The 129,355-nt window shown below is 31.0% G+C and overlaps 12 protein-coding genes and 1 non-coding gene across 15 annotated transcripts; 5 read left to right on the top strand and 8 right to left on the bottom strand.

Moving 5' to 3' along the window:
* The first annotated feature begins 14,612 nt into the window (after positions 1-14,612).
* LOC126674395 (F-box protein At2g27310-like) lies at positions 14,613-15,602 on the top strand. The gene has a single exon (XM_050368842.1). It carries the CDS (start codon positions 14,613-14,615, stop codon positions 15,600-15,602), a length of 990 nt encoding a protein of 329 aa, XP_050224799.1.
* A 5,337-nt stretch (positions 15,603-20,939) lies between these two features.
* LOC126667682 (F-box protein At2g27310-like) lies at positions 20,940-22,296 on the top strand. Its single transcript, XM_050360732.2, has one exon. It carries the CDS (start codon positions 21,084-21,086, stop codon positions 22,125-22,127), a length of 1,044 nt encoding a protein of 347 aa, XP_050216689.1. The 5' UTR covers positions 20,940-21,083; the 3' UTR covers positions 22,128-22,296.
* Positions 22,297-25,873: 3,577 nt separating this feature from the next.
* Positions 25,874-27,539, top strand: LOC126665434 (photosystem I subunit O). The gene is made up of 4 exons (XM_050358252.2): positions 25,874-26,042; positions 26,122-26,197; positions 26,269-26,448; positions 27,327-27,539. The coding sequence occupies exons 1-4, from the start codon at positions 25,934-25,936 to the stop codon at positions 27,415-27,417; spliced, it is 456 nt and encodes a 151-aa protein (XP_050214209.1). The 5' UTR covers positions 25,874-25,933; the 3' UTR covers positions 27,418-27,539.
* Positions 27,228-27,299, bottom strand: TRNAQ-CUG (transfer RNA glutamine (anticodon CUG)). The gene has a single exon. It is a non-coding gene; the product is annotated as a tRNA-Gln (tRNA).
* Positions 27,540-36,639: 9,100 nt separating the features above from the next.
* Positions 36,640-39,755, top strand: LOC126671907 (uncharacterized). The gene is made up of 3 exons (XM_050365763.2): positions 36,640-37,642; positions 37,745-37,789; positions 38,237-39,755. The coding sequence occupies exons 1-3, from the start codon at positions 37,256-37,258 to the stop codon at positions 39,623-39,625; spliced, it is 1,821 nt and encodes a 606-aa protein (XP_050221720.1). The 5' UTR covers positions 36,640-37,255; the 3' UTR covers positions 39,626-39,755.
* A 1,063-nt stretch (positions 39,756-40,818) lies between these two features.
* Positions 40,819-43,159, bottom strand: LOC126672313 (bifunctional nitrilase/nitrile hydratase NIT4B-like). The gene is made up of 5 exons (XM_050366279.1): positions 43,010-43,159; positions 42,685-42,864; positions 42,270-42,563; positions 41,543-41,821; positions 40,819-41,166 (listed from the first exon to the last, which is right to left on the bottom strand). Exons 1-5 carry the CDS (start codon positions 43,083-43,085, stop codon positions 41,030-41,032), a joined length of 966 nt encoding a protein of 321 aa, XP_050222236.1. The 5' UTR covers positions 43,086-43,159; the 3' UTR covers positions 40,819-41,029.
* A 19,348-nt stretch (positions 43,160-62,507) lies between these two features.
* LOC126672443 (bifunctional nitrilase/nitrile hydratase NIT4B-like) lies at positions 62,508-64,209 on the bottom strand. Its single transcript, XM_050366496.2, has 5 exons — positions 64,058-64,209; positions 63,661-63,840; positions 63,304-63,597; positions 62,935-63,201; positions 62,508-62,852 (listed from the first exon to the last, which is right to left on the bottom strand). The coding sequence occupies exons 1-5, from the start codon at positions 64,131-64,133 to the stop codon at positions 62,716-62,718; spliced, it is 954 nt and encodes a 317-aa protein (XP_050222453.1). The 5' UTR covers positions 64,134-64,209; the 3' UTR covers positions 62,508-62,715.
* Positions 64,210-79,787: 15,578 nt separating this feature from the next.
* Positions 79,788-82,130, bottom strand: LOC126672375 (bifunctional nitrilase/nitrile hydratase NIT4B-like). The gene is made up of 5 exons (XM_050366345.1): positions 81,981-82,130; positions 81,656-81,835; positions 81,241-81,534; positions 80,514-80,792; positions 79,788-80,137 (listed from the first exon to the last, which is right to left on the bottom strand). The coding sequence occupies exons 1-5, from the start codon at positions 82,054-82,056 to the stop codon at positions 80,001-80,003; spliced, it is 966 nt and encodes a 321-aa protein (XP_050222302.1). The 5' UTR covers positions 82,057-82,130; the 3' UTR covers positions 79,788-80,000.
* Positions 82,131-89,148: 7,018 nt separating this feature from the next.
* On the bottom strand, positions 89,149-91,955 carry LOC130014467 (bifunctional nitrilase/nitrile hydratase NIT4B-like). The gene is made up of 5 exons (XM_050366412.2): positions 91,839-91,955; positions 90,265-90,444; positions 89,908-90,201; positions 89,539-89,805; positions 89,149-89,456 (listed from the first exon to the last, which is right to left on the bottom strand). The coding sequence occupies exons 1-5, from the start codon at positions 91,912-91,914 to the stop codon at positions 89,320-89,322; spliced, it is 954 nt and encodes a 317-aa protein (XP_050222369.1). The 5' UTR covers positions 91,915-91,955; the 3' UTR covers positions 89,149-89,319.
* Positions 91,956-107,815: 15,860 nt separating this feature from the next.
* LOC126671980 (bifunctional nitrilase/nitrile hydratase NIT4B-like) lies at positions 107,816-110,380 on the bottom strand. Of its 2 annotated transcripts, none has more exons than XM_050365871.2 (5): positions 110,123-110,380; positions 109,624-109,866; positions 109,251-109,544; positions 108,693-108,959; positions 107,816-108,137 (listed from the first exon to the last, which is right to left on the bottom strand). In XM_050365871.2, exons 1-5 carry the CDS (start codon positions 110,322-110,324, stop codon positions 107,995-107,997), a joined length of 1,149 nt encoding a protein of 382 aa, XP_050221828.1. In that variant the 5' UTR covers positions 110,325-110,380; the 3' UTR covers positions 107,816-107,994. The 2 variants fall into 2 exon arrangements, with proteins under 2 accessions (XP_050221828.1, XP_050221906.1); XM_050365949.2 differs by having other exon boundaries at positions 109,624-109,803; positions 110,123-110,367.
* A 538-nt stretch (positions 110,381-110,918) lies between these two features.
* Positions 110,919-112,809, bottom strand: LOC130014466 (bifunctional nitrilase/nitrile hydratase NIT4B-like). Of its 2 annotated transcripts, none has more exons than XM_056104296.1 (5): positions 112,464-112,809; positions 112,180-112,326; positions 111,756-112,049; positions 111,358-111,639; positions 110,919-111,252 (listed from the first exon to the last, which is right to left on the bottom strand). In XM_056104296.1, the coding sequence occupies exons 1-5, from the start codon at positions 112,534-112,536 to the stop codon at positions 111,098-111,100; spliced, it is 951 nt and encodes a 316-aa protein (XP_055960271.1). In that variant the 5' UTR covers positions 112,537-112,809; the 3' UTR covers positions 110,919-111,097. The 2 variants fall into 2 exon arrangements, with proteins under 2 accessions (XP_055960271.1, XP_050222141.1); XM_050366184.2 differs by having other exon boundaries at positions 112,147-112,326; positions 112,464-112,806.
* A 101-nt stretch (positions 112,810-112,910) lies between these two features.
* LOC130014465 (bifunctional nitrilase/nitrile hydratase NIT4B-like) lies at positions 112,911-116,220 on the bottom strand. The gene is made up of 5 exons (XM_050366097.2): positions 115,869-116,220; positions 115,605-115,784; positions 115,038-115,331; positions 114,081-114,362; positions 112,911-113,308 (listed from the first exon to the last, which is right to left on the bottom strand). Exons 1-5 carry the CDS (start codon positions 116,011-116,013, stop codon positions 113,163-113,165), a joined length of 1,047 nt encoding a protein of 348 aa, XP_050222054.1. The 5' UTR covers positions 116,014-116,220; the 3' UTR covers positions 112,911-113,162.
* A 10,431-nt stretch (positions 116,221-126,651) lies between these two features.
* On the top strand, positions 126,652-128,946 carry LOC126680422 (NAC domain-containing protein 40-like). The gene is made up of 4 exons (XM_050375552.2): positions 126,652-127,181; positions 127,378-127,631; positions 127,933-128,178; positions 128,284-128,946. Exons 1-4 carry the CDS (start codon positions 126,986-126,988, stop codon positions 128,737-128,739), a joined length of 1,152 nt encoding a protein of 383 aa, XP_050231509.1. The 5' UTR covers positions 126,652-126,985; the 3' UTR covers positions 128,740-128,946.
* Positions 128,947-129,355: the final 409 nt, after the last annotated feature.

The raw sequence follows: 129,355 nt of genomic DNA, 5'->3' as shown, positions 1-129,355 counted from the left end.
TCAATTATACTTTAATCTTCTTTGATGAAATTTACATATGAGAAAAAACTTTAGGGTAAAAAGTCAAAGTTATATTCAGGCTCCTAAATGTTTGAAAATGAACAAAGGATTAAACCGGTTCTCAAACTTGTGACTCGAGATTAAATAAATCACCTTTAACTTTCTTTTTTTAATCAATTTTATCCTCAAACTTGTGTTTCGGGGTCAAATCGTTCTTAGCTTGAAATGGATTTCAGCTACAAATGGATTTAAGTTTCTTCATCTTATTTCTGAAATTTCCGAAACAAAAGATGAATCACCTATCATCTGTTTTTGAAAATTCAGAAACATATATTCTGAAATTTCACATCAAATCATCGGTAATTTTCATCTTCTTAATGTTATTTTTGTTATAATTTTTAACATGTTTGGTATGCTTTGTTATAATTTTGGGTAATTTCCCCCCCCCCCCCCCATCTTTTAGCCCTAATTCATTTTCATAATGACGTTGTAAATTCACCAATTTTACCCAAATCACGACCTTTCGGTTTCGATTACACCCTCAAACATTAAAATTCACACCTTCTGGTTTCAGTTACACCCTCAAGCATTAAATTGACCTTTTTCTCAATACTTTAAATTTTAATAAATATTCTAAATATTCCTAAATGTCACCGGTGTCTGTAGAAGTTTACAACGGCGGTGGCGGTTTCCGGTGGCGGCGGAGGTTTCCGATATATTGAAAACGATATAGTAAAAATTTTATCTAAATTTTAAATTTAGTTTTATTAATAACATTATTTATATTAGATACAAATTTATTATTAAATTTTATAATTTTTAAAAAGAAGAGTTTTTTGTTTTGAATATAACATTAAGCATTATTTAGAATATATGTTATACTATAAAGTATTGATTTGGACATTTTTCAAGTGAAAAAAGGCCAATTTGATGTTTGAGGGTGCACTCGAAACCAAAAGGTCATAATTTAGGTAAAATTAGTGATTTCGCAACGTCAGGGTGCAAACGAATTGAGGTTAAAAGGTGGAGGTTTTTTCAGAGGACTACCCTATAATTTTTAACATGTTCGGTATGCTTTATTTACACATATTGTATATATTAAGAATGTACTATTAGATTTTACAACGATTTGTGTTTATTTGTTATTTTTTTCAAATTTATAAATATGTTGGTATGTAAAGTATACTTTCTGCATACGAACCATCTATAATAATAATTTACTGCATATTTAATCATGCTTAATTTTGTTATATGTACTGATTTTTTTTATTTGATTTGATTATATGATATTGTTTTAGTATATTTTTAGTATACTTCAAGTATATTGTACATTTGTTATATGTATTGATTGTTATATGTTGCCAATTCTGTTATTTTTAACAATTACGATATTTTGATGTTGAATCTTTGCCTTTTCATACTCCTTTATTTTGACTTTGACAATCAACTTTGAATGTTCTAATATTGTTTATAAGTGTGTAGGAATATATAGGAACACTCGAGAGTTAATTCAGAGCCTTCACACAAAAATCGAGCTTTCAATTTTCATAGCTATCCAGAAGGTTTTCTACGCTCGTTACACTTTCTTGTCGCACTCGCGATATATGCTTTCTCAAAAACATTGTTTTTGTCACGGGCGCGAAAGGAGGCTTCACGAGCGCGAATTTCATGACTGTTAAAGATCCAACATATATATTTTTAACTTTCCAATAAAGTGATGACATCTCGTTAAAGAGATTTGGATTCTTGTTAGTGTCGCGGGCGCGACTCTACTTGTCACAGGTGCAAAAGTCATCTTGCCATTAAAAGTGTTTTCTTTGTTTATTCTTTGCTTGGCTTTTATATTGGGTATAAATATAAACTCATTTATAATGTTTTAATATTAATGATTTACAGCCATTGAAACAACAAACCTCTCATTTTATAATCTTTGTTTGTTGTAGTTTCAAAGTAAACTTGTAAACTCCTAATCATTGTAAGTTAGAGTTTAGTTTTGGAAACACTCAACCCTTATAAGTTAGAGATTAGCTTTAGAAAATTTCATAGTTGATGTTTAACTTCAAAGCACGTATTTGGAGTTAGCTTAGAAAATTCTTTATAAATCTCATTTAGTGGATTACAAATCTCAATTTTCAATTGAGTAGTGGAGTAGAATCAATTTGTGATTCCAACCACTCTAATCCCTTGTGTTCATCTTTTATACTCTTAAATTCCTTATAAATTTTGCTAAAAAAAAATTAATTTTTTCATTCACAATCAAACACCAAAGGTTCTCCATACCCCATAGGGAATTACAATTGGTATAAGAGCTTAGTGCTCTTCTTTATGCTTAATTACGAGAGCTTTACGATCAAATGGCAACCAAAAACTTCTTCATCACGCTCAAACCATTTTTTGATGGTTCAAATTACAAAATGTGGAAGTTTCATATGAGATGTTTTCTAGTATGCAAGGGGTGGATCTTTGGCATATCTTTCTCAAGGAATGAAAGCATCCGGCCAACAAAGATGAAGTTCCTTTGGAAAGAGATGAGTGGTCCAAAGATCAATTGAAGGAGAAGGCTCTTAATAGAAAATTTATGGCAACTCTCATGTAATATCCCGTATAATTTTGAAGTTTAAGTTACGAGTTCCGATAACATTTTAGTTGTCGACGTAATTAAATTTGTTTTATGAGTCGATTCGGAAAAGGTTTAATTTTAAGTCCGGGTTCGAAAAAGGTTAATTAAAGTCCGGGTTTCGAAAATATATTTTTATTTAAAAAAAAAAAGAATCCGGGTTGAGTTTCGGTCCAACCAGAATTGGTTGGACCAGGTCTCGTTGAACCGAGACCTGGTCTCGTACGGGAAATGCAGGTCTCGTTCGAGACCTGCTACGGATTGGTAGGGGGGACGGTTTTGGGCTCCTGATTTTCAGCGATCCTTTCGTTATTTTAAAATGTTTTGAAAACCAAAAATATTCACCACATATCCATCAAACCCTAGCCTCTCTTTTCCTCTCAAAAATCGTCCTGAAACCTCCTCCAATTTGCTCTGAAGTTCAGTAAGTAATCAAGCTTTAAATTCTGTTTTAATGTCTATAATCGACATCTCTGTTCATAGCTGATATCTCTTTTGTTTCTGAACCGAAATAGGTTCCGCTTCCTTTCAGTGATAGAAGACTCACGTATCTACAAATCCCAACTTTTCGTTCGTCAAACGGTACGTAAATGAACCCGTACCAATCGCCGCCGTTTTACCGTTTTCTGGGAAATTCTGTTTTAAGTTTAATTCGATCCTTTTGAAATTTAATTTGTTTGGCAGCCGTTCGGAGGTCGAAATCAATTCCGTTTGTTTTCCGTGAAAGTAGACTCACGCATCTACGTTTCTACACCTTTCGTTCGTCAAACGGTACGTAAACGAACCCGTAGTAATCGCCGCCGTCTCACCGTACTTATTTGTTCAATTCTGAGTTTGTTTTGAAATATGGTTACTGCCGAATTCATTTCTTATTCTTAGGTTATAGTTTCTGTTACCTTAAATGATATTGAGACCCTTGTTTATTTAGTAGTGATTTGTTAAGCTATTAGTCGTGATTTATCTCTCGGGTTCAGTTATTATTATTTGGTTCGGTTTTGATTTCAGTTTTTTAATATCTTCACTGCTATGTTTTAAATTATCAAGGGAGTGTTTTCTTGATTTGGAGATGCTATATAATTCTTGAACTCTTGATTGTTGTCCTTGGTTCATTGTGTTAAATTTGGTTGATTAAGAATTTATAAGGATTTGATGTTATGAAGCTTTGGTTTCCTATGTTTCTGCAATTTGTATAACCTGAGTTTGTATATGGAAGAAGATGATGAGGTGGTGATGGGTGGTTGGTTCTTTTTATTTCTTTTTGGCTAAAGAGCCTTTTAGGTCACTGATTTATCTTGTTTAAAAACCTTTGATTCCTAAACTTATCTTTTAACTGTTTTAAATGATTTTTAATTTCAATTTACGAAATTGGTTTCAACTTATTAATTAGCGGTTTAAATAATATTATTATTTATAATTTAAAATTACTTTAGGCTTTAATATTTTTAAAATTTAAATTAATATTAAAATTATTATGGACTATATAAGATTTTATAATTGATTAAATTTGGGGATTTATTTAATTCGAAAGTTTGTCAAATTAATTATATTATTTCTAAGGCATAAAAATAATATTTGAATATTTAAAAATTAAATTAATAATTATTATTAATTATTATTTAATTGTTAAATTGATATTTTTGGCTTAGAATGCCTTTGGAATTAAATTTATATTTTATCTTTGTTTGTCATTTAATTAATTGAGATAATTGCCGGTAATATTTAATTACTTGAGTTTCAAGCTATTGAGTTCTATTTCGATATTAATTAATATTTTATTTAATATTAATTATAAACTGTGGTTTATAAACTCTGAAATATTAGTTGGGTCGGTTTGGACTTGGGTCACCGACATGTGGGTTTAGCTTGGTAGTTTTGAAAAACTCGGCTAACCCACTATTTGAGGAATTGATTTTATTTATCAATTAAATATTATTTTAATAATATTTTCGGATTGTATTTAAGGCGAACTCAATAGTCTTGAATTAATTACGGCATTACATTTTATTTGAGAATTGTGTTTCTCTGTGATTTATCTGGTTATTTAATTGTGCTAGTCTACGTGGTGTCTAGTGATCTTAGAGTTAGGGGTCGTACGGATATTAACCTATTTATTATTTTAGACTCGTCGACTGCTCGTGTTTCGGAGTCTACGCAGGGTTAGCTGTTTGCCAAGATCACGTGGATAAGCAAGCAGTGAGTTTGTAGTGCTATTTACCGCTTTATTAAGTACCGCATCATATTTTAATATTATAAATGTTTGTGAACTGTTTTTACGGATTATGGATCTGGATTGAAATGAGCTACTCGATATGCTTGTATCGAGACTGTGTGCACCGGTAAGTACTCTGCGAAACGGCAGACTAAAGTCTTGCTTACGCTAGTATATTTATATGACGATGATTTGTTCCCGTCCACTCTGGGTTTCTCGGTATGCTATGTCATACTTACGCTGGGATCATTTCAATACTGTTTTCCATAATCATATTATATTAGTATAAAAAATGTTTTGATTTAAGAGTTTTAAACTTAATAAATGTAAATAGTATTGCGAACTCATCTCAGTATATCTGACCCCGTTGTTTTCCCAAATTTTCCAGGTTTATGATTTGAAAGCTGGTCCACTCCGATTTTTTTGATTCCTCGGAGGTTTTTATGTTATTAAACTAGTTTCTGTTTTCGAACTCTTAGACCGCAGTAGAACTAGTTTATTTATTACATTTGATATTACACTTTGGGATTGTCGATATATTCGATTATTTATATTTAGCATGATTACTCTGGATTACGATATTGTTATATATAAGGCATGTTGTTGAACATTTAAGATATTTAAGTATTTATATTAGAACTGTAATATAAATTGCTAGACCTAAGTTGGAGTCTCGGTTGCCCCCGAGCAGTTTTCTGCAGGTTTAAATGTTTATTTGATTTCCGCGAGACTTGTTACGGGTTTTGGTACAACCATACCCATACCCTAGCTCCGGTCACGATTCATGAAATTGGGTCGTGACATCTCATCTCCTCAATTTCAACACATGACTATGAAGGCACTAACCAAGTTAAGGCAAAGAGACTTGATGTAACACCCCGTACTTTTTCGGTTATTTCAGATGAACTTTCTGGTGTTGTTTGGACTTATTTGGTGTGTGTTTTGATTCCTCGAAATCATGTTTGTCTTATGAGACCTTCGGCGAGTTTTCAGGGCTTTGTTTCGTGTGTTTCAGGCATAGGGGATCAACTTTGGATCTCAGAAGCAAGTCGGATCAAGTCCGAAGCGAGGCCGGGCTCCAGGGGAGTGCGTGCAAGGTGGCACGTCGCACCAAGGAATGGCACGTCGCGCCAAGGAGTGGCACGAAGCGCCCACGATGAGTCGCAACGGGCCGTCATGTGCACTTAGTTGGGTCTATAAATAGACTCCCTAACTTGTTTGGACAACTCCCATTCTTTCCCTCAAACCCTAAAACGACTATCCTCTCTAAAAATACATTATTTCTTCGTCTAACAAGTTCGGGTGCGATTTGTTACACTTCGAGGGTGATTTTTCATCCTACTCACAAGATCTATGCGATTTCTACGTTGTGTTTTTCGTTGGTGGCTTGTGGATCCAATTGATTTTGGTCCAGCCCTTTGAACATTGGTCTGATACGTCATTTATCTTATTGTTCATCATCCTTAGATAATGTTTTCTTATCCTTTTGATTCATGGATTCATTATTGTATGATTTTGCATAGAAATGCATAATCTAGGGTTTTGGTGGTTTGAATATATGAAAATGAGATGGCATACATACGGTACTTATTGGTATGATATGTGTGATGTATTTCATGTTTATGATCTGATTTAATTGGATTTAACAACAGCTTTGCATGTAATCGGTTGTTTTAGGCGTTGCTGCGTAAAATGGTGAATTCATGGTTTATGAGTGTTGTTATCGCACGAATGTATTGAAATGATGTATCTACTCGTATGTCATGTTTAATATGATGTTTTTATTGTTTATGATCAAATATTACATGTTTGGAACCTTGGATGCATGATAGGTTTGCTGCAAATGCTGAGTCTACCGTGTCTTGCTGGCAGGGGTGAGAAAAAAAAAAACGGTCGGGCGAATTAGCCGATAGAACTTACGACTTTCGGTTGGTTCGGTTCGATTATAAGTTTATGTTTGCGGTTTTGATATAAAAATTTGATTTTGGATTGACGGTTATCTGTTCTCGGGTTTTAATTTAAATTATCCAAATTAATTGAACCGACCAAATTAATCAAAAATTTGAATTTTTTTCTCATTTTGGTGTCGGTTTTAACTGAACCGGCCGAATAACCTTGCATATTTGGTCGGTTCAGTTATGAACTTTTTATCCTTTCTATTTGATCGGTTCGATTTTTTATTAAATTTTCTTATTCAGTCGGTTTGTTTTAGCTATTCGGTTGAGCGGTTAATTTGGTTAAGGGGTTGATCAAACTGACCGATCACTCACCCTACTTGTTGACTTGATTTAATGTGAGTTGATTTCTTTCTTGCTGAAATAATCTAGCTCTTATATATAGTAGGTAATTTTGAATTTTTTTTTATTAAAACAACTCTAAAAAAATCCTCTTAAAAAAAGACCAATTTTATTTTTATTATTTTATATCAGTTTTTTATTTATTTTTAGTGCTATTTTGAATGAAATGATTGTTTTTTTAAACTAATTTATAAGACTATTTATAATAGAATAAAATAAAAAGAATAATAGAAACTATATTTATTTATTTATTTGTAAACGACGGAAAGAGTGATTTTTCTTTTAAAAAGGGTATATTAATTTGGTTTCTTAAAACAAAATACAAATGATAAGAATGTGATATACGTAAAGTAAAGCAACAAATTTAATGAACATAGGGTGTAAGCCACCACCAATAAAGAGAAATTTAACAAAATAGATATACATCATAATCCTAACGTTGTCACTTGCAGCACCAAAATGCATTAATCTCTGAAGAAAAAACAATTAATTTTTGTTATATATGGATTCTTTTTGAAGGATGAAGAATATAATATAACTTGTACTCTATCGACATTATTGAATATCTGTTAGAGTTTTCTTTAAAGCAAATTGCTTTCCGCTAGAGACAGCGACGAAGGCAGATTTTATTTTCAGGAGGGTCCAAATTAAATATAGAGGACATATTCATAACATAATACTTGTTATTTTTTTATAAAATTATTTTATATCTGTAAATCATATGAATGAAGTATAAGCAAAAGTATTTATTACTCTAGTTTCATATATTTTTTTCAATTTAAAATAAAATAAAACATATATTTAATGGTAAAAACTAATAAATAAAAGAATAGAAAATACTGTTTTTACTCATAATGATATTTTTTGGATTTATAAAAGAATAACAAAAAGTGAAAAGAGTATTTGAATCAAACAAAAATTAAGATAAATAATTTAGAAACAAATGGTATAGAAAAAAATAAATAATGAGAATTAAAAAATACTCCCTTCGGTCTATAATATTTATCGCATTTGGCCATTTTACCTAAATTAAGAAATTAATGAATGTGTCTTGATTTGTATATATTTTTACTAAACTGTCCGTATTAAGTATCACTAGTTTTATATTTGACTAGTCCTTCTATCCTTATTAAGTTATTCATTATTAGGGATAAATTTGAAAAAATAGCAATTAATACTTTCTTAAAACACGAATGTGACAAAGATTATGGACTAAAAGGTATTATCAAATGCGAAAAATATTATGAACCGAGGAAGTAATAAATTTCAGGCATAACAATTGAAATTAATTTAAATATACTAAACGTGGATAAATTACATAACTTTTATTATTATATTGTCAAAAAATAAATTAATTTTTTTCCTCCAACCAATAATTTTCTAAAAATTACACAAGTAAAATCTAAATAACAATCATAATTATTTTTGAAGAATGATTATGTTAATTTTCATAAGTTTGTCGGCTCATCTACATCAAAATAAGGCCTAATATCTTTAAACAACCCGACCTTGTAATCTATTTTCGATCTTACCCTGACGTTGAAAACTTGTCAATTTTATCCTATTTTGCATTTTGTCGTTTCAATTGTACCCTGAAATATTTAATTGACGTCCTTTTCATGTGGAAAAAATTCAAAAACGTTATCTATGTATAGCATATATTAATTGTACATGTTTAAAATTTATTCAGATTTAGTTAAATTAATTAAGCATTTAAATTAGTTTTAATTTGAATATGATTTTTAGTTAGTTTTTAAAAATAAATGACTTATTTAAATTTTTTGAATGGAAATTAATTTAATTTTATCTTTAAACATGGTTTATTAAATGATTTCATCATGTAAATAAAAAAAATTAACAAAATTAAAAAATTGGGGTACAATTGAAACGAAAAAATGCGAAATAGAGTAAAATTGACAAATTTTCAACGTCAGGGTAGGATCGAAAAGGAGCTATAAGGTCGGGTTTTTTTTGAGACATTAGGCCTTAAAATAATGTTAATTCGTTAAAGTATAACACTGCTAAGAGGAAAATTACACAACACAACGGTCACGCCATAAAATTCATATAACAAAACAATAATAGGTTAGTCATTTGGAAAGTTAAATGATAAAAAAACGTTGAAAATTTATGTATGGTCAAAAACGGACCACATCTAAAATTAAACCGGGTCATCAACTTATTATAAAAATAACGCGGCGTAACGATTGTATAAGATAAACACTCCTGTAAAGTGCTAAGTTAATTTTAACACACAACTATAATTTTAATTTCAGCAGGTCGACTAACCCATTTGTAGCCAATGTAAATCTGTTATTGGATAAGAGTGAGCTCAGTTCGATTCAGTTTGATGCATTGTGTAAAGTGCCATAATTGAATTAAACCATTTTTATAAATTAAAACCAAATTTTAGTAGTCTGGTTTGGTGGACCGAAATTCCAGTTTTGATCGTTAGGTTTATTTTTTATAAAAATAAGATAGAAAAAACACAAATTTTTAATTGATGGTTTACAATTATGTTTATAATTAATTATTTTATTGAATATAATAATTGTTAGTATTGATTTAACATTATTTTTTTAATAAAAATGCAAATGAATAATAAATTTAGTATATTAATTAATATCAAAACAAGATGGAAATTTTGATTGGTTCACTTAACCTTAAATTCAAAACAAAGCTGAATATCATAATTTTTCATAAATTTCAAATCAGACCAGCCCATATTAACTATTTTAATTTCAGTTTAGTTTAGTTTGTTTTTACAGTCTAGCTCAGGTTTTACTCACTCTTATTTTCAGGCATCACACATATATCATACTAGTACGGAATCCTCGCATTGCTTCGGATGAAATATTTTTTATTTATTTAAAGACAACTTGAATATTATACTAATTAGTTATGCAGTTTTCAAATAACAAAAACACAAATGTTTTTAATAAAACTATTACAATAGCAATTAAAGTTTGTAACATTCTGCTGATGCAAATGTTTAACTCGCATTGTTTTCATTACAATATTAAAAAGTACTTCAAACTAAATGCTACTTTCAAAGAAAATTCATCATCAGTAAATTAAAAAGATTGACAGATTCCAGAAAATGTTGCAAAAAGAAGTCGACTACAATTGAGAAACTGTCAAAGTTACAAAGGAATTGGACTCGTAGTGTATTTCTTGCTCATTCTTGAATTTTTAAATAGATGAAATTGCGCCATTATAAAAGCCAAACTCGATTCTCGTTTCTTTCTGTCTCTAAATTTTAAAGAAATAATGCTTCTGTTCTAATCACTTGTAACTCAAAAAATGGTTTAGGAAAATGAAATGAAATTTGTAATAATAAAAGAAATTAATAAATCTCCTAATTATGTAGTAAAAAAATAAAAATGCGTTATTAATTCTCATATTTATAATCCGTAATTAGTAAATATTGCAAGAGCTAATAAAGGTAGAACCAAAAATACAAAATAATCTAAAAAGAAATAAAATTCTTTTAATGACAGATTAAACATACTAATGCATAATAAAATTATAATTATAATAATTAAAACTAAAATTGATTTCATTTTGAATTTTTTTAAAGACTATAATTTTTTTATAAAAAAAATGAAAAAAATTGTGCAGTAGAAACAAATAATAAAGTGCGTATATATAATAAAACATATAGCCGTTTTATGACCGTTATATAGCCGTTTATTATTTTGAATTTTGTCAGTTTGTTAGATAAAAAAACAGTGAAGTTAATTGTAGAAAATCAAAATATAGATATTATTTATTTTATTCTAATAAAAAAATTATTAAAAAACGACTTAAATTAATAAGTGAAATAATCAGTAATTTAGTATGTGAAAAATACAAAAATTATTTTTTAAAATAATGTCATCTGCCAAGATAATTTTTAGTGTATTATTTTAATGTAAAATTTACTTCCACCTAATATCTAGTGATGAAAATAATATAGGAGCAAAATATTTTATATAAATTGTTATAAGAGCTTTGATTATTAAACATAATTAAATATTTTAATTTGAATAAAAATATTTAACCAACAATGTAAATTAAACCTAGCAAGAGAACATTTTTAGCAAAAAAATAACAGTCTTTTTCTAACATTTATATGGAAAGGCAATTATGAAAAAACTCAAATTTAATAACTATATTTAAAACCAAATTAGAAAGATTTTAGAAATTAAGTATCAAGGAGGTGGGCATTTATATGATAAATAGCTGGAAATTACTAAAAGGCCAACATAAATATAAAGTAAGAAGAGAAATTAAAAGGACTTAAAAGGGAAGTGAAATTACTGTACAATGTACAGTGTTTTTCACTTCTCTTTTATATGTCTTATATAGATTCCGTCCGTCTATTTGTCATGTATCCTCTTTTACATATATAAAGAAAAAAATTAAATACTAACACTTTTTTTTATATACCTCCATTATATTTCTTGATAGTTTAAATTCTTATATTATAAATATAAAATTGTCAAATACATGCATTCATTATACACATTAAACTTTATTCATTAACATTAAGGCACCGTTTGGATTGATGGATTCTAAACGATGGATTCTAAACAATCCATGGATTTGGACAAAATCTATCGTTTGCCTAGAAAAAAATTAATAGAATCCATGGATTTATAAATTCCTTCATTTTCTACAATCCATCATTTTTGAGGGTTTTGATTTCCCACCTATTAGGTGGGAAAGTCCAAATCCACCATTTTTTTATAGATGATGAATTGTTATACTATTTATTATTTTCCATAAATAATATTAAAAATCCATTGATTTTATATTCAATCCAAACGAAGGAATTTTAAAATCTAAGGATTTACATTCCATTGATTTAAAATCCATCTATTTTGCTAAAATTCATGGATTTTAAAAACCCTCAATCCAAACGGTGCCTAAGAGTAAAAGAGGAAAATATGTATATATAATATAATTGTGACAATCATTTTGGGATATTTAAAAATAGATTATTGGACAAATAAAATGGGACGGAAAAAGTAATTTTTATTTTTATTTTTTTATTTTAAAATCAAACAATATATTTACTCATTTTTATTGTCGTTGATATTTTAGTTCGTCCAATAATTTTAAGTATTAGTTAACTAAATCAAAAAATTTACTTAAAAAATCTAAATTTCAATTTAGTTCTCAGATTTATTTTTGATATAAATATAAATAAAAATATATTTTTATTTATCATTTTTTTACTTTTTAAATATATATTAAAAAAAAAATTAAAAAAATTTAATATTAAAAAATTAAAGTTATTAAATTATTAAATTTTATAATAATTTAATTTTTATTTATACATATTAAAAATATAAGTTGAAGGACTAAATTAAATTTTATTATTTTAATTAATGTTTTTAATTTAGTTGCCTGTTATTAAAATTTAAGAGAAAGTCTAAAACACCAACCGAAAAAAAAAACAAATCACCTAATTTTTAAATAAAAAAATAAAAATAAATGTTATACTATATAGAGGATCTTAAAGTATTGGGCTCTTTTTATTATTGAATAAAGTATCACTTTACGCTCTCAGTTTTAGGCAAAATATCAAAAACATTCAAATTTGAAAAGAATGATCACTTTTATCCTGAATTTGACAAAATCGTATCAAAAACACCTTCTTCACTCTCACACAAGAGAATGAGAGACACTCTCCGGTTTGAGTCGTGATCTTTTCTATCGTAGGTGGTTTTTAATGGCAAAAAGTTTAAAATGATCCTAATTTTTCTTAATATTTTAAATTAAAACCTAATAATTTATAATTAATTAGTACCCCACTTTCTAATTAAGGTGCCACATCCACATATGAGTCTTTTTGTAGTTTTGACAAGTTCAGAGTAAAAATGATCCGGTTTTTTTCGATTTGGACGTTTCTAATACTTTGTGCCAAGTTGAGGGGATAAAGTGATCCTTCGTTTTTTTATTATTCCCTCCGTCCCGTTTAAAAGCGACATATTTTAATTTTTCTGTCTCACATAAGAAAGCTAAAATAATGATTTTTGTGCTATTTTCTAAGAAATTTTCTTTTATATATCTATTTTCTCTTTTTATAATTAAAACTAATACTCTATATATAAATTATAAGAGAATAATTAATAGGGATAATATAAAAAAATTAAGAGTAATTTTTTTTAATTTATGTGTAAAAGGGATATGTCCCTTTTTAAATAGGACGGAGAAAATAATTTTTTTTTTGTTTGCTAATGAAACAGAAGTTGTAAAAGCAATGGAAATTCATGTGAGGCTGCTGTATAGACTAGAATGATTCGTAAAAACATGATTTTTTTTTGTTGAGTTTATGCTTATGAATTTTACAGAAATGGAATGAAAGAATAATTTAGAGTCAAATTCATTTCCTAACAATACAAACGGAAAACGACAAATATGGTAATGCGGTGGCTGTCTGAGAAGATAGTCTACCTTTTTGTCCTTTGCTTTTCAGATTATCTTCCACGTGGCAACACAAGAAGCTGCAAAGCTGGTTACCAGGCAAGGAAAATAGATTTGCTGATCCACCGTTATTATCAGACAATCCCATCACCAAAAATTCTTCTCACCTCCATCCGTTGATATAGTATATTTTATCATTTATTCAATTAAATTTTTTAAATTAACGATTTAAATTTTACGGTTACATATAATATATGTAATTTATTTAGTTACTCTAGTTTTTAAATTATTATATAAATTATACGGTTAAATATAATATAAATAGTACTAGTATTTAATAAAAAAATCCAACTTTAGACTGGGAAGTGTATAATAATGAAAGAGCTGGTCTATGCTATAACCATTAACCAATCCCATATGCTATAAATAAACATTCCAACGGCTGCTACCTGTAAATAACAATATTTTTTATTTTGTAGATTTTTATATACTAAAGTAAAGGAAGTGTGGCTTAATTATTGTTAAATACTAATAAATAACTTTTCACTTAAAAATAATTATAAATTTTCAAATTTATATTTATCTTATTCTATTCTATCGACATCTTTATTTGACATTTTTTAAAATTTAAGTATTTATATATTTATCAATATGTTAAGTTAGTTGGACTATAAATTTGATATTATGCACCTTTTGTAGCGAGTATAACGCATAATTATTTTTGTTTTTTAAAAAAACCAATTTTTTTCTTAATCTAGACAGAGATGAAATTGACATGACATTATCTTTTTTTGTGAAAGTATAGAGGGCCTAAAGATGATTTAGCCGTTAAAATTAAACTGTTGTTGTTTTAATTTTACGATAAAAAAAACAATACTCCAATAATTCCAACTTTAATAATGAAAAGTTGGTGTTTGTTTGATATTTTTCTCCCACTATAAGTTGCCCCAACCAATCCTATCCTGCTATAAATATATACTCCATTTCAACGGCTGCTATTGCTGGTAATACAACAGCTACTACTCTGTTCTCTGAGCTGAATTTGAATTAAGATTCAAGAAAGACACCGATAACAATGGCTTCATCAACCATCAATCAAGATGGAGGCATCTCCACCGTCTATCACGACATTCTCCACACCCATATTCTCACCCGTCTCGACGGCCCTACCTTGGCTTCCCTCTCCTGCGTTTCCTCCGAGTTTTATTCTCTCTCCACCCACCACCAACTCTGGCGGAACATTTCCGACTCCACCTGGCCCTCCATTAAGCACCCACTCGTCGCCGCTGTCATCTCTTCCTTCCCCTCTGCTTACCGCTCCTTTTTCTCCGACTCCTACCCTTTCCTCCATCACCCTCGCCGGAGCATCGACGCTCTCGATCAAACTACTCAATTTCAAGAATTGATCTCAGCCGTTGATGTCTACTACCAAAACGTGCCCGTTTTCTCCGAGGTTGAGAAGATAGAAACGGAGTCAGCCGACTTCTTGCGCTCACCGTTCAGAGTGGACATACTCCCGACAGAAGAGTTTGTGCCCAAATGGATACAGTTACCGGAGGGTGAACAGGACTTGTGGAGTAAGAAATTAGAAGAGAATTTAACACTGAGCTGGATCTTGATCGACCCGAAAGAAAAACGGGCGGTGAATATGTCGAGCAAGAGGGCAGTTTCAGTGGAGAAGCACTGGCTAACAGGGGAAATGCTGATCAAGTTTGCTACCGTCTTGACCGGCGGGGAGACAGATGGAGGGCTGGGAAGGGAGCACGTGGCGTGTGAAATTGTGGTGACGTGTAGGCGGGAGGAAGGAGGGGAGGTTCGGGTGAGGGATGTGAGCATGACGATGGAGGACATTGAAGGAATTTCAGTGAGAGGGAGGGATAGTTTGGTAATTTTGAAGGAAGTAATGCAAAGCTGGGAGAGGAAGATATTGGGGGATGGGGAGGAAGGGAGGAGGAGGTATAAGGAGTTTTTAAGGAGGAAGGGAGAGAATTATGAGAGTCAATATAGTGTTGCTAATTGGATGTGCAATGTTATTAGACTACTTAATCGCAATGTTTTAGCTTAATTCATTCATTCCTCTATTTTACATTATATTTAATACATTTAATTGATTTTTGTATCTAAACTTAATTACTTTATAAATTGGGAAACAAAATTACCTTATAAATAAAATACTGTTGTTTCTTATTGAGTCAATGTCAAATAGGTTGTGTAGTCTTAAATTGAGCCTATTCCCTCCAACTTTTGCCGAGTCTCCATAAACAATTCAAAGCTCTCGAGGTTTTTAGGCTGCTGGCAAGATGGGGTTCATTCTTTTATCATTCAGCACATCTATCCATCATAAATATATCTCTTATAAAATGACCACGCATTTATGGCATCTTTTTATTTATAAAGGGACAACACTCATATAACCAGTGTTTTAAAAAACGGACCGGACCGGTTAAACTGCGAACCTATCAGTGGTCTGTCTAAAACTGCAAAAAACGGATCTTTTGGTTGGCGGAGTTGAACCGGGTTGGACTGGATTAAAAGAATTTTTTTAATTTTTTTTATATTTATTAAACCGGTTGAACCGGTTCAATTTGAACCGGTTCAACCGATTGAAGCAGAAACCGGTGACCTCACCGGTTCGGCCACCATTTCGGTTTCTTAAACATTGCATATAACTTTAACAATTTTTCATTAATTTCTCATTTAATGCTAAAAATAGAAAAAAGAAAAGTCCATTTTAATAAGAAATACACAACGTCGTTCTTTTGTCTATTGCATCATCAGCGACAGATGCCTCTGCATGTCATTATTCCTCTGTCATTTGAGAAGCATGTAAATTTTGACAAAATTTATCCTCTTTCGAAAACATTTTGAAAACCGAAAACTTTCAAAAATTCTCAAGAATTCATAAGAAGACATTTTGAGCCGATTCCATGTATATAAAAATAAACAGTTGTAAAAAAGCCTAAATAATTTTCAAAAAATTATTTTTTTAACAATTATCTACTATTTTTATTATTCATATTGATAAATCACCAAATGGTTCTGAACTATTGATACCTGCACACACCAGTAAACAGAGGTTAGAATGAACTTCCAATGGAGGTCACCGGATGTTCGCTCCGACGCTTAAATAAGATTTTCAGGTGAGGCAAAGAAGAAAAAAAGAAATTACCTAAAGTTTGCACATAAGGTTTTTTTTATAGCAAGACCTGTGCAAAACTTACTTTGCTGGCTTCTTTTCGTTGTTGTGGTCCATGTTCTCTATTATGTTTACGTGGTATGTTCTTTCGCATTTAGCGCGGTTTGTTAGGTGCGTCAAGTGTAGTGAACATTCTTTTTGTACTTGTGAGAGGATCTTCTATGGTCTCAGAATCTGTTACACGTGAGTGTTGATCCTCAGTGTATTTCGGATGTCGCTTGGCTCGAGGGTATTTTGGAGTCCGACCTAATGTTTTTGTCCAACCGAGCCACGATGCCGAACATTGAAGCTCGGGGAGATGTCATTCAATGAGTTTTGCCCGGTTTCTGGGCGAGATATGACTTTATATTTCGTAGCTCGGTGACCCCTCCCTCCCCTAAACACTAGGTCGGTAACTTGGTTTAGCTTGGTCCGAGCTATAATGTCGATCATTATAATTCAGGGAGATAACTTTAAATGAGTTTTGCCCGAGGTCCGGGCGAGGTACGACTTTGTCTATTATGGCTCAGTGCCTTTTTCAGACACTAAGTCGGTAAATTGCTTGACTTAGCGATACCTGTTTTTGGCGAGGTTGCTTCGCCCCTACGAAATGTTATCACTACGTTATTACATATTATTTACTTTTGATTTACTAAGAAAGTTTACTATTAGTTTATTAGCAGTTTATTTTTAAAAAATAATTTTATTATTAATTTACTTTTTGAATTATAAAATTAAAATAAATTATTTTTCTTAATTTACTATCAGTTTTATAAATATATATAAAATAAGTTTTGATTTGTTTACTTTTAGATTACTATAAAAAAGTTTATTGTTAATTTAATATATGTTTCCTAAAAATATATTTTTAATATTACTAATTTTCGGTTTACTTTTAATTTATTAAAAGATAAGTTTAAACTATTAAAGGGAGACTGAAAATTAAAAATAAGCTCAAGAGAAGGGCTATAACTCTTGATAATATTTGTGAGCTGCGTAACAACATTGATGAAAATATTCAGCATTGCTTCTATAAATGCAATTTTGAGGTGTAGACTAAGGTGAGGATTATCTGCAGAATCCCTCAGAATATTGAATCTTGGAGAAGGCTAGTGAGTTGGTATTACAAAAAAGCTAAGGGAAAAAGCATTTTGTCTAACTTCAGAAGAGTCACTCAAGCTGCTGTCGTGTATTGCATTTGTAATGTCAGAAATAGAAAAATTTTCAAAGGAGATAATACAACTCCAAACATAATTGTCAAGAGGATAAGGAGTATCCTTATGGATAAATTCAATATACATAGCTCTAGCAGAATTTCTCATATATGTGATTAGAGAAACCTACAACTGTAGCTTGCTGTTTCTTTTTGGGTTTTGCTTGGATGAGCTGTGGTTTTGGATTGAGGATTTTGTAATAGGTCATTATGCAGTTTTGCTTTTTGTTTAGTTCTTCATTGGTATCCTGGAGCTTGTGTGTATCAAGTGCTTGTGTTTCTTCTTGATTTTGCTTTGGTGAGCTGTGGTTTTGGCATGAGACTTTTGTAACAGGTTTTTTTGCAGTTTGCTTGGTATTTGCTTGTGTTCTGTTGGTGTCCTAAGGCTTATAGGAATAGTTAGGTGAACCTAGTTCACCACATAAGATTATGAACCATCCATTTATCGTGTGATATGTGGCAACAATAAATGTACTAACCAGTCAATAAATATCACATTAATTCACATTAAAATACAAACAATTAATGTGATATTTATTGATTGGTTAGTACATTTATTGTTGCCACGTGTCACACGATAAATGAATGATTCATAATCTTACGTGGCGAATTAGGTCCATGCAAGTATTTCTCGTTGGGTAGCCCCAAGGCTTTTGTAATAGGGTTTGCCTTGCTGTTTTTTTTTTTTTGCCTTATGCTTTTGCTAGCTGGCCCTGAGTGTCTATAATAGAAATACTTTAGATGTAATCTCCTTTAATTTTAATCAATTGAACTTTTTAATTGTTTTTACTCAAAAAGAAAAAAAAATCGGTGTTGCATCGCATGTATTCATAAGTTTTAAGTTTGCTATTTTGTTGGCACTTAAAATATTTTTATGTGCCCCACTAGCCATTCTCGAATCAGCATTGACCGGCTACTGTTTAGTGTTTGGCTGTTATGATCTGTTAGCCTAGATGTTGGAATTCCTTTATTATGAGAAAAATTATAAGCAGCCCCCCAACAATTCTCTTCACCATTGCAACTTTATTCAAACTGCCTTATATTATTATATTTAGTAGTTAAAGATAATTTTTATTCAAATTGCAAGTTTTAATTAGTCTACTCTACTAATCTATCAATTACATTCATCCACCCAGTTGAAGAGATGTTCCTATCTTGCTATCACAACCTTCTTGACTTCGTAATAAGCTAGCACAGCTAAGAGGATATTAAACTCCATAAATCACTAACTTTTTCTCAAATTACAAAACATTATTAAATAAATATTTCTTACAAAATGGTCACGAAACTGTACCTTTTGTCATAAAAATGTTTCTATTATTACGAAAAGATCACTAAATTTTTTGTGAACTACAAAAAGGTTATTGAGTTATACCTTTTATTATAAAAGCTCACTGTTCCTTTTTGTAATTTCGGCTTGCCACATAAGGAAAATTGTTGTATTTTTACGTGAAACGGTCAGCTTTTTTATGGGTGTACCCGTTTGTAATAAAAGATATTGTCCAATGACCATTTTATAAGAAAAGTTAGTTTGGTGATCTTTTTGTAATTTGAGAAAAGTTTGGTGACCTACAGAGTTTAATATCTCAGATAACACTACAACAAATACAGTTAGTCCGTGAAATATATAATCCGTCATGAATTAATTAAAAATAAAATCATTCTTGTAATAGAATTTCAATTCCCTTTGCCCAATAAAGAAAAGGGATCCATTATACATGATCGGGTTGCGAAAACTTTTGGATAGATATCCTACGGAACTATACTAGACTAATATATATCTTTCTAATAGAATTTGTAATGAATAAAATAATTTAACGTATAAATTTATAGCTTGACTTTCACGATGAAAATTAGTGACGGATATAGATTTTATCGTTAATTTTTTTTATTGTAATAGTTAAATGATTAGTCGCGAAAACTGTTGGCTTTATCTTTTGATAAAATTTAGTAACAAATATTACTAATATTTTTATTGGTGATGGATTATGACTTAAGACGAATAACGCGGTCATAAAAATTGGGACATGAGTAGCCATCACAAAATTTGAAAAGTGAGTCTGTCACAAAATTAACTTGTTACTAAAACTATTATGTGTATTTATTTTGGATCTTACTCCAAATTAAGTTGCCATCGAAAATATTAAGCACTACAAAACAATCAAGGATTTTATTGTTAATTTTGATTGACTTTTCTATGTAAATTAAGGTCGGTTCAATATGTAAAGAGGCCATAAGCAAACGGCCATGACTATATATATAATTTACATCAAAATTTCAACTACTTCTTTTTATCGTACATGAAAATTACTAATTGATGAATTAATTACCGGCTGAAGCCGGAAATTTTAATTAAAAAAAAGTACAGTGAGAGATGACGTGATATCAATTAAATATGCAATTCAATTGAATATGACTCAGCAACATGCTAGCCATTAACAATGTTAACCAAAGAATTCAAACTTGTGCAATTTGGCTATATATATAATTTAGTTTTTGTTCAATCTACATCCATCTAGTACATATATCAAAGTCGATCCCAATTTGGTTTTCAATCTTTTTCGTGTTTAATTTGTGTGAATATTATTATATTGATTGGCCTCTAGAATACTACTTAATGTTTTAAATTTCTTAATAATCTACCTACTAAAAATATAAAAACTTAACAATTTCTGAAAATTATAGGGATGCATATATACATATTATATACTCATTAAGAAGTAAACGTTGATGGGTACTTAGCCCCTAATAAATAAATGATTAATAAGGAGTTGAATAATTATAAATGAAAATGAATTAAGTTGGGTGTGATGTATGAGAGCTGTTGAAGGATTGTTATCAGCATATAGATAAGTATGCAATGTCATGGAAGTCATTCGTCATTGCCATTTTTCAATAAGTTGAAATTTCAAACTTTCTGTATTTGCTCTTTAATATTCAATTACGCAATAATTACCAATAAATCAAATGAAAATGGTTTTGCATGCGAATTTTTTAAGAGATTACAAAGATGCTTCCTTTTGAAAAGTTGCCGCTCTTGACTCGACCATATTCACTATAAAAACGCATCATTCTTTAAGCCCTATTGATTTGTCACTACTCAAACCACCTAATTCAACATTTCATAACTCAACAAAACCAAATCATTATCATCATCCATGGTTTCTCTTGCTCCCTCTACGCCGCTACCAACAACCGCCGATCAAGATGAAACCTTCTCCGCCCTCAATCATGACATCCTCCAAACTCATATCCTCACCCGCCTCGACGGCCCTACCTTGGCTTCTGTCTCCTGCGCTTCCTCCGACTTACACAGCCTCTCCTCAGAGGATAAACTCTGGCAAAATATTTGCACATCTACTTGGCCATCCGTCAACGACCCCCTCATCAGCACCCTTATATCTACGTTCCCGTCGGGTCACCGGTCGTTTTTCTCGGACTCGTATCCTCTCCTCCATCACCAACGCCCAAGCTGCACCAATCTTGAAGCTTTATTTCCGACAGTAACAACAACAGAATTGGTTTCAGCGGTTGATATTTATTACCAAAACGTTCCAATCTTTTCCAAAGTTGAAAAGACTGAAGCAGTAACGGGATGGTTCTTGAATTCTCCGTTCAGGGTGGACTTACTAGAGCCGAAGGAGTTTGTGCCGACACGGATACAACAGGTAGGCGGAGAAGATTCTTGGCTGAAGCAACTTGAAGAGAATCTGACGTTAAGCTGGATATTAATCGACCCGAAAGATAAAAGAGCGGTGAACATGTCAAGCAATAGGGCAGTGTCAGTGCAGAGACACTGGTTGACAGGGGAAGTGCAGGTGAAATTCGCGACAATCTTGGGCGGAGAGAGAGGAGGAGGGGGAGAGAAAGCGGAAGTGGGGTGTGAAGTGGTGGTGACTTGCGGAGGGAAAGAAGGAGGGGAGGTTCAGGTGAGAGACGTGAGTATGGGGATGGAGGATATGGAGGGAAAGGCATTGATGGGGAAAGAAAGTTTGGTGATATTAAAGGAAGCCATGGAAAAGGGAGAGAGGAAGAAATTAGTTGCAGGGAAGGGAATGAAAGAAAAGTACGGAGAGTTTGTGGAGAGGAGAAGAGAAAGGAAGGAGACGAAGGAGAGAAGAGAGAATGTTTTGGATTGGATTTGCATCGGCGCTGGTGTCACATGTTTCGTCGCCTTTTGGTCCTTCGTCCTCTTCCGGTGACACATATACATGCAATGCAATAAGGAGTATAAAGAAAGAATTCATTTTTTTATTCATACATATATACTTACTTGTTTCTACACAAAACAACTCAACTCATGATCATCTATTCATTCATTCACAACAACATTTTGTCACTTGCAATAAAACATATATAATGGTTTGCTCATACTCATACTTCCTTAAATCCATATTACTTTTTCCATCTCTAATTGATTCTCATATCCAATCAATTTCATATATAACTGTAACATTCTTCATTCTTGTCAATTGGTACAAGTACAACACTCGTTAAGGCCGTTGATAATATTTCTTTCTCATCTTTCCAATAATTAAAAAAGAAAAAGAAAAAAGCAACTAGCATATATTCTTGTCACATCAACCAACTAAACACATTGCCTTTTCAAACTAAGATATTTGAGTAAGGCTGACTCTGTTTTCTCATATATATATTTTAACGCAGGTGAGGACTTGACTTAATGGCCAGGTCCTTATACAGTTATTGCATGAGATCGGGGGTTGGAATCCTCCATTCTCTTCAGGCCGTGATTTATCTGATTTAATTTTAAAAAATGTATATCAACTTCTGCTAACATCCGCTAACAACTAATTTTAGAATAGATCTACCTCTGATAAATATATATATTTATTCCAATAAATAGTCAACGCGTCTCTTTGTAACACATGGTCATTTAATTCGATTTATATGTTTTTGAACAACTAACCCTTAAACTCTTCATTTTTGGATCAAATAATCTCATAATTTATATTTGTATTTCAAAAAATGAATTTAAAATAATTACATCGTTACAATGAGGGAGGTATCTAATTACTTTTTTACATCCCTCACCTCCGATTAGTATTTTATGCTTTTTAAAAATACAATTATCGGGTTATTTGACCTAAAAATGAGAAGTTTTAGGATTATTTGCTTAGAAAAGTATAAATTGGATTAGATGACCTCGTGTCACAAGTTTAGGAGGCGCGTTGACCCTTTGTTCATATTCTAACTTAACTATTATTTTCTTCATAAAATATGAAATATATAATTTAAAAAGACAACTATGAAAAAATTACATTTTATTCAGGCCAAATACCATAAAAAAAAATCCGATCTTATAATCCCTTTTTGATCCTATGTTGATATTGAAAATTTGTCAATTTTACACTATTTCGCATTTTATCTTTTCAATTGTACCCTGAAATATTAAATTGACGTCTTTTTTATTTGAAAAAAATTCAAAAACGTTCCCCATATATACCATATACTAATTGTACATGTTTAAACTTTATTTAGATTTAGTTAAATTAATTAAGAATTTAAATTTGATTATGATTTTTACCCAGTTTTTAAAGATAAAGGAATTATTTGTACTTGTTTGAATGGAAATGAATTTAATTTTATCTTTAAACATGGTAATTTGAATGATTTCATCATTTAAATAAAAAAATTGATAAAATTAAAAAATTGGGATACTTGAAACAATAAAATGTGAAATAGGGTAGAATTGACAAATTTTCAACGTCAGAGTAGGATCGAAAATGGGCTACAAGATCGGTTTTTTTAAGGCATTATGTCTTTTATTTATTGAATTATGTTTTAGGAGCAGTCAAGTTATGGTAAGAAGCTAGTGATGCTCTCCGGGTTAAATATTTTATAGGTTACCGAACTATTAATTTATTTCAAAAAAAGTTACCGAACTTTGATTATTTTAAAAAGATTACTAAACTTTCAATTTGTTTCTAATAGATACCAAATTTTAATTTATTTCAAAAAGGTTATCAAACTATCAATTTATTACAAAAAAGATACCAAACATTATTTTTATTTTTAAAATATTACCAAAAGTTATTTTTTCTAATCATTGGAATCACACGAAACAATTTTAAAGTAATTATTCACCATATAAACTATAAGTGTATAAATTCTCAATTTAATTAAAAAACCTTTCGTTGATTAAAAAAATTAATATTTGATAACTTTTTAGAAATAAATGAAAATTCGGTATCTTTTATAAAATAAAATAAAGTTCAGTAACCTTTTCAAAATAAATTAAAATTCGATATTCTTTTTGAAATAAATTAAAAAATTAATAATTTTTTTAAAATAAACCAAAATTCAGTAACTTTTTCAAAATAAATTGACAGTTTAATAATTTACAAAGTATTTAACCTGATGCTCTCCATTCAAATAGTAGTGCTCCTTACAAATTCAACATTTATCTTATCGGATTGGGATTCCTTCAAGTTCATTTGAACTTGAGAGGGTCATGTTTACGATCTAAATCGTTCATTATAAAATGAACAGTATAGATTAATTTAATTAAAATTGTGCTTTTCTGATCTGCACCATTTATTTTAAAACGAACGGTGTAAATCGTGAACATAACCCCCTCAAGTTCAAAATGAACTTGAGGAAATCCCAATTCTTATTTTTTTTTAACTTTGGTGGTTTTGTTTGAGAATTCCACCAAAAATAGCACTTTCTATATTTTTTTTCTTGTGTTGTTTTTAGGTAATATTAGTAGAATTTTGAGTCATTAAAGAATTTGCCATGTTTGTTTGTGCTTCATATTTAAATTTTTGATAATTCACATTTTTTGGTTCGTTAAAAAAAGTCGTGTTTGTTTTGAACTTCAAATTTAATCAATACCTTAGACGAATTAAAGTTGCTAGAAATAAGCCACTGAAGTATAATTGAAACAGATTACGAAAAAAAGATTTTGAAAATGCAAATGGTGTCAAAAAAATTTGATATTTAAATTCTGCCAATTTGTGACATTGTAAAAATTATCTTTTATTTTTTGTTTGTTGTTTTTCTTCTCTAATAAATCAATTGTTGGATTTAATTTATTTTTTAAATCTTTCCATCAATTGGTTAATTATGTGTTTTGGTATTTATCTCGATACAACTTTGGTTAACAGAAATTATATTTTTAAGAAGTGTTAACACAATATCACAGAGGTGTAATCGAGTTAACTATTTAGTGTAGGAGATTTAAGAAAGATTTTAACTGTAGTCTCAATACCTACTAAAAAAAGAGGCATGCTAGAATATGCTCGACGACTTCCCATTGATTCTCACCAAATATAATTTTTTATTTTAATGAGTGTTATAATCTATATTATTTTCTAATCTCTACACATTGTAGTGTTTTAATCTATATTAACATCTAATCTCTACACGTTATAGTGTTCAATATATATTAATTTTTAATTTCTATAAATCATTTATATTATAAAAATATTAATTTGATATTTATTATTTTAAAAATATACTTTATTAATTTTTACCTAATATAAAAGTTATGATTAAAAGAGTATTATCATCAATATTTTTAAATAATATATTATCAATATTAAAATAAATTTTTATTTTATTAATCTGTATATTATAATTTTTTTTCACATTCCTTATATATACTTTTAATAAATTTATTATTTAAATAAATTATTAATTTAATTCCGCATAAATACGCGAAACTTGCATCTAGTTTTCATAATATTTGTATATTTTGTGTGGAGAAAGATATGAGTGATTAGTTTGATTAGAAGGATGAAAAATGGGTTGGATGGATTGTGAAGCATAAAATTGGGCCTAATAAAGAGAGAAGTCCGTCCTTGCTTTATCTAATGAATCTAAAAATCAAAGAAGCAACCCCACTTTATCCATGCAACTCCAACGTGGCATAAACCCATTGATCCATTCTCTTCCACAAAATCTCAACCAACCCTGAAAAGCTTAATCAGCTCAACTCTCATCTTCTTCAACCAGAACTTCCACAACATAATTTACTGTAACAAAAATGGCAGCAGCATTTGCCACCGCCTCATCCGCCGTCATTGGCTTGGGCAGCACCTCACTCTCCACCCCTTCTCGCATTTCATCTCCCAACAACGTCTGCCTTGCCTCCGGTAAATTCCTCACTTTGTCGCAATTTTTTCAATTGACTATATTACTTCGCTATGCTTAAAGAAAAAGTTTAAATTCCAGGGTTTGTGAAGTCGCCGGTAACAGCTAGAAATCCATTGAGGCAACTAGCTGGGGCTAATGGAGGGAGATTCATGTGGTAATTATTTAGAAAAAGTTGTGAATTAATTGTGTGTGTGTTTATAGCTAATCAATTTAGTGATGAATTAGCTTTGAGAGAAATTGGCTGCGCACGGACTTGAATGTGATAGGATTCGGGCTGATTGGATGGCTAGCACCATCCAGCATACCCGCAATCGACGGCAAGAGCTTGACCGGCCTCTTCTTCGACAGTATCGGAACTGAACTTGCTCACTTCCCCTCCCCTCCTGCCCTTACTTCTCAGTTCTGGTAACTTCTTGTATTTATTCCAGTAGAGTGTCAATTTGCGACTATGACTATGGATCATATAACTCATTTTCAATTATTTTGATCTATTATTCCTTTCAGAGATAAATTTATGATGAAATTTTATTTTTAATTAACTTAGAAATATAATTTATCATGAGTTTTTTTTTTTTTTATAATTGGACAGAGGGAGCGTTTGTGGGAGCAAATAAACCCACGACGTTGACAGTTTGCTATCCAGTGTTTATAGCATTTGAATAAATTATCTATCAAAAAAGGGTTGAAATGACTTTGAGTAAATTATTTGATCCCAATAACAAAGGGTTGAGCCTTTGCTCCTTTCTATTCTATCTGCCAATTATTCTTCAGTCTGATTCTTAATTTGCATAGATTTAAAAAAAAAAGGCCAAATGTCGTAAAAAGGCCAAACCTTTCATAAAAATTTTACAAAAGTCCTGACCTTTCAATTTTGTCGATTTTGGCCAAAAACAAATTATTTGGTTTCAATTGTGGCCAACTCTTAATTTGATTTCAATTTGCCTATGTGACGCCTATGTGGCGCCTATATGGCATGCAAAATATTGAAAGGTCGGGACTTTTGTGAAACCAAATAATTCATTTTTGGCCAAAATCGACAAAATTGAAAAGTCAGGACTTTTGTGAAACCAAATAATCAGTTTTTGGCCAAAATCGACAAAATTGAAAGGTCAGGACTTTTGTGAAACTTTTATAAAAGGTTTGGCCGTTAATTTGCATGGATATAATAAGAAAAAAAAAGAGAAAGGTCCCACCGAGACTTGAACTCGGGTTACTGGATTCAGAGTCCAATGTCCTGACCACTAGACCATGGGACCGATTTTGAACTTGTCTTTGTTGAACAGGTTATGGCTGGTTACATGGCATTTGGGCTTGTTCATCTGCCTCACTTTCGGACAAATTGGCTTCAAGGGCAGGACTGAGGAGTACTTCTAATTTAAATAATAATTATTACTTTTCAATGTTTGTATGATAGTTTCTGCTGTATAACTCGCTTTCCCATCTTCTTCCCATGATGTAAAATACTGCTGTTATTGTCATCTATTTTTCTTTTCTAAGTATCTATTTCAAACTAAATATATTAGAAAACATAATAATTATTCTTATCAAAATTGTACGATTTATGATTCGATTTGTTTACCCCCAAAATTAATTCGAATCTCTGAATGAATCGCAAGTTAAACTGAATCAGTGCGAAATCTACCAAATCTATAATGAATCGTAATGAAACTACCTCATGTGATTTACATCGAATAATTAACCAAAAAAATATATAAGAATTCATCATCCAAATAACACCTTTCATGTGCCAATGCCATGCATTAAAAGGTGAAATGAAAATACAAAAAAAGAGTATAATAAAAAAAAAAATTAAAACAGCTTGTCACTTATCTAATTAAATCAAATTAAACCGTTCAAATAAAAATATCAGACCTTAAATTCATAATATAGAGTAAAATATAGGAAAAACACTGGAAAAACAATTTCAAAGAAATTTATTTAGACTAGTATTTTAATTTAATTTAGTAATTTTATTATAGGAATGTATGAGCTAAATAATAGTAGTTAGAGTTTTTTTAGGAGGAAAATAATAGTTATTTTGTACTTTAGGTAAAAGTACTTTAATTTTACTTGTTAAAACTTTTGTATATAAAGTGGTTATATAGTTCAAACTTAAAAATACATGTAATTTTATATATAACTTTTGCGGATATATTTTTTAAATGCTATTAAAAATATAAACCGAATCTTATGATTCAATTCAACTTTTAAGTGTCGGTTCACTAATCAAACATTTTAATTTTTGATTTGAATTTATAACAATGTATTGATTATGGTAAACTAATATGAAGAATCTGGGTCTTAAAAAAACTGGTCTATATTTAGGTATATAAAAAAATGGCCAAATGTTGTAAAAAGGCCAAACCTTTCACAAAAATTTCACAAAAGTCCTGACCTTTCAATTTTGTCGATTTTGGCCAAAAACTGATTATTTGGTTTCACAAAAGTCCTGACCTTTCAATTTTGTCGATTTTGGCCAAAAATGAATTATTTGGTTTCACAAAAGTCCTGACCTTTCAATATTTGGCATGCCACATAGGCGCCACATAGGTGCCACATAGGCAAATTGAAATCAAATTGAGAGTTGGCCACAATTGAAATCAAATAATTTGTTTTTGGCCAAAATCGACAAAATTGAAAGGTCAGGACTTTTGTGAAACTTTTATGAAAGGTTTGGCCTTTTTACAACATTTGGCCTAAAAAAATTAAATGGTCAACACAAATAGAGCAACAAATCTTTGGTCAAGAATTAAGCACATGATCACCAAATTAGCAAATTATTATTGGATTTTAATGGGTGATTAATTGCATTTTGATTGGTATTGAAGCAAGAATTAGAGAGTTAGATAAAGGTGTAGTGCGGAGCCATTATCATAAATTAATCATTTTCCCCCTTGATTTGGACTCCTGCTGCGGATTGATATGAATGGATTAGAGGATGTTGAAGTATCTTTTGGTGATAATTATTCAATTTGTAGATTATAATCAATTTGGGTTGGGTATAAATGTATTCAATGATCATGTTCCAAGATTCCATTGACGGCGGGTCAATTACAGACAGGGCAGTCAGATTGAACTGTAGAATAAAAGATCTTGCGCAGCCGACCATATAAGTTCAGTTAGTTATTTTCTTATGCAAAAAGTTATTATTTAATTTAGTTCAACGGAGCAATATATAATATATATACTATATGCTAAATAAAGGGAAAAAAATATAAAAAAAAAACTATTTTCAGATGTAGTGATGTATGTTCCAACGAAAGCATGCTAATACAATATTCAGCTGTTGAATTTAAAATAAAACTTTAATTTAATATTCCCTCCATTTATTGTAAGCTAATTGGAAAGAATTTTTTTAAACACTGTATTAAAAAAAATTACAATTAATGAGCTATAATTTAAATGGTATAAATCCCTCATAGTTTGTTGCTAGTTCGTGGGTTCAAATTCTTCCATCAATACTTTTCCTGCCCAATTATCATAAAAAAAGAGAGTATACTTATCTTTCTTTTAGTATTAAATAGTTGTTTTATTTTGTTTATTAATAATTTAATATTCTAATTAAATATTACGAGTTCTTCTTATATATTCTTTATGGAATTCTCCCTTTTTATCGAAGTTGATTTGTCTTTCTTGATAAAATAGAAAGGGTTAAATTTTGAGTTATAAGATGACTCGTTTAAAAACTCATCGAATAGCAACACAATCGATGATTAGCTCAGTATAGTAACCTAATGGAATGTTTTTCTCACCGATATGTTAATCGCAGCTTTAATGGGGACTTCTCATCTCCGTCTTGGTTTATTGATGGGGATGAATGTCTCCGTCCAATTGTATAAATAATCCTATTATTTTCATAAAATATCTGGAAAAAAATTATAAACTATTCAATAACAATAATATTTTTAAAATTAAATTATTTTAAAAATCAACTAACAATTTAAAATATCCAATAATTATAAAAATTAAGATAAAATGGTCAAATAAAATCAAAAATATTCTAAACTTTTTCTCTCTTCAATTGCATTATTTATGATTCATCCTGAGGTATATGAGATAGTCTATGTTAATTCATAACAAATCACCTCAATTCAAAAATAGCCAAAAATAAATTCACTTTGTCGTTTGTATTATTTTCATAAAATAAGCAACAGTAAGATTCTGTCGTTAAACAAGATCTAAAAAATTCAATTGATAATTAACTTTAAACTATGCACATTTTTGTACAAATATAAAATTTAGAACTTATTAAACTCAAAGTAAATTTATTAAAAAACCTTTTATTTTAGCATATAAGCAATTTTGTATATACATTAAAGCTTCTAATGTGTATGAATAAATTCTACTGCAATGCGGACTTATAAACCCGCAGCTCGTACTAAAAATTAATTCTAAAGCTACAGTAGACATAGGAATAGCGAATAAACCTCTAATAATCATTTGGAAAGTAGGGATTTTGTGTGCATTCTTTCACCAACTCAGTATATCAAAATCAACTTTTATGGATATTAGTTGTTCTTCCAAATAATGATCAGACTCAGTTTTCATGCTAGAATAATCTAATAGGTGAAACAAAACAAGATCAAACAATTTAAATGGCATAGCTCAACCAATTATGTGAGGCAAACAAAATAAAGAAAAGTTTAGTAGGCCGATACTCTCACATAATCAATAACCATACAAGTATGCCTTAACCTGCATTTAACTCAATCATGCACGTCAACATGAATTAAATTATAATCAATTGTACTCATGGTAATCACTCAACATGCTATCAAAGAAACGAATAAATAACATTTTATTCCAAACATCATGTTACTACCTACATGGCACATAAACTCATGCAAATCACCGATATCCAAAATCACAACTACAATTATATTGCAACATATTCCGAATGGACATAACATAATTAAATATTAATCATAGTATAGACCCAAGAGGCATGCATCAAACATAATTCAATATTAATCATGTTGTAAAATATCCAATTCACAATGCATGGCACAAACCCTAACTAAGCATAATCTCAACAAATCAACCTATTAACCTATCAATTCACTAATTCAAACTCATAACCACTTACCCACGAAGAAAATCAAGCTCTAAGAGGATGAAATCAAAGACAACCTCCCTAATGCTAGCTTAAGTCAACAATGGAGGTTGTGGAAGCTTCAAATCAAGAAGATGGAGCTTTGAAGACGAAGAATCACACTTGAATCACAAGAGTTTAGACTTTAGGAACTTCAATTGGCAAGGGTTTGGATATATTTTAGGGTTTGGGGAAGAAAAAGGAAATATTTTGGAGTTTGGGGGTGATCAATCGCTCGACGGAAAACTCGTTTGGTCTATTTATGGACCAAACCACCGAGTTAGCCAGTTTTATGGCTGGTTCTGCCAGAACCGGTTGAACCTGAAATAGGCCAGTTCAATGGCCGGTTTTTCCCAGCAGAACCAGTTATAGAACCAGTTTGCAATCTGCCTACCAAAAACGATGCAAACCAGACATATGGACCGGTTCTATCAGTGGTATGGTCCTAGGTCTGGCCAAGGCCTGGAAAACGACTCAAAACATGTCTGAATACACCCCAAAAGCCACGGTTCAAACCCAACATGTATACACTCAACATGAGCAAAACAAATACCTATACAAACGAACATGCCGAAACGCAAATGAACAACTATCGCATGCCGACAAACCAATTGGTAACGGATCATCAAACCGTCAAAACAAGTCGAAAACAGGAAATTACGAATAACACAGTTGAATCTGAAACAAAACCTTCCATGTGGAGAAATCTAAAACGCTTATTCAATCTATTCCTCTTCCTTGTCAAAATAACCCTTCCATGAACATCAAATTTTACAAAACATCTTAACATATATGAAAACTGAGATGGAAGAAAGAGTGGGTGATGAGTTTTGACGTAGCGAAATGGGCAACATGGTGTGGATCGGTTGTTGAAACGTGGGACTTGGTTAAGGTTTAGGCTAGGGTTTGAGTTTTATGTGAGAGACATGACTAATTTTTACTCAAGTTATTTTGAAGGGTTAATGTTGTAAAATTTCACTAACTTTACATGTTTTGTCATTTTAATCACACTGTTTAAAAATCATCATTTTCATACACCAGCTATCATTTTTTCTCAAATCAATACATTGTTTCAAAATCCGGTGAAAGTCGCTGACGTGTCACTATTTGGTTCATTCTGACATGTCATCATCCGACTGCCAACCAGGGGCGTATGCAAGTGCACAAGGGTGGGGTCCATGGACCCCTTCTTTTTTAAGAAAAATAAAATTATTTATATATACATATTAAAAACCCACTAAACTAATATAATAAACTCAGAAATTATTGATAACAATTAGTTATTTGTAAGTTCTTTTATACCATTTAGCTTATAAATAATAAAATTTATTATCTAATAGATTTATGCATTACATAATTTAATACACTTTTAAAATTAAAATAGCAATAAAAAATTGTTTAACCCTAAATTATGCACGCCTTATACCAAAATTATAGATTATATGTAAAATATGAATAAGCATTGTACAATTATAATGTAAATTATACTTTCAAGTAAAAAGAAATCCGTCGAGCTACATGAGAGTTTCAAGTAATTAAAGTTAAATATTAAAATACATGTGTAATATTAAGTGTTTTTAATATTTATATATATTTATATATCATTTAAATTTTGGATATAAAATTATACATTTTTTATATTTTTTTATCTATTAACTACAATTAAATTTTAAAAGTTTATGTTTATTTAATTTTATTTTACAATTTAGTCTTCAACAAACTTTTTTCAATGAATTACTTTAGAGATATAACAATAAGATTTATTTGCAGTTAATTTTTAGGGTTAATTTCAAAAAAAATCACAAATTTTACACGTTTTTTTTATTTTAATCACGCAGTTTAAATTTTGTCAATTTCATGCACGAACTACCACTTTTTTCCAAATTCATACACGGCGCTGAGGTGACACTCATTCATTGGTGTAAAATGACCTCCACCTCAGCGAATTACACCAATAGAGCCGTGACACCTCATCACCGTGTATGAATTTGGAAAAAAGTGATAATTCATGTATGAAAATGACAAAATTTAAACTACGTGATTAAAATAAAAAAACATGTAAAGTTTGTGATTTTTTTTGACATTATCCCTAAATTTAATAAGTTATCTTTTTTCAATTATTTGACTTGACATTTGATCAAATTCATATATGAAAAAAGACCGATGAAGAGTAATTTAAAAAGTACAATAAGAGACGAGTGGCTTAAATTGTGTTTAATAGCGTATATAAAAAATAATTTATTTAATAGTGTGAGTAAATATAAGATATTTTCATAAAATGAAAATTCATCGAGAATAATTATAAAAAATCATTTTATTATTTATATTATTTTATTAAACAATCTATATGTTTATACAATTTAAATTTTTAGTATATATGTGGACCCCACCATGCGGGATTTCTAGATCAGCCACTGCTGCCAACTCAGCGATTTTCGCCGGTTTTTTATTCAGTATATCGATTTGAGAAAAAAATGGTAGTCGGTGTATATAATTGACGACTTTTAAATGGCGTGATTAAAATAACAAAACGTGTAAAGTTGATGTGTCTTTATGACATTAATCTTGTTTTTAATTAGAATGAAATAAAGGAAGTCAAAAAAATTTAATGTATTTGGAGATTATATTTGTATATATTTTTGTGGAAGAGTACTCTTCATTTTGTTACCCAAAAGAAGGATATATTGCAGAACTAAAATATAATTAGTTAAGGATAACATGTTTGAATCATTATCCAGTCTTTGATGTCAAATGATAGAGCAAATCGATAATCAATTGATATCATAGTTGGGTAGTCCTTGAGACAACTGAATAAAGACGTACAAAGAAATTCTGTCAATATTAATTAACCATCACAATTCACAATTCCACAATAAATTAATTCCATTGCACCTTCAATATATGTATACACTCATGACTCATGAATAACCGTAAAAAAATTCTTCATGACTTGACCATAATGTCTTCGTGACGTGCAGGTTCTGTAACATGGCATTTTCAATTACTACGGAATTTTGAATCATATCTAAAAAATAAAAGAAAACATTTACGTTTAGGACTAAATCAGCACATAAGTTTATCTATAAATGGTTCCACGATGAAAATATATTTTATTTAAATTTCAGTAAATTACTCTTTTAATGTAAAAAAAATTAAGGGTTATTATATTTTATTATTTAAAATTTAATAAAAATTAATTTAGTTTTAAAGATTACTAAAAAAAGAAATAAATATTTAAAATGAATATTAAATAATTTTTAAAAGTGGAAAGAAAGGGAGCAGTTACATTTAATTGATATTGGGGTGGATTGTAGTGTTTGGCATAGTAGCAAGTGTCCAACATAACGTCTCCGAAATGTGGGTAGCCATGCACGTACGTCCACAAACACCGCCTTTGAGACGGGACGTTGTGGTGAACCTCTTAAATTCAAAAATCCACTACTACATATAAAAGGAGGATAATTTTGTTTACTTCTAAATTTTTAATGTCTTAATTGAAGATCAAATTAACCCTTCATGTATTTTATGACTCAAAAACATATTTCAATGGCATAATGTTTGTTTCAATGACATAAGCGGTTTTTTTTAACTATTAGATAGACTCAGTCTATCATATTATCCATAAGATAAGTCTAATAAATTATAGCACGTCATTTAAATAATGACATTATTATAATATCACTACAAAAAGGTGTGAAAAAGTAAATTACGATAATGCTATTATTTTAATGACATATTATAATTTAATAGATTAGTTTATGGATGACATGATAAACTAAGTCTATTTACAAATTTCTCCTTAACTTTGTTAACTGAAGGGGGCTCACTGAGCCATTTTAAAATGTTAGGTTTATTTTTAAGATAAAAAGGCTACAAGGGGCAAATTTCTTCGTCATATAAATATTAGGGTTAATTCTATAAAAAATCACGATTTTTACACGAATTTTCATTTTAATCACGACTTTTAGAAATTGCCATATAAAACCATGACCTTTCTTTCTTTTTTTTCAAATCTATCACCGACTATTTTTTCGGTGAATTTTACCTTTCATTTTTTTTTCAAATCTGCCGGATTATGGTGGCCACGTTATAAAATATACACCAAAAATTAATTTGGGTATAAATTTGAAAAAAAAATAAAAGATCATAGTTTTATATGACAATTTTTAAAAATCGTGATTAAAATAAAAATTCGTGTAAAGATCGTGATTTTTTTATGAAATTAACCCTAAATATTATGGTAACTTTTTTAACTTTTTTCAAAAGTAAAACTAAGCTAGACTAACAATAATCTTGGAATACCTCTCAAGTTTCTCTTAGAGCCGTTAGTTGGTGGGTACCCAGCTAGGCCTCGCACTAACTTTTTGTGTGTAAATAACAATCAGACCGCAATTATTGTGTCAGTTCTTATAAGGTGTATGAACAAAGGATCAATTCAGCCCTTCAAGTTGGCACAAAACATAAAAAAAGTTATGAAAATCAGTCCAAAAACTCCTGATTTTTGACATTTCATTCGGAAACACTCTTCCTCATTTCACCCCTCCATTAAAAAATGGCAAAAAATTAAAATACTCTTTAATATTTACTCCATTCATAAATTGATATTTAATAATTTTTATATTTCGATGATAATCTTTATAATTCAATTTTTAAAAAAAATCATAGTATTAAAAATAAATAAAAAAATCAGGGACTTTTTTTATACTATTTAGCTTTTACCCATTTCTCTTCTTTCTTTCAGTCACTCTATTACCGACAACCTTCATCGCCGCGGAGCAACAAACATTAGCATCCACAGCTCTTCGCACTAACACCTGCCGTTCTTCGCGCTCACATCCTGTCAATCGAAACCGGCAACATCACTTTGTCGCTTCGCAACCTCATCAAGAGTTCATTTCAATTGGTATACTGCTTGCAGCAACAACTACAATTAAATCGCAATCACCAAAGCAAATAACGTTAGTTCAATGACAAAAGAAACATTAAATAAAAAGGCTATATCAATTTGGCAAAAGTTAAGGATCTTTTGTCCGATTTTGATAGAATTGATTATATTTTATAGTTCGTGCCAATTTGAAGGAGGTAAATTAATCTTTTGTTCTAAGGTTTATGTAACAATGTTGATTGATGGGGAGGGAAATGAGTACATATGTAGTAATTAATATATTAGCTAGATGGATCCATCACTCTCACTATTATTTTTGTCTACTTTGGGGTAATTCTCTGAAATTCAAACGTGCCCTTGTTCTCCAATTCAATGACAACTTTGTATGTCTTCCCATTTTTTGTTGCCTTCTTCTCTTTTCTATGCTCCAATTCCAATCACAATTGCTTCTTGTTTCTGCTCAAACTCTTTCCAAATCAAAATAGGCTAACAAAATTAGATAGAACTGAAATTATCGCTTTAAATGTTTGAGTTTATTTAGTCATTATATCTGTATTATAGTAATTTTTATCAATTAAATATAAAATAACATGTATCAATCACACCAAATAAATAATAAAACGAGTGATGATGGTAAGTTAATGTATCACCTAATAAATAAACATAATTGGGTCAAATTGGAACAATCTTTACAAATGTGTCATAAAATTCAAATACAAATCAGACAACTTTCATCTCTTTTTAATCACCCAATCCACACAGTCCACAACTTATGAAACAAACCAAACTTCTTCCTCTTCTATTTTCTTGACAGTCTGCTCCCACTTTCTTGATTCTTCGTCTCTTTTCTTTCTTTAGACTGAATCTTTGATTTTCCTTCTTTTTCTTTGAGGAATTCAAGGCAATAAGTTTGGACTTCCCTAACACAGCAAAAGCAAAAAACAGAGATATAGATGGACCCTATCTTTCAAACTTTGGCACCCAAATCTTCTGTTTTCCTTTGAATTCTTCTCCCCAATCTAATCTCTATGCTCTCGTTTTTGAACATTTCTTGAATCTTGAGCCTTGTTCTCTTTTTTTTTTATTTCTTTGACATTTTGCTTAAATCTGACAGCCACCACATTTCATATCTAATATTTCCTTTTATAAAATTCTACACGCAATGACATGCCATGAATAGATGATCCCATTAATCTCTCTCATTCAAACTCCAAAAACGGTAACGTTCTTGATATATGGAATCAAAAAACAGGGAGCAGTGCAAGATCAGAAAGAGAGGCAACTCGTCGTCTTCATCGTCATCAGTAGTCCAAAAATACAGATTCAAGAGAGCAATTCTTGTAGGAAAGAGAGGCGGGTCTTCTACACCTGTCCCCACTTGGAAAACCGCTACGAAATCTCCGGCTTTATCATCATCCATGCCGAATGCAGAGCCCCCGCCCTCGCAGACCAAAGAAGCTTCTGTTTCTGCAAGAAAATTGGCTGCCACTTTATGGGAGATCAATAAGATCCCTGCACCCAATGGTTTGCATCTTGTAGGAGATACCAAAGAGCTTAAAAGCAGAGAAAAAGTTGCAAAATATCCACATTTATCAGATCCTTCGTACACTCCTACTTCAGAGGTTAATTGCTGGACCATTTCTCTTTATGTAAATAATAGTTTTTTTCTTCTTTTTGGGTTCATTTGTTTATCTGCTTAACTGTGTCTTATTGCTATTGTGCAGAAGATGGATCGATCGAGTAGAGCACAAAATGCTAGTTTCATGGAGGTATGTTCCAAATTTGATAGTAACATAAACTCAATTATTCAATACATGAATTGCATTATGAATACAAGTAGAAATGCTGTCTGCATAATATAAACTGAACTAGAAATAAGAGCAGTTTATTCAAAATAAATTGACTAAGACTTAATTGAAAAAACTTTGCGTGCGGGTGTCAATTTTTGTATATATGTCGTTTTCAAATCATGTTAATGTGTTTGAAGTTCGATGGCAAGATTAGGATAGAACTGGACTAACACAGGAAACATGTTCTAGTTGGTGTTTTGAAATGCCACTCAACATGGCTCCACATCACCTGCAGTTTGTATTTACTTATCTCATTAGACTAGGAAAATAGACTTCAATGCATAATTGAATATCTCAATAATTAGCTCTATTAGCAATCTTTGAGGACATTTTTCTGATAAAAGTAAATGTTCTAAAAAAATGCAGATTGAAGGTCATAATGCTAAAGGTAGGACTCGTAGGGAATGTTTGAAGGATGTTAGCAATGGTTTAACCGCATCCAAGGAGCTTCTGAAAGTTCTATATCGTATTTGGGGTGTTGATGAGCAGCATTCATCAGCTGTGTCTCTTGTCTCAGCACTTCGTGTTGAGATCAATCGAGCCCGCGTCCAGGTTGACCAACTGATCAAAGATGAGAGGTCTAACCGCAATGAGATAGAGTGCATTGTGAAGCATTTTGAGGAAGAAAAGGCAGCTTGGAAAAGCAAAGAGCGGGATAGAATTCGCAATGCCATAGCATGCATTTCAGAAGAGCTTCAAGTCGAAAAGAAATTGAGAAAACAGACAGAGAGACTGAATAAGAAGCTTGGAATGGAAGTAGCAGATGTCAAGGCATCTCTGTCTAGCGCATTAAAACAAGTTGAGAGTGAGAAGAGGGCAAAGGAGATATTGGAGCAAGTATGCGATGAGTTAGCCAGAGGTATCGGACAAGATAGAGCTGAGGTCGAAGAATTGAAAAGAGAATCCGCAAAAGTTAAGGACGAGGTGGAAAAAGAAAGGGAAATGCTTCAGCTAGCTGATGTGTTGCGTGAAGAAAGAGTGCAGATGAAACTCTCCGAGGCTAGATATCATTTTGAAGAGAAAAACGAAGCAGTTGAGATGCTAAAGCATGAGCTTGAGTCATACCTGCAACAAAAAGTTGGTGAAGGAGAAAAAGGTGGTGGATCTCCGAATTATGAAAGAATCAAAGAACTCGAGGCTTATCTGAAGGAAATCCGACAAGGCTCATGCCCAAGGATTGAGACAGAAGAAAATGAAGGGGTAGCAGAAAATGGACATGCTCATGATGAAGATGAGTCGGACAATAGTGATCTTCACTCCATTGAATTAAACATGGATAACAACAGCAAGATCTACAAGTGGAGTTATGCTTGTGATGACGGTGTTGCATCAGACAGAGATTTGAAGGGGAGGAAATCTATTTCTGACAATATTCAGTGGGGAAGCATTTGTTTACAGAGAGGAAATTCGTATAGTGTTGATGGTCCTGACAGTGATTTTATTAGTAAAAATCAAGAAATTTTGAAATCATCCCATAGAGAAAGATCTGCTGAACTTGATTCACATTCACAGACACAAGATCATGAGTTAGATGGAATCATGCAATATAAATCCGTCATTAATAGCCTCCGAGATCATATTCTGTCCGGCGCTAGAAGGCAACCGATACTAAGCTTTGCCAGTCCAACGCGGCCTTGGCAAGATTCTGGCAGCGAAGTTTCCGATAGTTCACCAGTACTGCAAGGTGATAGTTTGAAGCCTCGCGTAATGGGAACAAAAGGTGAACGGCGGAGTTTAACAAGTTCAAGACATTAAATTATCTTGTTTTTACAGAAATGTTCAAAACCTCACAGCAAGCAAGCTGTTCATTTACATAAGTCAATTGTGAAACGTCAGAATGTAAAATAGAAGTTATATACAAGCTGTGTCAACCACAATTTCATTCTTTTGCTCGCGTAATTACAGATTTTCTTAATGTATACTTCTGTTGGGTTCATTTAAAAACATATCATATGCTAAAAGATTAAGATAATTAGCAGAAAGAAGTATTAATAAAGACAAACTAAAGATGCAGAGAGGTGCCAATAATAAGTTTGCAGATCAATGCTAACTAAGAGAGAGCCAGCCTAATGTTTGAGGATAATTATTGGAAGTGCATTATGTTAAATGAGTCCTTAACATTCATTGTATATTTGTTAAATGAAATATGCTAACTTATCTTAGGATGAAGAAGCTTTTGTGAAAATAATAATTGAAGAACATGTTTGGTGAGTCTTGTCTGGTTGCTTAGGGTGGGTTCTTCATCTTCATGCTTCATCTGTTTTGTCTTATACTATTTAGACAAGCACATGGCTGGCTTGGCTTGCAGCGAGGTTCATTATTATGCTTTTGCTTATAATTGTACCCCAAAGCATCCTCAACCATACAAATTTATTATTGCAAAACAACATTCATGCACCATTTTAAACATATCTACCTACAAAATGTTCAAAGCTCATCAAACAAAACCCAATAAGCACCACCTAACTACCATGTTCTTACTGATTAATCAAATGAGGATTTCCATTTACATCATAAATCTCCCATGCGTACTCCAATCAAATCCATTCTTTAAACATTCTGTGCTAATCCATCACCAACTTTTAAATGCGCTGCTCTTATACAAATCACTTTGATTTCTTATTCAAGTAGCTCAGCTATGATTACTGTTCAACTACAGGTGCACTCATGTACCCATCAACTAACAGAGATTTTCATTTTTTCAAATCCGAACAGAATTTTTAAAGCGGTAAACCAAACTAGTCGGTTCAGATGATTTTCTCAGTTTGAGACATTTATTTTTCGATTTCATTTGTACCAAAACTTTGACTAAAACTTTTTACTTCAAAACCAATCTAAACCGAAATTCTATTTTTTTTATAATATCAAACCTAACCAAAAAATAACCTTTTTACAATATCAAACTAAACAGAAGAGAACTGAACTTGTCGGTTATCTTTGATTAACAATTATAGAAACACTAATAATGAAGACCTTTTATTCTTCCGAAAATACTAACACAAGTTTATTTTGATAATACAATGCAGAACCCAAGCAGAATATATCAGACTGCTGGTATGAATAGAAACACAAGCAAGTTTTTCACGAGATAATTTGAAATTACAAATTACATAGGAGAATATTACACATTACATAGGAGCACAGGAGCTTGAGAATAACTTAGGCTTTTGTAGCTGCTGATGTGAAGGTAACTGTTTCAGTTGGATGGTCGCTTACGTTCAAGCTGAGAATGTCAGGTCTTGAATAATGCCCAACCACATCAAAGTCAAACTTCGCCCGTGCTATTTCTCCAAGATCTAGGCATGAATCAACCTCATCAAGATCAGACATCCAGTTTCACAATACTAAAATTACTCAGATGCTTTCAGAGCAGATAAAAAAATCTAGTCTTCCTAAAGAAGGGTAAAGTAAGGGATAGCTCCCATTTTTATATTGTTTGCATTTGTTTCTTGTCCGATCAAAATGCCTCCTAATTAAGCATTTTTAAACTTCTATTCTAACAATTTTCAGTCCTGCCTGTGATCAATGGCAGAAGCTTAATTTATTGTTATAAACTTCTAACACATGCATGTACATTAATTATGGAACCCAAAGATACAGTAAATATCGAGCTGACAAGTTTTAATAATGTAAAGAAACATATAATATAATCTGTGCATAACATTTGCATACCTAGGTCTGCCGTTATCATACCCTCCTCATTAATAAGAGGTCCTGCTAAAACATTTCCCAAGGGTGATATGATGCAACTGCCTCCAGTAGCAACGTAACCCTTTGAAGTCTGATCGTCTTTTGTGCCAGCGGGAGTGTTGTCTGGAGGTGGATAATCTTCCTTGCGACCGATTTGAACAGCGGACAGGACGAAACATCCACCCTCAAGAGCAATGTGCGTCATCGATGCTTGACAACTTTCCAAGGTGTCAGCAGTGGGGGCACAATATATTTGAACACCTGCAGCAATACAATATCCACAGATCAAATATAGACGTTAGACAGTACATATGCTAACTCTCTTATAGGACACGGCAGTTTGTTTCCAACCAAACAATAATTTCCTGCATAGCATAATAATCAGTGGAATAGCCTATGGTTCCAATGAACCACATATGATGCCTAAAATTACAAGTTCAAAACTAAAAGCTCAACCTAGTGATCATAGGAGAAATACATGACTCATTGACGAGAAATACATGACTCATTGACTAGAAATACATTCTTGTAGAAATACGTAGACAAGGTTCAAATTCGACAAGAACCTTCACTAACAAACAAGATCCGGAAAACAGTTCAGACATTTTCTCAGACTTAAAGCAGAACTGCGGAAAGAAAGTCATCAAAAAAAAAGTTTCATTATGTGTGGTTATGCTAATGCTAGTAGTGTAAGAAGCAAACATTTCACCTTTAGCATACATAGCTGTCCTCAGAAGTGGCACTCTATTTTCCCAGCAAATGACAGTGCCAATTTTTCCAATTGGACTGTCAATAATGGGAAAAGTGGATCCATCCCCGCACCCCCAAACTATACGCTCGCGGCCTGTTGGCATGATTTTTCGGTGCTTTGCCAAGTAATTACCTTGAGGATCAAAAAAGAGCACAGTGCAGTAGAGGGTATATCCATCCCTCTCTATCACACCCATCACCAAATATACCTTGTGTTTTCCAGCCATAGCTGCCAATCGGTCAACTTCGGGGCCTAAAATTGGATTCTTTTTAGAAAATGCAAGGGATAAAGTAGTAATTGAATTTGTGGCATGCTATGAACAGAGGATTATTAAAAAGAAAAGGAAGTAGAGGGGAAATAAAAGAAATCTTGCCGGGCACAGGAATGGCTGAAGCATGATACTTCTTAAACTCGTCTCCGCCCTTTGTTCTTCTATCCTTCATGGAGGCACCAAAAGTGGAACCCCAAGGATAGCCACCAACAAATCCTTCTGGAAATAAAACCAGCTTAGCTCCATTTGCCGCTGCTTCTCCGATTAACTTATCAGCCTTATCTGTATGCATCAACATATTCAAAATTTAGAGTGTGTGCTTTCCTCAGTATAAGTAGTAATAATCAAACAAAGCTAAAGGCATGCAGCATTAAAGTAAACGAACTTACTAGTGAAATAATGATCAGAAATTGACGAGGAAACGTACCCAGAGTGGCGGGAGTGTCATAGAAGACAGTGGAAGCCTGAACAATAGTAACTCGAACAACTGGGTCTGCTCCCATTTTCACTATTTTTTGTAAGCTAAGCTGCCAAGTCTTCAATTTTCTTAACTTACTGTGAGATTTCAGATATAGCACATGTGGCTGCCTTTTCTATTTATACAGTCCTAATAAATTTCGGGTTTATTTATTTTAAAATATTAGTCGTTTTCTAGTACTCATTTATTTTAGGGTTATCCTCCGAAAAAACCTTGAACTTTTAGCCCTAATTTGTTTGCTACTTCACGTTGTAAAACCACCAAATATATCTAAATTACGACATTTCACTTTCAATTGCACTCTCAAACATCAAATTGACATCTTTTCTCTTAAAAAAAACTCTAATCAATACTTTAAATTTTAATATATATTCTAATTAGTGCTTAATATTATATTTAAAACAAGAAATAAAACTATTCTTTTTAAAAATTATAAAACTTAACAGCAACTTTTTATTTGATATAAATATATTTATTTTGTAAAAGTTTATATTCGCAAATACACAGCCTCGACAAAATTAATTGTCGATATTTTCGATATTTGAATGATTTTTTCGCTACTACCCAACCCGCTAAAAATATTTATATTCAATAATTGAGCAAGTTACTTAAAGGCTCCTGAGATATACCATAATTAACAGTTTGGTATCTCTTGTTTCAAAAGTCTACTTAATGGTCCCTCGGTTTTAATTCCAATAACTGAGAGATCCATCTGTTAATTTGAGGGATCAAATCGTTTAACGGATTGAAACTCAAGTACTAAATCGTTTAAAAGTGAGGGATCAAATCGTTTAATAAAATTAAAAGTGAGAGATCAAATCGTTCACAAAATTAAAGGTGGGGTATCAAATCGTTTAAAAATAAATGTCAAAATTAATATAGGAACCTAATAGTTAACAGAATTAAAATTGAAAAATCATTAAGTAAATTTTTAAAATAAAAAGTACCAAATTGTTAAATGTTAGCAGAATTTGCTCAATAATTTATATGACACTAATCAAATCAACTTGAAACAGCTCAAACTTACAAGAATCAAACTAAGATCTCAAACCATGCAAAGGTCAAGAACCAACTTACCCTTTCTTGACAGATGTTGAACAGACCCATTACTCAGTCCATTATCATCATCTCGTTCTTCCATTTTTCAAACTCAAATTCAAGAAATGAACTGGGTTTTCTTTCTCGAACATGTTGAAGCTGTTTCGTGACAGAATCGTTATGAATTTGAAGGGAAGTGGTCAATCTTGGATTGGTGGGTGGTGAGGCAGAGAGATTGAAGTATTGGAAATTTTTTTGGGTATATTTAAGAAAGATGGTGTTTTTGTTTTAATTATACTATGAGGATCATTTAGAATATTTATAAAAATTTGAAGTATTGAAAAAAAAGTCAATTTAATATTTAAATGTGTAGTTGAAACTAAAAAGTGTGAATTTTAATTTTTGAGGGTGTAATTGAAAGTGAAAGGCCATAATTTAGGTATATTTGGTGGTTTTACAACGTGAGGATGCAAACGAATTGAGGTTAAAAGGTGCGGGATTTTAAGAGGATAAGCCTTTATTTTATCATAAAATTATCAAACATATTATGTATTACTATCGTAAAATATATTTTGTAAATTTGTCTGTTGGTGATGTTTATGATTTTTTAACATTTAATTTATTTTGATGTACTTTAATTTTATCTTAATATAATTTAACTTTTAATTAAAAAGATTAAAAATAAAATAACTGTTAAATTGCACTATAATCTAATCTACAATCATGTAGATTTTTTTATTTTTTTTTTTGTCAAAAACTAAAATTTCAATTAATGAAAATTTTTTTATGCCAAATACAGTTTTTTAAAGCCCAATTACTTTTTATACTGTTTGGTCCATATCTTTACTTTGCCTCCCTTAATGCTTTACAAATATAACCTATTTTTTTAAAAAAAAAATTCTTTTTATTTTTTTTTATCAATTTCTCTCTATTTGACGGTTTCTTCTTTCTTCTTTTTCATGATCTTGCTCCACGTTCTTAGGTCATCTCCATTTTTTTATTTTCTTCTCGTTTTCTTCCACAATCATCTCCACGATTATTATCTATATCTATTGATATATGTTGTTTATTTATCTATAAATTTATGTTTTTTTTATTTTATCGTTTTTCAGGAGTTACCGGTACATGCATTTGGTTTTTATTAGTTGAAATTTGATTCATAGATATAATTTTATATGATTTTTAGTTGTTTATCAATTTAGGTTAATTTATTTTCTACGTTTTATAATTTATATTATTGTAATTTTATTTAGGTTATGTACTTAATTTATTTTCAATTTATTATGTATAATCTCATTTTAATGTTGTTTTTTTATTTAGATATTGATTTAGGTTTTTTTAAGTTGTATTAGTCTATAATTCTAATCACTGTTTTTTTATCTTTGAAATTAATTAGTTTTAGTTTTTAATTATTAAATTTTACTACTTTGTTTGTTTATACATAATTATGATGTTATTTTTGATTTTGTTGTTTTAATAGTTTTAAGTTTATATTTATAATCTGTTTTGTGGTTAGGTGTTTAATCTAGTTAGATTATTGATATTGTTATTTATATTTTATCATGTTTTTTTGATTGATTTTTTTTATGCGTTGATTGATTTCTGTAATGTAATTGTTTGTTGTTGTATATTGTATTTTCAGGTGTGTTTATTTTATTTGCTAATGAGGAAAAAATATATTGGTCATAAACCGAAAATAAATCATTCTTCGGTTGATACACACTCTGATATGTCAAATGTTGACAATGTTGGTGGTGAATGTATGTCTAGGCAAAATGACGACTTGCTTGCAGTTGAAACGACTCAAGTAGTTGAGTCATCTGAATTACTCGAAACTGCTTTAAATAACGAAGAGGACGCGACACAACAAATGACTTCTGTTGAAAAAGAGGACTTTGTCGTGTAACGTAGTATTTCAGAAAAACCGGAGGAAGTATTGTACATTGCTGTAAAACCGTCACGGGTAAAATATACAAAAACAATGAGTATTCAAAGTCAGTTTAAAAATGTTTCTCTTGCTGTTGATAAGGAAATAATATTACCAGAAACTGTTGTAACTTAATCACAACAGCCTGATCAAAAATTATTGAAACCGGCTTCTCGATCTTCGAAGCGTTTAAAGAATACTGGAACTCTTTCGTTTGTTTCAGATATTGCTAAACTAAAGGCATCATATACTGTCAAAAAACAAGCCAAGGAAGTTTTTGACAAAATAAATGAGAAAGATAGTGGTGTTAATGAAGTTGCCGTACCGGAGAAATAAATACAGAAAAAGTCTGGTGGTAATGTGAAGAGCAAAGTGACATTTAAATCAATTAATGATGATAGCGGTGCGGAGAAAACAACTAAGGTATTAAACTATGTTTATGTTGATTTTATGTTTACTTTTGTTGTTTTTTATTTGTGTCTGAAAATAATGTTTTGTTACTTGAATCATTAAATTTCGTATGCATTTTTCTGTAGCAATCGTTAATTAATAAAAAAATTAGCAAGTATGTTTCCGGATTTAAGAGAAAACCTTCCACTGAAATTTGTGATGATGAAAATGTGTTGGTTGATAAATCTACAAAGGTATGTTATTATTTATTTTATTTTGCTTTTTTTATTATGCCTTTTTTGTATTGATTGATCTTTTGTGATTTCTTGTTGTATTTTTGTGTGTTTGATTTAATTTTTTTTGTTTAGATTATTTATTAATGTTTGCATTTTGGTTGTTGATATCAGTGTTTTAAAAACCGGACCGGTCGGTCGGACCGGTTGAACCGCGAACCGGCCAGTGGTCTGGTCTGAAACTGTGAAAAACCGGATCTTTTGTTTGGATAGGGTTGGACCGGTTGAACCGGAATGAACCAGTAAAAAACCGGATGTTGAACCGGATCGGACCGGATTGAAACGGTATAAAACCGGTGAATCGGAATTTTTTTTAAATTTTTTTAAATTTATTAAACCGGTTGAACCGGTTCGGCCGGTTGAACCGGAAACCGGTAGCCTCACCGGTTCGGCCACCGGTTCGGTTTTTAAAACACTGGTGGATATGTTGTTGATATTATGTTACTTTTATGGTGATAATACCCGTCTATAAATACTAGGTCAAATTCTGGTGCCTTAAAGAAAAAAAACTTTCGTTAAAATATTTGATGCTGAAGAAGTTGTGGACGATGCTTCCCTTAAGGTATTTCATTTTTTTTGGATTGTTAATTCAATATTTCACATTTTTATATTAAAATAACTAAATAGTTTTTTTTATTGATTATAAAATTATTGTTTATAATTTTTTGACTTTATCCTTATTCTTTTATTTTGAAACTTTTTACTTTGTGAGTTTACCTGTTTATTTTATGTTGATGTTAAATTTATTTGTTGTTGATTTTGTGAAATGTTCTCTAAATTTTAGACAGTTTATATTTGTGTTTATTGATTTCATATTTTTCTGTTGTTCTTTTTTTCATATTTTTTAATAGATGTGGTCTCCTTATTCGATACATAAAGATGTTCCTATCACAAGGGTTGATCATTGTATGAAGTGGAAAGTTGTTAGATAATTTAAAAAGCAAGTGTTCAAAGAGCACCTGAAATTATTTAGGGAGACCTGCTTTGGATTTCTGTTGGATATGCCAAATTTTGTTTTTCAAGGGAAATTTATTCACTCGATGTTGACAAAAAAACTGACTCATTCATAATAAAATGAGACGTGGTTCGGTGTTGGTGGTTTAAGAATAAGACTTAGTATAGAGGAATTTGCAGTGTTATCTGGATATAATTGTAACCGTGAATTCAAAAGCTTTGTTATGAGAAAAGAAGTAATTCGATCCCCGGTAAGTATTTTGCTGGTTTGCCAAAGGAGAATAGACAGTCTGTGACAAAGTATTTTTTTGTCTACGAGATGGGATTGTGATGAAGATGATGTAAAAAAAAATTGTATGCTTTGGACATTTGTTTTTTATCTGCTCTTAATTTGAATTATGTTGAGAGGCATCATTTGGACGTTATTAATTATGGGGACTGCAATTGTTACCCATGATGTAAAAATATTTTTATAAACACTCTTAAGATTTTCAGAGTAAGAATCTGTACAGTAAGTCAAAAAATGGTTTTCGCTTTTACAGATTTATTGGTTTTCCTATTATATTACATTATTTGTTTTATGAGTGTTTTCCTATCGCGCATGGTAAAATATGCACGCTTGAAGGTAATAAGGTGTCAAGATGCTTGAATTGAAGTTCAAGCACAACTATACATTTGATTGATTTGGAGAGCAATTTTTTAATCTTGGATCAAAGGTATTTTATTTTTATTATATCGTGTTTATACTTTTGTTTTAATCATTTGTTAATTTTTTTTCATATCTTAAAATACAGCTTATGTTTTCAAGAATTACCCATACTGCGGATGAGAAGATGCTTTTCATGTTGGAGGGTTTTTTTGGGTCTGAGAAGAAGAAGGTTGATGCTTAGAGAAGTCGGATTGTTGATGGTGATGATTTGTCTGCTGTTAATGACATCATTGCTTCTACATCAATAATGGATCAACATCATATATCAACAACTTGTCAAAGAGGGTTGGAAACCTAGAAAAACAGTTTAAAACTGTAATATCTGATTAGTGTGTTATCAAGAATGATTTGAAATGTTATCATGATGATCTGAAGAAGGATATTTCAAAAGTAGGAGCTGTTTTGAATGATTTTGTTATCAAAATGTACCGATACTTTGAAAAGTCGGAAGATATTGCGGTTAATTTTAAACTTAGCTTTTTATTTTGATACATTGTTCATCTATTTTGTTATAATTTTAAAAGTCCGAATATATTGTTCTTATATCTTTGATTTTATAGCATACGTATGATGAAGGTGATGAAAGCGATCAATCAAATGATTCATCTACAAGTGAAGATGATAGGAAAAAAATGGTGTGAAGAATGAGAACCTTCAACATGATTTTGTTGCGTAAAATCATAATCATAGAAAAATAGGCAAAATGGCTTGCTGAAAATAATTTAATTGGTGTTCAACAAGATGAAATCAATTTTCCTGGTATCAAGGATAATGCGAACACGTCTTTGAATGAGGTATTTGTGTTGTTTTTATTGAAAATTTACTAACAGTCTTTGTTACTAATTGTTTTTTTTTCTCATGAAGGCACAATATTATTCAGAAATTTTATTCACTGATTTTGAGATTGCTAGATTAAACGAGACATTTGCTAGCCATTATAAGAGCCTTGAGTCCGATTCTTTAACTAAAGATGTAAGTTTATTGCATTTGTTTTTTGTTTTTTCTTGGTGTTAGTTATTCATTATGTGTTTTTTATATATGCATTGAAATCGAGCGAATAAGTACCTTAATATGGTAATGTTGTTATATATTTATTAGTTTGATGAATTGAAAAAGTTTACTTGCTTTTATATTGTTCTTGTTAAACTTTGTATTTTTTTGATTGTTGTGTCAACCTAAAATCAACATGATATAAACCTAGATTAAATTTGTTGTTCTCAGTTTCCATATAAATTTAATCTATAATTAATCTAATATTAATTCTCTATAAAATTTATAATTTTTAAGTTCACTATATTTTATAGTTATTGATAAATCACCAAATGAAGATCCGATCTACTAAACCTGCACATACCAAAAACAGAAGTCAGATGGAACTTCCGGTGGGGGTCATCGGACGTTCGCTTCGACGCTCTAATAAGTTTCAGTGGAGAAAGAAAAAGAAGAGAAAGAAAGAAGATGACTTAGTGAGTGAAAAAAATTACCAAGGTTTGCACCTTAAACCTCTTTTTATAGTTAGGGTTTTGGTGCAAACATTGCCTTGCTGGCAGGCTCTCCTTCTTGTGGTCCTTGTATTCTGTTATGCCTACGTGGCGAAAATTTCCCGTATTGGGCGCAATTTGTTAGGTGTGTCAGGTGTAGGGAACATTACTCACGCACCTGTTAGAGGATCTTCTGTGGTCCCAGGATCAGTTACGCGTGAGTATGGATCGTTGCAAAGTCTCGGAGCTCGTATTTCCGACCTTGCTAGGCCGAGCTTCTATGTTTCTAATTCCAAAGCTCGGATAGAGCCTCTAATCCGACATTGTCGAAGTATACATCCGAGATGATACTTCGACACCTTTGGTCCGGTGACCTCCCGGTCACGCGGTCTATGAATCCAAAGTGATTAGGTCCGACCAGTGAAGGTCGTCTGCATTATGCGCTTCCGGGTTTCAGTGTTTAGTCAAAGCGTCTTTTGCTCGTAGCAGCCGGAGTCTATCCTAAATATCAGGTCGGTAAAATACTTGACTTAGCGATATTCGTTCTTTACGAGGTTGCTTCGCCCCTATTAGTTATACTACTATCAATTATGTTTTATACGTTTTCTTTTTATAATATTTTTTTATTAAAGTTAATTAAATAAAAAAATCACGACATTTACACAAAATTTCATTTTAATCATGACTTTTAAAAGTTGCCATATAAAATCATGACCTTTCATTTTTTTTTCAAATCTATCATTTCAGTGTATTTTTGTTGACTAAATTCTTCATTAAACCATTAATAAAACACCCAAATTATAAATCGACGCCAAATATTATTATCTTTCAGTTAGAGTATGTAGGATTAGTAATTTTTAGTCAAAAAAACACCGAAAGTGATAGATTTGAAACAAAATGAAATGTCGTGTCTTTAAATGCCAACTTTTAAAAGCCGTGATTAAAATGAGATTTTGTGTAAGGTCGTGATTTTTTATAAAATTAACTCTTTTAATTAATTGCAGTTGGAACTGAATTGTCTTTTAATAATGCTCATTCGTCGATAGTGTTTATACTATGATTGAGGCATATAGAGATGCTAATATTTTTACATGAATTAATCGAGGATGGAATCCTAACCATATGTAGTCCCACCCTCGATCAATTCATGAATTGATACCGGTGGCGAACTATCTATCTCTGTAAGTCTAGTATACTTTTTTTTACCTTTTTTGCATTTGTTTAGCTGTCATTTTACTTTACACTTTGTTTTTTTTTTAACAACATATTGACATCGTCTTCTATAACTTGAGAAAGAAACGTAAAGTGCTGAATATCACTAAGCCGAATTTTTCAACCAACGACAAATGTTTTACTCAGAGTTTAAATACAGAATATCAATCTTTTTTGACATCTGGTTCGTCTGAATTCGAAGTTATTATCGAAAATTCCTTTTTAGAATACTATTTGGGTAAACGTGTATATATGGTAGGCCATGAACTGAAGTGGATGATCTTCTTTGCCTTGTCATTGTTTTGGACCTAAACCATTGGATTCTTATACGGGTTAATTTTGAAAAGGGTAAGGTCTATGTTTACAATTTCATGAAGTGTGAGACGATAGATGCGACTGTGACAACTTATATAAAGGCTTTTATTCACTATCTTCCATTGTATTTGAAACAAATGGATTTTTATTCGTCGAGAAATGGACATGCATCATTTGCTCTATCTTCTAGTCTTGACAACAGATACGATCCATTTTCTGTTGTAAATGTTGTTGGTTTGCCAATGCAAATCATATGGTCAATATTTTGTTAGTTTATTTTCACTATATTTATATTTTATAATTATAATTTTGTATTTTTACTTTTATATTGTTTAATATTGCAATGATTGTAGAGCGTTTGTTTGTTTATACGCGGAGCATTTCATTATTCAAAGCCCATTCTCTCAATTTATGCATTAGATGAAATGGAAATATATCATAAACGGCTTTGTCAAAGCCTGATTAAACATGAAAGGTGGAAGACCGAAAAAGGTTATACAAGTGATGTTGAAGTAACTGTCAAATTCCGATGAAAATTGAGATTGAAGAAAGCCTTTAAATAATTTTTTAAAATGTTTGAACTTTTGTGTTCTTTTTATATTTAGTATTTTATGTTTTTTTATGATGGTTTTAATTTGTATTAGACCTAATTATGTTATTTTTTTATATTGTTTTAAGTACTTGACTCTTATAATTACTTTATACAATGCAGTTACCTGAATATCTTTTTACCTTTTCTTTTTTGATTTTAACATATAATTAACAATAATCAACACAATATCGACATAACATCAACTTATAATAAAATGAGAACCTTGGTTTTCTTTAGCTATGATATGTTAACTAAATATCATCAATATATCATCCATAAATTAGCTATTTTTTTATAATACACTTGAATGATACAAATCAACATGCCATCAACAACTTATCAACAAGTAATTACAAATCTAACTGACAATGCTAATTTTTTATAGAACACATGAAATCTGAAAATAGTAAAGATAAGTGTAATTGTTTATAATCATAATTATCCTCTGCATAGTTTTTTTGTGGCCTATTTTTTTTAAGCTATGCATCTATTTTTTGATCTTTTTTTGTGACCTGCTAAAATTCCTTTTTTATTCGATCTTCCAAATTTGAATGATAAAAATCAACATGCAATTAATACCACTTCAACAACATATCAACAAATAATTATGAATCCAATTGATAATTTTAATTGTTTTATGAAATACATGAAATTTGAATATAGTACAGATGAGAATAATTGTTTTTATTCAATAATCATCTTATGCATGTTTTTTTATTGTGGCCTATTTTTTTGCAAGTTGTGCATCTATTTTTTGATCTTTTTTAATAACCTGCCAAATTATTTTTTTCGGTCTGCCGGATTTCGTTCTTAATTCTGGAGGGAGCATAATGACTGCTTTGACTTTTTATGGTGTATTACATGTTGATTTATTTTTCTTGGAATAGACAGTGCGGTTGTATGTCTCGATCATGTAGTACTTGAAGTGATAGAATAAATAATTTTTGATGTATTTCCTTTTCACAGCAATCGCATGTGCGCATGGTATTTTATCTATCTGAATCTATTGCAGCAGCATGTTCATTTATCCAAATTGACCGAGACGGGTGTTATTGTCTTTGCGACAGTATATATGTTGTCATTTGTAGGGCTGACCTGATAACAGAAACTTCAGCTATAAAATATTTTTTCTTATTTATGTCAACAACATGACAACACGTTAACAATATTTCATTACCTGCAAAATCACCAACTACAAATACAACAATATGGATAATAAATTGCATTAATACTATACCTACACATTTCAAATGTATGATATTATTTAAAATTTATTTAATTTTAATTATAGATATTTAATTATTAAATACTTAAATTTTATTATCATAATAAGAAAAACAAAAAATATCACTAAAAATTTAAAACTATTATTTGATTAAATCAATAAAATCATAATATTTTGATAAATTAAAGTGTTTTATCTAAATAAACTAGTAACAAGTGATGTCAACAACATTGAATAGTCATCCACATGGTGATATTATGGCAATAATGATTGTCCAAAAATGAAAGATGAGTAGTGGTGTCCTGTCCACAAATGAAAGATGCAGAAAAATCCGTACGTCAACTACAGGGAATTGTGAAGGGGCGAAAAACTGGTCCCTAAAAACCATTAATATAGTCGTTAATAATTACCTTTTGCGGAGGTAACAATGTACGGTCGCGGCCGAGGCTTTTGGTGTTAGCAATAATGGCATGCGCCCGCCCTTCTGCTAAATTTAACGTAAGGTGGCTATTGAGCCTTTTGGTGGAAGCAATCTTAGCATCCTTTGAAGGGAATAACATTTGGGCCCAAAAAAGGAGAAGGATCTAGTAGTTGGTGACAAGGGGGTCACTGGACCCCATGAAATTTAAAGACAAAATTGTGCATATATATGAAAAGTTGTACTAATAAATAGCCAAAAAGAGAAAAGGATCCACTAATTGGTTAGATAGATAGGTTTATCAATTACATACAAAAAAAACTACTATATCAAACTTTAAATATTTTTATTAAATTACTTTTACATGATAAAAAAAGATATTCTAATTAATTCAAAAAAAATTATTCCTAAAAAGTATCAGCAAATATTAATTTATTGTCTATAATTTTTTAAAATAAGGTTACATTCAAAAAATTATTTTTATTTTAAAATTATATATATAAAAAACAATCATATTATGTTCTAATATTAAAATCATTTCACAATAACATATTATAAAAATATCTAAAATAACAAGTTATTCATATGCTTTAAATAATCATGTTTGTAGAGATTTTTTGTTAAAAGATCTATGTCAACCATGTTAACATATTTTTTTTAAAGGATAAATATTGTTCAAAAATAATTTATTACATTTTTGTTTAATGAATATTATAATTGATTAAAATATAAAACATAAAAATACAATACAATATTATGATATATTACTATTAATTTTTTATAAATAAAAAATTATTAAGTTAAGTGTTTTTTTATGTTATATATATATTTTTAGTTTCAATTTAGACCCCCTTGAAAAAAAATTGTATGCATCATTGTTTTCACACACTTTAAAAAAATACAATTAATGCTCTAACTTTCTATAATTTTATCTTCATTTGTTTGTCACACCCTTATTAAATATTATGACTAATTTATTTTTTTAGCCTACTAGCATCAAAGATTTAAGTAGTAATTTGCCCACTCAACGTATAAACAATAGGCAATTTATACATAAATTAACTTTATGGGCAAATTAGTCATGAACTTACTGATTATGGGAATTAGCCCCATTTTGAAAAATTAACTTAAAATTTGATGGGAAAAATTGTCAATTGAGGGAAAAATAACTTACAAGTTTAAGGGGCAAATTGCAAAAATGAGACTAATTGCCCATAATATACAAGTTCATGACTAATTTGCCCACAAAGTTAATTTGTGTGTTAATTGCACATTGCTTACAAGTTGAGGGGGCAAATTACTACTTAAGTCTAGCGTCAAATGGTAAATTTTAACTAAAGACAATATAAAAAAATCAACACTATAAATTGTGATTTACTAGGAACATGGACAATTATTTGGGACAAAAAATAAATAAAGTGGACTATTGTTTCGAGACGGAGGGAGTAGCATTAATATGGACAATTTAGTAAAAGTATATACAAATTAAGACATATTTATTATTTGTTAATTTATGTGAATTGACTAAATGAGATATATATTATGAACCGGAAGGAGTATTTTACATAAATTTGTAGCATTTTGCTCATTTTATTTTTAAAAAACAAGCATTAGATTGAGTGTTTTTAAAATTGGTCATTTGTACATAAATTGTTATATGTAAGGTTTTCAATTCTCTAACGAGTGATGCTATTTAGCCCACTTTTTATTTACTACTTTTTTATACCGTATAACGTGCTAATAAAAATATGTATAAATTAAAAGATATTTTTGAGCTATACACTTTAAAAGGGAATTGAACGAATAAAACACTGCCGTGTAAATAGAAAAATAAAAGTTGGTACAAAATAGTCTATTAAATAACAATATTCTAATTTTTAATTGAATTCATATATTAATTTTCTAATTATTATTTTTTAGAATTCTAAATCTAACACCTATTCTAAAAAATAATCAGCATCAAAATCTAATTTTAAACTCTCTAATTTTCGGTTGCTAAAGCACAAAAAATAGTAAGTTTGAATCTAAAAATATCAAAAGAGCAAACTAAGGCAAAACACATTGTTTGAGATGAAAAATTAGCAAAATTTAAATTGATTGGCAAACAGATATAATTATGCAATAAAATAGTTAAGTTGGATAGATTTGTAAATCTTTAAAGTTTTGGATAAATTTACAGAAATAATTTTTTTAAACCTTTTTGACATCATTAAGCCAAGTAGGAAAATACATCAATATTGACAAATTAATAAATTTTGCTAATATTATATTCCCCGCATTTTAAATAGATAATATTTAAAATTTATTTATTTAAAATTATACATATTTAATTATTTCTCAAGTATATAAATATCATACATGCACTTTCAAAGATTATAAAAATAAAAATATAACGTAAAAGTATAATTTATTATTTAACTAAATAAATATAATTATTCTATATTTTTTAAATTAAATTATTTTATCTAAATAAACTAAAAAACTAGATTAACAACTTTTTTGATAATAAATTAACAATTTTAAAGTATTCATCCACATGGTGATGATATGACAATAGTGATTAAGATGGGTGTTGATCTTGTCCACAAATTAAAGATCATTGATGTTGTCCATAAATTAAAGAGAGAAAAATTCATTGCACGGCAACAAGACAACTACAACTTAGGATTTATTGCCATTATTTATTTTACATTTACAACGTGTGGCACCTCTTTTTTTCAAAATAAAAATTATATACTTTTCCTGTATATAATATTAATCGCATTGGACTATTTGATATAAAGTAAAAAAATAATAAATATTTAATTTATGTTTATTTTTATTAAATTAGTCATATTAATTTTATATTTGACTAATTTTTATCTATAAATATATTTTGATTTGTAGAAAGTTGAATTTGAATTGTATCTTTAGGGACCACGTTTTAGAGAAGGGATGAAAAGTGGTCCTTAAAAGCATTAAATACGACTTGCTATATTTATATTTTATAGTCATAAATAATTACCTTTTGTGGAAGTAACAACATACGGTCGTCGGTCGGTATGAGTCTTTTGGTGGAAGAATTAATAGCATGCTCTCGCCCATGTACTGAATTTAATGTAGGTGGCTATTGAGAAAGCTTGAGCATTTGGTTGGTTCGGTCGAAATCGAACCGACATCTTCTTAACCGAATTAATTGTTCGATCGAATAGTTATTACCAAACTCAACAATCGAAAATTAAACTGACCAAATAAGATAAAAAAAATTGAACCGATTGAATAGATCGTTTGGTTCGGTTAAAATCGATAAATTATGAGAAAAAATTCAAATAAAAGAATAAAAAAACTAAAATTTCGGCTAATTCGGTCGGTTTGATTAATTTAGATAATTTAAAATTCAAATCGAACCGATAACCAAATTACCGGTTATCGGATTTTTTCTATAAAAATTGAACTAACAAAATTAACTATTTATGTAAAACCAAACCGACCAAAATTTGTTGGTTTGGTCGGATGGTTTTTTTTCCCCCACACTATTGAGCCTTTTAGTGGAAGTAATCATAACTTTTTCCGAAGGGAATAATATTCGGTTCCAAAATTATTGGCAACCTTATCCTCCTTTCTTAATTAGGATAATTTAGACAAGAAACTAATGTCACAGTCCTAACCTAGGCAGCACGGAAACGAAAAACGGAAAACGGAAAATGGAAAACGACAAATTTTGAGAGAAAAAACATAAATTCTATTAATGATAAAAAATTATGAAGTACAATAGTATAATCAATATATATACTCACTGATATATTGAAAATATAAAAGACTAAAATAGCCTCTAATTAACTCTAACAAACACAAACACTTGTCAACTTAGTCATGCAAGATGCGTGCTAATAACATGAAGATTAACCACTTGTTGATGTGGCAATCCAATTGGAAACAGCTGGAAGTATGTGTATCAGAATCTGCAGCTGAAGCATATACCAAAAGCCTGAATCTTGCAGCAAAAGGTTTGCATAATCTGCAAAGTACAACCATATTGATCATGAAATATATTATTCCGCCTTTGAACCTTATCAAAAACAACTTTGGTGCTGCTACTTTTCAATTGCATCATGTGGTTATTGCAGCGGTGACCAGAGGTTCTTTTGGGTTCATTGGCTTGGGTTTCATACTCATTTCGACATATTGGAATTTCAATATTTTAATTTTTTTAGCTTTACAAGAGTTTTTTAATTGAATTATGATCCGGAAATAGAATCGGGAGATTATGGAGGGTGATGCTTTTCACGTTTCGCAAGTTATTAATTCAAGAGTTATTGCAAATTATAAACCTTGGAAAATTTGTCAAGATATTTGGCGCCTCCGGTCTTTTCTTTTTCATTGCTCGATTTAACAAATTTATAGACAATTTAATACTGTTGCTAATTATTTGGCTTCTCTGATTAAACGATTGATTTTGCAATCTGTGTAATAGCTTGTAACTCACATTTCATCATCTATCGTATTACTGTTTCTGGTTAAAAAGAATTCCTATATATCTTTGAATTATTTATTTTATTAATATTTTTAATAAATTAAATGTTAAATTAATTTGATTTTTTGATTTTAAATTTGTAATTTATTCCAATTTACTTTAATTGATTAAATAAAGATAATTATTATATATTTTTTTAAATTAAAATAGTTTATCTAAATAAACTAAAAAGTGAAGTCAACAATTTTGAAATATCCATATGATGTGGTCGTGTTCACAAAATTAAAAATGTCTGTTAGTTTTGTCCACAAATTAAAGATGACAGAAAAATTCATTACAAGCAGGGAACAAGACAACTACAACTGTAAATGGGGGTGTGTATCGGTAGGTGAACCGAACCAAACCATAACTAAAATAATCAAAATTGAAATAGTATTGATCTTTTCTAATCAAATCAAAATTATTATTTTTTGACATCAAACTGTAACTGAACCAAAATAATATTTCATTTCGGTTGTTTATTTTGAACGACTGAATTTTATTAGAATTAATTTTTAAAAATAAAAAATAAAATAAATTTATTTAGTAATGGGGTACTTGAGAGTTTAGCCTAATGCCTAAATCCCTCCCCGTACATCCATAGGTTAGAAGTTCGACCCTAATTTCCTGTAGGCAATTGTTTCGCCTGATTTAAAAAATGAATATTTATATTAATTAATTTTTGTTAACCCCGCTAACACCTAATATAGAGTAGAACTTCTATCGCGCTCTGATTAAAAAAACTTCTTAGGCAATTAATATTTATATCCTAAAAATGCTTTAATGTTTTAAAAATTACAAAATGACACGATTTATTTTTATAATTCGGATAATTCGATTGATTTGAAATTTTAAACAGAAAACCGAATCAAGATAACTGAAATTTTTAAAATTTATATCTATAATTGAACCGTATCAATAAAAAATTGAACCAAATTAAAATTCCGATTTGATTTTACAGGTTAATTCGGTTATATCAGAATAATGCACACCCTAACCACTTCTTACCTACCCCCACCCAGAAAATACTAGCATTACTATTTATCCCTTCAACGTCATATTAATATTCAATACCAATAATGCATCATTTGCAAATAATTGAACTGCAGCACACATTTCATAATAACAAAATCTTTTTTTTTTCACGTGATTCATGAGATTTTGTGAATGGACTTCAACTATGAGACAACATCTTTAAATCTTCCACATTCAAATTAATCTTCATCCGAATAGTATAGGTCTCTTACAGTAGGCTGACTCTAACCTCAAATTTTAAACGGCTGCATACATGAGTACGGTTTGAACTCGCGACCTCACTTAAATCAAGAGAGCGTCTTACGAACTCACTTGCGCCTTAAAATTCATTATAATAAAATCTTTCAAATTAACATCCAATGATCGTTTCTACATCTTATTTTTTGTTGGAAGACAATATCTATTCCAAATATCTATTTAAAAATATTACTTTATTTCTTCTACCGATGTATTTTAGGTTAAATTTATTATTAGACATACTAGTCGTAAGTCCGCAAATTTGCACGGAATCAGTTTATATTTAATTTAAAGTATAATAAAATCAAAAAAATATAAATAATTTCAAAAAAATTAAAAAATTTGTAATTTATAAACTAATAAAATAATTAAAATATATTCTAATAATCTTCTAAATGAATCATATCACATTTTAATTGGGTATACATATTTTTAGACTTTCACAGTTTTAGTTTATTTATCCATAATGCATTTTTTGATATATTTTATCTATTTCATGATTGAAACGGAAAATATGAATTTTTTTTTTCTTTTCTTTCATAATGATCATATATATATATATATATTTAAAATAGTGAATACCTATAATGTATTTTTTATTTTTTATTTTTAAACATTTTTTGTACCGAATTAGCATTTAAATTTGTCTTGTTAACCAACATATTTTTGCTTTTTAATAAATGTTATGACTCTAATATTATCTGTAATTTTTTTAAATGTAATTTGAAACATTTTAACTAAAAGTATAATACAAAAAATATGAAACATTTTAGCAAAAAAAGAGAGAGGCAGAAAGTAGTAAATATGTACCAAATAATAGGAAAATTAGTACTTTAAAAATAAAGTTATATGTTTAAAAATATAAAAAAATGATAATATTTTATAATAATAATTCTTAAAATTGTGACTTAACTGGTAGTTGAGTTTATATAAAATTAATATACCTATTAATTAGTAGATGATATCTGAAATAATATCAAATATAACCATTTTTTTATGGATATATTAAATATAACCTAATTAATAAATCATAATTAAACTCAATAAAAAAATCATAATTAAATAATTCATTTAAAAATGTGAGTGAATTTTTACAAAAGTTTGAATTTGACATAAAATAGACTCTTACCCTCGCATAATTGTAATGATAAAACAGCCTGATAACTGAATTCGTTTTCAGATTTCGTCTCTATTTTGAATTTAGAAAGTGGATGAAATTTAGGAATCTTAACTTCTTAAAGTGATTATCAAATTTTTGTAAAATTGACTAAATATTTATAAAGATAAACCATAAGTAAAAATTATGATAAAAATTTATAATCAAATAATTAAATTAAAATTAGTAGTTTAAATAAGATGGAAACTATTAAGAATGCTCTCGTTGATGAGATAGAATGAGAGGGCTCCGTTGGTCCTCTCAATTATATAGATACTAGACGCGAGTCCCGCGTATTTATGCGGAATCAAATTAATAATTTATTTAATTAATAGATTTATTAAAAATATATATATAAAAAATGTGAAAAAATTCATAATTTATAGACTAATAAAATAAAAATCTCTTTTAATGTTAATAATAGATTATTTGAAAATACTGACGATTTTTAATATTAATACTATTTTAATAATAATTTATATTTTTGGTAAAAATAAAATAAAGTGTAATGTTAAAATCATAAAAATTAAATAAATATTTTTTAAATTTTTGATTCATTTTATTTTTTAAAGATTAATATTTAATAGATAAATGATATGTAGAGATTAGAAGTTAATATATATTAAACACTATAAAATATAAAGATTAAAAGTTAATATAGATTAAAACATTATAATGTGTAGAGAAGAAGTTAATACAGATTAAAACAGTCGTTAAAATAAATATAATTTAAATAAGTAACTTATGAGAATGTTTTATTTGGTGAGAATTAATGAAAAAAATTTATTTGGTAAGATTTAATGAAAGGACTCAATTGTTCCTCTCAATTATATAAGTATATAGATATAGATATAGATAATGGATTACTAATTTATTATTATACGAATATTTTATAAATTTATTTGTCAGTAATGATGATATTTTGCTGTGTGAATATTTTTCTTCTATGACCTTTGAATTATTTATTTCATTTATGTTTTGATAAATGAATTGTTAGAATTGTTTTGATGTTTTTGATTCTTTAACATTTAATTTATTTTGGAATACTGTAATTTATATTTAACACAATTTAAATTTTAATTATAAAATTTAAAAATAAATATTACATCGTATAATCTAATTTACAATTATATAGATTGTCTCAAAAAGATAACAAAAACCAAATAAAAATCTCTAATTAATGAAATCATCAAAATTGCAACTAGCAATTAGAACTCGGCAATGAACAATAATTTAAAACGCCTCCATTTCTTTCTCCAATTGCCCTTCTCTTACTATCTTTTCTAGGCTTCACTCACAAAATCACTTTACAGATGCTAGCCAAATTCAAAAGTCATCATCATCATAATATCTCTGCAATAGTTGAGCAGAAATTCTTACATTTTTGGTTTCACTGTTTTGGTTTCAGCCGTGATATTTTTCTTATTTTAATTTAGGTTTGAAATATTAAATTATGAATAGGCTTAATCAGAAAGGGAGTTTTTTGTGTTTTTAGGAAATGAGTATAAAAATGGTCGTAACATGAAATGTATAATTTAATATAAGGACCGGAAAGTGGAATGGTCCTTATTGATACACATATTAAGACCGGATTAAGAGCCATTCACAATATAGTGGTCCATTTTCTTGTAGTGTAGTTTACATTAAAGAAACTGAATGATATCAGAACCATTATATTGTGGAAGCTAGTATGATACATCAGGTGTTGTAGGGATTTGCTCCGAGAGAAGCCAACAGAATGGCGCATGGGCTAGCTGCCATGGTGGCTGAGTGAAGATTGCTGTATTTGTTTGGAAGATCATCATCCTGAAAATCTGAGTGAGATTGCTTTAGAGGATAAGAGGGGTAGAGAAGTTGGCAAAGCTGCTGTGTTACCTTAATTTTTTTGCTTTCATTTGTTAGCTCTTTTGCTGTTAGTTTTTCATAAAAAAAAAATATATATTCAACACGTTCTTTTTGACGAAATATTAATATTCAATACCAATAATGCATCATTTTCAAATAATTGAAAACTGCAACACACATTTCATAATAATAAAAACTTTCAGTGGCATTTTATATCTCCACTTACATTTTACAAATAAATTAAAAAAGCTTGCTGAAATTGGATATGCTCCCTATCAAAGCAGCAGAGCAATTATCATGAAAATTGCTTGCTGGCAAGGAGGCTACTTGTACATATCAGTTTTTTGCTCCTGAAGTGGTGAAGGTAACAGTTTTCGCTGGTTGGTCCTTCACAGTCAAGCTGAGAATCGATGGTGTTGTATAATGCCCTGCCACATCGAACTCGATCTTCGCCGTTGCTATTTCTCCAATATCTACACAGTAACATTAGATTCTGTAAGCATCACAGCTGGTTTAGTTTCTGAAACATATTAAGATGCAGAAAACATAATCTACCTATGTCTGCTGTGAGCACCCCCTCTCCATCATGTTTGGGTCCTGCTAAAACCGTTCCGTAGGGTGATATAATGCAACTTCCCCCCCTGCACACAACTGCATCCGGCTTGCCTTCTTCCGCGCCTGACGAACTCGGTGGCAAATCTTTCTCCTGCAAAAACTGATTTGCAGACAGCACGAAACATCCGCCCTCCATAGCAACGTGCCTCAGTGTTGCATGAAATGTTGGCCTGCAATCAGTTGTAGGCGCAAAATATATTTCTACACCTGCAAACTCAAGCATACAAGTCAAATTCTTCAAAATTAAAACTAGCTTGCAGTGTGTATAGAATGAACAAATTAAGCATTCCAATCATTGCTAATTGACACCTTTAGCATACAATGCTGTCCTCAGAAGTGGCATTCTGCTTTCCAAACCAATGGCGCCACCGATTTTTCCATAAGGACTCTGAAGAACTGGAAACGTTGATCCATCACCACGTCCCCAGTATACACGCTCCACTGCGGAAGGCACCAGTTTTCTGTGCTTTCCCACGAAACGCCCTTGAGAATCGAACAAGAGCAGAGTCGAATACAGAGTGTATCCCTCCTTCTCCACCACACCCATGCCTAAATCTACCTTGTACTTTCCTGCCATCGCTGCAAGTCGATCAACTTCAGGACCTGCATTTTACTTCATTAGTTCATGGTCACCCGTTGATGTGATTTACTTATAAAAATATTTACCAGGCACTTGAATGGCTGTTGCATGATACTGGCAGAACTCCCGTCTGCCCTTTTGTGATATTCCTCCCATGGTTGAGCCAAAACATGATAAATGAGGATACCCACCCACAAATGCTTCTGGAAACAATACTACTTGCGCTCCAGATCCAGCTGCTTCTCCCAATAATTTTTCCGCTTTGTCTGAAAGCACACATATATTTAATGGACAGTCCAAAATTTATATATATATATTATGGATCGATGAACGTTAACGTTAAGACTAATTAATATACAGTCAACTAAAATATGCAGTATAATGTATGTACAGTATATCACAGAAAGCTTCAAAATTGCAGCATGCATTTCCCTACTAGACAAACAGGCGACTTTAGTTAGAGGAGTCAAATAATAAATGTACCAAGAGTGGCGGGAGTGTCATGGAATACAGTGGAGGCCTGAACGACGCTGACTCGGACGGAGGAGTGTGCTTCCATTTCCACCTTTAATTGATAATCGGACTCTGTTTTTGTTCTTTTGGAACTCAAACTGGTTTTACTCTGATACTTGCTTACTGTTGGTGTCTGTCCCTTTTTATATGAGTATCTTAGGGCCAAATATGTGGTCTCAATAAATTGCTATTTTGCTCCAATCTAAATTTAAATAAAATTAATGGGTTATTGATTCTGGGAGTCACTGTACTTTTCTAAAATTGCAAAATGGTCACCGAACAATTTCTTGTTCCAAAATGGTCACTGTACTTTGTGATTAGTAACTTCCGGCGATCACTAAATGAAATCCGGTGACTTTTGTCCTATGTGGCTTGCCGGAAGCTGACTCACACCTTTCATTTTGCCGGAAATTATTTAAAAAATTAAGGAAGAAGATGATGTAGAAAAATAAGAGTGATATCGACAATGACATGGTAAAGAGGAAGGTGTGAGTAAGCTTCCGGCAAGCCACGTAGGACAAAAGTCACCGTATGAATGGTGATCGCCGGAAACTACTAATCACAAAGTACAGTGACTATTTTAGAATAAAAAATTGTTCGGTGACCATTTTACAACTTTGGAAAAGTACAATGACTCTCAGAATCAATAACCCAAAATCAATAGCAATCTTTAAAGAATAAAGCATTTTTTTAATGATGCTCACAATATTATTATTAAAATTTAATTATGAAAAGATATCAAATCTTTGTGGATTGGGTGAAATTTTTCAAAATCGGTCTAATTAGTTCATTTTGAAATATTTAGTCTCTTTTATAACCATCGTTGAACCAACCATTTTTTATGCCAACAAAGTGTAAACCTGGATACTAGGTAGCACGGAAACGGAAACGGGAAACGGAAACGATATGAAACGGACACGGGAAAACGAAAGTTTTTCAAAATGAAGGACACGAAACGTGGAGGAAACGTGTAAATAACAAAAATTTAGGGATATATTTATAAAAATATTATCTAAATATTTATGATAATTAACAAAATAAATCATTTTAATATACTAAATATTTAAAATTTTATAAATATATAAAAAAATATAGTATAATTCAAGACAAATAAATATATTTGATGTATTGTGGACAATGAGAATATAAAATTTATGGATATCTAGTTAGATTTTTTTATTTGTGGGTAATAATTTTAATTATTTAACAAATTTTTAATTTTTATTATTTATGGAAACGGCCCGAAACGTTTCGTATGGGTGTCCAAGAGTTTCCGGTTTCCGAAACGTTTCCGAAACGGGAAACGCAACTTTGTCGAAGTTTCCGTGCTTCTTAGCCTGGATACCATCTTTATAAAAAATTTGAGTTAATTAAGCTGACATGTCAGCTTCCTAAAACAAACCAAACCACACATTATACCAACTATTTAATCCGACTGAAATTCAAACTAACCAAACCATATGATAAACCACTTAAATTTATTTCTCTGCAAGTTGGACATTTACATATTTTCGTGTTTATTTGGAAAGTTCTGAAACTTGGTACTTTTGGTGTTCAACAATGTGTTTTTTTTTGTATGCATTTTATTATCTTTCGTTTTGTTGTCTTTGTCACTTATGCGTATAAGTTAGGGCAAATACGTGGTCTGAATAAAAAGGTCGGGACTATAGTCAAATGCCGGTTCGGTCCAGCATAAAAAGAGCCAAATATTATAACGGTCGAATAAAAAAAAATAATACATGTGATATTTTTTAAAATTATAGAATACTATCCAAAATAGATTACTTAAAATATATTTTAATTATTCTAAATAAAATAATACTTTAATTATTATTTTAATTATTTTGATATTTTCTATTTAAATTTAATGTTAAACTATTAATAAATTATTTAAAATATTAAATAAATAAACTATTACTAATAAACTATAGTTTGATAATTTAACGAGTCATACTACAAGTTACGTGTTAAACACTTAAAACGACACTAGTGTATATATATATATATATACACACACACACACACATGAGAGAGAGAAAGAGAGAGAAAGAGAGAGTGTGGATATACTCCCTTCAAGATAACAGTAGATATGAATTGATATAAGTAGGTATGTATTCCAAAATAAATATTAGTCTAAATTCATATTTATATATTCCTCTAAATACAAAATCATATTTCTCTACACAAAATAATTATTATAATGAAATGAATATTATATATATTACTATCTATGGAATTAATAGAACTAATATGTTTAATTTTAGTAAATGTTTTGAATACAATCAGCTTCACTTTTTTTTCCTATGATTGTGTAATTTACTTTTGGTCTTGTTTATACGATATTTTCTTCTTCTCTTTACAATATTGTATTTGAAATGTCGATATATCAAGTTCAGGCATATTAATTTACAAGGTCGATGCCCGCGCGTTGCGCAGGTGATTTCGATATTTTTAACAATAATTTAAATTCATGCTATGTCATTTAAAATTCTTTTAAGAGTCCTATTTAATTTTATAGATAATTTAGTAGAATTAAGATTAAAATTGAAATTAAAGTAATAAATTTAATGTAGTTAAAATAGTGATTGATCTCAAAAAATTTCATTTTTATAATTTGTATTAATTAAATAATTTAATTGTTTACTTTAAAGAAAATTTTGTAATTTATTAATATAATATACTATAATTTATTAATTAAATTTAAAAAATATTATGTATATTCAAGAACTTATAAATATTATCCTCCAATTTCATAAACCTTTTAAATTTTATTATGATAAATTATTAATAATAAAATTTAAGGGTGGCGCTATTTTCAGAGCATAAATTACTAATGTCAGAGCAAAAACTTTTATTTTGACTAAATTATCCTTTTTCAGATTTGAGTCTACTTCTTTCTTTTATTTTTATTTACTGTTTTAAAAAGACCTCAACTAATATAAATAGAAAGAAAAATCTCCAAACAATTCAACAAAATATTTTGAATAATTGTATACGATTCACTTATCAAGAACACATAAGAAATGTATGTGATTATGGACTAAATTAGCAAGTATTATTTGCCTAATTAATAAATTATCATATCAATCATTTAAATAAGAAATTTGTTATAAAATTCAGGTTATAGAGCAATAATAAACATGCCTATAATTTTTTTTAGAGAAACTTACTTTTAAATTAGGTTTTTTTTTCTATTATCAGATAGAGAAAAAAACAGTAATTGAATAATGTTTTAAAAAAAACTCTATGCAAAAATACAAATTCAAAAGTAAAAAGTAAATAGATTTAATTTCATATTTAATCCTTCAAAAATGATTATATAATAAACTTGTATTATAGATAGAGAAAGAGAATCATGATTGTTGAATTAATTTCCACTTTTTATTTAAGTTAATTGGGATATTTTTGGAAGAAAAAGTAGAATAAAAATAAAAGAGGTAGATTCATATATGAAAAAGGGTAGTTTGGTCAAACTAAAAATATTTGCTCTGGCCGTAGTAATTTATGCTCTAAAAATAGCATCACCCAAATTTAAAATGAATTTTTAAAAAGCGGGTTTAATATTTTTTGAATTGTGCGATGTTTTCATTTGGTATTAATTTTCATATTACTGTACAAAAAGCATGGGCATGCATAATAAGTAATATATTGTTTTTGCAATAGATTTGGTAATTAAATTTTAATCTTTGATATTTTTGTTTATTTCTTTATATATAATTTTTATTACTTTTTTATTTGTTTTCTATTGAAGCAAATTATTACCATGAGGTCTTGAACCCGGGAAATAATTGATTGTCTAATGAACACTTAATTTCAAATGACTTTTTGCATTTCAAGAATCAAAAGCAATAAAGGACTTCAAATAATGAAATGCTTGCCAAAATCATACAACTTACTGTGCAATTCTATTTTCTCTTAATATTTTAATCCTTTTAAGTAATATAAAGCCTATAGCCAACCAAAAGCAATTATTATAATATACATGATTTCTAAATCAAAACGACATAGGGTATAAAACGGCACTAATTTTTTTTTTTTTGATAATTGGGGAGGGGGAAGCGCTTGTGGGAGGAATCGAACCCACGACCTAGCAGTTTGCTGCCAGCACTTATACCATTTGAGCGGTAACTCGTTGGTAAACGGCACTAACTTTATGTATGAAAACAAAATAACAAGTGAAGAATTGCAAAGGAATTGCTGTAAGCCTTACCGCCTAATAAGTTAAAGAAACATGGCAAAATATCATAATAGCTTCTTATATCTATTAAACCTTACAATTCAATCCTTAAATTTTATTTATTAATGATTAAATTATTTTGAAAATCATTAATCTGATAAATTATAGCATTTTATAAATATATTTTAATACTATAGTATATAAAAAGTTATTTTAAATATTTTTTTCATATAGAGTTACTTTAATTTTATTTTTCTAATTATAGATAAATAAATTATGGCATTTTATAAATATATTTTAATACTATAGTATATAAAAAGTTATTTTAAATATTTTTTTCATATAGAGTCACTTTAATTTTATTTTTCTAATTATAGATAAATAAAGGTTACAGTAATACTTTAAAAAATCAGTAAAAAATTATGAATAGATCAAAAGTATGAAATTTTTCATAGTTTATTTTGAACGTTATGAAGATATATATTATATATATGCATGTTTTCATATGTGTATTCTTAATTATAATATATATAATAGAAAAATAATCTTCTAATTTGAAACTTCCACTCACTCACAAATTTAAAATATCGTTAACGTGATATAAGTATAAAAGATAACAAAAACAATTAACGGACCATGACCTTTAGTTGTTTTATTTATTTTTACATATATTGTGAATTATCTTTTAATTAGAATAAATTGTTTTCACGAGTTTTTTTCATTCACAATTTTCTTTTAATCACCATGTAATTGTTACAATCTCAAAAATTAAAATAAAATAAAATTAAGTTAACATCTATTTTTTAGGTTAAAAAAATAAAAAGAGATAATTACTCAAAGTAGTTTAATATGATATTATTCTACAAATATAATTATTATATTAAACATATTTAAATGTAAATATTTTTTTCTATCAGTAACTTTATCTTATATTAAGTAAAAACAAATCTTTCAAAAAAAACAATTAAATGATTAAGTAATTTTTTATATATAGTTAGTTAAAACTTAATACAAAAATGTCAACTTCATTTTGTAATTATATTATTTTAAACAAATACTAATATTTTTTTTACAAAACGTACAAATAATTTTTTATTCGATGTTCAATAAAATAATAATTTTATTAATTAATGTTTTGAATTTAATGATAAAATTTTAAAATTTTATATATAATCATTTTGATGATAAAATTATTATAGCTTTTATAATTTTTAAATTAATAGTTAAATATGATAATATCAAATAATTTTATTATATATATCAGAATAAATTATTAAAACCCCTCGGAGGTATGTTAAAATGTACTAACTCAACCATTGGTGTTTGTAAAAATATTATGACATTCCTCATATTTTATTCTATTGTATATAATATTATATTCTACGAGTCAAGAGTTTTTGTCATATTAAACAACCTAATTTTAGTTCTTCCTAAATTGACCTCATGTAATTGACACTTATGATTTTTTAGAAGAATTTAATAAATTATTATCTTTTTAATTAATAAAATGGATACAATATATATTAAGGTTTAATGAATATGCAAATGAAGTTTAAAGTTATTTTAAAGATATAGGTAGTTATTTTTTATAATTATATAATAAATATACATTTAATTTTATATCAAATGTAATATTCATATTTTGTATTATTTATGAATGATTAAATTATCATACAATGACATGACTGTAATTTTTTTTAAACCACAGACAGGATCACATAATTTTAAAAATAGCTCATTTATGGGTGAGAAAAGCTGTAAGTGCGAGTAGAAGAGATGAAAAAATAGCATAAGTTCAAACTCGACAATAAAAAAATAACAAATTTATTTTTCCACTATCTTTTCACCTATATATATATGATTTTCGCCAAATAGCGTTTTTACTTTTTAGTGTTCATTTTTTCAAAAATATGATCATATCAATTTTTCATTATAATATGTTTTTGATCAATATGAGATTAATTTTATAAATAATAATATATATGAAATTACTAAATAATACTAATATTACAATTTGACACATACTATTGTACAACGGAACAAAACATGAAAATAGTCATAATGTATATAAAAATTATATATATTAAAACAATATATTAATTCAATATTAACTATTTAATTGATGATGAAAAGCCAAAGCAACGCTTGGCGAATCTGCTAGTATTGCATGGAAGTTCAATCACCTGATACTTCTTTTTGTTTGTAGTATGACTATATTACAATTCAGAAACACCAACGCTGTAATTCGTTGTCAACTTGAAGAAAATGGTCATATAAAAAAAAGCAGCAATAACCACAAAACAATAGTATCACATTTGGAAAGCGCGCAACAAAAAAATTTTCTCTAATGAAATTCCTGATCCAAATAGTATCATTAAAAGAATCAAAATGGTTATCCTGGATAAGCTTGATTCTTGCAAGCAAAACTCGCCTATTTATCAAGACATTTGTAATGTTCGTAATCTGTAATTGCTGTGTTTCCTGTTGAGTAGATTTGTTTTGAGCCCTGCAGCCTGCGAGCTTGCCTTTTTCTTGGCTCTAGTTGCTAGCGTGTGTTAGGCTTTTGGCCTAAGTTGTTTCCTTTGTTACTTGTTCAGTAATAAAGCTCCTTTTTTTTGGATTTCTCCAAAGAAAAAAAAAATAGTCTCAATTCTTTTTTATTTCAGTAGCTTGTAGTGACCAAAACATTCAAATTAAATGCAAACTTGCAGCACGTTCTATGAGCGAACATTAGAAAGGTTGATAAATTGTGTAGTTGTCTAGCATAAGAAAAACTGAGACATTATTGAAAATAAAAATTCATTTATTTGAGACTTTCTGTTTTTAGTGGAACTTAGCAAATACTTTCCTGCATATTTATAAGCATCTTATATTGATATTTATTCTTCAAATTTCTTCCACATGCAAGAGTTTCATGAGTTGTACTAGTGGACATGACAGAGATCAGAACCAAATATTTCGATTATGGGCAAACTACTCAAGCAGACCAGAACTATTTTCAATGATTTGTTTGCTACTACATATCATTTGCACATTTTGTAGAGTAAACGAGTTACCCATAAACAAATAGGGTTGCAAATTATAAATGCTTAATTTGTTGTAATTATATGAACGTGTCCATCTGATGTATCGTCAAGAAAGACTAGAGTTACCATGCAACTTCTATTTTTGAATTGGTTTTTTATGTATTTGTATAACAGGTGATGACTACTGCATAACTTCTATTTTTAAATTAGTCAATAATAGTTGATATTACGTTGATTTTAGTATTAGTGAAAAATATAAATTAATAATGTTGTATTATTGTAATGTTACAGTGTTGATTTTGTGGTGATTTTATATTGCTATTATGTTGATCATCAAATTGGTGAATAAAATGATATTATACATGAAATAATTTAAGAAAAATTAAAATTAAAAGACATTAAAGTGACACCTTAATTTTTACATGATTGTTAAATTATTATAACGTTACAATGTTAATTTGGTGGTAAATAATAAATGCCGATTAATTATGAGTAAAAAAAAAATATGAAAAAAAATTAGTATAAAAAAAATTTAAAAATTAATATTACCCATTTTATTTTTCTTCTTAATTAATAGGCAATTGCGACACAAAAATGCATAAAAAATTTAATAATGAAGCAATAAAAGATTACATTCAAATACAAAACAAAAACAATAGCAAAGAGCAACATATTAGCAACATAAAATCAAATTACAATCAACATTGTCACGACCCGAATTCCATCCTAATCCAAGTCACAACCGGCGCTAGGGAATGGAAATGGTTGTTCCGGAACCCGTATCAAGCCTAGAACCTCTAAAAAAAAATTCGCAAATATTGTTACTGGAACGTACCTCGCGTACGAGCCGTTTTCAGAAAACACCGTTAAAACTTTTCCCGTTTAACGCAAACACATTTCTGAAATTATACATATAAGCGAAATCTGGTTTTCAGAAGTACTAGTTGGATAACCTCGTTATCTCAACCCTCGCTTCCTTTTGAAAATATGGCGTGGTTGCAATGAAAACCAGGGACTTAACTCTCGCTTGTCTTAACACATAGGCATTCATGTTCCAGACCACATGCCACCGTTAATATGTTTAATAAAATAATGCGGACACCTCTGCGTCTCGCAACGGTGGTATTAACCATATTTAAATACACAGCGGACCGGTTACACATAGCCGGCGTACATAAAACATACTGTTTATAACCCTCACAAAAACACACGAGGCCGACTCGGTAACTAGATACAATATGCCACTAAGAAGCCACCCAAAAGGTACACACACGTGCATGATAGGAGTAAAATACTCTTATGTTTCTAGGTGTTTTCCGTATTGTTTCTACTTGTTTTGCCACGCTTTTCAGCTATTTCGTATGCCTTATTACGTGTGTTTGTGTTGTAGGTAAAATGGAGTAAAACGGAGTCTTTTAGGTCTAAATGAAGTTAGAATCAACAAATCCAAGCAAGGACTAAGCAGTGAACCAAAACGATGACAAGAACGCATGTGAAAATCCGACCCCGCTGCACTAATTGGTGAATTTGACCCAGCTAAAATATTCAAATGAATTTGTGTTCTTCATAAAAGTTGAAGTAGACATCCTAAACTTTCCAACGGTTCAAGAATCAGCTCATTTGGAGGTCTCTACAAAGAGTTATGAAGATTTGAAATCAGCAGTTTTCCTCCTTCGAGTTCTGAGGGCTCGATCGAGCTTGCCTTGCTCGATTGAGCCCTAACCCTTCGCACAAGGGGCTCGATCGAGCCCTGAGCTGATTAATGAAGGAGCTCGATCGAGCCCTCCCTGAAGACACATGGGATTTAGATCCTTTTCATGCTAAAAGACAAGGTGGACCCATTCCGGATTTGGCCCAACACACCTAGGTACTAGGAACTTTATTTTCTCTTTTGTGAGCCATATATAAGGCCTTTTATCTCTATTTTAGGTTATCAATCATTCTCTACAACAATTTAGTTTTAGCTTAGTTTTATTCTCTAAGGTGTAGAATAGTTTTATGGCTTTGTGCCTCCATCTTTTCCACCATTGTTGTGTGGCTTCGAGCTTTACTTATTGTAAGAACAAGATTTATCTTTGAATACAAGTGCTTAATTTGAATCTTCTTCTCCTAAGTAAGTATTTCTTATCTTTTATTTCGCTTTATTTAGTAGTTATTAGTGATGTTTAGCATGTTTGGCTAAACCCCCATGTTTGGGGGTTGATATGAACTCTTAAATGTTGCTTTGAATGGATTTGTATGTATGGCTTGAATAACATGTTTTAATCATTGTTCTTAATGCTTGTTTTAGATTGATCTCCTAAAGCATGATTAGTGTTTGTTTAATGCATTGAGAGATGGTTAAATAGATAGACATATGTGATTAGAAGTCTAAGTCATAACACCGTGAGAGCGGGTTAGGGATTAGGTAGCCGTTGAGTTGGATTAATCATTGCTTGTTGTTTAATTGATTAGGTTTAGTATCACGAGAGTGATTTAAGCTTTAATTGGTTGCTCGATAGGTGGTTTTGTTGTTCTTTGAGACTCGAGAGAGCGGGAACGATGCTTTAGAAACAACTCGGTTCTTGTTGAATGCCATGATGTTCATTTCCGTTTGTTGCAATGTTAATTAGCTAGTATCAACCCTCAAACACTTTAATCTTATTATCTTTAATCCTTTTATCATTTCGTTATTGATTGTTGTTTACTTTTATAGTTGAATAGTTGATTGCTTAAGTTTAAATTATGTAGTTGTTAATCGAAAAACCAATCACTCGTTTGCTATCCGAATTGGAGTTCAAAATCATATTTCATTATCATTAAACCTCTCATCCCTGTGGGTTCGACAACTCGGACTTAAAGTCCACTTTATTACAAGTTGGTGAGTAAAATTGCCAACAGTGCACTAGATCCTATCAGAGTATCTAAGCAAAGGACTAGTGGCACGGCTGCTGGCACATTACACTTATACTATTGCAGCATACTAAGAGTATAAAACCCTATGTACAATACCAAAGAAGAGCTTTCCTGAAGAAGGGATGTTTGTTGTTTACTTTTATAGTTGAATAGTTGATTGCTTAAGTTTAAATTATGTAGTTGTTAATCGAAAAACCAATCACTCGTTTGCTATCCGAATTGGAGTTCAAAATCATATTTCATTCTCATTAAACCTCTCATCCCTGTGGGTTCGACAACTCGGACTTAAAGTCCACTTTATTACAAGTTGGTGAGTAAAATTGCCAACAGTGCACTAGATCCTATCAGAGTATCTAAGCAAAGGACTAGTGGCACGGCTGCTGGCACATTACACTTATACTATTGCAGCATACTAAGAGTATAAAACCCTATGTACAATACCAAAGAAGAGCTTTCCTGAAGAAGGGATGTGGAAGCTCGACTGACCTCAAAACTCGTTTCCTGAAAAATGGGGAAACAACAACGGGGTCAGAAATATAAATATTTCTGAGTGAGTAGATAGTTTATAAATAAATTAATACCAAAATCGCATAATATATATAAAACAGTTATATATATAAAATATTGCCAATACGTTGATCCATATGCAACCCTAGTCCACAATTGTCCTAACAGACACACTCATCTCACGAGCTTATAGACAACAGAATAAAGACCGTGACCCGAGTCATTGTCGTCCACTTCTGTATTTCTGGTACCAGGACCGTAATCATGAAATTGCCATCACGGTTTTACCCGCGACCGTAACTGTATTACTGTCGTCTCAGGGTTTACCCGTTAAGTAAGGGCATTCACTTTTCCAATGACTTAACACAACAGACATACCTTTATACCTCAATAGAAGTACATCTAGAATCGGTGTCGGTGATCACACAACCCTATCCCAATAGGTAGCTCGTTCCAATGGACCTTTTTTGGCTAAGTTATACTACTGCGATTATGGATTTAAAATAATTGAATATTAATATTCAAAAGTAAACACGTAAACTCACAGTTGCTAAGTTACTACTTAGCACCGTCGTATGCGTGATAGACTCCCCTGAGTCCTAGTCTGACTGCTGGACAGCTAGTCGGATCAAACATACAAAACACACAAGCCAAACATCAATACCTATTTCTGGTATAAAAATGTAGGTCCTGAAACTAGGTCCAGACAAAACATTTAATTCTCATAACACATAACACTTATGGTCTCTTTATTTTAAAATTAAACCGTTTTCACCTCAAGAAAACATTTAGACTTCACTCTAGAAGTCATTTTAGGTATAGCAATACCTAATTAAAATCACTTAATAGAATCGACTTGATTGCCAAAACAATTCACAGTCGTATACTAATTATTTAGCAACATCGTTTGCTAATTCTTTTAAACCGGTTAAACATCGACTTTAACTCTTTTAAAGTCCTTTTTAAATGTTTAACTTTACTATTAAAATCTCATTTTAAAAGTATATAGGTTTAGTTTAGAACTCTTTTCATTTTAATTTAAAAATAATATCATTTTAAAATATTTTCGAGTCAATAAAACTACGTCGGACCCAAACGGCAAAAATCCACAAAAACCCCCCCTCCCGTTTGGCATCGGACCTGCTGTGCATGGCACAACAGGTCGCTGCACGAGCATGCAGCAACAATGCTGCACGTTCGTGCATCCTATTTACTGCACGTTCGTGCAGCTCATGGCTGCACGTTCGTGCAGCCGTGTTTCCGGGGCCTTTTCGACGTGCTTGGAACGCCCGAAACGCTGCAAACATGTCCTAATTTTGAACTCATATATATATATATATATATATATATATATATATATATGGTCAAAGTACCATTTAGTATTAGTTTAATCATGCACTTTAAACCGACCTTTTAACTAGTCGTCCGTAATTCAAAAGGAAACGACTACCGAATTTTATGAAACGTTACCCAAAAATCTAATCAAATATAAAAAAAATATAAAAATATAATTTTTATTCTCATCCGACTTATATTTTATTTTTAATAAATCATTTTCGATTTATTAGGCCTATATGGACCGTGCTTGATAAAATTTCTACTCCCAAATTTTATCAAATTTTAACGATAACCTTTTTAAAATATTTCGCGAATATTGACACCAAAAATATTCGCACGAGACTTATGAATTATTATGCACCAAATTCATAAGTTTATATTATTCCCGTTAACTATATAAATAACCAAATTTAAATTTCTAAAATTTAAATTTGAAATACTATTGCCGCAATATACTTTTAGGAACATTTGTAAATTAAATTTATCTTTAAATTTAATTTACTTACTCCTGTCTAATAAAATATTAGACACGTGGCAATATTTTATCCCTTTATTTCCGGGTTATTACAAACATAAACATAACTTAATATCAAACTAATTTCAAAACAAATTAAGTAAAAAATCAAATAAATTACACAACAATCAACAAGAAAAACTTAAAATTTGACTGACATAAATCGAGTAAATAAGAACAATAGATGAACGAAATAAAAAAAACACAACATAAATAGTACAAATCAAATGCAAGTACCGATAACTCAACAAAACCTAAAAATTAGAAGAAAAAAACGATAACCTATAGGTTTTATAGCACCGAAAAAAGAGAGGAATCATGAAGGAGATGATCATGGAAAAAATGAGTAGAAAATGGAGATGTGATCAAACACAGATTGTAGAGAAAGAGTCGAAGTGCAGAAGAAAAACGAGAAACAGCCAAATTGAGAGAGAAATTGAAAAAATGTATAAAAAATGTATATTAGAAAATGAAAGTCAGTTTTGTAAGATTTGAAGGTGGTGAATGTAAGAATTTAAGTTGGAGAATAAAATTTTTCTACAACCAAAATTGCAGGAAACTCATACAACCATTGACATGACACTTGTTGATTGGCCTCTTTCAATACATTTAATATATCTATAAAGTTACATTTTAGTTTTTCTATTTTATGGAGTATAAGACATGTCCCCGCAATTTATGATCAACTTCTAAAATTATAAAGTGAACAGTAGTATAATTATTTATTTCTGATTGATAATCTTTATCTATATTTTAATTTTTTTTAGACGGTAGTGTTGCATATAATAAATTGATAGTTGGAATAAAAATTTAAAAATAAAACTAACAAAAATTATTAAATTAGTTAACTAAAATGATTTTTTATAAGTTCAGCTTCTAAAAAATTTTATTAATAATTTTTTTAAAATAATATATTATTTTAAATAAATATATATTTTATTTATTTTTATATTTTAAAACTATAATAAAAGCATCATCTGCCAAAAAAAATCTGAGAAAAGAAAAAGTTAAAATGATAAGTGTGGAACGTTCTTTATGTTTCTCAGTTTTTTTTTGATAGTTGGATAAATTTACAAGATAGATGAACATTGTGTTTTTTAGCTTAATTATTTAAAAAATACTCACCTCACTTTGAAAAAAAAAAACATTTGTATTCATTTTTGGATTTTTAATTTTCATCCCGAACCAAAAACATCGAATTTTATTCTTTTCATTTGAAAAAAGTTTAAAATAATCCTTTATTTTTAACCTATATACTAATTAAATATTAATATTATTAATAGTACAAAAATATAATTTTCTTCAAAAAAATTAAAAATAATAATAAATTTAATTTAATTTTTATTAATTTTAAAAAAATTCTCCCCGGAACCGCCACTGATCCTTGGCTCCTTCTCCACGGAGATGGAGCAGCGACGGATCCTCGGTTGGTTTCGGGGAGATTTGTTTTAATTTATTTTAAAATTAAAAAAATTAATTATAGAATATATTAGTATATTTTTTTTAAGTTGAAGGACTTGTTTGTATTTTTTAAAATAGAAAAAAGTATGATATAACTCTCACTTTAATTATTTTTAATGATTTTATCCTTTAATTCATTATATTGTCAATTATATCCTTGTGTTCGGTAGGAAAAACTAAAAAAAATGGTACCAATGGTTTTTTTTACAAGGTGAGGGTATAAACAAAAAAAGGTTAAATGTGGTTTTGTTAAGTAATTTGACCTTTTTTATAATTGGGGAGGAGGAGCGCTCGTGGGAAGAATTGAACTCATGGCAGTTTGCTTACAACGCTTATACCGTTTAAGTTGTAGAGCCTCAAGTTCATTTTAAACTTGAGGGGGTTATGTTCACAATCTACACCATTCATTGTAAAATGAACGGTGTAGATCAGAAAAGTACAATTTTAATTAAATGAATATACACCGTTCATTTTACAATGAACGGTGTTGATCGTGAATATGACCCCCTCAAATTTATTTGAACTTAAGGGAACTCCAATCCTTAAGTTATGCTCGTTGATAAGATGAACATTGTTTGTCTAAAGTGAAAAATAAGAATTACAATTCCTGGCTAGTGCTAAAAAAATGATTCTAGGAGAAACATATGTAGGAAAACTTTAGAAAAAAGCAAAATTTTTATTAATAAAAGGTCTAATTACTTAAAATCCACCCACATTAAATTTATTTTATAGTTATATATCCTGATTTAGAAAAAAATTCATTTATACCCTATTTTGAATTTTTATGTTCATCTACCCAAAGAGTTAAATAGACCTCTTTTCATTTGAAAAAAAAAATCAAAATAATCCCTTATTTTAACCTATATTTTAATTAAATGTTAATGTATTACTAGTACAAAAACATTTTCTTCAAACAAATTTAAAAAATAATAATAATTTTTATTTAAATTATTATTAATTTTTTAAAATTTATCTTTTTACGAAAAAATAAAAAATAGGGTCCGACCATTGTAGGATGGAGGAGCCGTCGGATAAGGAGCTGCTCGCTCCTTTTCCAGATCTAGAGAAGGAGCAGATTGGGAGAAGGAGCAGCAGCTCCTCTAATGTATTATTAGTACAAAAACATCTTCTTCAAACAAATTTAAAAAATAATAATAATTTTTATTTAAATTATTATTAATTTTTTAAAATTAATTTTTTTACGAAAAAAAAAAATAGGGTCCGACCATTGTAGGATGGAGGAGCTGTCGGATAAGGAGCTGCTCGCTCCTTTTCCAGATCTAGAGAAGGAGCAGATTGGAAGAAGAAGTAATAGCTCCTCAGTGGCTGTCAGGAATTTTTTTATTATTAATTTTTTGATAAAATTTATAAAATTAATTATTTATTAATTAGTATTAGTTTGAACATTTTTAAAGTTAAAAGACCTTTTTCGTTTTTTTTAAAACCGAAAATATATGATGTAATTCTTCTATATTTAGTTGTTTTTAATAATTTCATCCTTAAATTAATTACATCGTCAATTATATCTTTATCCGGGGTAGAGGTAAAATATAAAAACTCAAAATAGGATACAAATGAACTTTTTCCTAAGTCGGGATATAAATGTAAAAAAGTTTCGACGTGAGCTTTAATAAAACACTATAAAGCACCTTTCTCAAGAGAGATAAATATCTCGAGTTCTCTTAACATCATTCTCTTCGTCTATGTTGTCAAGATCATCAAATTCTTTTTCGGCTGCCATCATTTCATAGCGCAAATATAGATTCACCATTAACCTTGTGATGGTCTTGAAAACAGATGATGCATTCTTGATATATTATTAAAAAATACTAATACAAGTTTATTTTGATAATACAATGCAGAACCCAAGCAGAATATATCAGACTGCTGGTATGAATAGAAACACAAGCAAGTTTTTCACGAGATAATTTGAAATTACAAATTACATAGGAGAATATTACACATTACATAGGAGCACAGGAGCTTGAGAATAACTTAGGCTTTTGTAGCTGCTGATGTGAAGGTAACTGTTTCAGTTGGATGGTCGCTTACGTTCAAGCTGAGAATGTCAGGTCTTGAATAATGCCCAACCACATCAAAGTCAAACTTCGCCCGTGCTATTTCTCCAAGATCTAGGCATGAATCAACCTCATCAAGATCAGACATCCAGTTTCACAATACTAAAATTACTCAGATGCTTTCAGAGCAGATAAAAAAATCTAGTCTTCCTAAAGAAGGGTAAAGTAAGGGATAGCTCCCATTTTTATATTGTTTGCATTTGTTTCTTGTCCGATCAAAATGCCTCCTAATTAAGCATTTTTAAACTTCTATTCTAACAATTTTCAGTCCTGCCTGTGATCAATGGCAGAAGCTTAATTTATTGTTATAAACTTCTAACACATGCATGTACATTAATTATGGAACCCAAAGATACAGTAAATATCGAGCTGACAAGTTTTAATAATGTAAAGAAACATATAATATAATCTGTGCATAACATTTGCATACCTAGGTCTGCCGTTATCATACCCTCCTCATTAATAAGAGGTCCTGCTAAAACATTTCCCAAGGGTGATATGATGCAACTGCCTCCAGTAGCAACGTAACCCTTTGAAGTCTGATCGTCTTTTGTGCCAGCGGGAGTGTTGTCTGGAGGTGGATAATCTTCCTTGCGACCGATTTGAACAGCGGACAGGACGAAACATCCACCCTCAAGAGCAATGTGCGTCATCGATGCTTGACAACTTTCCAAGGTGTCAGCAGTGGGGGCACAATATATTTGAACACCTGCAGCAATACAATATCCACAGATCAAATATAGACGTTAGACAGTACATATGCTAACTCTCTTATAGGACACGGCAGTTTGTTTCCAACCAAACAATAATTTCCTGCATAGCATAATAATCAGTGGAATAGCCTATGGTTCCAATGAACCACATATGATGCCTAAAATTACAAGTTCAAAACTAAAAGCTCAACCTAGTGATCATAGGAGAAATACATGACTCATTGACGAGAAATACATGACTCATTGACTAGAAATACATTCTTGTAGAAATACGTAGACAAGGTTCAAATTCGACAAGAACCTTCACTAACAAACAAGATCCGGAAAACAGTTCAGACATTTTCTCAGACTTAAAGCAGAACTGCGGAAAGAAAGTCATCAAAAAAAAAGTTTCATTATGTGTGGTTATGCTAATGCTAGTAGTGTAAGAAGCAAACATTTCACCTTTAGCATACATAGCTGTCCTCAGAAGTGGCACTCTATTTTCCCAGCAAATGACAGTGCCAATTTTTCCAATTGGACTGTCAATAATGGGAAAAGTGGATCCATCCCCGCACCCCCAAACTATACGCTCGCGGCCTGTTGGCATGATTTTTCGGTGCTTTGCCAAGTAATTACCTTGAGGATCAAAAAAGAGCACAGTGCAGTAGAGGGTATATCCATCCCTCTCTATCACACCCATCACCAAATATACCTTGTGTTTTCCAGCCATAGCTGCCAATCGGTCAACTTCGGGGCCTAAAATTGGATTCTTTTTAGAAAATGCAAGGGATAAAGTAGTAATTGAATTTGTGGCATGCTATGAACAGAGGATTATTAAAAAGAAAAGGAAGTAGAGGGGAAATAAAAGAAATCTTGCCGGGCACAGGAATGGCTGAAGCATGATACTTCTTAAACTCGTCTCCGCCCTTTGTTCTTCTATCCTTCATGGAGGCACCAAAAGTGGAACCCCAAGGATAGCCACCAACAAATCCTTCTGGAAATAAAACCAGCTTAGCTCCATTTGCCGCTGCTTCTCCGATTAACTTATCAGCCTTATCTGTATGCATCAACATATTCAAAATTTAGAGTGTGTGCTTTCCTCAGTATAAGTAGTAATAATCAAACAAAGCTAAAGGCATGCAGCATTAAAGTAAACGAACTTACTAGTGAAATAATGATCAGAAATTGACGAGGAAACGTACCCAGAGTGGCGGGAGTGTCATAGAAGACAGTGGAAGCCTGAACAATAGTAACTCGAACAACTGGGTCTGCTCCCATTTTCACTATTTTTTGTAAGCTAAGCTGCCAAGTCTTCAATTTTCTTAACTTACTGTGAGATTTCAGATATAGCACATGTGGCTGCCTTTTCTATTTATACAGTCCTAATAAATTTCGGGTTTATTTATTTTAAAATATTAGTCGTTTTCTAGTACTCATTTATTTTATCACAAAATTATCAAAACATATCATGTAATTACTATCACAACATGTATTTTGTAAAATTATCTGTCGGTGATGTTTATGATTTTTTAACATTTAATTTATTTTCTGTTTAAGAAAAACATTTAATCCGTACTTTAATTTTACCTTAATATAATTTAACTTTTAATTAAAAAAATATTCTTCTCAAGAATTCCATGAACCCAATTTCCAAATTTTAAAATGGCAGTCATTTTTTCCTCCGATCATTTTTTTGACTGCTTTTCCAGTCATTTTTTGTTTGACAATGGAGAGAGTATGTTTCAACAGTTTAATTCTTCAATTTTAAAAGTCAATTACTAATCCTGACCGTCGCAAACTTTTCTCCAACTTCAATTCAAGAAGGGCTTATAAAATATTTTAGGTTTTTTATAGGAAAAATAATTAAAACTTCAATGAACATCTATTTTTGTGGATACCAACGTGACCATCCACACGCTACCCATTAATGTCGTTGCACATTACATATAACTGGATTGATCTTTTACAAATATGTTTTTTGTATTAAAATTAGTTAATTAATTTATTATTGTCCGTCTTATAAGATTATTGTACTCTTTATGTTATTATTGTACTCCTAATTATGAGATTAAAATACTCATTGTTAAGTTTTATATTCCTTATAAGGTTATTGTATTCCTGTGATGTTAAAATACTCCTTGTGAAATTTTTGTATTTTTTGTGAGGTTATGATATTTTTTATAAAGTTAAACTACTCCTTATAAAGTTTTATACTCTTTATAACATTAAATTACTCTTTGTGAGGTTTCATATCTTTTCTGAGGTTAAACTATTTCTAAATCAACTTAGCAGGTGCAGCGGTGGAGCCATCGACCATTTAAAATGATCAAGATAAATTTTGATGTACCTTTAAATATTATTAATTGCATTGCAGCTGTTGGTATTATTTTGTAAAAATCTATACTTCAAATTTTATCACTTATTATAGTTTTTATTGTTCTTCAAGAATAACATCACCTAAAAATTGCAGAGATAGTGGCACACGGCAAGAAGGATATATCATCAGCAATAGAAGTCATAATTCTTGATACCTTTAGCTTGTAATCGTCATTTATTACTTGTGACTTTGCATATTTTAAGCGAATGTGTAATTGAATTACCTATGAATTGGCTAAAAAGTTCTTATAGCCTCTTTTTAAGGAGTTATTTCAGAAAAGTCGGATATCTATATCTGTCACACATTATGTACTTCTATTTTTGAAATTAATACAATAGCTATATATTTTATCGAAAAAAAAATGTCAATTGATTTTACATATGCGGCATCTACGTGCACTGACGAGGCATTGTCACACATATGTCACCATGGAAAATATAAGGTAAAAAGTATAAATAAATTCTTAAACTTTTCTAAAAGAACATTTACACACTCAAATTTTAAATCGTTTCAACTTAACTTTTAAAATACTTACCAATTTTATATTTATAATTTTTTTAAAATATTTTCAACCTTTTCTTTATTTAAATATATATAAATAAATAAAAGTATATATTAAAATCAATTAGATAGTCAATGTTTCTCCGACAATTAAAACCAATTAAATCATCCCGTCTCCGCCCTCCGGTGAAACTTTTTTATGATAATTTTTTTATTTTTCCCCTCGTAAAACAGAGGAGGAGGAGTTGCTCCTCACCTGAGGAGCAGATATGCTTCTCGTCTAAGAAGCAACAACTCCTCGCCTAAGGATATGCTACTCCAAAACGAGGAGCAGATCTACTCCTCAAGCGAGGAGCTGCTGATCCTCGCTTTAAAAAAAAACTATTTTTTTTTAAATGAGCGCATAAAATTTTGATATTTTAAATTAGTCCGGTTGATTCAATTGGGTTTCAAAGTGTTTAATAAATTTTTGAGTTAGTTTAATTCAGTTTTGATTTATTTTAATAAATATTTTAATTTTAAATATTATTAAATTATTGATATTTAAATGGAGAATAGGGTGAAATGTGTTTAAAAAATTATAAATATAAAATTAGTAAGTGTTTTAGACATTAAAAATTTGATTACATTTATGACCATTTAATTGCTATGGTGGCACACGTGTGGCATATGCCATATCAGTGCCACATATGCTAAATTAATTGGCAACTGAGAGTTGGACATTATTGAAATGAAATTATGCGTTTCAGGATAAATTTGATAAAATCCAAATGTTGGAATTTTGTACGATTTTTATGAAAGATTTGATCTTTCTTTATTTAGCAATTAATAAAGGGTGAATGCTATTGACAGCGGAACATTTGATAATGAAGAGCAAATTTTTTTTTGACAAAATCACTATATTTTATTGATAATATAAAAATGGATTCAAATTAGAAACATGTAATTTTGTCAAACTAATTAAATACTTTACTCTGTCATTATCAAATGTTACTCTGAAAATATCGTCACTCTTAATAAAAATATATTAATACTATAATCCACACATTTTAAATGTATGACATTATTTAAACTTATTTAGTTTAAATTGTAGATATTTATAAAAATTTCAAATACTTAAATTTTATTACCATAATAAGAAAAACAAAAAATATCACTAAAAATTTAAAACTATTATTTGATTAAATCAATAATATCATAATATTTTGATAAATTAAAGTGTTTTATCTAAATAAACTAGTAACAAGTGATGTCAACAACATTGAATAGTCATCCACATGGTGATATTATGGCAATAGTGATTAAGGTCAGTGTCGGTGCTGTCCAAAAATGAAAGATGAGTAGTGGTGTCCTGTCCACAAATGAAAGATGCAGAAAAATCCGTACGTCAACTACAAGGAATTGTGAAGGGGCGAAAAACTGGTCCTTAGAAAGCATTAAATATGGCTTGTTATATTTGTGGTCGTTAATAATTACCATTTGTGGAAGTAACAATGTACGGTCCCTACCGAGCCTTTTGGTGAAAGCAATAATGGCATTCGCCCGCCCTTGTGCTAAATTTAATGTAAGGTGGCTATTGAGCCTTTTGGTAGAAGCAATCTTAACTTTTTTTGAAGGGAATAATATTTGGTCCCAATTGTCCAAAATTATTGGCCGGCTAAACTTCCTCTTTTCTTAATTAGGATAACTTAGAGAAAAAATAATAATTTCACGATGAGGGATATATTGAGGAAAAATCCAACTCCGTCTTAAACAATGTATGGAAGAATACATATATAAGATCCAAAATGGAAATCATATAATTGTGGACAGCAAACTCTTAAAGTAATTGGTTAGATAATCTATTGTATTCATCCATTATCTTTATATACCGCTTTATGTGACAATAAAAAATGGATGAATACAAAGATATTTTTAAGCTATACATTTTTAGATGAAAATTGGACGAATGAAATATAGTCATGTAAAAAGGGAAATAGGAAGATGGAATAAAATAATGGGTTAAATAGTATTTTTTTTCTTATCATATATTGTTATATTGGTGTAATTTGACGATTTTACAACGTTAGAGCATCTCCGCTCCTATGCTAAACTAACCTCACAATGCTAACTAAATTTAGAATGAAAAACATGGCTCCATTGCTATATTATATCATGTGCTTAATTTATCATATGCTAAACTTCATGCTAAAATATTTCGCATCAAATTTAGCATATTCTAAATTTTTCTATCCATTTAAATTAATTATAAAAGTGCCATAAATAGTAATTTTATTTGATATAGTAATTTTTTTATAAAAATAAGTAAATTATTATTATTAAAAATAATATTTTAAATAATTAATTAATAGCATATTTGATAAAAAAACAAAAAACAATTTCTATTTTGTAATAATTTTTATATATATTTAAATTTTAAAAATAATGTTTTTTTAATAAAAATTATAATATTTAATTAGTAATTATTAATGTGATTTAAATATTAAATAAAAATTGAAATTATTAATTAATATTTTGTGTTTATTTCATGTAAAATAAACATCAATGTAAAATTATAAGTTTATCATTTAATATAATATTGTGCATTGGAATAAAAAATTAAAATTCATGCCATATTTAGTATTTTACTATATTTTATGATAAAAATAGCACAAATTATAGCATATGCAAAGGAGATACTCTTAGAGTGAAAATGAAAAGGGATAAAAGGTAAGTGTTTTCTGATATATTAAGACCTATTTTATGATAAAATTATCAAACATATGACAAATTATTATTTTTTTGTAGTGAGCACTCACTCCTCTTAAACGAAATCTAAGATCACTGTCAAATTCCAAAATGTAGAGCGCCCATAAGCCCACATACCTAGTAAATCCAGGTTATAATAGACATCGGCCCAGTCCTAAACACCCATTTTTAGAAAAGGCATAGCCGAGGTTAGAAACACCGACCAAGGCACAAGAAGGCTGATATTTAGACGATTACTAAACCAAATCCGTGAGAGCTCATATAATTAACATATTATTATGTATTAATAACAATTTTTGTGTAAATATATATATTAGCAATTATATTATTTTCGTTTTACTGTTCCCTCTTTGTCTCTACAAGATGCTCAGTTTCCTATGCCTTTGAGTCTCATCAAAATCAACTTCGGTGCTGCTACTTTTGAATTGCATCACCGTGGTTTATTGCAGCAGTGGCCAGAGATTCTTTTGAGTTCATTGGGTTTCATGGTCATTTTGGCATATTTAAATTTCAGTATTTTAAAATTTTCAACTTTACGAGAGTCTTTTAATTGAGCTATAATCTGAAAATGAAGTCGAAAGATTATGGAGAGGGGGGGCTCTTCACATTTCGCAAATTATTAATTCATGAATTATTGCAGATTTTTTTTTTTTTTTTTTTTTTTTTTACCAAAGATAGAATTCATTGATGAAGAGTAAATTACATTAGAAAGTCATATAACAAAGTTAATATATGATCTTTCAATTTTAATCTAAAATACTAGTAACAAACAACCTAAGATACAAGCAAAAAATAAATCGAAATTAGGCAAATCTAGACATCGATTCCGCATAAAAGGACCGAACGAGAACTTAAGAGCGAAGTTCCGTTGGAGCGGGTCTTCGATTTGTCCTTCCGATTTGACCGGCAAACCGCTTGATCCGTTGAAACTAAGTATTTCCGATCCTCATCTTCAATGAAGTTCTAACAAATTAGAATAATACCCATCCAAAAATCTTAGATCTACAAAAAATTGACTATGAAGCTTGAACAATCACTTGAGATTCTTGATAGATCTAAGAAAACACACCATAAAAACATAAACTTTCAAGTAAAAAAACACTAAAATCCATACCGAAAAAGCTATTAAACGGATAAATTTATTGAAATAAAGCTTAAGTTTATAAAATATTAAACTTTTATGGGCGGAGAGGAGGCGATTTCCGATTGAGATCGGAAAATCACCTCCTCCCACCCTTTAAGAGATGAAATAGAGAGGAAGTTGTTTAGAGAGAAGGGAGAGGAAATTTTTAGAGAGAGAGAGAGAGTTGTGAATTATTGCAGATTGTAAACTTTGGAAAATTTGTTAAGATATTTGGTGCGTCCGGTCTTTGCTCCTTCATTGCTCGATTTAACAAGTTAAAGGCAGTTTAATACAATCGCTCATATATAATTTGGCTCTTCGGTTAAACGATCGTTTTTGCGATCTTTGTAATAGTTTGTATCTGACATTTCATCATCTATCATATTATTGCTTCTAGTTAAAAAAAGACCTAATGGTAAAAAAAATCTAAACCTTTACGACTTGTTGCAATTTTATTCAAATCTTTTAGTTTTTGTAATAATATCCAAATTACATTTTTTGTTGCAATAATAGCCAAATTGATGGCTAAATTTGTTATTTTCAATTAATATATTAGACTATTATTATTTTTTTGATGTATAATAATATAGTTAAAGTCTAAAAAGTGGCAAAAATTTCACATAAAAAATACAATTTGGCTATCATTATAACAAAATAATGCAACTTGGATATTATTGTAAAAATTAAAAAGTTTGGATAAAATTATAGCAAGTCGTAAATGTTTGGAATTTTTTGCCAGTGCAAAAAAAAATTCCTCTATATCTTTAAATTATTTATTTTATTAATATTTTAATAAATCAAATGTTAGATTTAATGTGATAGTCTTGATTTTTTTAACCTGTTATTTATTCTGATTTACTTTAATTAATTATAATAAAATATATTAAATAAAAATATCACTAAAATAAAAATATGTTATCTAAATAAACTAAAAGTGACGTCAACAATTTGAAATATCCATATGATGTTGGTCCTGTCCACAAATTTAAAATGAGTGTTGGTCTTGTCCACAAATCAAAGATGACAGAAAAATTCATCACAAGGAGGGAACAAGACAACTACAACAGTAACTGTGGAGGGTTAGGGGGTCGGTCGGTGGACCGAACCAAACTGAAATTAAAATAATCAAAATCGAAATAACATGATTTTTATAATCAAACAAAAGTTATATTTTTTGACACCAGAACAGAACCGAAATAATATTTTATATCGGTCGTTTATTTCAGTTAATTTCAAATTTTATTAAAATTAATTTTTAAAAATAAAAAATAAAATAAATTAATTCAGTATTAATTTATAATTAATAAACAACCTCGGGGGTATTTGAGGGCTCTCTGTACATCAGGAGGTGAGAGGGTCAATGCTGACTTTCCGCATGCAGTTGTTCCGTCTAATTTAAAAAATGAATAGTAATACTAATAAATTCCCGCTAACCCTTGCTAATAGATAACATGTCATTAGAGTAGTTCATTTGTAATAAAAAAAAAACAACTTCAGGAGCAATCGATATCTAAATTCTAAAAATGCTTTAAATTTTTAAAAAAATTACAAAATAACAAGATTTATTTATATAATTCAATCGATTTGATTAATTTGAAAATTTCATACTGAAAATTTCATATTGAAAACTGCAACACACATTTCATAATAATAAAAACATTCAGTGGCATTTTATATCTCACTTACATTTTACAAATAAAAAAAGCTTGCTGAAACTGGATATGCTCCCTTTCAAAGCAGCAGAGCAATTATCATGAAAATTGCTTGCTGGCAAGGAGGCTACTTGTACATATCAGTTTTTTGCTCCTGAAGTGGTGAAGGTAACAGTTTTCGCTGGTTGGTCCTTCACAGTCAAGCTGAGAATCGATGGTGTTGTATAATGCCCTGCCACATCGAACTCGATCTTCGCCGTTGCTATTTCTCCAATATCTACACAGTAACATTAGATTCTGTAAGCACCACAGCTGGTTTAGTTTCTGAAACATATTAAGATGCAGAAAACATAATCTACCTATGTCTGCTGTGAGCACCCCCTCTCCATCATGTTTGGGTCCTGCTAAAACCGTTCCATAGGGTGATATAATGCAACTTCCCCCCCTGCACACAACTGCATCCGGCTTGCCTTCTTCCGCGCCTGACGAACTCGGTGGCAAATCTTTCTCCTGCAAAAACTGATTTGCAGACAGCACGAAACATCCGCCCTCCATAGCAACGTGCCTCAGTGTTGCATGAAATGTTGGCCTGCAATCAGTTGTAGGCGCAAAATATATTTCTACACCTGCAAACTCAAGCATACAAGTCAAATTCTTCAAAATTAAAACTAGCTTGCAGTGTGTATAGAATGAACAAATTAAGCATTCCAATCATTGCTAATTGACACCTTTAGCATACAATGCTGTCCTCAGAAGTGGCATTCTGCTTTCCAAACCAATGGCGCCACCGATTTTTCCAAAAGGACTCTGAAGAACTGGAAACGTTGATCCATCACCACGTCCCCAGTATACACGCTCCACTGCGGAAGGCACCAGTTTTCTGTGCTTTCCCACGAAACGCCCTTGAGAATCGAACAAGAGCAGAGTCGAATACAGAGTGTATCCCTCCTTCTCCACCACACCCATGCCTAAATCTACCTTGTACTTTCCTGCCATCGCTGCAAGTCGATCAACTTCAGGACCTGCATTTTACTTCATTAGTTCATGGTCACCCGTTGATGTGATTTACTTATAAAAATATTTACCAGGCACTTGAATGGCTGTTGCATGATACTGGCAGAACTCCCGTCTGCCCTTTTGTGATATTCCTCCCATGGTTGAGCCAAAACATGATAAATGAGGATACCCGCCCACAAATGCTTCTGGAAACAATACCACTTGCGCTCCAGATCCAGCTGCTTCTCCCAATAATTTTTCCGCTTTGTCTGAAAGCACACATATATTTAATGGACAACGGATCGATTGTAAACAAATTAAAACATCATGGATATTTTATAGAGCACAATATATTTTAACATGTGGATTGAAGTTCAAATTGTCAAGTAATAACATTTCATTTTGTTATTTTAATATATTATTTTAAATTAATGGAAACTATAAAATTTGAAGAGTTTTAAGTATATCTTTTACTAACTAATTCAATTATGAGAATTTTAACCTAGACATGGTTCCTGAATTTTTTACATAAATTTCTCTTTCTTCCTCTAATAGTGTTTACAATTTAAATTTTTAAATTTAAAATATTAATTATTTAAATATTGAAATTTCGGACATGTTTTGTTTGTTTGCATGATTTTTCTTCTTCCCTCACTTAACTTATTTGGAGCTTGTACTATCCAAATTTTAATTAACACGATCATCCTTACAATAAGTTTTACTCGTATGACTTTCTAAAAATGGCATTTTTTTCTTAATTATTTTTGTCATTTTATTTTTCGGAAAATTGAGAGGTGATTTCTCTTTGACCAGAAAATGACTTTTCTAGAAAAATCTAAAAAAAGTTATACCTTTCTAATTAAATTGATTAAAATACAATTATATCCTTACATTTAATTAGTCAAAATTTGTCATTGAGGATAATATTGTATTAAAATTTTAATTAATTAAAAATAAAATGTAATTTTACGAAACGTTACTATATAAGTCGAGCAAAAAATATCTATTTTCTCTACACTAACCAATTAATTTTAACAGTCCGTCCTATGTGATAGAAAAGAATCACATGATCCAGAGATATAAAAAAAATTAAAATGGACACATAACCAATCCATATCGATTATTTTTAATAACAAAAAAAATTCTTCTCATTTTCAATTGTAGCAAACCAAGTTAATAAGTTCGATTCGGTTTCTATGTTTATTTGGTTAGGTATGATTTTGATTTGTAAAAATATGGAATGAACCGAAAATCTGGATGTGTATCATAATGAAATAGATTACGACTCCTGTGCATGAATTGAGTGCTAAAAAAATAGAAAATAAAAACAATGACTCAACAAGAATTCACAGATTTCTTATGGTAAACGCAAAGGTCAGTAGTAAAAATGGATTTCTTAAAGTTTAACTACATTTTCTTGCATGCATACATCTTTTTAAAACAGAGCCCAGTAGGTTGAAATTAAGATTCGAAGTTACAGATTTTGGCAAAACTTAGTCTGTATATTCATATTAAAAAGAGAAAACCAAAAGCATTCAAAAGTTTCGAAATTATACTGTGTACATTTCTTAGTATAGCGTCTAAAAAAATAGTACTACTAATAATCAAAGACCAGCATTAAAGAAAAGGAAGATGTTAGTGAAATAAGAGTAAGGAAACATACGAAGAGTGGCGGGAGTGTCATGGAAGACAGTGGAAGCCTGAACAACACTAACTCGAACAATGGAGTCTGCTCCCATTTTCACTATTTTTGGTTTCAACTAATGCAACCTAAAAGCTGCCAAAGTCTTCAATTTATATGAGATTTCAGATTTACAACGTGTGGCTCCTCTTTTTTCAGAATATTTCTTTTACAAATATTATTTTATCACAAAAACTCAAACATATAACCAATAATTATGTATTACTATTATAACAAATATTTTGTAAATTTATCTGTCACTGATGATAACATTCAGTCACGTCAAGATTTTCTCCTATATTTTTAAATTATTTAGTTTATTTTTAATAAGTCAAATGTTAGCTAGGCTTGATTCTATTTTTTAAATTTTTTAACATTTGATTTACTTTAATTTTATCTAAATATAATTTATTTTTTTATAACATATAAAATAAAAAAGTGCATTAAATTGTATAATTTAATCTACAATCATGTAGACTAAAAAATTATCTTTTATGTATGCAAATACAATAATATTGATAAATAATACATTGAACTAATATTATACTCCCTATGTTTTCAAGGATGACACTATTTAAAATTTATCTATCTTAAACTATAGATACTTAATTATTTCTCAAGTATTTAAATACTAATTATAATAAAAATGCTTTAAAAAATTAAAATATCACTTGAAAATATAAAATTGCTATTTAATCAAATAAAGATAATTATGGTATTTGTTTATAAATTAAAGTATTTTATCTAAATAAAAGAGATGTTAACAAGTTTGAAATATTCATCTGCATTAGAAGTGTGCACGGTTCGGTTTGGTTCGGATTGCAAAATGTCAAAACCAAACCGTCCCTATAAAATAAAATTCAAACTTCATAGTCTGATTTACAGTTTTTTCGGTTTGGTGCACCTAAAATTCAGCTCGATTTTGTTTACTCTAGTCAGTTTTTTTGGTTATAAAAAATAAAATAAAAAGACAAAAGAAATACTAATTTCCAATAAATTATCATTAAAATTATGTTTATAATTAATATTTTTAATAAATATAATAATTATTAGTAGTGATGGTCAACTTTAATTTTTAATAAAAGTGCTAATGATAAATAAATTTAGTATTTTAATTTATATAATATATAAATATATATAAAAAATAAATCAAGATGAAAGTTCTGTTTTTTGGTTAGGTTCGATGTCCGAGTTTCAAAACCAAACCGAAATTAAAACTGAAAATTGCATTTTTTAAAAATCCAAAACAAAACTCTCCATATTAACCATTTTTCATTCGGTTTAGTTCGACTTGATTTTTATTCACCCATAATCTGCATGGTGACAAGTTGGTGGTTTCCACAAATGAAAGATATATGATATGAAATCATTGCAAGGAAACAAGACAACTACTACGTACCTACTATACCGCCCACAATTAAATACTCTCGTTATCATTATATATATTCTATCCGATTTTTTCTAATTGTTCATTTAGCTAAATATTTTTTTTTAATAATTAAAAAAAAAAGTTTGTGGAAAGAATCGAACCATGACCTAACAATTTACTGTCTAACGCTTATAGCATTTGAGCTACAGCTCATTGATAACTAAATATATTTATTTATATTTTTTTAAAAATTTGAAAATAATTTGAGTTATTATATTTTAATTTTTTAATAAATAATTCTATAATTCAATTTATAAAATATTAATAGCTAAGGATTATATTTAATATTTATTTCAATAACTTGACAAAAAGGACTACTTTTTTAATATGTAAAATTTCAATTAAATGTAAAAAGAACACAAAAAAAAAACAGTATTCAATACTAATGCATCACTTGCATAATAATTGAAGTTTATTTGATAAGAAAGTCTTCCAGTGGCATCTTATGGCTCCACTTACATTTAATATTAGAAAAACGTGCCGAAATTCATGAAAATTGTGTGCTGACTGTTCAAAAAAAAAATTATGTGCTGGTGTTAGATATTTTAGACAGAAAACAAAAATAAAAACATAGTTTATGTGGTGGACAAAAAAACTCATTTCTAGTCTAAAGTAACTTAAAATTCATATTATTGGACCATAAATTAAAAACAAAATAAATCAGCCTATATATGAAAAAGTAAAATATAAGCCCAAACTTTGTAGATTAGCTTAGTTTAGCTGTGGCTTTGGCCTCTCTCCTTGATCCAAAAAAAAAAAGGGCTTTTGACATAAACACTTGATTTAGGCCAAGTGTTTGTATATGTATTCTGTCAATTAAAAACTTGCACAAATACGCTTTTTTCAGTAAATGAAACAAAATTCTTCTTCAAATTCAATAAAACTAAGCTAATAATTAGATTCCTCCAAGAAGGAAATTGAAAATAATCAAATTTACAAAAATCAATTAACAAATTTATTAATGTGTTAATTTTTTAATTTGTTGCTACGATTTTCTCCAACACCCACCGTTGCTTTGAATAATCATTTAATTTTTTAAATTTATGGATTATATAACCGGATTTTTAATATTCAGTTTTATGTATCAGTTAACCATACAATTTTTTTTTATTAAATTTACAGTTGTAATCACTTATTCTATATTTGTGGGGTTTTTGAATATTTTATTTAAAAATCAATTGTTAAAATTACAAAAGAAATTGTAATTTTATAATTGGTTTAATTACAAAAGAATATCAAAAAAATCCCTTCATTTAATGCGTTACTTTTTTTACAAAAATCTTTTCATGCGGTGCCTTCTATTTACATATCTTTACTTCTTTTACGTGCTGACGTCATCATGACGTCAGCGTGTCAGTATTCTGACGCACGCGTCAGACCTTCTGATGCGTGCGTCTGCTTTAATGAAAGACCCGCGTGTGAGGCGCGGGTCATTAAAAACAGTGTCAGGTGCATTGGCATCAAAACAAGTGCAGCTGGTCCATTTTTATTCATTTATTTATTAATTATTTGTTATCATATGTACTGCCATCAATTATCTAATTTCATTATGTAGTATAATTTATTTATTAATTATTTAAGTTGTATAAAAAAAATTAGTTGTTATATTTAAATTATAAAAATATTAATAGATAGAATTTATTAATTAATGTGTAAATAATAGTGTATTTGACTATTTTATATTTTCTATGCAAAATTTAATTAATTAATGTGTAAATAATAGTGTATTCGACTATTTTATATTTGCTATGCAAGACTTAGACTTTTTTTAATCATACTTTTTTCGTTCCACAAACATAGGCCAAATTGCATTTTTATAAAAATTAAAAAATGAAAGTTAAATTAGTTAGTGTCAATTAATTTTTTAAATACCTTTAAATTAATTAATTAGACAGTTTAAATAGTCACAATTTTATGTTTTGAAAACACCAATTGCTTATTGAGATTATAAATATATTTTGAGAAATTAAATTTATTATTAATATTTATATTGGATTAAATAATTATTAATAATGATTAAAAAAATATAATTTGAATGGTTGAATTGATGAATGGTAAAGTTCAGATCTCTACTAAACTAATAAAATGAAAATTTGACCAATATTTTGGGACGTTCAAAATAGCAATTCGACTTATTTTTGTGGCACAGAGGGAGTATAAAAAATGATTTTTCAATATATTAAATGTTATATTTAGTGCATTGAGTACATTTATCCTTCTCAATTTTTAAATTATAATTAAATAACCAAAAACTATAATGAAAGGTATGAAAGGAAGAATATATTAATATTTAATGGGTTAATTCCTAAAAAAATCACGAACTTTACACGAAATTTCATTTTAATCATGAACTTTAAAAGTTGTCATTTAAAGACATGAACTTTCATTTTGTTTCAAATCTATCGCCAAAGTAAAATCCGGTGTATTTTATCGAACCAAAAATTCCTAATCCTATATACTCTAACTAAAAGATAATAAGATTCAATGTCAATTTATAATTTGGATCTTTCATTAATGGTTTATTGAAGAATTTAGTCAACAAGAATACACTGAAATGATAGATTTGAAACAAAATAAAAGTTCGTGCCTTTAAATGGCAACTTTTAAAGGTCATGATTAAAATAAAATTTCGTGTAAAGTTCGTGATTTTTTTAGGAATTAACCCATATTTAATTGTTTTAATATGCGTGAAAACTGAAATATAACAAATAAAATAAGAGGGGGAGAGTATTTTATTTATACATCTACGATCATATCCGATAAATATGTAATGCTGTCACGACCCAATTTATTGAGCCGAGACTGGCGCTAGGGAATGGGAGTGGTAGCTCCGAAACCCGTAGCAAGCCTAAAACCACTAATAATTTTTCGCATTTAAAACATAATATTATATATAACACATTTTTAGGAAACTCTTTTAAATAATACTATTCTAAATATTGAAATATCATATTAAAGTTTACATTAAGAATTAACCATTTAAAATCAAATCATAGGTTTTCTATTGACGTCTACTGACTACTGCAGCTCTAGGAATTCATACTTGTGCAAGTCCAACGACTTCTGGCACAATGAAGATGGTTTGTTTGATCCGACTTCTAATACCTGCAAACATCAGAGTGAGGGGTCAGTATTTGGGAAAATATTGAGTGAGTATGCAACTTATTATCGGTATTATCAAAATACACATCGCATACTCAAACATATATATATATATATATATATATATATATATATATCTCGATATAATATGAAAATAACATAATATTCATAAATAGTAGATCCGACTGAAACCCTAATCTTAAACTCTGAACTTATCTTATTCCGAATATTCAAATCAAACTGATCCAAATGGTCCGATCCGGGAGTGTTCACACTCAACCACGTCAGCCGCGACCAATCTCTTAATCTCAAAGTGTGAGTTCAACTCACTGGTGGGTCTCAGGTTACACCGTAATCGAGTTCTCACTCGTATCGCATTCATATCGTATGCGCATTTCATAATCTCATAGACAATCTAGACACGCTAGACTGACTCAAATACTGGTGATCACACAGCCTATTGACACCCAATAGGTAGTTGGTTTCTTCGGATCGCATACTATATACTCATATTCAAACAATGAATATAATGGCATTCATATAGTCTAACTCATCAAACATAATATCTCATACGAACAATTCATGTAAACGCGATGTATTAATGATAATATTCATAATATATGAAAATAACTTTTGTAATAATAATACGTGAAAGTAAATTGCCACTCACTGTGACCGTTATCCCTTATATCCAAATGTAAGCTCCATGAGACTGGTCTGTCAATCCTCGTCGAGCTTCTTGGTTCGTCATACTCGTAGCTCGATAGTCCGTCACATCTATCATAGGATTCTATCGTTAAAATATATACTTAGAGAATCCTATTCTTAAAAACTGCACTAGATACCTAACACGACAAAAGCACGAAACATAACCGTCGTGCTCTAAACGTATCCTTCTCTATAGATCTCTATTCATATCTTGATTACTCACCATGCTAATGTTCATTGCTATAATGTCTTATTAATATTCATTTTAAGACATTTGTTAGAGTTCTACACCCGTATCATGCCATCGGAAGCCAATTTTCGCTCCCGGAAGTTCCCCGGAGGTCACGATCGAAGTAGGGCACGTCGTGCTAGCTTGGCACGTCGTGCCCCTCATTTTTCATGAAGGGCACGTCGTGCCCTTCCTTGTGCACGTCGTGCACCCCTAGTGGTGCACGTCGTGCCCACGACGTTTTTGACGTCTCTGGACCATTTCCGATGCTCCCAAACCCTCAAAATTCATCCTAACTCATACCCAAATCATCTTAGCACAAAATCCATCAAGAATCGTCACAAAAACGATGAGAAACGACATGATTTAAGTGTTTCGATGCAAACGTAACAGTTTTACTTAAAACAGCCCACTAAACCTCGATTTCAGTAACCAAAACAACAATATTATCTTAATTTGAAGCTTGGGTATGATAGAGGATTGAATTCCGAACAAATCGATATAAAGAACTTGCAATTCCGTCGAGGAACGAAGAAACGGCATCGAACCGAAGTTGATCGTCGATTTTTCCTTCACTGATGCTATCTCCTTTTGCTCCTTTTCCTTTTTCTGGAATCATTTGATTCCTTTATGTTATATATATATATATATATAGGTTGGCTAATGGTCCATTTTGATCCTTTATTTCTTGAACTCAACCCATTTCTTGAACTCAACCCATTTCTCTTTTAAACTTTCTAATTTAACGAAATGGTTAAATTACTCTTTTAACTCAATTACTAACGTATTATTTCTGTTCAAATAAATAATACTAACACAAGATTATTACTTTTCATCAATAATCTTCTAATTGCTATTCTCGATATTTAATTGGCTAATTTGCACTTTGGTCTTTGAACTTTTTAAAAGTTACAATTTAGCCCAAAACGCACCCGCGCCCAAATTATAAAAGGTCTCCGATTGACCCGAGATTTTTACCACATATAATATGAAACATTTTGCGGACCTTGGCGAAGTAATTTCCCTTTTTGGGACTTAACTAGTTAAAATACCACTTTAGTCCATGAACTCTAATTTGGGACTTTTCTTGACATTTTTCCTTTTAATTCAAATTCCAACTTTAGAATTGGAATATGATATTAAATTCCGCATAATTACTTTTCCAAAACCGACCTACTAAAGGCTTATTCACTTTAATTTCTTGAAAATTATTTCCAATATCGCCATCCTGGCGAATTAGGACTGGACACATTGTCCAATTAAATACCTAAATATTTTGGGGTATTACAAATACATCTCTGATACACATATGATACATCTCAGATGTATGTATGATACATCTCTAATACATATTTGATACATTGTCAATATATATTTTATACATATTCGACCGTTCAAAGCTTTTTCTTTATTTACATCTCTGATATATATCTGATACATTTCTGATACATATACAATACATTTTCGATACATATATATGAGACATTTCCGAGACGTGTGGGAATTTCTTATATATATTATTCATATTTAATACATCTCTGATATATTATTTATACATGATAGATACATTGTTTTTACTAAATTTATACACGATGTATACACTTTTCAAATATAATTAATAGATGTATCGCTTACACATAATTTATGCATGATAAATACATTAAGTGTCATTAACACATAATTTATACATGATATATATTTTTTACCACATCATTTATATATGATATATATACTTTTTTATTTTTTGTTTGTCAAAAATGGGTAATCGACTCTTTAGAGTCTCAATTGTTAGTTTGTTAATTATCGAGGCGTGGTTCAAACTCACAACCTCTTGATGCACTTAAAGGTGTCTTAGTCATCCAAGTTAGGCCCACATTGGCCACTTTTTTAATAATATATATATTTTATACAAAATTTATATATAATAAATATATTATTTATACATCAGACTCGCGTTCGGTATGTATAAACAATGTATCTTATAACTCATAAATTATATTTTTTAGAATTTTATCATTTTATCATTTGTATATTTTTTAAAATTTAATTAAAAATTAATATATTTATATTTATAAAATTAAAATTTATATTAGAATTAATTTTAGTATTTTTAAAAATTATATAACATAAATAACTCATAAATTATACTCCCTCCGTCCCAATAGAATTGTCCACTTTGCCTTTATCACACAGTTTAAGAAAAGTAATAATTACTTATGGCTTTTGTAAAATTTTCATTACTTTTCTTGTCATACCCCTATTTAATATAGGTTCTACTTGCAATTTACTTTCAAAAAACTCATTAGTGGATTTTAAATAGGGGTAATATAGGATTTTAAGTGTAAAAGTTAGTTACTTTTTGAAAGTGTACAAGAGTTTTGGGACAAAAAATTTTCTCAAAGTGGACAACTCTATTGGGACGGAGGGAGTATTTTTTTAGAATTGTATCATTTGTGTATTTTTATATTTTTTAAAATTTAATAAAAATTAATATATTTATTTTTAAAATTAAATTTAAAATAAAAATTAATTAAGTATTTTTTAAAATTATATGTAACATAAATAAATTATTTATAGAATTTAAAAAACTAGATTATTTATATTTAAAAAGATATATAATAAAAATAATAATAAAAAAGCACATCTATTTTTCACTATTTATTAGTTTTTAAATAAAAAATAATAATAAAAGAGCACATGCATCAGTTCAAGAACTGATGCATGTGCAGGCAGGGCTGACCCATGCGTCAGCCCTGCACTGACACGCGTCAGGCCTGACGCGCGTCAGTCTTTTATTGAAAAAGAAGTCAATATTTTTTTGAACAAAGGGTCAACGCGTCTCCTAAACTTGTGTCACGGGGTCATCTAACCTAATTTATACTTTTTTGAGCAACTAACCCCAAAACTCTTCATTTTCGGGTCAAATAACCCATAATTGTATTTTTAAAACGCGTAAAATACAAATCGGAGGTGAGTGATGCAAAAAAGTAATTAAATACTTCCCTAATTGTTGCCATATAATTATCCTAAATCTATTTTTTAAAATAAAAATATAAATTATTGGGTTATTTGACCCAAAAATGAAGAGTTTTGGGTTAGTTGCTCAAAAAAGTATAAATTGGGATAGATGATCCCGTGTCACAAGTTCAGGGGGTGCGCTGACCCTTTATTCATATTTTTTTCACGTGTTAGATGTAAATTTTTGAGAAAAAATGGTACGAATGTGAAGATTGAAGGAAAAAAAGTACGGCTGTAAATAATTTCCTTTTTTTGTATAGTTATGTAGATTACTCTTTATAATTTTATTTTGAACATGACTTCAAAGTGAGGTATGGCCTGTGGGTTTTAATTTTGAGAATTGAATTGCAAAATGAGACTCTAGTTTTTCTTTATAAGTAGGCGATTAAGATATTCTCGTTGAATCTGAGATAACCCTTGTTTTGAATTTTAATAAATTTTCAAGTTCAAAAACATATGAATTATTATGATTGCAAATTACTTGGTCCATTGCATGTTATTTGGTGGCAAAATGATGCTGGAAGATTCCTCCCATTTGGATATGATAGCACTAGAGGAAGGCAAACAAATAATTTTTTAATTGCCATCTTGTATTACAATATCTTAAACATAAATTTTTAATTGATACTAATTAATTGTTAGTTGCTCATTAATTGCTCTTTAGATAATTTTTGGTAGTTTGTTAATTAGTTTTTCTTTGGTTGATTATTGATAGTTTAATAGTAAATCATCGGTGGCTCATTAGTTGCTATTTAGTTGCTCTTCGTGTTTGGTGTATTTTACCTTCATTATGATTTCTTTTAGTTGATCATTAATTTTTATGGCGTTTGAACACAAATCACACTTGTTTAACAATAATATTTTTATTTACCAATATCTTTAAATTATAAAAAGTGTTTTCATATGAAAAAAGTATTCTAAAATATCTAAATAACAAATAAAGAAAGAAATAATTAAACAAATAAGAAATTATATGATGGAACAAATTTAAAATAGTAAATTAAAAAAAATGAAAATGATATGTTTGACTATAGTAGACAAGTGTCTAAATTAAAAAGATAAAATAAAAATAAGTGTTTAATTATTGAAGATAATTGTATAAAATTAGATACTTAGCTCCCTTCTTTCTTTTTTATTTATCCATTTAGCCAATATTGCACATACCAAAATAGTGATCCTTTTGTTTTAATTTATAAAGAGAAATACTAATATAACTTTATTAATTAATAAATGTTTTTTAAATAAAAACATGGAGTCAATTTACTAGAGATAAGTAAATTTAGAAAATAATAGCTAAAATCACATTAAAATTCTAAATGGACAACTAATTAGAGATAAATATATTTTGCTAATGGACAACTAAAATAGAACGGAAGGAGTAATAAATATTCAACTAAACATAATTAAAATTAAAATATGTGTACAATAATAAAATATAATTACTAGTATTAATTATATAACAATTTATTTAATTTAAAGTTACTAAAAATAAATTCACTTCAATAAGAATCAAATAAATAAAATTGAATAAAAATCAAAATTTCTCTTTATATATAGACAAAACTATTAATTTGACAAATTTATATACATAGTATAAAAAAGAAGCCATTTCACTGTACAATGAACAGTAAAATGGCTTCTCCCATAAATAGCCTTCCCATTTGATGATGTGGCAACATTTTTGGTTTTCTTCTTTTGTATATCTTGCTCTTTGGATGAATTAAATTGTCCGAATTTCACTTTATATGATTTTGTTTTGTTTTGGTTGTCCTTTCATGAAAACAATAGGCAAACTTAAACATAGGGGTCATTTTAGGTCAATAGCAGGGGTCAATAGCAGGGGTTTTTGACATATTTATTCCCCCTATCAAGGGGGAATTTCTATTTTGTGCCTCAGGCCACAAAAATTCCATTTTTGTGCCTGAGGCATATCCAGCCCGCAATGGCTAATTACGGGCTGGGTACCAGCCCACAATTAGCCATTGCGGGCCAGTATTAACCAGCTGATTAGGCCTTAATCAGCTGGTTAATACCAGCCCGCAATTGCTAATTGCGGGCTGGTCTCTCCCCATGATTGGGGAGAGAGTAGATACACTCTCTCTCTAATCATTGGGGAGAGATAATTAATTTTTTTTTATAAATTTATTTTTTTAGAAAAATAATTAAATTATTGACCCAAAAATTTAAATTTTGCATGATTAATTTCTAAAATTCTAACAAATAATAGTAATAGGAAAGAAATGACAATTAATAAAAAGGATGATTTAAAAATTACCATAAATAAAAGAAAACCATTGAATAAGGTAAATAATAATACACCAAATTCTTTCACCATAATTTATGCATTATTTTAGAAGCCTAATAAATAATAATAGAAAAAATGGCAATTAATAAAAAAGATGATTTTCAAATTACTATAAATAAAAAAAATTGAAAAAGATAAGAAATAATACAATAAATTATCCTACCATAATTTACGCATCATATATATAAATTAAATATTTCTATAATTAAGTTGGAAATAAATATCACATTTGACATAAATTTGAAAAACTACTATTTTTAAGTCAATTGGCAATTAAAAATTATTTATCAATATTTCATTACCAAATGTTAAATAAAATAAATAAATGACATATCCTATTAAATTTTAATTAAGTTATTTAAATTAAAGTATAATTATATTTCTAAAATTACATATAAGATTTTAACCTTAATAATTCAAAAATTTATGAATTATTGCAGGATTAATGTTAGAAGCCTAACAAGTAGTAATAATAATAGGAAAGAAATGGCAATTAATAAAAGAGATGATTTTAAAATTGCCATAAATAAAAGAAAAAATTGAAAAAGGTAAGAAATAATACAATTAATCGTTCCACCATAATTTAAGCATCATATATATGTCCACATTTGTATTCCTCATAAAATTAGGAGAATAGTCAAATTAGGGAATAAAAAGTTAAAATTAAAGTGGGCCAAAAATAGTAAATAAATATTATCATATAAATTTTAAATAAAGTAAGTTAAAAATAGAATAAGATTGAATAAAAAATTCAATTTTATTAAATATTAAAAAAGTCACCACTTTAATTCAATTAGCAAATTAAATTCAAAATATAATTATATTTTTAAAATCGTTTTATGCAATCTTATATATAAATTAAATATTGCTATAATTAATTTGGAAATAAATGTCATATTTGATTTAAATAATGATAAGTCAATTACCAATTAAAATTAATTATTAAAATGCTACACTCATAATTTATTTTTATTATAAAATACTTATTAAAAAGAATTATAATATAAATTTTAAAAAAATTATTAATTATCTCTCCCCAATGATTGGAGAGAGAGTGTATTTACTCTCTCCCCAATCATGGGGAGAGACCAGCCCGCAATTGGCCATTGCGGGCTGGTATTAACCAGCTGATTAGGGCCCGCAATGGCTAATTGCGGGCTGGTACCCAGCCCGTAATTAGCCATTGCGGGCTGGGTGTGCCTCAGGCACAAAAATGGAATTTTTGTGGCCTGAGGCACAAAATAGGAATTCCCCCTTGATAGGGGGAACAAATATGTCAAAAACCCCAATAGCAGGGTTGTAATGTTGCCTTGGTGGCTTATTAATAACCACAATCTGTAGCAGTTAATTGACGGTGGTATCCCTACTGGACTTTTCTATATAAGAAGAAACCATAATGAAATGCTCCCAACATTCTCTTCTGCGTTTCAGCTTCTTTTTGGCTATGAATTTTACATATAAAGTGTTGTCAGTATCCATGGAAAACTACCGATCCAATACCAAAACAGTGTCCACGTCCATGATTATGGATCATAATCTTGGAAGCCATCTGATCCTCTACATCACCATCAAACCCACCTAATAAAATAATACACCGTTGAAAAGAGAGCAAATAATTACAAAAGAGTAACTGGGCAAAAAAAGGTTCAATGAATCCCCAACTCGCCACTTATTCAAGAAGTAAGAAGTTTTTTTATTTTTGCTTATTGAGATGTGTTCTGCTCTAACAAAAAAAAATCACGAGAAGTTCAATCACATGCTATGCATGTTTCATCATAAACTTTGATCATCCAACAAATGAATAAAGCATAGAGAACTTGCTGTTTTTGTTCTGTTGGTTTAGGTTTATATGCAACAGGAACAAAAACTACAAATTTATTACAAATTATAATAAGCCCTCAGATGACCTGAAACAGTTAGACAGTGGCCATCTTCACACACAAACATGATCCATTTTTGTTGGAATTCAGCTGCAAACATTCACCTTTGGTTGAAGAAGAATCGAGATATGTGTTTTTACATTTGGGTTGAGGCAAATCTAAAGCGGGCTCATTTTTCTTAGAATCGACGACTTAGATATGATGCCCCTTTATCCCAACGGCTGTGATTGAAATACTTTGAACATATTAGGCCGTGTATCTAAACTAAAAGCTGGGCACTGTGAAATTTGGACACGAGTTTTAAAACGATTCAAGGCCAAAAATATGAGTCTAAAGGTTACGTTTGCTAATTGCTTTTTTTTTTCTAGAATTGTTTAAACATTGCTACAGTAATGCTTTATGGCAATTTAAATATTATAACCGAAAAAAATAAGTTATCTGTTATTTATAAAACCAATCTAGATCTTTTGATTAATAGTATCATCATATTTACGCAAGTCATGTTTAAAGAAACAAATTCTTTATTTTTTTTAAAAAATAAAAATTCTTTTGTCATTCTGGATTATAAATTGCAAATACTAAGTGAATAGGTAGAATAATGGTTTTAGTTTATTCAGGGAAGAAAATTGACTGAAAATGCTTTATTTGGCTACAATAATTAGTAGTATTTAGTAAATTCATTTTACTGCCTAAATTTTAACTTTCAGTATAAAGAAATAAAGAGTCATGTGAAAGTTTTTACATCATAAATGGTCATACGATAATAACTTTAGCAAAAAAATGTCCATTTCTTTTAATAAATTATAGAAATTTTATTAAAATACACTTAAATGATTCAAATATAAATAAAAATATGAAAAAATTACATGAACAAACTATAATTTTATTTCTTGAATAAAAATAACATAACTTATTAATATATGTTAAATTTTTATTTATTTTTAGACATTTTAAAATTGAAAATAACTTTTCTAAAATAATTTAAGCAATTAAAATGCATTTTATTTATGTCTTTAAATTCTTTATTTATTTTTACTAATAAAATTGAGCATGTTTTGCTAAAACAATCGTACCACAAGACTTTTTATAATACAAAAAATTCCACAAGATTTTTTATCTCAAAAGTTGAACGTGTAATTGTCATGTAATGTTTTAAAAATTTTCTATTTATTTTAAACATATAAAATTAAGTATTGTTATTTTAAACATATACCGATTATGGTTAAATTTATATTTTTAAACAAAATAAATAATCATTTATTGATATATTTGATAGTAATGTGAACAACTATTATCATATATTTATTAAATTGTATGTCGTCTTATTCAATGGTTGTATTTAATTTTATATATGATTTTTCCGAAGCAACGCGAGGGTTACGTACTAGTATAATAGATTTTCGTATCTCTACGCGATCAAATTTATGTTTTTTTCTTAATAAAGAAAAGGTAATTTTATTAAAGTACGACATTATTCCTAGAGCCATCCTTTTACTACAATGAATTTGCTTATGTCTTCATGATAACTTATGCTTGATATTCTAGTATAATAATAAAATAGAAATCAATTTGGTAAAAGAATAAGAGAAACAGTAATATAGGGCCTTATATTCTTATACATGAAAAAGCGTAACTTTGAAAACTAACTTTAATAAATTACGCACGCTTGCCTACTTAAACTTAGTGGGAGTAATTTTGCTAAGACTAATAAAAAAAAGGGTATAGCACGTCATTACCTAAAAAAAAAACATATAATGACATCAGTTTTGCCATTTTTCTATCAGTTGGTAAGGAAGCAAATTGCTACAGGCTCAATCTACGATATAGCGTTAATTTTCATGAAAATTGTGTGCTGGTGTTAGATGTTTTTTGACATAAAATAAAATGAGAAACATAATTTATGTGGTGGACAAAAAAGTTTATTTAAATATTCTAAATTATTCATATTATCTAAATTAATTTAGAGCTTATACCAATAAATAAGCAAAAAAATTCAGTCCATATATCAAAAGCAAAAAACTCTTATATATCTACTTTTTGTTAAATATTTATAAAAATATGCTTTAATTTTTTTTATTGCAAAAAATGCTCTTGATCATTTGTATATTATTGCTAAAATATGGATAGATTGTTAGAATATAGAAAAAAAAAGTATTATTTTGTTAAAAAAAAAAGCGTAAAGGATATAATTTATTCAAAGCAAAATATATAATGATTAATGACAACGTTCTGTCATTTTTCTTATCAGGTGGTAAGGAGGCAATTGCTACAGGCTTAGTCTATAGTCCAACATTAAATTGGTCCAAAGCTAGAAGACAAAACCAATAAGTCAAAAAAATTACCTCTTAAAAACTGTATTTGTAGGTTTTAAAAGAATTATTATTAATGAATCCACATAAATAAAACAATAAATAAAATGCTCAAAATTCACTTTCTTTCTTTTTATTTATTTATACAACACACATGCTATTCTTTTCTTTCCTCGTTATCACATAGATAACAAATTAGAGCTAAAATTATTATTTTTAATATTCAATTGTTGAATATAAAATTATTAAATATGTATAAATTTAAAAAGCTAAAATAATTTATAATGGGAATCGTTAAATAATAAATTAAAAATAAATTTTATTTAAATTTAAATTTTAAATATAATATTATTAATTCTATAATTACAATTATAAATAAGTCAATTTTAAGAATATGAATCACTTTAATTATAAACATTTAAGGTTAATCCCAATAAAACATCAAATGTTTGCGATTTGTCAATTAAACCAAATCTTTAAAAATCGGCTAGTTTAGCCCATTTTGGGATATTTAAAACTTTTTTTAGATCCTGAACCAAACCAAAAAATTTATCATTCATGAACGGGCTAAACTAGCCGATTTTGATTGATTTCGCTAGAAAAGGTTTCAAATATCCCATGTCATTTAAATCAGATAGTCTAACTCATTCATGAATGACAAATTTTTTGATTTAATTCACGAATTGGTAGAAAATGTTTCAAATATTTCAAAATGAGGTGAACTAGCTGATTTTGAAAGGTTTGCTTATAAACTGACAAAATTTGCTAACGTTTGATATTCTATTGGAATTAAAATTTAGTAATTTATAAATAATTATTTTATTAAATGTTTATAATAATAAATTTAAAATATTTTAATATTTATCTACTTTTAAAAATATGCAGAAGTTATAGTATATTAAATTTAATAAATTAAAACATATATTATATAATATCTATAATTAAATAATTAAATCTACTTATACTAACTAATTATATATTAGAGACTATATTCATTTTCTTTATTTATGAGAATGTGTTTGTAAATATTGAAATGAGTAAAATATTTTTACTTCATTGACTCATGAAGTAACAAGTCATTTTTGTCTTATTCAGCGGTTACAATATTTCACTCTCTTGAGCTGGACCGGTCTAGCTGGACTGTAGTCCGACCCATTGCTACATATCAGTTTTTGCTTCTGCAGCTGTGAAAGTAACAGTTTTAGTTGGATGGTCCTTTACGGTCAAGCTCAGAATCGTAGGTGTTGAATAATGCCCTGCCACATCGAACTCGAACTTCGCCTTTGCTATTTCTCCAACATCTGCACATACCAGTCATTTTACTTTTTCAGAACTGTAAAATGTATTTAAATTAATTGAAATTTACGAAAACAATAACATATACATTAGATTCAGTAAGGAAGCTTTTCAGTTGGCTATTATTATTAGTATAGATAATACTATTTATTCGTATTTACTATGAAATCCTAACATAAATTATATTTATGATTCATTTTCATAGGTCTTTTTTTGGTTTCAGCATATTGATTTATATCTACTATTCTTATTATTCATTTACATAGATGAATCCTGCCAATTTTCACATCTTGAATTTACATATACAACATACAATACTGTCAAAATGAATTTTTCTTATTATTTCAATATTTCAATTTAAAAAGTTTAAGTTAAGTATTAGAAACTTGAAAAACAAGGGTTGGATTACGCTATATATATGAAAGAGTAAACAATAATGATATATTTGTCACAGCTGAATCTATATGGATACTAACAAGTTCTTTGACAGCTTATTTAGTTTTTGAAACGTTAAACTGCAGAAAATAGTGTAAATGGTACACATAATCTACATGCAATACCTATTTCTGCTGTGAGCAGTGCCTCTCCATCATGATTAGGTCCTGCTAAAACCCTTCCAAAGGGTGATATAATGGTACTTCCTCCGCTGCTCACAACTGAATCTGGCTTTACTTCTTCTGCGCCCGACAAAAGCGGTGGCAAATCTTTCCCCTGCAAAAACTGATTAGCAGACAGCACGAAACATCCGCCCTCCATAGCAATGTGCTTCAGCGTTGCATGAAATGTTGGCCTGCAATCTGCTGTAGGCGCACAATACATTTCTATACCTGCAAACTTAAGTATATATGTCAAATTCTTTAAAGTTATAGCTAGCTTGCAGTGTGATAGTAGATTTGTGTATATAATGAACAAATTAAGCATTCCAATTATTGCCAAGTTTATATGATTGATTATGCTCGTCATTGGCCAAACATATGAAAATTTATACATAGGATAAAACCTGCTGAAACTCGGAAAACTTTACATTTATCAATAAATATCATTTTGCCGTTTTTCATTTGAGAGTTACTATTTCCATCCAGGAATGCTAACATATAAATGAAAACGGAAGGTCACACCTTTAGCATACAATGCTGCCCTTAGAAGTGGCATTCTGTTTTCCAAACCAATGGCGCCACCGATTTTTCCAAAAGGACTCTGAAGAACTGGAAACGTTGATCCATCACCACGTCCCCAAAATATACGCTCCACTGCTGTAGGAACCAGTTTTCTGTGCTTTCCCACGAGACGCCCTTGAGAATCGAACAACAGCAGAGTCGAATACAGAGTGTATCCCTCTTTCTCTACCACACCCATGCCTACATTTACCTTGTACTTTGCTGCCATTGCTGCAATTCGATCCACTTCAGGACCTGCATTTTACTTAATTAATTCGTCATCACCCTCTGATGTGATTAATTTTTAGAATTATTTGGTGAAACCTTACTCTACCAGGTATCTGAATGGCTGCTGCACGATACTGGCAGAACTCTTGTCTGCCCTCTTCTGACATTCCGCCGATGGCTGAGCCAAAACCTGATAAATGAGGATACCCACCCACAAATGCTTCTGGAAACAATACTAATTGCGATCCAGATCTAGCTGCTTCTCCCAATAATTTCTCCGCTTTGTCTGAAATCATACATACATGTACATATAATATAATGGACAGCTGATCGATTGTAACGCCTAAATCTGTTTTGGATCGCCAAAATGTATGCACGCATATACTAAGAATGTTGTCAAGACTAATTAAAAAGACAAAATATTAACATACAGCAAGATTCTATATACAGTAGATCACTGATAGCTTTATTATGCATTACAGTGAACTCAAATATGCAGCATGCATTTCTGTGCAAGACAAACTATAAACAGCAGACTGAATTAAGCGAGAACAGAAATAAAGAGCATCAAAGTCAACTTTAATTACAATCAAATAATGAAGTACCAAGAGTGGCGGGAGTGTCATGGAAGACAGTGGACGCCTGGGCGACGCTGACGAGGACGGTAGTAGGTGCGGAGGAGTGTGCTTCCATCTCTACCTGTAACTGATAATAGGAATGTGTTTTTCTTCTTTTTGAACCCAAACTGGTTTTACTTTTATATTTGTTGTTCAGCCAGTGACATGAACGTGTTTTGTTTGTTTGCATGTTATTTTAGTATTTCTGTTTGTCGTCTTTGTCACTAATGCATATAAATTATTAGTATTTCATATGAAATTTTTTCAGAATTCAAGTTTAAATAAAATCCATATCAATCTTTAAAATAGTTAAGATTCTTTTAATGATGCTAAAAATACCATGTCCATGAAAAATTCATGAACCTATCCAATCATCAGTAAAAATGATTTATTTCTCCGCAAGCTGGACAATTACAATCTCCGTATTGAGAAGGGTATCGGACAAAGATCTCTGCAGCTCTTTATTTGGGAAGAAGTGTAGATTTTCCGTTAATATTTTGTGGGCATTTATAATCTTTGTGTTGAGAAAGCAAAGTTTTGTACTGAAGTGATTGTTTATCTTACTTAGAAGATTTCATGTTGCTCGGAATTTTCCTTGTGTGTATATCTTTTTTTTTTGGACAGAGATAGAATGTAATTATGTTAGTAGTTGAACTTTCAGATTTTCCACCACTAGCCCTACTGAGACTCGAAACTGAGACCTCAGGAATGCACCGGAGAGCCTTAGCCACTGGGGCTAGGCTTCACTGGCTTGTGTATATATTTGGCTAGTACAAATGAATAATGCATAAAACCCACCACCATTTCTCATTTTTGTTCAGCTTCAGCCATAGGAAATTAGGAATAAGTTGCAGACATAACAGAAACGAATTCCGAGATGATTTGTCATTCAATATAGACACAAATTAATATGAAATACTATAATTACTTGTGCAAATTGCTGACTAGTTATGAAGAGGTAAACTATATCTGAGACTGAGGAGAGCCTTCCCCTGATGTGGAAGTGAAGGTAACAGCTTTGGCAGGATAGTCCCTTACAGTCAAGCTCAGAACTTCGCTCCTTGAGTAATGCCCAACCACATCAAAGCTGAACTTGGCGCGTCCTATTTCTCCCAGATCTACACAATTTAATATCATCGAAATCAAGTAGCATCAGTAAACTCATACTGAGTAGTGTTCTGACAATCTACATATGATATAAGTTGCTGACTAGAGTGACATACCAAGATCTGCTGAGATTAGAGCCTCCCCCTCATAATTAGGTCCTGCCAGTATAGTTCCCAGCGGTGATATAATAGCACTGCCTCCAGCGCAGACCACGGAATCTGGTGTCAGGTCTTCTTCCGTACTAGCAAATACATATTCTGGAGGAGGCGGGTAATCTTTCCTTTTGCAAAACTGATTCGCAGATAGCACGAAACACCCTCCCTCAAGAGCAATGTGCCTTATCGTTGCTTGCCATGTTTCCTTGGAATCAGCTGTTGGTGCACAATAAATTTCAACACCTGCAAACAAAACAAAAAACAAAAAGGAATGACGCACAAGGTAAAAACTATTAAGTGATCGGCAAACAAGACCGAAGGATAGTAGATTGTTAATACTAATTACGTTAAAATCTGACCTTTGGCATACATTGCTGTTCTAAGAAGGGGCATTCTGTTTTCCCAACAGATGACAGCACCAATTTTTCCAATTGGGGTTTGAATGACTGGAAGTGTTGATCCATCCCCAAATCCCCAAACTATACGTTCAGCTCCTGTGGGCGTGAGTTTCCGGTGCTTCCCCAGGTACTGACCTTCAGGACTGATAAAAAGCACACTACAGTAGAGAGTATATCCATCCTTCTCTATCACACCCATTACTAGATACACCTTATGCTTTTTGGCCATTGCTTCCAATCTATCCACTTCAGGACCTGCATTTACTTGAAGCCTTAGAGTGCTTACAATTATTCAATCTGCGTACAAGCTACTTTGAATCATTGACGAAACTGTGAAGCAAGATGAAAAAACCTGGTATAGAAATGGCTGCTGCATGATACTTGCAGAACTCTTCTCTTCCTTTCTCTGTGACATTTGCAATGGCTGCACCAAAATATGATCCCCGAGGATAACCACCAATGAATGCTTCAGGAAACACAACCAACTGGGATCCATTTGCAGCTGCTTCTGCCAATAATTTCTCAGCCTTATCTGTATATATGCAAAGTAATTAGGAATTGGAAAAGTAACAAGTACCACAACTTTACTGTTAAGTACTTGCTTTCTTTCCCTACATAATGATCATCAAGTGGAAGAAGAAAAAACAAGCATATGCTCGAAAGACTTACCAAGAGTGGCGGGAGTGTCATAGAAGACGGTGGAGGCCTGAACAATGGTGGCTCGAACAGTAGGTCTCGCCATTTCCGCGCTGGTGGTAATGATTTTAGTCTATTGTTATAACTTATAGGCATGGTGGGCGGTTGGTGAGACTTTTGAGAGGGGGCATGTATTACTAACTAATCAATAAAATATTAAATCTCAACTAAATACTCTGGACTGAATTGATAAGAGACAAAGAGCTAAATTTTATGCAACTTCAAAAGAAGTAGGTGAATGAAAAAACAATTTCATTTTTTTATCAAGGAACTTCAAGAAGATTGAACAAGTTATCAAGTCAACCATGACTTAAATAATTTAGTTACTGAATTCTTGAATCCAAAAGTAAAATGACTGTTTAAGCCTCATAAAAATAAAACTATTCCTCATTCTTCATAAAGCAAAGCAAGAGCAACCAGTAGCAGAAAGAAGAAGAAATCTTGAATTCTTCAGAATTATAAATAATGCAACGGCCAATAAAATACATAGTTCAGGCACTCAGCAATTCCTGCTAGTGCGCACAACTGATTAAATCATAAACTGATTTAACCTAATTTATTATTAAGAGTTACATTCAGAGGACAAAAGGTTATTTATAATGTAAGAAAACGTCTTCCAATAGAAGAAGCTACAACAGTCCCCACATCTCTGACCTCTAATGATAACTGCAGCTATGAATCTTCAGTTTTCTTATCAGAAGAGGTGAAGATAACTGCTTTTGTTGGATGGTCCTTTACAGTCAAGCTGAGAACTTCTGGCCTTGAATAATGCCCAACTACGTCAAAGTCGAACTTTGCTCTTGCTATGTCTCCAAGATCTATCCAAGATTTAATTTCATTAAATCAGAGCTCAACTCCCATAATTGAAAAAAAAAACACTAAAAACAGTTCACCACTCAAGCAACACTAATATAGCATGGCACTGTTAGGAGCAATATGTTAATGGTCTTGAATGATAAACATTATTTGGAGCCATACTCGTATGGAACACAAAGAAATGCAGGAAATATTTTTGCAGCTATAAAAAAAAAAAAAACTGACAGACACAGGATACATTGTTTGAGCAGTTACATCATAAGTTTATTAAACACCGAACAGTTTTAGAAATATTAAGATGACAGAATAGAGAGAGACAAGACCAGAACCAAACAACAATAAAGAATGCACCGTCGTAGTAAATGACACTGTAAAAACAACTTAATATACTTCTATAAGTGCTTTCTACAAAGTGGCCTTCACCAGAAGATGAAAGACCTTGTATAGTTGTATGTAACTAGAAGCATGCAAGTCTACGTTCAGTGCATAGGACCCAACACCCCAATTCCTCAACATCTACACCTTACATAATTTAGTTTTAAGAGGATGGGCAAGTAGCTTCAGAAGGCATTGATATTTAATGCATGTCTGATCATTTTTCGTCCTTACGGGGCCAGAAACCCCCTGCTGTTTAAAATTCCAGTCTTATTTTCTTCTTCAGAAATTTAATTTGCAGACATCTTAAAATCATGTTGACTTTGTGTTCATTTTTTCAGAGTGAACACTGTTTTGTAAACACATTGAGGAAAATTTAAACTATAAAAACATACACACCTAGGTCTGCTGAGATTAGAGCCTCTCCATCATAATTAGGTCCTGCCAAAACATTCCCAAAGGGTGATATAATGACACTGCCTCCAGCACAGACAACAGAATCTGGTGTGAGCTCATCTTCTATGCCAAAGAATGTGTACTCTGGTGGGGGTGGATAATCTTTTCTTCGGCAGAATTGATTGGCAGAAAGCACAAAACATCCACCTTCAAGAGCAATGCTTTTCATTGTTGCTTGCCATGTATCCCTGGAATCAGCAGTAGGTGCACAATAAATTTCAATACCTGAAATAGTAGAATTATGACAAATTAAAGATAGAATTTGTAGATGATAAGATCATAAATAAGCATATTAGTTCATTCCAAGTGAACAATATGATACATTCAATTGATCTGCAAGCAACACAGGATGTTTTCCATCAAAAATACCTTGGCTCAGCAGCCTTCCCTTTTAAGGACACAACTAATAAGAACTGCATATCACTCAACAGTACAAATCATAGATATCCCTGGATATAGAGAAGACTTGGCTATAGTAAAGTACAAATATGGTTCAACTTCACGTAAGAGAATATGCAAGAAATAGCTAGACAGAGCGGAGAAAACTTTCAATGCTTAACAAAATGCAAGGAAGCATGTATTTGTCAACCATACCGATAAGTCCAAAGAGATATGCTAGAGCCAACCTAGGGAAACATGCAAAGTGAAAACAGATGAATAATACAGCAGATATATCAGATGCCAGGTGCAATGTACGGTGTGCCAACCTATTGATATAATACTGACTGCATCAAGAATGAGTTAAACTGTTAAAGACATGAGATATCCCTGCCTAAAATTAGAGTAATAAAAAAGGCATACATATGCAATGCAAATTAGAGGGAAAAATGAAAATTCAAGAGATGCGACTGTTGAATTTTCATTAACAAGGCAATCAAATTTATATATTCAACAGCTCACCTTTAGCATACATAGCTGTCCTCAGAAGTGGCATTCTATTTTCCCAACAAATCGCACCACCAATTTTACCAATTGGAGTGTCAATAACTGGAATTGTTGATCCATCACCAAACCCCCAAACTATACGTTCCACTGCAGTTGGCATGACTTTTCGGTGCTTCGCCAGGTACTGACCATTACTGTCAAAAAACAATATAGAACAATAGAGAGTATATCCCTCCCTCTCTATCACACCCATTACTAGATACACCTTATACTTTCCAGCCATTGCTGCTAATCGATCGACTTCTGGACCTGCATTTAGTAGAATCTTAGTTATCTGTATGAAGCATCAGCACCATTTTAAGAATTTAAGTCACAGTCTACCAAAATGGGTGGATAATTGATCACTTTCCAGAAGATGCAACTCATACATCACAAAGAAAACAAACCAAACGTTAAAAATCTAGAGTGTCATTAAAACCACATTGACCCCTTCAATTATTGTACAAGAAATTTCATCTATTCCACTTTCAACCACCAAACAAACCACCGAGGCAAAAGGATGGTTAAGTATAGAAATTTTACCAGGTACATCAATGGCAGCAGCATGATACTTGCGGAATTCTTCTCTACCCTTTAACGTTCGATTCCCGATGGATGCACCGAAAGTGGAACCACGAGGATAACCGCCAATAAAAGCTTCTGGAAACACAACCAGTTGGGATCCATATCCAGCTGCTTCTGCCAGTAACCTCTCAGCCTTATCTGCAGGCATAATCAAACAATCACAGCAACAAAATCTAATCTTTTCAACTAAAAAGAAATGAAGAGAGTGGAAGAATTGAGTACCAAGAGTGGCAGGGGTGTCATAGAAGACAGTGGAGGCTTGAATAACAGTGGCTCGAACAATAGAAGTAGAGGAGTCAGCTCCCATGGCTACCTCCGCAAAAAGAGGGGAAGTTGGAGGTGCTAGAGCTGTAGGAGCAAGCGACATTGCCTCTTTGGGAGAGTGGTTTTGGTGTGGTGGTGGAAGTTTTGAGCTTGCATTATTGATTGTCAATCTTTTTTCTTTCCTTTTAAGCTGAGGAGTATTCTGGACCTTTCAAACAAAAAAGTATGGTTTTTTAATTTATTCCTTTTGGCTTTTTCTGTGTGGTAGACTACATCTTTTTGAGAAATATTATGTAGTGGCAGTGATGGGTTTGTGAAGATAGCTTTGGATAAAGAAAAGGTGCAAACTTTAACACAATACAAACAGAATTACAATTTGTATTTTGGTTCATAATTTTTCGTGTTGAGAAAAAGAGAGGGGATGACTGATTACTGTGTCTTGGTCAAATGAAGTGGAGACTAATGATATATCCCTCAAGCCAACCAAGCAGAAAACTTTAGGCCTTGAATGCATCCCTCAAGCCAACCATATTACAAGATGTTATTTTGCCAAAGCAACATTAGAGCTTTATTTATTTAAGGCTTAATTTCTTAAAAACCTCCCACCTTGCACTTTTTCTTCGTTTATACCCTGAACTTGTAAAAACACCATTTGTACCCAATTTTGAGTTTTTATGTTTCATCCCTACCCAAAAGCATTAAACTGTACTCTTTTCATTTGGAAAAGAGTTTAAAACATACTTTTTTCTATTTTTAAAAATACAAATAAATCCTTAAACTTAAAAAATAATCAAATACATTCAAATAATTAATTAATTTTTTTAATTTTATAAAATAATAAAAAAAATTATTATTATTTTAAATTTTTTTGTTGGAAACATTTAATAAAAAAATAAAAATAAAATTAAAAATTTAAAAAAAGTTCGGAAATATTTTTTAAAAAAATAAAAAAAATTAAAATTATTTTTAATTTTTTGAAGAAAATGGTATTTTTGTACTATTAATAACATTAATATCTAAATAGTATATAAGTTAAAAATAAAGGATTGATTTAAACTCTTTTCAAATGAAAAGAGTACAATTTAATGCTTTTGGGTAGAGATGAAACATAAAAACTCAAAATTGGGTACAAATGGTGTTTTTACAAGGTCAGGGTATAAACGAAAAAAAAATACAAGGTGGGGTTTTTTTAAGGAATTAAGCCTTTATTTAACAATCAAACATTATTTGTATATAAACGTTTTGGACACTTGACTTTCATCGTTTCAGACACGAAACTTTATTTTTAGAAACCTTAAAATAACACGTTTTGCCGTGTCGGTGCTAACCTAGATTACAGCAGAAATCCAACAATATTTCTTAGGCCGAAGACACATACATATTAGTATAATTGGGACATTACAATCTTTTTTTTTTGTTACAAGAAAAAGAGGCAAAGCCTAAACACAATTACATTTGAATATTCCTAACATATGAGGTGCCATGTAAGTCATGTGCTAACCAGTGTAACAAGCTATACGGAGGATGTTCATGGGAAGAGAAACCAATCAGATAATCATCACCCAGAGATGCTAGATGATCCGCCGCAAAATTCGCTTCTCTGTAAATGTGGGATATCTTAACTTCCCAGTCTCTTTTAATCAACGACCGAATAGCAGCTACGACATTAGCAAACTGAGTTGCGTCATCAGTACTTGTCACCTTCTCCACCACGGTTTTGTTATCGACTTCCAAAAGGATTTTTTTGAAACCCATGTTCCAACCTTGCTGAAGACCATGAAGGACTCCTCTCAATTCTGCTTCCAAGACCGAGCCTGTTCCTATAGTGGTCGAGAAACTACCAAGCCATCTGCCCTCATCATTACGAATGATTCCTCCAGCTTTTGCAATACCTGTAACTGAATTGTAAGCTCCATCAGTATTGATTTTCACCCATTGAAAAGGAGGACATTTCCAGCTCACTAAAATATCTTCCCTGCATGGAAGCTGTCCAACTTGGCGGTATAAATTACCTTGATTCTCCAACACATACTGAACCAGATTATACACTTCCAAAGTAACTTGAGCCACTGGAATACATTTATTACCTAAAGTGACAAGATTACGCCACAACCAAAGTTTCCAGAGGCTCACACCGAACAAACAACTCCAATCATCTTTCTTATTAAAGTTCAACTTCTCCGCTAAATTTAGGAGGATCCAGTCCTTGAATCTCATTGCAAAAAATTGATTCTGCAAATTCTTGTCAATGATTCTTAGCCAAAACTGTTTAGCATAAATGCAGCTTCTAAGAACATGCTCTTCATCTTCAACTATAGCTCCACATCTCTGGCAGGACTGATCAAAGGTTAAATGGCGTCGAAACCGTTCTGAATTACACATTAATCTTTCATGAAGGAGTAACCAGATTGTATGTTTCACCCTTTCTGGTCCTTTCCATCTCCAAACTATATTCCAATCAATATCATCATCATCATTCCCAGAGCTGTCTACTAATGCATTATACGCCGTTTTTGTCGTAAAATGACCGGATGAGGAGAGGCCCCAATACAGAAAATCTTTGCCAAAAGATTGATTAGGAGGGATTAATTTGGCAATTCTCATAAGCCAAGCACTCGGCAAAAAATCTGCAAATTTTTCCCACCACCAATTATCGTTGTTATCTACAAATTCCCAAACCTTACACTGTATCATGCCATCAGGAATAGGTCTAACAACAATTTGAATTAAAACAGTTTCATCTCCTAACCACGGGTCTAACCAGAATCTGATTTGCCTGCCGTCACAAAGAGCCCATCGCATACCTTTCCAAACTTCCGGCCATAACTTGCTCAAAGCTCTCCAAAGATGAGAGGTTCCTATCGTTCTCGTTATGCTTAAAGGGTTATGAATATTGAACTTATACTTGGCAGTAATAAGCTGAACCCAAAATTTATCTTGACAAGCTATAATTTGCCAACCAAGTTTCATAAGAAGAGTGTGGTTCATATGAACCATGTTTTTGAAACCTAATCCCCCATTAACCTTAGGTTGACAAACCTTTGACCACCTGACCAAACTAAGCTTTTTTTGGTTTTCGGATGACCCCCAAAGAAATTGGCGACATTGTTTCTCCACTTCATCGCATGTCCCTTTTGGAAGAGCCGTCGTTTGCATCGCGTAGATAGGAATTGCTTCAACCACCGATTTGGCTAATGTTGCTCTTCCTGCCATAGAGAGCTTGTTAGTTTGCCAATAAGAGAGACGCTTACCGATACGGCTAATGATACCATTGGTGTGACGCTTGGATAAGCGCCCATGCAGTAAAGGAATGCCTAAATACTTCCCTAAATCAGAAGTTTTAGAGAAACCCATCTTTTGAGCAATCAAACAGCCATGACCGCAGGAGACATTATTGGAGAAGATAACTTTGGATTTATCTCTGTTAATTCTTTGGCCAGAAGAATTACAGAAGGTCGATAAAACCCTATTCACCACCTCAGCTTGGTCAAGAGAAGCTTCACAAAATAATAATAAGTCATCAGCGAAAAAAAGATATGAGAGCGGAGGACAGCCCCTGCCCATAACCAGCGGCTTCCAATGATGATTTTTTGATTCCCGAGAGATGAGGTGGGCAAGACGCTCAATGCAAAGAACGAATAAGTAAGGAGATAGGGGATCTCCTTGCCGAATCCCACACGTCGGTTCAAAAGGTTCCAACGGACTACCATTCCACAAAATTCTCATAGTTGGCGTAGTCACACATTGCATAATAACATTAGATAGAAAATCTGGGATGCCAACCTCATTTAAAGTATCAAATAAAAAATCCCATGAGATTTTATCGTACGCCTTCTCCAGATCAATCTTGATAGCCATAACACCTTTTTGACCCTTTTTCCTACGCAAAGAGTGCATCGCCTCTTGTGCCAAAATGATATTATCCGTAATATTACGACCGGCAACAAAACTAGTTTGAGCCGGCCCAATGATGATGGGCATAATTCTTTTCAGTCTGTTAGCAATTAATTTAGTAATGATTTTATAGGATACATTACATAAACTAATAGGTCTAAAAGACTTTAGAGAATCCGGATTACTGCACTTAGGGATAAGCGTAATAAGGGTCTGATTTATCTCTTTAGGAAGCGGGACACCGTCGAAAATACCTTTGATGAACACACACAAACTGACACCCACCACGTTCCATTGACTTTGATAGAAAAGAGCATGTAGACCGTCTGTACCCGGCGCTTTCAGAGGTTGCATATCCCATAAGGCTGATTTAATCTCTTCCGACGTGATAGAGGCTGATAGGGAATTCGTCATAGCATGATCAAGCGTGGGAAACATTCCTTTGCAATGAAAAGGGAGAATAGGATTATTATCTCTGGAAAACAGCTTATGAAAATAATCCCAGGCCATTTGTTTAAGGGTGCTTTGATCCTCCACAATCTCTCCATTTGAGTTTTTCAAAACTGTAATTTTATTAGAGCGGCGCCGTTGAGCAACTTTATTATGAAAGAAAGAAGTGTTACGATCTCCATCCGCTATCCACTCTGCCCTCGATTTTTGAAACCAAAACAACTCTTCTTGGTAAAGGACATTACAATCTTTTTTTTTTTTTGAAAAGAAGGATTGGCCAAGGCCAAGAAACTAAGTAGTAGTTCTACACATCCGAGGTAAAGAAACTCCAGCTATGTCATCCGTAAGAATCCAAGAAACTTCAGGAACCACATTATCATAAACAACCAACCCTAGATCATGACTGTAACCATTGTTGGCCATCCTATCAGCAGCACGATTTCCTTCACGGTGAGTATGACGAACACAAACATGCCAATCTCTGTTAATAAGGCTTCTAATGACTTGCAGCAGGTTAGTAGAAGCATTCGAAGTCCTTCCTTCTCCATTGATCGCATCAACAGCAAATTTGCTGTCCATTTCCAGAGTGACATCCTTATAGCCTCTTGTCCAAGCGACTTCAAGGCCATCTAACGCACCCCACAATTCAGCTTGAATCACCGTACAGCAGCCAATATATCTGCTGAAACCGAAGAGCCATTTGCCTGAACTATCCCGAGCAACACCTCCAGAAGCAGCTCTATTGTTCGGCGAACGAACTGCACCATCGGTATTAATCTTAATCAAATGAGGAGGAGGGGCCTCCCACCCAATTAAAAGCTCCTTCTTGTGACCCAAGCCTGGGTTAGCTAAAGCTGCAAAACGGATAGCTTGAGTTGTATAATCCACCATACGCCGGATAGCAGACACCACTTCATTAGAGCTGCTCCTTTTATTCTGAAAAATGAAATTGTTGCGTTGATTCCAAAGGGTCCAACACGTTATTCCAAAGGTGATAACCAAATTCTGAGCGTTCTCCGTATTAGGTTCCTGCAAATTATCAGAAATCCAATCAACAAAACAAGAAGTATTGAATTTATGATTAGAGTCTAAGAAAGAATGAGGAAGGAGTTTCCTCCAAACTTCCCTTGCTAGCACACAATTTCTGAAAACATGGTTACTGTCTTCGACTGCAGCTCCACAAATCATGCAGGAAATGTCTGTAGCCATATGCCTCCTTCCCCGCTCGTAATTGGTTAGTAGCTTATTTTTCGCAGCCAACCAGAGCATTGTTCTAATCCTATGAGCCCCAGGCCATTTCCAGATACGCTTCCACAGCTTGCTTTCCTCTTCCCATTTATCTATTCCCTGCATAATATAGGCAGATTTAACAGAGAAGTTGCCGCTGCTAGTAAGACCCCAATACGCCTGATCAGTTCCATCATTAGTAGATGGAGGGCGAACCGCAGCGAGGTGGAGAAGAGCTGAGAAAGGAGCAAGCCTCGAAATATAGTCCCAATTCCACGAACCATTAACAACGACATCAGACACCTGTTTCCGCAAGTCAAAACGATTTAACTGACGCCGGGCTAGGAACTTGAGAGGACCCAGATTCGTTAACCAGTTATCAGACCAAAAATTAACATTATTGCCGTCCCCTATGGCACGGTGAATACCAGAAGAAACATTGCTCCACAGGTGACAAATATTCCTCCACAAAATAGAGCAGTTACTAGTGATTTTGCAAGTCTTGCCATTACGAACCCAACCATATTTGTTTCTGAGAACCTGAACCCAAAAAAGATCGGGATTGGTAATGACAAAGAAAACAAGTTTCATAAGAAAAGCATTATTTTGCTGTTTGAGGTTGTGAATTCCACTGCCTCCATTATTACAAGGAACGCACATGTCGTCCCAACTTAAAAGACTAGGCTTTTGAGACCCGTTGTTGCTACCCCAAATAAAATTGCGAACAATTCGATTAATTTGATCACAGAGGCTCACAGGCAGAGACGCAGTTTGCATCGTATAACCCGGAATAGCCATCAAAACTGATTTAGCTAAAGTGATTCTTCCTGCCAAAGAAAGATAGCCAGCACTCCATCCTGAAAGTTTCTTTTGAATTTGATCAACAATGTAGGAGTACGTAGCTTTCGAAACCCGAGAATGTAATAAAGGGACGCCAAGATAATTTCCCAAGTCGTTGGACTTTTTAAAACCCAAATTATTGCTGATGCCAGTCGCTATTTGGGGATCCACGTTTGATGAGAAAAAAATTTTTGTTTTGCTCATACTGACACGAAGACCCGAGCTAACAGAGAACTCATCAATAATGGACTTGACGATGTTGCCTTGTGTCACTGTGGCTTCACCAAAGAGAACCAGATCATCTGCAAAAAAAAGATGAGATAAGTTAGGACCTTCTTTGTGTAAACAAATAGGAGCCCATTCACCTCTCTGAACAGCTAAGCAAATTCTTTGCGAGAGGCGCTCCATGCATAAAACAAAAATGTAGGGAGAGAGGGGATCCCCCTGACGGATTCCCCTAGAAGGATTGAAATCATTTGATTTAGTCCCATTCCATAATAAGTTCATATGCGAGGTAGAGACACAATGCATTATCACTTTAATCAATTTAATGGGAAGACCAGCAACAGTAAGGGTATCCTCAATAAAATTCCAATTAAGCCTATCATAAGCCTTCTCGAGATCAACTTTAATAGCGAACCAACCCTTTCTGCCTTTCTTGATTCTCATAGAATGGATAACCTCTTGAGCAATAATAATATTATCAGTAATATTACGGCCCGCAATGAAGCTAACTTGTGTAGGACTGACAATATGAGGCATAATGGGTTTGAGACGGTTTGTGATAATTTTAGTCACGAGCTTATACATCACAGTACAAAGACTTATAGGTCTAAAATCTTTGATAGTTTCAGGCTTAGAAGACTTAGGAATAAGAGAAATCAGAGTTCTATTCATGGCAGCGTCCATCTTTTCTTCCTTGAAGACCTGCTGAATAAAAGAGAGCACTGAATTTCCTACCACATGCCATTGGTTCTGAAAGAACGCAGCCGGAATGCCATCGATACCTGGAGCCTTCCACGGCATCATTTGAAATAACGCCCTGTGGGTTTCTTCCATATTAATGTCATTAACGAGGAGCGTGTTCATGGTAGCCTCTATGGCAGGAAAAGACCCACGGTGAGGGTAAGTTGGTCTGCAAAAGACATCTTCAGTATAAAGGTCAATATAAAAAGCAGCAGCCATGTCCTTTAAACGAAGATCATCATCGCACCAATTCCCGTTGTCATCCTTAAGCATGCACACTCTATTCCTCTTCCTTCTAGCAAGCGTCTTAGCATGGAAATAGGCGGTATTCCTATCCCCAAACATGATCCAATCGCCTCTCGATTTTTGAATCCAATAAGCTTCTTCCTTCAAGAGAATCTCGTCTAAGTCTTTACTTAATTGAATTTCCAGCTCCGTGAGAAATCTAGTGGGACGAGATTCAAGAGCTTTTTGGATCCCATTGATCCTATTCAGAAGCTTCTTTTTCTGCTTAAAAATATTTCCAAAAACATTGGAATTCCAGTGTTGAATGTTGTTTGTAAAATGCAGCACATTATTCTCAAGGGACTCAGTGTTCTTCCAGCCAGATTCAACAATTTGGTTGAAATCAGGGTGACTGATCCAAGGAGCAAGAAACCTAAAAGGTTTCTCTCTAGAAGCATAAGGCAGAGAGTTATTGAAATTAACAAGAATAGGCCTGTGGTCTGAATGAATTCTCGGTAAGTGATGAATAACGGCATCCGGAAACTTAGAGAGCCAACTTCCATTGCTAATCCCTTTATCGAGCTGCTGAAAAAGATTGCCTCTTCTCCACGTGAAAGCCGGACCAACAGAGTCGACTTGCGTCAAATTATTAGAGTTCATGAAATTATTGAAATGAGAACAGCCTAATCTTCTTGAACTGGAGCCACCTTTTCTGTCAGAAGCTTTCAAAATAGCATTAAAGTCTCCAGCGAGAAGCCAAGGAACAGTATTGTCAATTCCAAAAGAAGAAAGATCTTCCCAAAGAACACGACGGCTAGAAGATTGAGGGCTTCCATACACCGCTGTAAAAAGGAAATTCTCCTTGCTGTTACCATAAGAAATAGTGGTATGAATAAACTGGCGGTGGTTGAGGATAACCGACACTTGAATATCAGATTTCCATAAGAGCCATATTCCTCCAGAGAAACCTTGCGCTTCCACACGATGCGAAAAATCAAAACCAAACCTCTTGATGACTTTGTCAGCTTTAAGACCTGCAATTCTAGGCTCCACTAAGACTACAAGTGAGGGGTTATAGCAGTCACGAAAAGAAATCAAAGTACGCATAAAACCGTTACTAGCTGCCCCTTGGCAGTTCCAAACTAAGATTTTAAAAATCATAAAAAGATACAGAGAAAAGAGGAAGATCAAACCACCATTAGATGGACATCTCTGAATCCACCGGGGGCGGAATGCCTCCTACCAACTCAATCGGAGCAGTGCCATCTGAGTCCAATTTGCTGTCATCTATAGGGTTGTTTAATTCCAACATAAGATCGTCGACGGTGGAGTTGGACGGAATATTAGATTCTTTTTTCTTTCTAACTTTCACACTCCCCTTAGAATTCTTGTTAATTTTAACCTTCCACTGAGATTGGTGCTTTTCAGAGTTTTTGGAATTGAATTTATCTCTCAGGGAAGTAGATTTAACGACAACCGGTTGTCCGGGAACTTCAGGGAAGACAGGGATAGAAACCACCGTATGTTTTGTCGGATCCAGAGAGGTCGCACCTAGCACAGGTTTCAGGACGTTCTTGGATGTACCAGCAGTAGCAGTAGGTTTAATTTGCATGAAATTAATTTCCACATTATTGTTTGTAACTTGGCCCACGTTATTTGCATGGGTCTGCATGGGAGCACAATCAACATTACTACTAGAAGGTAAATTTGGAATATGGTCAGGGAGTTTGCCTTTACCGTTGGAATTTCCTTTTTGCAAATTAACATTAATCGTCTGTTGACTCTTATTTTTGGCAAGTTGCATATGAAGGAAACTTTTGTCAATATTTTCATCCAGGAAGGAAAGACCATCTATTCCCTCCTCTAATTCAGCAATCGCTTCAAATCTGGACCCAACAGATTTCTTGCCCGTATTTGTTTGATTATTACCATTAGTATCGACTTTCCTTCTCCGATTAGAAACCTGCATCCAAGGTCCATAACGGCCATCCTCCGTCGTGGTCGTCGGCATCTGACCACCGCTTGGCAAAACAACTGTTTCCGTCACCTTGTGCACAGCTTCCGGGCTTCTGTATTGGCAATTATTCTCCCGGTGCCCATATCTGCCACAATCAAAACAAATGATAGGGAGGCCTTCATATTCGATTCTTTGAGCGCGACCATCAATCATAATAGTGGAAATTAAGGGTTTAGTAAGATCAAGGTTTATGGCTAAACGAGCAAACTTCCCTCTTTCTTTTGATTCTGTATTTAAATCAACTTTGACAACGCTGCCAATAGTACTAGCGATGGCTCTCAGAATATGGTTATGATAGTATTGAATAGGCAAACCAGGAAATCTAACCCAAGCCGTAACAGCAGTCACATTAATATTATCCGAAGAGAAGGACGGACTCCAAGGTTGCACAGTGAGATAATGACCAAAGAGAACCCAAGGGCCACCAGAAACAACATTAATGAAATCATCCATATTGTGAAATCGAACGAGAAAAAAATTGTTATCCAAATCAACAAGACTTGGATAATCCTTTGGTTTCCAAAGCTTCAACAGACGACTGAAAAGAGTCTGATATCCTATAGTTTTCCCCAAGAGACGGATGACTATACAGAGCTTCATGTTTTGTGCAATAAAGTTATGGATTCTATCAGAAAAATTGATCACTGGAATACCTTTATCTTCACCAATCTCCACATCATCATCTGATAGATTCAGGCTTTGACCTTTGTCCACATTCATGTTTTCACGGCTACTGTTAGAGGAAAGGAGTTTGTCCTTGAAGGACACTTTTTCGTTAAGAGCATTTTCTGGTAAGGGGTCACTTCCAGGGATATCAACATCCATGACAGCTTCAAGAATGGCCTCGCTACCGTCCTCGCCTGGACGGATCTTAACCTTCTTGGTTGAGCGGCTGGTATCATCAGCGTTGAGATCAACTGTTTTCAGACAGAGAGAGTTTTCTACCATTTTCGTGTTACGGACATTACAATCTTTTAATTACTCTATCAGTGGCTTATTGAAGAAAATGACAAGGAGATTTAAGAAAATAAATGATACACATGTGCAGGTACCATCCTGATCCAGAGCTCCAAAACAGCTAGGGGTTGGCTGTGATCCTGGCTTGGTTGATTAGGAAAACCAAACAAAGAGAGACATGCAAGCCGAGGAATGCAACAAATAGGAGAAGAGCAGATGACATAGTTAGACAGCAGACACGTAAGTCCTTTCCCACGTGACGTTCCTTATTTGCCTCAACTTCGGCCTGCCCTTTACATCACTCTTTTCGAATTTGTTGCCCCTCATCTTTTTATCTTCCTATAAACGAAAGTAGTCTCACAAGTGAACAAGAATAATCCTTTTGGCTGCCTACGATATGAAGTAAGGTGATTAAGCAACCCCAACTCCAAAGCAAAGAATTCTTTCTTTTTTTCTCGTTTGATCTTCTCTATCGTCATCAACAATACTGAACCCAAAGATGGCGGACGGAGGAGTGTCGAGAGAAACACAAATGTCGATAGAAGCGTCGACCATGTTTCCAGGGTTCCGGTTTTCTCCGACGGACGTGGAGTTGATATCTTATTACTTGAGGAAAAAGATGGAGGGCTCTGAAAAATGCGTTGAAGTTATTCCCGAAGTTGAGATTTGCAGACATGAGCCCTGGGATTTACCTGGTACACCGCCTTCATTTTCCCTCTGTTTCAATTTTTTTCATTGTTTAGCTCCACGTGTTGCATTTGCATGCCAGTGTGACCATATAATAAGCGCACGTGTTCTGCTTCTCTTTATTGTCATAAACATTCTGGTTTTTGTAGTTGATTATGAGTGGGTTAAATATATAAAAAAAAATGGTTAATTTGATGGTGGCAGGGAAATCTGTAATCCGATCAGAGAATGAATGGTTCTTCTTTTCGGCTCGGGGAAGAAAATATCCCAACGGCACGCAGAGTAAGAGGGCAACGGAGCTGGGTTACTGGAAGGCCACCGGCAAAGAGAGGAATGTAAAGTCCGGCTCCGATGTGATCGGTACTAAGAGAACTCTGGTGTTCCATATTGGCCGTGCCCCTAAAGGCGAAAGGACTGAATGGATTATGCATGAATATTGCATGTATGGCAAAAACCAGGTCATTCTCCATTTTTCTTGTTTGCCTATACTTTTGGTTGCACAATTCTCATGTTCTCTTATGAAATATAATTATGCTAAGTAAATCCTCTTTAATCAGTCTATAATTAGAATAAATCAATCTCCTATAATTATGATAATCAAGTTAGCTAGTATTATTCTTTAACATAATTACTGACATATTTGACAAATTTCTACAATCATGCTAACACATAGACTGATTAATCAAGTTCAATTTTAAGTTTTATAAACCATCACTCACATTTTGGATATGGGATTTCCGCGGTACCTGTAAAGTGCAGGACTCTCTTGTTGTTTGTCGGCTGCGTAGGAATGCAGATTTTCGATTGAATGATAATTCAAACAAGAAAACAAGGCAGGTTGCCGCTTCTGATGGTGGAATAGACATATCGAAAGCAGCTGCATTCTCCAGAATAAAGTGCAGTAGCAGTTACGATTCTCATTCTACTGATTCCACAAATGAGTCGGAACATAAACTATCAAACGATACTCCTGTGGCAGAGTCATCCTGCCATTATCTCCAAGAGGTCAGTCTGATTTGCTTATACATTAATTTTTTCTTTACCAGTAATTATAGATTTCAATTAAACAAATGGTCATTTTGATGCATGATGGATGGCGTTGTAATCCAGGATTCTGATAAAGAAGAAGAAGACGATTTTTATGCTGATATACTGAAAGATGACATAATTAAACTGGATGAAACTCCGTTTGCTGCCACTGCAGAGTTCCTTCCATTGATTGCCAGTATGGCTGAGGCGCAGGTGCATGCGCAAGTCCGAAGGCTTCCTCCCATTCCTTCCCAAGGAATCACCAACAGAAGAATCAAATTACACAAGCCGGAGGAAAGAGGAGAAGAGGCAACCAAATTACCAAGGGTAGAGGATCGGGCAAAATGTGTGGTGGATAGCGTGTGGATTAGAATGGGAATTCGAAGGAGGATCATGTTTGTAATAGTTGCGAGTCTGGCAGTAATGGTGGTGTTGTTTGCGGCTGTATCAGGCGGTTTCGGATATGTGAAGAGAAGCGGTTTCGGATTGGTTAAGAGAAAAATGAATGCAAAACTGTACGATTCCTTGTGGGATTGATGGTGCTGTTTTTTCAAAATTAAGAAAGATTTTTAGTAATACATTACGGGTTTGGTTTTTTATTTCTTTGTATCTTAGGGAGCATGTTTTTGCAATCACCAAGTTTTGTTGGGTCCTTGTCGATGTGATGGCCAAGGTTAAACTATTTCTACAGAACCTGCCATACACTAGCCAATATAATTAACTATGTTGGTGTGTTTACTTCCATGAATCTGTTAAGATCTTTCCATCTGATTAGTCGAAAAGCATGACTATTTAGTATTTGCTCTCCAATGAAAGCTATGAACTTACAGTTTAAGAAGGGGGAATGTGTTTTTTTTTTTCAACCGAAAAATACACAAATCTGAATTGACATTTGTTTTTCTTTCATTTATTGAAGCATTAATCTTTTTCAGATAACAAATTGAACTCCATGAATATAATAATGGTAATAGAGAAAGTATACCACAAGAAGCAGGCAAAAGGTACAAAATAATCATTGTACCTTTTGGTGTGGTACAAATAGCATCATATAACAAAAAGTAACATGTAAATCCATGTACTCATTTATTTTTTAAAAATAAAGAATAGATATCTCATTTCTTATTATTTCATGCTATTCATTTTATGAATCAAA

This window comes from Mercurialis annua, linkage group LG1-X (genome assembly GCF_937616625.2).
Source record: "Mercurialis annua linkage group LG1-X, ddMerAnnu1.2, whole genome shotgun sequence".
In the NCBI taxonomy this organism is placed as follows: Eukaryota; Viridiplantae; Streptophyta; class Magnoliopsida; order Malpighiales; family Euphorbiaceae; genus Mercurialis; species Mercurialis annua.
The sequence above is the reverse complement of the archived record's forward strand: the minus strand, read 5'-3'. Positions and strand labels throughout refer to the sequence as shown.

Excerpts from the sequence above, each read along its gene's own strand:
- LOC126674395 (XM_050368842.1), top strand. The coding sequence starts at position 14,613 with ATGGCTTCATCAACCATCAATCAAGATGGAGGCATCTCCACCGTCTAT.
- LOC126672375 (XM_050366345.1), bottom strand. The coding sequence starts at position 82,056 with ATGGGAGCAGACCCAGTTGTTCGAGTTACTATTGTTCAGGCTTCCACT. Across the intron at positions 81,836-81,980 it reads TGACACTCCCGCCACTCTGG|ATAAGGCTGATAAGTTAATC; the intron begins GTACGTTTCCTC and ends TGATGCATACAG. Across the intron at positions 81,535-81,655 it reads TTCAGCCATTCCTGTGCCCG|GCCCCGAAGTTGACCGATTG; the intron begins GCAAGATTTCTT and ends ATCCAATTTTAG.
- LOC126672443 (XM_050366496.2), bottom strand. The coding sequence starts at position 64,133 with ATGGAAGCACACTCCTCCGTCCGAGTCAGCGTCGTTCAGGCCTCCACT. Across the intron at positions 63,841-64,057 it reads TGACACTCCCGCCACTCTTG|ACAAAGCGGAAAAATTATTG; the intron begins GTACATTTATTA and ends GTGTGCTTTCAG. Across the intron at positions 62,853-62,934 it reads GGTGCTCACAGCAGACATAG|ATATTGGAGAAATAGCAACG; the intron begins GTAGATTATGTT and ends GTTACTGTGTAG.
- LOC126671907 (XM_050365763.2), top strand. The coding sequence starts at position 37,256 with ATGGAATCAAAAAACAGGGAGCAGTGCAAGATCAGAAAGAGAGGCAAC. Across the intron at positions 37,643-37,744 it reads CGTACACTCCTACTTCAGAG|AAGATGGATCGATCGAGTAG; the intron begins GTTAATTGCTGG and ends GCTATTGTGCAG. Across the intron at positions 37,790-38,236 it reads AAAATGCTAGTTTCATGGAG|ATTGAAGGTCATAATGCTAA; the intron begins GTATGTTCCAAA and ends AAAAAAATGCAG.
- LOC126671980 (XM_050365871.2), bottom strand. The coding sequence starts at position 110,324 with ATGCAAACAAACAAAACACGTTCATGTCACTGGCTGAACAACAAATAT. Across the intron at positions 109,545-109,623 it reads AGCAGCCATTCAGATACCTG|GTCCTGAAGTGGATCGAATT; the intron begins GTAGAGTAAGGT and ends AGTAAAATGCAG. Across the intron at positions 108,138-108,692 it reads ACTGCTCACAGCAGAAATAG|ATGTTGGAGAAATAGCAAAG; the intron begins GTATTGCATGTA and ends TGGTATGTGCAG.
- LOC130014466 (XM_050366184.2), bottom strand. The coding sequence starts at position 112,536 with ATGGCGAGACCTACTGTTCGAGCCACCATTGTTCAGGCCTCCACCGTC. Across the intron at positions 112,327-112,463 it reads TGACACTCCCGCCACTCTTG|ATAAGGCTGAGAAATTATTG; the intron begins GTAAGTCTTTCG and ends GCATATATACAG. Across the intron at positions 112,050-112,146 it reads AGCAGCCATTTCTATACCAG|GTCCTGAAGTGGATAGATTG; the intron begins GTTTTTTCATCT and ends AAGTAAATGCAG.
- LOC126680422 (XM_050375552.2), top strand. The coding sequence starts at position 126,986 with ATGGCGGACGGAGGAGTGTCGAGAGAAACACAAATGTCGATAGAAGCG. Across the intron at positions 127,182-127,377 it reads TGAGCCCTGGGATTTACCTG|GGAAATCTGTAATCCGATCA; the intron begins GTACACCGCCTT and ends TGATGGTGGCAG. Across the intron at positions 128,179-128,283 it reads CCTGCCATTATCTCCAAGAG|GATTCTGATAAAGAAGAAGA; the intron begins GTCAGTCTGATT and ends GTTGTAATCCAG.
- LOC126667682 (XM_050360732.2), top strand. The coding sequence starts at position 21,084 with ATGGTTTCTCTTGCTCCCTCTACGCCGCTACCAACAACCGCCGATCAA.
- LOC130014467 (XM_050366412.2), bottom strand. The coding sequence starts at position 91,914 with ATGGGAGCAGACTCCATTGTTCGAGTTAGTGTTGTTCAGGCTTCCACT. Across the intron at positions 90,202-90,264 it reads AACAGCCATTCAAGTGCCTG|GTCCTGAAGTTGATCGACTT; the intron begins GTAAATATTTTT and ends AGTAAAATGCAG. Across the intron at positions 89,457-89,538 it reads GGTGCTCACAGCAGACATAG|ATATTGGAGAAATAGCAACG; the intron begins GTAGATTATGTT and ends GTTACTGTGTAG.
- LOC130014465 (XM_050366097.2), bottom strand. The coding sequence starts at position 116,013 with ATGTCGCTTGCTCCTACAGCTCTAGCACCTCCAACTTCCCCTCTTTTT. Across the intron at positions 115,332-115,604 it reads TGCTGCCATTGATGTACCTG|GTCCAGAAGTCGATCGATTA; the intron begins GTAAAATTTCTA and ends TACTAAATGCAG. Across the intron at positions 114,363-115,037 it reads GACAGCTATGTATGCTAAAG|GTATTGAAATTTATTGTGCA; the intron begins GTGAGCTGTTGA and ends CTACTATTTCAG.
- LOC126672313 (XM_050366279.1), bottom strand. The coding sequence starts at position 43,085 with ATGGGAGCAGACCCAGTTGTTCGAGTTACTATTGTTCAGGCTTCCACT. Across the intron at positions 42,865-43,009 it reads TGACACTCCCGCCACTCTGG|ATAAGGCTGATAAGTTAATC; the intron begins GTACGTTTCCTC and ends TGATGCATACAG. Across the intron at positions 41,167-41,542 it reads TATGATAACGGCAGACCTAG|ATCTTGGAGAAATAGCACGG; the intron begins GTATGCAAATGT and ends ATTCATGCCTAG.
- LOC126665434 (XM_050358252.2), top strand. The coding sequence starts at position 25,934 with ATGGCAGCAGCATTTGCCACCGCCTCATCCGCCGTCATTGGCTTGGGC. Across the intron at positions 26,043-26,121 it reads CAACGTCTGCCTTGCCTCCG|GGTTTGTGAAGTCGCCGGTA; the intron begins GTAAATTCCTCA and ends TTTAAATTCCAG. Across the intron at positions 26,198-26,268 it reads AATGGAGGGAGATTCATGTG|CTTTGAGAGAAATTGGCTGC; the intron begins GTAATTATTTAG and ends GTGATGAATTAG.